Below are 121,896 nucleotides of genomic sequence, written 5' to 3'. Positions count from 1 at the left end.
GCTGAGTAAGAAAACCACTGCAAAAGAAAATCCGTGCAATTTAAAACCAAATACATTAAAAATAAAATAAATTAATGGAACAGAACTTAACAAGGGGAAAGACCATTCGTGTCTGTTTTGGCTACACATAGAGAAAGCGTGATTCTCACAGGCCAGTGTACGTGAAACTGGTTGTCCTTACTGACCTCCAGTGTGGAGCAGTGGGGGTAGAGATGCGGCCCCTGATGCCATGTGGAATGTTGAGGGGGAGTGTAGGGAGGTGGTATATTGCGGTTGTCCATGAACTACAAAGGGAGGTGAGCCCACGATTGCTGAACTTGTAGGTTCACAAAAGTCTGCAGCATCTGTGGTTGCTGCCAGAGAAGCCTCATTATGTCTTGGTGCATCTCCCTCTTCTTTTCCTGATGAGACTTCTGGCCTTTCCTTTGCCATGCAGCCTACAATATTCACCCTCCAGGCCCTCTGCTCACTGTCTGATGCTGCACTGGCTCACAGAATCTCATTGAACAGGTCATCCCAAGTCCTCTTCTTTCTCCTCCTTGTCTGGTTCAGGAGTTCCATAGGTGCGGAGGAGGGACCCGTAAAGGCCATAATGACAGCAGCTGCAGATAAAACACACAGAGCTACCATTGTCAGGATAATCACAACAGAAAGTGAGAGTTACTCCCTTGCCTTGCCCCCCTATAGTGTTAATCAAGACATGCTTATTGACACTTCTGCTTTGGATTGCTCATGCACGGCACCAGTCACCGCACCAGCCAGGATGAGTTTGGCCCCCCAGCGGTGATGGAAATGAGGAGGAGAAAGAAGAGGACTTGGGATGACATGTTCAGCAAGATCCTGCAAGCCAGTGCTGCATCAGTCTGTGAGCAGAGGGCCTGGAGGGTGAATATGGCAGGCTGTATGGAGAAGGAAAGAGCAGACAGGTGACAGGCCCAGTAGACCCAGCAGGAAAAGGAGAGCACCAGAACATAATGGGGCTTCTCTGGCAGCAAACAGATGCTGCGGACTCTTGTGGACCTACCGGCAAAAAGAGCACAGCTGGTGTCCTGAAGCTGCCGAGTCCTGTATGCTGCTAGCGTATTTATTGCAATGGTGCCTGCTAAAGTTACCACCGACTGGCGTGGGAAAGTGTCCTACTGTGAAGGAAGAAATAAGGCCACCATCCCTAGAAATCTTTGGCTCCCTCTTCTAGACAAAGTAAATTAATGAAAAGTCGATGGTTGTGCCTGGCTAAGCTGGGGTGCCATCAGTACCTCATTGTAACGGGAAATACATTTTACACACTTACCCCAGGTTCCTTCCCCTGCATCAGGCTCGCCCAGGCTCAACTGCTGGGACTGACTGGACTGCATCGGCTTATGTTGACCTAACTTTGTGGTGTTGATCCAGGCCTCAGGCAGACACCAAACTCTCCCACTGCTCTTACAGTGCTCTCTCCAAGGACCTCAAGCTCTACACAGACCCTTGCATAACAAAATCTAACAGCACAGCGTGTCTTCTCAATTCTGAATATTTGCTGGCACACTAAGAAAAAGGACTTGAAAGACTAAGGGCAGGTCTACATTTAAAATGATGTGTCAGCGCAATTTCACCAGTGCAGCTGTGCTGCTGTATTGCTTAAGTGAAGATGCTCCTTCACCAATGGGAGAAGTTCTTCCCTTGGGATAGTTAAGCCACCTCCCTGAGAGGCAGTAGCTGTGTTGATGGGAGAAGCTGGGGATTGCCTCAGTAAAACTACCTTGCTCAAGGGTGTGGATTTTTCACACCTCTGAGCAATGTAGTTATACCAATATAAGTCGGTAGTGTAGACCTGGCCTATGTGTATCAGTGTCACCTGGTGACACCTGCCATAATAATACTATGATGCTATGATAATCATTTCAGGGGATCACTAATATTAATTAATTGCATAATCTGTTCTTTTCACTGAATGAAAGAGTTACAGATGAAGGTGATTTCCATATAGATTTGTGGAAATAACATCTGTTTGTGGAAAATGTCTGGAGGTAGGGCCTTGTGCTCTACGAACTCCAGTAACACAGCAACCAACGCCACAAACTGGCAGACATGATATAAATCCAGAGGCGGATTACGGTTTTGTGAGGCCCTGGGCCAGAGCAAGTGGGGGCCCATCCCCATCCCTTCTGCCTGTAGTCTCCCTGACAGGGAAATGGGGTCGGGTCGTGCGAGTTGCCCTGCCATGCCACTCTGCCCAGCGCTCCTGCTGGGGAGCAGGATCGGGGAGGGGTGGCTTGTCCCGCTCCCCAGCAGGAGCCCTGGGTGAGTGGAGTGGGGCCGCTAATCCGCCACTGTCTAAATCATACACCAGTGCAGTAGAGAGTGAGAAAGGGAACCTGGAGACTAGAGAAAAGGTGAAGATTAGCTCAAAAGGGTTGCCAGGACAGTAAGTAGGGGAATCAATCCGGACCTGAAGAACAAAGGAGGACATGAGGGAGGGCAAATGGGAGCCAGCAAGATCAGACATATTATCTATATGGAAGTTGCAACTATGAGGAGAGTGTAGAGTAGGATTAGGAGGAGAGGAGGAAGGAGAACCAGACATTGAAGTCAACCAGGAAAGAGGATGCTAAGCATGGGGGGAATGTAAATAACAATATCCATTTCAAAGGAGTAGAAGGTGACTCCACCAAGGAAGAAGAGGATGGAAACAGCAGGAACAGGCTCAAGTGATGCTCTGTGTCCTCTAGAGTGGGAGGCATGAGAAACAAAGACCACCAAAGGTGAGTGCAGTTACTGAGGCAGAATGGAGGGGAGAGCCAGGATTCTGTAAGCTAGAATTTGAAAGTTGGACTCTCTACTTCTTTTGGCCCCATTTCAGGTAATGTACTTACCCACATGCCTAACTTTAATCATATGGTTGGTTTCACTGACTCTGATGGGACTGATCATGTGCTTAAAGTTAGGCATATACTTAATAAATACCTTGCTTACATTTAGGGGTAACTTCACTACTGTCTATGAGGCCAGATCTACACTACAGACTTATATCGGTACAACTACATGGCTCAGAGGTGTGAAAAATCTCCACCCCTGAGTGACATAGTTTACCGACCTAACCCCCAGTGTAGACAGTACTCTATCAATGGGAGAGCTTCTCCCACCGACACAGCTACCAGCTCTCGGGGAGGTGGATTAACTACGCTGATGAGAGAAGCTCTCCTGTCAGCACAGTAGCGTCTTCACTAAGGGCTTGGCTACACGTACATTTTATAGTGCTCTAACTTGCTGGCTCAGGGGGGTGAAAAATCACCCCCCTGAGTGCAGCAAGTCTGAGTGCTTTAAAGCGCTAGTGTAAAAATGCTGCGCTCCCAGCATTCGGAGCTAATCCCCTCGTGGAGGTGGATTACCAGGAGCGCTGGGAGAGCTGTCTCCCAGCGCTCATGCGCGATCACACTCGCACTTCAAAGTGCTGCCGTGGGAGTGCTCCTGCGTCAGTGCTTTGAAGTTTCCAGTGTAGCCATGCCCTAAAACACTACCGCAGCTCAGCTGCGCTGTATCTGACGACAAGCCCTACATACCTATGTGGGGAACATTAGAGAGACAAGGGGGGTGAGGTAATATCTTTTATTGGACCAACTTCTGCTGGTGAGAGAGACAAACTTTCAAGTTTACACAGATTCTTCTTCAGGTCTGGGAAATGTATTCAGAGTGTCACAGCTAAATAAAAGGTGGAACAGATTGTTTAGTATAAGTAGTTAACATATATTTCAAGGGACCATTCAAGGTGAAGTGGCCCATTAACACCCCTCCAGCCATGGGGGAGCAAGGCTGAGAAGGTGGTTTAGTGGGTTACAGACTGTTGTCATAAGCCATAAATCCAGTGTCTCTATTCAGTCCATGATTTTTAGGATCTAGCAAAGTTATGAATTTAAACTTTCAGGCTTGTCTATTGAAGGTGTTGTGCAGGTTTCTGCACTGTTACGACAATTAATACCCCCACAACACACCTTTCAAAATCCATGGGTCCTACACATGCATGTCAGAACGGAGTACCGCATCCAGAGCCCCAGCAATTATGTGGGTGAAACCAGGCAATCACTACATTCTCGAATGAACTCTCACAGAAAAATGATAAAAGACACCACATCACCTGTGGGTGAAAACTTTTCAGACAGCGATCACTCTATATCTGACCCCTCAGTCCTCATCCTGAAAGGAAACCTGCACAATATCTTCAGAAGATGAGCCTGGGAGTTTAAATTAATAACTTTGCTACATACCAAAAAGCATGGACTGAGTAGAGACACTGGGTTTATGGCTTATTACAACAATCTGTAATGCACTAAACTGCCCTCTCCCCCCCACATCCCACCCTGAATGACTGGAGAGGTGTTAATGGACCACTTAACCTTGAATGTCCCCTTGAAATATATATTAACTACTTACGCTAAACAGTCTGTTCCACCTTGTATTTAGCTGTGACTCTCCATTTCACAGATCAGAAGAAGAGCTTAAAAGTTTCTCTCTCTCATCAACAGAAGTTGGTCCAACAAAAACACTCATCTTCTGTCTCTAATACCCTGGGACCAACATGGCTACAACACCAAATATTTAATAATGGGCTCTTCAATCTAGCAGAGAAAGGTATAACATGATCCAATGGCTGGAAATAAGGTATAAATTTTTAACCACTAGAACAATTTACCAAGGGATGTGGTAGATTCTCCATCACTGACATTTTTAAAAAGTCACTGTTTTTCTAAAAGATCTGGTCTAGGAATTATTTTGGAGAAGTTCTATGGCCTGTTATACAGGACGTCAGACTAAGTGATCATAATGGTCCCTTCTGGCCTTGGAATCTGTGAAATCTATGAATTTGGGATTAAGCTACTTAGTTATTTTTTTCACAAACATTAGACACACCTCAGGCTCTGTGCTTCCTGCTATCACTATTAAAGTTTCTTCAGAAACAGGATGTGGATATCTTAAATCTGTAAGATATTATCAGTAATATCAATGGCTGAAAAAGTCTTAAGGTGATGAAATAAGTGATGAAGGGAACACTGAATATCTTGCAGCTTTTGACCTTTGAGGTTTGGGGTGCAGGGAAGGAGATGAGAATTGAAGAACTGGACAAATACAGTTTGTTTTTCCCTGGGGAGAAGGATAATTTACAGAGATCCTTCTTTTTATTTTATGAATTGTATTTATAGACTATCAGCAAAGAATATTTTGTTGCCGCGCTCAATCATTGCTCATTTAGTTCTTGGCCTGTCAGCTCAAACTGTCCAAAATGGATGTCAAGTGTGATGGTAGTTTTCATTACATGGACACGAGAAACTGGACTGAATCATTTTGCACAGCTCACCAAGCAGGCTTCAGATGGTGATACCTTTCAGTCATTATTGACATGGATTGGATTTGAAACAGCGTGCTAAAAGTGAAGGGTGCTGTATACTCTGGAATTACCAAATTCTGTGCCATCCTTTCTTCTTTTTTTTTTATTTCCATTTCTGTACTGCTGCAAAGAGAGAACACAACCCTGGATGATGCATAGACATCCAGCAGACAATTTCTGACTCTCTTTAACAGCAGCAAAAATGGGAGACATGATGACACTGTCTTTGCTGGGAGATTTGGGAAGAGGTAACTTTCTTGACTCTTGCAGTCATCCACCTTCTCTCCATGTCCACTGGTTGGGCCTTAGTTAAGCAGTTTTGCATTCCCAGTATAGTCTATAAATTGAGATGTTTCTCTGTTTGTGGCCAACTGGAGAACAGGACACCTGATGGGAAAAGGAGACAACGGTCTGGAAGATATTTGGAGGAACAGAGATCGTCCCTCTCATTTTTTAAAAAGGGAGTCTCACACATGGATAGAAGAGATGGTGGACTGATGTTCCCTAATTGACAACCCTACAAATAAGATATGGAAAGATGAATAAATATACTAAAACAGCTTGATTTCTGTTTTCACTGGATGGGCCAAATGATTTTTTTAAAATATCAATTGTCATTGACATTGTTGGCTCTTTGTAAAAATGTAGGATTTCCTTACAGGTATATTTTTAAATACAACAATATTATAATATTTTAAATGTCAGCAAATCGTGTGAAAAAGAAACAAAAATCTTTTAAAGATAGATCATTCTGTAAAATAACTGGAAATTATAAGAGTCACCAAATATTTCATAAGCTCACCCTTGTCACTGTTCTCCTTTTCCAGAATGAGTTGTTTGAACCAGTGTGCTGGGAATTTTCATGTCATGGATGAGCTGCAGTCATTCACATTTTGTCTTTCTTATTGTTATTTTAAAATCTAAAATACAGTGCTTTAAACAAAAAATGAATGTGATTTACAAATTCAAACCATACAGGGCAATCTTACTTGAGGCCCAATCATGCAAAGATGCATGCACATTGATGGGATTACTATCACGTGCAAAATTAAGTAAGAGTGTAAGGATTATTTGTCTTCCCTCTCGCCCTTTGGATTGGGGCCTATATTTTCAAGAAATAAATATCATCCTAACTACTACGTGTATCTTCAGTGCTATTTTACCGTCATGTTTGAAAATATATCTAAGGTATTTATTATTAGGGCTCTCATTTCTGTAGTATCTAAGCCAAAGCACATCACACTCTATAAAGTATTGAAACTCACAACAACCCTCGAAGGCAGGGAAGTACTATCATTCCCATTTTACAGATGGGGAGCTGAGGCACAGAGAGACTCGGGCCTTGTCGACACTGGCAAGTTTCTGTGCAGTAAAGCAGCTTTCTGTGGTATAACTCCTGAGGTGCACACACCACCAAGCCACTTAGTGCGCAGAAACTGCACAGTTGCAGTGCTGTAAAAAAAACCACCCCGACGAGAGGCGTGCAGCTCTCTGTGCCAGTTTAGAAACCCGGGTCGATTACAGCGCTGTGACTCTCTGGGAGGGGTCCCACAATGCCTGTTATTACCTCTCTGGTCATCGGTTTGAACTCTACTGCCCTGCCCTGAGGTGACCAACCATCATCCCCACCCCTTAAATTCCTTTGGAATTTTGAAAGTCCCCTTCCTGTTTGTTCGGTGACGCAAGCAGTGGTCTCAGCACATCTTTCCAGGTGGGCATGCCTGCTCCACTCACCAGGCGATCCCCCGCTTGGAGCAATGCCGAACTGCTGGACCTCATCAGCATTTTGGGAGTGGAGGCTGTGCAGTCCCAGCTGTGCTCCAGCCATAGGAATTATGATACCTATGGGCAGATTTCACGATGCATTATAGGGCCCACGACCAGGACACACTGCAGTGCAGGGTCAAAATGAAGGAGCTGCAGAACGCCTACCACAAGGCGTTGGAGGCAAACTGCTGCTCTGGTGCTGCGCCCATGAGCTGCTGGTTCTACAAAGACCCCACCACTGTTGGATCATATTAAAGAAGTTCTGTATTAAAATCACAAATGAGTTTGATTCCCCATAGTTTAAATTCCAGGGTATTACTAATTAAGAGGTCTCTTGGGTTTTGGTACTGTTTCTCTCCCTCTATGTGTGAAACTTGCAAGCTGCTAATTGTGTTAGTACATTCTAAGACAGAATCTGTTCTCAAAGCAATTCACAGAGACTCAAAGCAATACTCTAACAACAGAAACAGCACCCAGAGACTCCCCGCCCTTTTGTTGTATTAACAATTGTGATTAAAATAGAGATAGAGGATGTATGTGGACGGATGCTTGGTGTGGATAACAACTGAATGATCAGGGAGGTGCCAGCCTAAGAATCCAGTGTCCATCGGCTGAAGAAGGCGTCAAGTGGAAATAACCAGAGGACCCCCGGAGGGCAGACTGGAATCCACCCAACAGCCTCAAGAATGGGAGAACCAAAGAACAAGATAACTTCTTGGAGCCGTCAGGAATGTGCTATCTGCTGATTGATTCAGCAACAGCATGATGAAGCAATTCCCATAGACTGGCATAGGAAGAAATTCCTATAAAAATAGACTCTTAAAAAGTGAGAACTTTGGGGTCTGATTCTGAAAACCAACTTCCAGGAGCATCAGATGAGCATCTGACAAGGCCCTGCTCCCTCCTCATGTCCAGGCCACCTGGCCAGTGGCTTGGCATGAGCAACTCTAAGGCTGGTAACTATGATGACAACCTTGCAGAACCTCTGTGTGTGTGTGTGTGTGTGTGTGTGTTTGTGTGAATGTGTGAATAAATATGAGATTGAATGGAATGTTATAGCTATAACTAACTGCTTACTATGATAACAACCTTGCAGAACCTGTGTGTGTGAGTATGAATGAATGAGTGAATAAAGATGAGATTGAATGGAATGTTACAGCTGTAACTAACTGCTTTCTATGATTCTTTCTGTATTCACAATAAATGTGGTATTTTGCCTTTTTCCCTTTAATAAGATCCTGCTGGTTTTTAATTTATTGGTACAACATTTTGGTGGAGAATTGCGAAAGGGGGAATATTGGTAAAAAAACCTCAGTTATTGTAAATATTGGTGTGCACACCGCCAGCTCTAGTGAGCTAGGCATTTCTATTAGGTTAACCAGACCTGCTGGCCTCCGAGAAGGTAGCAGGGGACCTGCTGGCCTCCGAGAAGGTAGCAGGAAAAACAGATTAAACCAGACCTGCTGGCCTCCGAGAAGGTAGCAGGGGACCTGCTGGCCTCCGAGAAGGTAGCAGGGGACCTGCTGGCCTCCGAGAAGGTAGCAGGGGACCTGCTGGCCTCCGAGAAGGTAGCAGGAAAAACAGATTAAACCAGACCTGCTGGCCTCCGAGAAGGTAGCAGGGGACCTGCTGGCCTCCGAGAAGGTAGCAGGAAAAACAGATTAAACCAGACCTGCTGGCCTCCGAGAAGGTAGCAGGGGACCTGCTGGCCTCCGAGAAGGTAGCAGGGAAGAACAGATTAAACTAGACCTGCTGGCCTCCGAGAAGGTAGCAGGGAAAACAGATTAAACCAGACCTGCTGGCCTCCGAGAAGGTAGCAGGGGACCTGCTGGCCTCCGAGAAGGTAGCAGGGAAGATCAGGTTAACCGGACCTGCTGGCCTCCGAGAAGGTAGCGGGGAGAAATAGGTTAACCAGACCTGCTGGCCTCCGGGAAGGTAGCAGGGGACCTGCTGGCCTCCGGGAAGGTAGCAGGGGAAAAACGCATAGATTAAGCTATGATTTCAGAATCTTGGCTGTGTCACTTGCTAAGTAATACCAGCAGTGACAAAGAGATTGATATATCCATGTTAAGATGTTTAAAAGAAAACAGGTTAAGCCAGTACCAGAGGGAGGAATGGAGTCAGAAGGAACTCCAACCTCACCTTTTGTTAAAGAAATTACACCTTTTAAACAAAACCTTCAAAAATTTGGGCACAGTCCTTGGACTAAACAAGCCCTAGCTGATGTCTGCACTATTTCGGACCTGGAGGATAGATTGGCTCAGTATATCCTCATATACAAACCTTCTAGTGCTGCCAAAAGAGATGCAGCAGCAATTTGGTTGTTGTGTGAGGCATGTAAGGATTCTTCCCTCCGCTTGTCTTCATGTAAAGAGGAAAAGGCACAAACGGAAAAGGGAGCAGACAATTGGAAGGTGCTGGCTACAAATACCCAAAGCCAGCTGAAAATAGTGAAAGAGGCACTCCAGGAATACAAAAAGAGTGAAAAAGTTAACTCTGCAGAGGCTGGAGGGAATTAAGCAGCTAAACTTTGTGAAAATGTTAAAAAGGAAAAGTGTTAGAGAAAGAGCATTCTTGGTTTCTTTGCAGCCATTCTGAAAGAAAAATGGGCCCTTTTCCAAAGGAATGTCTGTAAATTAGCCAGGCAAAAATAAACTGATTAAAATCATTTGACTGGACAATTTAGTCAAATTTGCTAAAAGAACATAAGAGGGTTCTATTGGAACTTAGCTGCCTCAAATGTATAAAGGGAATGTAAGATGTAAAAAAACCAGAGCAGTGTGGAAGGGATGTTAAAGAAAATGTGTATGTATCTATCTCTGTGTGTGTAAATATGTAAAGTTCTAAGGACCAGTTGGTTTTGTTTTAAATAATGCCACTAAAAATCCATTTGACTCTTTAATTCAAAGTTGCAAAACTGACAGACCTTTTTGCTAGACACAGGTAATTAGTGTTGTTTGGCTTTGGGATTTGGCATTTAACCCTTAAAAGGTAACTCAATGCTTTACAAAATTTAAAATGTTTTTAAGTTGTGGCTGCAGCAGTGCAGTCAAAATCAGGAGAATATAAAAAAAAAAAATTCTGGATTCTTTTTGTTTGTTTGTTTTTGTAACAAAATAGCAGATGAGAGTTGTAGTACAAAAAAAAAATTAAAGACAGTGCCCCTCTGAAGCAACAGCAGGGGTGAGGTGCACAAAACAAAAAGAAGCAATGTTAGAAACACTGAGTCTTAAAATGGCTCTGAGTAATCAGACTGTCACTTTGATAAAGGTACATGAAACCTCTGTAAGCAAAAAAAAGAAATAGTGACACCTTATGTAAAAATGGATCTGGATAATGTTATAGAAGTTAAACTATGGAAGGAATGTGCATTTGCCCCAGAACATGTGCAGGGTATATTGTAGAAGGGGCAAAAGAAATGCAAACATACCATGCTACTTAATTAAAATGCTATTAGGGCTCCAAAGGGAGCCACAATAGGTTGGGTTTTCTTTTTCAGATTGCTGTGTGTTTTGGAAGCAGAAGTTAAAAGTAATCAAAACTCTGGTGAAAGTTGATGGTGTCCCTTTTAGTGAGCTGCTGATGGCTTTAAATCCAAAAGCAGGAAGCTTCTGTGAAAATGCAAATTACCTAAATGATAAAGGAAGGAAAGAATTAGCAGCACAAAGGAGCTGCAGATAAAGGACATACCTGGTCAGCAAACAAATTGTCTAAATAAAAGGCATGGGATAACAAGATAATTTTAATAAATTTAATGATAATAAGTATCCCTGTAACAATGTATAGTGTGTATGATTTTTGGAAAAACCCTTTAACGTCGTATGGTAATGATGCTTCTCAGTTATTACCTGTAAATAAAACTTAAAGCTTAACACAGCAGGAAAAACATTATTAACTTGGTCTGCAGTATAAGAAGGAAAACTCAGGGATTTAATGACTAAACAGTGGGATAATTTCCCCATAACCCTTAAAAGATAAAAGCCATTGAAACCTGGCCTGCCTATAGAACAAAAACAGGAAAATGTGGGGGCAATTCCTCTGTTTTGCCTGCAATCAGCAAGGGTATTTGTAAAAGAAATATTTTAAGCAATAATCTGCCACCCCAAAAGGGGTAGAAACATGTTCTTTTTGTCTTTCAGAAAATCAGGAAAAGCTAATGCCAGCTGAAAAGCAACCCAAAACCATGAATCTACTGTCACAATAGAAATTGTGTTTTGTGTTCTATGTTTTGTCTTGTTGCTAGCACTGTTGTGTGTTTAAAAAAAAAAAAAAATACTGAAGACCTGCAGGAACTTAAAAATAAATTAAGCTTTCTGTCCCAGCTACAGGACAGCCTGATACAAAAACAAGTACATGCCAATGTAGACTTGGTCCAAATTGGTCTGGGTAACCTAAAAGCCCGATGGAATCTTTGGCAATGGCTTAATACTACCACATGGCTTATGCATAAGAAAAAAAAAATTAGAAATAGGAAACTACACAGCCATAGCTATGGGATGCACTGAAATGCAGATACTTGCACTAGCTACTTTGGAACACAAATGTTCTGGGTCATATTGGGAAATATTAAGGGTTTGATGCATTTGTTAAAAAAGAAAGAGATCATTGTTTGACACTTATCAATATGAATGGATGCAATATGTTTCCAGTATTGTGAAACCAGACTTGTTAATGGGAGAAATTGTTGTCAAAATTGCACACCAACAGTCCCTGGAGGCAAAGGTATTGAAGGTTAGCCCACTCCCCATATTACACATGGGATCCTTCTGGCTACCCTGGACCTCGAGCCAGTGGGCTGGGGAGGGAGGGAAGCTATTGGACACTAGAGGTTGTACCGAATGGACTCCTCAAAAGTGGGTGTGCCTCACCTTGCCTGTTGCCCCAGAACCTTGTAGTAAAGATACATCACTAGGATCGTGTATGTGGCATGAATTGGAATCACAAACTCAAATTGCCTCACAGTACCTTCTCTTGAATAGGCTACATAGAAAGTGACACTGACGATTATAAATCTTAGTGTCAAAAGGGGGATTATGTTGGATCATATTAAAGAAGTTCTGTATTAAAATCACAAATGAGTTTGATTCCCCATAGTTTAAATTCCAGGGTATTACTAATTAAGAGGTCTCTTGGGTTTTGGTACTGTTTCTCTCCCTCTATGTGTGAAACTTGCAAGCTGCTAATTGTGTTAGTACATTCTAAGACAGAATCTGTTCTCAAAGCAATTCACAGAGACTCAAAGCAATACTCTAACAACAGAAACAGCACCCAGAGACTCCCCGCCCTTTTGTTGTATTAACAATTGTGATTAAAATAGAGATAGAGGATGTATGTGGACGGATGCTTGGTGTGGATAACAACTGAATGATCAGGGAGGTGCCAGCCTAAGAATCCAGTGTCCATCGGCTGAAGAAGGCGTCAAGTGGAAATAACCAGAGGACCCCCGGAGGGCAGACTGGAATCCACCCAACAGCCTCAAGAATGGGAGAACCAAAGAACAAGATAACTTCTTGGAGCCGTCAGGAATGTGCTATCTGCTGATTGATTCAGCAACAGCATGATGAAGCAATTCCCATAGACTGGCATAGGAAGAAATTCCTATAAAAATAGACTCTTAAAAAGTGAGAACTTTGGGGTCTGATTCTGAAAACCAACTTCCAGGAGCATCAGATGAGCATCTGACAAGGCCCTGCTCCCTCCTCATGTCCAGGCCACCTGGCCAGTGGCTTGGCATGAGCAACTCTAAGGCTGGTAACTATGATGACAACCTTGCAGAACCTCTGTGTGTGTGTGTGTGTGTGTGTGTGTGTGTGAATGTGTGAATAAATATGAGATTGAATGGAATGTTATAGCTATAACTAACTGCTTACTATGATAACAACCTTGCAGAACCTGTGTGTGTGAGTATGAATGAATGAGTGAATAAAGATGAGATTGAATGGAATGTTACAGCTGTAACTAACTGCTTACTATGATTCTTTCTGTATTCACAATAAATGTGGTATTTTGCCTTTTTCCCTTTAATAAGATCCTGCTGGTTTTTAATTTATTGGTACAACACCACCACTGTGAAGGCCACTGTGGATACTTTGGTGGCTCGCGTGCCCATTGAGAGTGGACCGAGCCAGGAGGAGGAAGTCTTGAACAAAGATGTGGAGGAGGAGGGAGGCCCAGAGGCAGAGCATGATTCGGAGGTCAGAGCTGCACGCAGCCCGGAGTTTTTCTCTATCCTGGAGGAGGCTAGCCAGTCACAGCTGTCGGATGTTGGCGAAGCGCAAACAGGAGAGGAGGCCCCTGGTAAGTGGCTTTGATTTGGGGAATTGCTGAAGCGAGTTGTTGGAGGCAGGAGGGTTGCAGAAAACAGGCTTGTGTCTGTATGATGCACGTACCACCAAATGCCTAGTCTGAGCGGTGCAACAGGGTGTTGATTGACTCCCTCGCTTCATGGGAATCTGCCTCAGAGAACTCCAGGAAACTCTCATGGAGATACTGGACAATCCGCTGCTTTGTTTCTTGCCCCATTAAGGTTAACTTTCCCATGCCTCTCTGCCGTTACTGGGGAGGGACCATTGCTGCACACAGGGGAGTTGCATAATGTCCAGGGCGGAAGGCGCAGTCTTGAAGAAAACCCTCCCTTGATTCCCTGCTGTCAACAGCGAGGTATCTTCCATAATGAACACAGCCTGTGGAAAATGTGGGGACAGTAATTATTATAAGCCCCCTCCCTCCCCCGCAGTGCTGGTTCTCCCCAAGAGCCACGTACCCAGTGCACAGTACGGTCCTGGAACACTTCCCCTTCCCCTGCCCCTGCAGTTACTCAACATTTTGAGGGTCTTGTGACTCATGAGTGCTTGCCTGGGGTCAGCCAGTTACTGATAGGTATGTGAATAGTGCCTGTGTTTTAAATCAGTGGTCTCTGTGTTGCAAACAATAGTGCTTCTGTAAATGTTGCATTTTGGCTTCACAGATAGGACCTTCGGAACCCAGCCTCCGCCTTTGTTATCGCAGGCTGAACGGCAGCGTAGAATTAGAAAGCAGCCAGGAAGAACTGAGGAGGACTTTCTGCATGAGGTCATGATGCACTCCGTGGCCGAAAAACAAGAATTGAAGGAGTGGCGGGACAGCGAGAAGAGGGACCAAAAGAAGAACGCGGCGCGCCAGAAAGAAGCCACGGAGCAGCTCTTAAACATTATGGAGCACCAAGCAGACACGCTCCAGGCGCTACTAGCACTGCAAACTGAGCAGCTCCGCGCCAGCCCTCCCCTGCAGCTGCTGTCGCGGAACTCTTTCCCATGCGTCCCCCAGACACCGCCAACACACTCTTATCAACCTCCTGGCACCAGTCTGTACCCGTGGCATTTCACTCCTTCCCTGTCACAGTCCAACCCTGTGGACTCCCAGTACCCTCAACACCTGTCCCTCTGCAGTTTAGTCCTGCTGAAGTACTGTACTCCAAAGGAGAAGGTTGGATATGATACCTGGACATACACAAATCTTTAACCATCCCAGGACCCCACCTCCTCCTAGGATCCTCCCTTCCCCCATCTCCCTCAGTGCTCATGTGTTTTTTTGTCTCTCTCCTCTGGTTGTTGTTTTTTAATAAAAGAATTGTTTTGGTTTGAAAGCCATCGTTATTCCATTAATTGAAAGCAAACGGAGCCCTGCAAAGCAACAGGCAATTTTCTTATACCTTCATAGTGCATTGTCTGCACCAACCACAATCACCTTTTAGCATTACAAGCACTGCACTCCTGAGAATAGCAACAAATATGAGTGGTTTTCAGCTTCAAATTGCTGCCTCAAGGCATCCCTGATCCTTATGGCCCCATGCTGTGCTCCTCTGATAGCCCTGGTCTCTGGCTGTTCAAATTCAGCCTCCAGGCGCTGAGCCTTTGTGGTCCAGCCCTGAGTGAGGCTTTCACCTTTCCCTTCACAAATATTATGGAGCATACAGCACATGGCTATAAACATAGGAATATTGTCAATGGCCAGGTCCAGCCTCCCATATAGGCCTTTGAACAGCCAAAAGCACACTCAACAGCCATGCTGCACTTCCTCAGCCTGTTGTTGAACTGCTCCTTGCTGCTGTCAAGGTGCCCCGTGTATGTCTTCCTAAGCCACGGCATTAAGGGGTAGGCGGGGTCTCCCAGGATAATAGCTCACCTTACCTGATCACTCTTGTTATAATTTGTATGGTAACACCCATTGTTTGATGTTATCTGTGTACATAAATCTCCCCACTGTATTTTCCACGGCATGCATCCGATGAAGTGAGCTGTAGCTCACAAAAGCTTATGCTCAAATAAATTTGTTAGTCTCTAAGGTGCCACAAGTCCTCCTTTTCTTTTAATGGGCATTTTGACTTCTACGGTGATCTTCTGGTCCAAGAAGAAAGTCCCTGCTTGCAGCTTCCTGAACAGGCCAGTGTTCCGAAAGGTGCACCGGACCAGCCTGTGTTAATGTCCATGACATTACCACTGTGATCCACAAGTGCCTGGAGAACCATTGAGAAATACCCTTCTGATTAATGTACTTGGTGGCTAGGTGGTCTGGTGCCAGAATTTGAATATTAGTGCCATCTAGTGCCCCTCCGCAGTTAGGGAAGCCCATTTGTGCAAAGCCAGCCACAATGTCATGCACATTGCCCAGAGTCATGGTCTTCTGGAGCAGGATGCGATTAATGGCCCTGCACACTTCCATCAACATGAGTCCGTCCGACGGTTGATTTTCCCACTCCGAACTGGTTAGCGACCGATCGGTAGCAGTCTGGAGTAGCCAGCTTCTACAGTGCAATTGCCATTCACTTCTCCAACGACAAGGCAGCTCTCATCCTCGTGTCCTTGCGCCACAGGGCTGGGCGAGCTCATCCCAGTCCCATGAATGTACCTTTCCTCATCCGAAAATTCTGCAGCCACTGCTCGTCATCCCAGATGTGCATGACAATGGGATCCCACCACTCAGTGCTTGTTTCCCGAGCCCAAAAACGGTGGTCCACAATGGTCAGCACCTCTGTGAATGCCACAAGCAATCTCCTGTCATAGCTACTACGCGTGGCGAGATCAATGTCGCACTCCTCTTGCCTTTGTAGTTTAAGGAATAACTCCACTGCCACTCGTGACGTGATAGGGTATGTCTTCACTAGCAATGTTAAAGCACTGCCGCTGCCATGTAGTAGTGGCACCAGTGCTGGGAGAGAGCTCTCCTAGCACTGTAAAGAAACCACCCCCACGAGTGGAGCGTACGTTGACAGAAGGAGACGTTTTACTGGTATGGGAACACCACCTCCCCAAATGCCATTAACCATTAGAAGAGGGCTTCTGTCAGCATGAAGTGCCTCTATCCTGGTGGTTTAGTCTGCATAGCTGTGTCACTAGAGTGTGTAATTTTTTCCCCCCATCCCTGATCAATGTAGCTATGGGCTAGTATAAATTTTAATAGACCAGGCCTCTGTGACTTGCCCAAGGTCGCACAGGAAGTCTGTGGTGAAGCTGGGAAATGGTCCTGAGTCCCAGGATAATGCTCTAGCTACTAGACCATGTTTTTTCTGACACAACATACTGCAAAGATCTGAATAATCCTAGGGCCTATTCCTGCAAACTTTTACTCATACTCCATTTGAGCAAAGACATGTGGGATTGGGACCCTAGAGGAGAAATATTTATTATTTCAGTGACAACTGGAGCTTTGAATAAAGACTAAAGAAAGGCTTGAAAATTAAATTTAAGATTTTCAGATGCAATGGTCAAAGTGCACATAAGATAGATCTTTCTGTGGAGAAACTGAGTATGTGTTGGCCATGAATACACTGGCCAACTGCTGAATTTGCACATACTCAATGTAGTGGTAGCACAGACCTGCATTGTGCTTGTTAAGCATACTGAATTTGTGGACCTATTTTCGCTTCAACCAACCATATTCACTTGGCTTTTAATTTTGGCCCATTTCTTATGTACTTAAGACACTAGGTTTGTTTTCCATACCATTTTATGTTCAGGCTTGTGCATGTCCAATTTCAGCACATAAGTTTCTTTCCCTTTAAATCTATATTTCCATAGAGATCTGGAGACTGGGACATTTCCCCCCAAAATCCCACTCCACCCTAGAAGAGAACAATCTCCCAGTCACTTATTTGTGGATTATTTGGAGGAGGGGAAAATGCGGTCTTGTGTCTTTAGTTTTCTGTGCCCTGGAACTGAAAGCTCTTTCTGTGTCTCTCTCTGCCTTTAACACACTAACATGCTGCTGCTCGCTGCCGCTGCTGGAGGGAAGTGAAAATGAAATCGACTTTTCCGAGAAATGATGAAAGCGGCTGTGCCTGCCAATGAAAGGCTGCGGTAAACTTCCGCACCTCTCCCATCTCAGCTTCCCCCCTCCCCCCGCACAAACAGGCCGGGGAGAGGTGGGGGGAATTTCCAAGCCTCAGCTCCTCGCAGTTTCCTCTCCTTGTTTTGCTTTCGATCTGGACTCTTCTCAGCCAAAGCAGAGGGAGTAACTTTTAGTTTTGCTCCTGCGATTATTCAGCTGAGTGTTTTCATTTCCATTTTGCATCCCCTGGCAACAGCGTTAACCTTGAGGAATTATATAAATACCGCGAATAAACAAGGTAATTTTTTAACTACTACTGTCTCTGTATGTGGATTTACACAGATGTTTGGCAAACAGGAAGTGCCTGTTCTCAAATAATTAATATTGATTTAAAAATAAAAGGTCAGCGATGTTATGGATCATATGATTTTAGGTGAAGCTGCTGCTAGGGAAAGGAAGGTTAATTTCACTTTTGCATTTGAGAAGGCGATCGACTGGAGGGAAGGAGATGTGTTTGTCTCGGACCGCGTCGAGACCGACAGTGTGTCCAGATCAGCAGGGTTTAGGCTTTGAATTTATTTTGAGTCTAATGCGGGGAGATGATCAACAACGGAAACAAAGGAGGGAAGCATTTAATTCTCCCGCTGTGACGGATGGGGAAGCGAGAGAGAGAGTTGGACTGGGAAAAGAAAAAGGCAAGAGGAGAAAAAGACGCCAAACGACACAGAGGGACATAAAAGCAGCAACTTCCACCCCCGCGGCGCCAGCCTGACCTCCCGTCACTGCGGCACACGGAGGGTGAATGGAGTGGCGGAGCTGAGCCGGGGTGGGGGCTGCAGGCATTTCCTGCAGGTGATCAGCACCCCGGCCGCGGGGGGTCCCGCTCGGTTCGGGGCCGACGCTGGTGGCAGGGGAGCCGGGCTGAGACATGGACCGAGCGGGAGCAAGAGCTGCTCAGCAGCCGCGGGGGAGGGAGCGGGAGTCACAGCGAGGGCGCAGGGCAGCGGCTGCCCCCCGGGCGGTGCGCGTCGGGCGGGGCAGGGGAGGCCGAGTAACCCCTTCCCCGCCCGGCCCAGGGAGCGAGCGAGCGGCAGGCCGGGCCCGGGTTGGGAGCGGGCGCGGGTCCCCGGATGTGCGGGGCTCGGCCGCGGCACTTGTTGCGGCCCCGGGGCCGTGGAGGGGGATGGGGGCGAAGTGGGTCCTGCGGGGCCGCTGCTCCGGGCGGAGGCTTGGCGGCTGCTGCAGGCCCGGGCTGGGGGCGCAAGGGCAGGGCGCAGGCGGGAGCTGCCTGGTGGGGGCCAGGGGCTCGGGTGGGGGTGGGGCCGGAGGGTGTCACTCACTCCCCCACCCCCCGGTGTTGTTATACAAGCCCCAGCACTTCCTCCTTTCCCGTCCTCCCCCCTCCCCTCCCCTCCCCTCCCCCTGGCGGGCGGTGACGGAGGCGCCTCTCGTGCCCAATGGCGGGGCCGAGCCCGGGGGCCTGCCGCGCGCCACTGGCTGCCGCCGGCGTTCGGGCTCTGGCAGGCGGCGCGCGGGCCGGCGGAGCTCCCGGGGCAGGGCTCGCGGCGGCTGCCTGGGTCTTTTCCCCCGTCCGCGCCGGGAGGCCAGGCCCGGGCTCTGCTGCGGAGATGCTGACCCTGGCTGTCCCCTTCCCGCCAGCCGGGGAGAGGGACAGAGCTTGGGCACTGCTAGTCGTGTAGATAGGGCCCAGCCCCCTTCCTGACTCGCTGCAGGCCGCGTGCTGCAGCCCTGGCCTGGGGGCTGCTGCTTGTATTCCAGCGGCGCGTGATGAGGATCAGGGCTTACTTCCTCCTGCTGGCGCTGCCCAAAAACAGAGGGGGAGAGTCCCCTCCCGTCCCTGTTAGAAACGCACCTATGTGCACTGGGCCTAGAGCACAGTTTGGCCCTGTTTGTGCTAGCCGCCAAACAACCTTTACCCTTGAAAAGCCCGGGCTGTACTAGGGAAAATGTTCCAGATATTTGCTGGCTCAGTTCCCCTGCTGTTAGCAGTGTTGGGAGACCTCTTGTGACTGTTGGTCTATAACTTGGGCCAATAACAGCCCTGCTTGGAGTATCTAAACTGCCATTTCCTACCTAAGCATGGTTGTCAGTAGACCTGCATTGAGCCAGTTAGGTGATATGGTGCTTAAAACACCTGTGGCAGATGGTGGGTGCCTATACTAGGGCTTCCAACATTGGTATGTCTAGTGGGAAAGCTGTGAAAAATGCCCTTCAAGGCATTACTGATAATAGCTAGAGTTGTAGGAAGTCCCATCAAGGAAGACCTTGGGGAACCTGCATTATGCATTGAGTACAAAAATATGCAGAACACAGGGAAATTCCTAGTTCGTTCCCCAACAAGTTTACATTCTAAAATGCTCATTGACAAATATGGGTAATTTTCCTAGTATAAACAGAAGCAAAATGTCCTTGAGACATGGGTCTGTAGATGTGGCCAATTGCCTTATAAGATTTTATATGACTGTAATACGTGCTTTGAATCTAAGATCTTTCTATAGCAGCTATTACTGTGGTATTAAATGCCTGTAAAAGCAGCTCTAGATAATAACACTGGGTTTGGTTTTTGTTTGCGTTTCTGTTGTGTGTGTTGGAATTGTGAAATAAATGGGACAGTAATGTCCTGTAAAACATGACTGAAAAAGTATTTCTGTCATGTGCCCTTCATGCACTAAGCTACCAAGTTGATCCACCCAGGCAGATCTCTAGTATCTGCAGGGAGCCTTATTGAAGTCAGTGGGGCTCTGCATAGGCACAGAGTACCACCCACATAGATCATCCGATGAAGTGAGCTGTAGCTCACGAAAGCTCATGCTCAAATAAATTGGTTAGTCTCTAAGGTGCCACAAGTACTCCTTTTCTTTTTGCGAATACAGACTAACACGGCTGTTACTCTGAAACTTGCAGGATTGGAGTCTTGCATTTTAAAAAAATATATTTCACACTTGCAGTACTTGAAGTTTCATCTTTCAGTTGGTATTGATGTTTGAAATGTGTTATTTATATTGGTTGTCACTAAGCACATTCTGGGTAATGTGCTTAGGATCTGATTATTAATCAAAGTGAACACCATCAGGCTCAGGGGCCATGTCCTGGACACTTTTCCCAAACAAAATTCCCTATGAAAACAATAGGGGTTTTATTTGTGTACAGCATGCAGGATCAAATTCTCACTCAGAAGAGTTTTACTGTTTTCAGTGTCATAGTCTTTGTGCTTAATTATTATATGATTGTAATTTATAACACAATTTGATGTGCAGAGACTTTTAGATTGCAGTCACTTAGATATGGTAGGAATTGTAAACTAGCACTCCAGTTTGTTGAGATGAAGTATCAACTTCCACATTTAAACATACATTTAAAATAAATATTTTAATAGTCTTGCATAGTTTACCTCTTCCAGTAAATGCTTTACCTAGTACTGTGACAAGAGAATTCACTACTGCACCAACATTTAAATTCACTGTAACTGATGTAAAAATGGTGACATAATTATGAAAGCAGCACAGTTAAGATTCAAAGTTTCTGTGAGATCGATCAACATTCTGAATGAGTCTGAATCTTTCCCCTGCTGTCAGATGTTGCTTAGGGCATGAACAAGGCCTGTCTATCCTGGGCTGCACTTTGCATGTCCTCTATGTGTTAAGTACCATAAGTTTGCCTTCTGAGTAATCTTCAGTGATAGTATTCTTTTGATTGGCCCTGTCTACATTATCATTCATTTATACTGGCATAAAACAGCAGAAGAGCTGAGTGTTCAGTCTGAGAGCAGTGGTTTTCTTGATACAGTGTTCACTTGCATTAGCAATGAATATGTTGTACTGTGCACTGCAATTTTGTAACCAGGAAACAAACTCACGACATAGGTAATAATACACTGTTTATTTTCCTTTTCCTTCTCTGCTAATCTGTATCCATATCCTTTAAACATGCATATACATGGCTTTAAGCAAACCAGTAGTCCTATCAATGGCAATGGAACTACTCGTGTATAAAAGTAACCGCATGTGTTAAGTGTTTCCCTGCTCTTGAGCTGTTCAGACCTTTAACGCAAAGTTTTAAATTAGAGCCATAAAAGCATAGTGGTGTCTGCTTTGATATAAATGCTACAAATTGCTGGCGGTAGGCACAAGGGTCCAGATTCACTAGTACATTCTAGCTGCCTTGCACCACTTCAGTTATGTAAAGCTGCTATTAACCCAGCTTAACTGATCATTGATCAGTTAAATCAGGTTTATGACTGCTTTGTGTTGCTTGAATGTCATAAGCAGTCAAGCCATATGAGTGAATCTGACCCATACTGTATTCTTTTTTTTATCAAATATTACAGAATATTTGATGAAAGCACATTTTGAATTTGCAGTTGTGTGTGTCCACAGTGGTGGCCTAATTCTGAGTTATGCTTATCTAGTCAGAGAGGAGAAACTTACTATGTGACTTATGTGTCCATTCAGAACAGTTCAGTTTAAAATTTTGAACACTGAATATTCACAGTGAACTGATTGTGAACAAGCCACTGACCAAGAATTTCTGATAACAAATAATTATAAGAAAATCTTGGTCTATTTGTAGAAATTTCTGTGCAGAAAAAGAAGCAAAAGATAATTATTCATTACCAGTTCCTTGTCCAACTTTAGTATTGTAAATGAACAGGCATATGGCTCTTATTTGGTTCCTCTGACTGTAACTGTGAAGTTGAAGTTAGGGATTTAAGTACAGATTAGCATAATAAAAACTCAGTTCTTCAAAGTCCTGTGATGACTGTAGATTTAAGGACATAAGAGTTATTTAAGGTAACCTGACCATGCAGTATTGAAGGTATACATACTGAGGCCCCACTCCTGCAACCACTCATGGACTTGACTTCAGTGGGACTACGTACACATACCTAATATTAAGCATGTGTGTAAATGCTTGCAGAATCTGGGTCTGAATCATGCTGACAAGACCAGCAGGTAACAAACTATACATTATATAGAATTTTCCTTTAAAAAAACCCCACACTTGCTAGCTGTTCAGTGCATTAGAAGTTTATATTGGAAGAAGCAATTATGGAAAGACTGTGGATAACTTAAAAACCCCTTCTAGTATGTTTTGGGAAATTTACAAGTGAAAATAAATAAAGTGGGAGTAATAAACCAGAATTGGTCTTTGTTACATTGTGTGTTAATTACACGTGGATAAAATCATAGGACAAACGAATCATCAGATTAGTGAATTTACCCCCCTGTTTCAAAAGTTTTATTGAATTATTAATTAGGATCCCTACTAAGTTGCTATGCAGAATCATTGATTAGGGTAAAAATATCTATTAGGAGAACAAAGTGGGTGAGGTCACCCAAGAAGAGCTCTCTAGAGCTCAAAAGCTTGCCTCTTTCACCAACGGAAGTTGGAGCAATAAGAGATATTACCTCACCCGCCTTGTCTCCTTCATATCCTGGGATCAAGACAGCTACAACAGAACTACAAAAAATATTAGAAAAACAGGAATTGACTTTAAACACCAGTTAATGATTTACACATAATAATTATACATTTAGCATTTACATAGCACTTTCCTTTCATAGAGCTCAAAACACTTTTAATTCCTGTAACCTTTAAAAACGGGATGGGACTTTTCAGATGTAGCCTCTTGTAAATGATTGAAGTATTCTAGTTCTCTTAATGGTCTAAAGAGAAAGTATTATAGAAATTTTGAACTTTAAAGAAATATGTTTTTTTTAAAACATAATGATAGTCAATGTTGTTTAAATTAGTGACCTACTGATGTTTTAGTTTGTTCTCTCGGGGGTAGCTTGCAGCAAACACAACACTCATTAGTTAGACATTTTAACTTGGAGTAGTTTGAATTCATGCATTTAAAAAAAATCTCTTGCATGTGACATGGTTTACTCAATGTAACATTATACAAAACTAAACTCTAATTGTACATAATGTTTAAATTCAATTGTTGCAGCATATTTCACCTGATTTTGTGGTGCAGTTAGAAGAGCTAATTCACTATAGACATAGGTTATTTCTTGCCACATGAGAAGAGCAGATTGGAGAGTTACAACTAGCACATCTGTTTTCAAGTAACCTTCATTGGTTAGTTTGTGGATATCAATGAATCCTGATGTCAGGGATGGTGTTAAATTTTAGAAGAGACGTGAAGTTTTAAATGTTACTTTTAACTGCAGTTAGACTGTAGACTACTGTAAACAACCACCTACCTTCCTTTTTCTAGTAAATTAGAATCATAGAAGTCTTTACATTTTCAGATGTATTAAAGTTCATGTACAACAAAAGAATCAATAATTTCTTAGGGGATGTCCAAAGAAAGTTGCAGTTCAAAGATATTGGCCAAACTCTGTCCTATGGATATGTACACTGGCTTTCCATGACCTTGAAGGGAGCTTGTGTGTGCATGCAAGGGCAGATTTTACCCCATTATATTCATATTGATATTGTACATTAATTGCAGACATTGTAGGCCCAGTTCTGATACCTGTATTCATGCTGTGTAACACTTTACTTCACAAGTAGTACCATGTGGTAGGGGAGAAATTAGTTGTCCCGCTAGTTTACAGAGCTTGGCTATGGCTACACTACAGCTTATGCGAGCATAATTTATGTCACTCATGGACGTGAATAAACCATTCCCTTGAGCAACGTAAGTTACCCTGACATAAGTGTTTGTGTGCACAGCGCTATGTCGGTGGGAGAGATTGTCCCATCGACATAGCTTCTGCCATTTGCAGAAGTGGTTTTATTATGCCGACAGGAGAGCTCTCTCTCGTCAGCATAGAGCATCTTCACCAGACATGCTGCATTGGTGCAGGTGCAGTGCTGTACATATAGACACGGCCTTTCAAATTTTCCCTTCCTGCAGCCAACTTTTGCCTGCATTGTGTAGGCTGGCAGGTCTTAGTTTCAAGATCACATGTTAAATTGTCAGAATGAACGTTTCTTTGAGCAGATGTGAATTATAGTACCTCTTAAAGGGACATTGTTGACTTAAATTTGACATGAACATTAAGTTTTTTTATAAAAACCTTGTCCAATAAAAATGTTTCCACTTTTTTTTTTAAAAAAAGAGCCCACGTGTGAGAGAAGAGAAAATGAAAACAGATTTTTAAAATAAGCTTTCCGTGCAGTGTCAGAAATCCAAACATTGCAACACTAAAAACCGGAAAACAAAACTGACTATAAACAAAATTGAAACTAACTATAAATAAAACTGAAACCAACTCCATTGGCTTTTATTTTCCAGCTGACAGACGTGAAAAAAGAAAACACAGAGCATAAGTAGCACAACGAAAATTGAGTTTAAAAATAGTCATTTAAAATCATTTAAGGTCATATTAGGTGAATAACTGAGTGTTTGCATGTGATTTTTACGTGACAATGTCCCTTTACCCGAATACATGTTAAAAGAATTAAAGGAGTTGTCATCTGAAAAGTTTGGCCAGGACAAGTTCTCTCTCACCTGAAGGTATATGCAGTGACTCTACAATACTAAAAGAGAAGTTGTTGAGGTGTATGTACCAATACCATATGTATTATTCACTTGTGGAGGTAATTGTTTGAAATACTATGACAAATGTTTACTGAGTAAAATGATAGTAGTCATGTCAGTCTGACAGTGAGCCATTCAGCTGTTTTATGTAGCTTAAAATGTATTCAAAATTATTGGCATGTTGAGAATGGAATAGTTAATAGGATTGGTAACAGGATATAGAATTTTTCACATGTGGTCACCAATTCAGATCCAGGCCAGGTCGGTAGTAACAAGTGACATTTTTACATCTGATGATGACTGCTTGGTTGATCATGTGAAATGAATTTCACTCAGTTCCCTGTGGACAGGTGTTCACAATAGAAGACTCACCACCACATGCTAGCTGGGATCTCAACAAAGGAGCAAAGTGCTGAACAGACATGAAGCCTGACTTAGTCTCCTCTCTAGAGATGGACCTTCCAGGTCTATGTTGAAGGACAGTGCAGGGAAGCTTACACAGTCTACGTTGGAGCTGTTCTATGGATAATCGGAAGACTTCTGTTTCCAGGGATTTCAGACTGATGTCTTTGAGATGCACTAAATTCAAACACACCAAAATTAAATTCTTAGCATGCAAAGAATGTTCTGGAGAGTTGAAATTTGGAAGAAAGGTGGATGAAAATCTTTTTAGTTAGATATATATATTTTTTTCCTTATTAGATCATAAGTGAAATAAGTTTGGTGGTCTCTATCTAAGTGTCTATTTGCCACTTATAGACCATCTCTACTTAGGAAAGTCTCAGGATAGAAATAGCTATCATGTTACAAGTTAGGCTCTCTCTATTGCTGTTAGTCTCTGAAGAACACCAAATTTGCTAAAAAAAGCCCTACATTAAAAAATAGAGAACATCCTCCTACATTCTGTATCAGTGGAAAAAGCCATTGTTGTTACAACAAGGAGGATTACATCATGTGGTCTGAATAAGAGACAATATTGAGTATTTCATATTTGGTGCTTCTTTTAATGCAAATCTTTAACTACAGTCATGAAAAGAAGCAGTTTTCTTATAAATATCTCAGCATTTTGATTTAACTGGTAGCTTTGTAATAAATGCACTGGTTCAATCAGTCTTTTGTGTACACATCTGCTTCTTTCATATGCTGTTTTTGCAATCATAAATAAGTTCATGCATCAGAAACATTTTCAGTATGCAGTCTGGGTGATTCAAAACATTCCAGGCCCCAATTATGGTATGATTCTGTGTTCATTTTTTTGCTTAGTTAGAATGCTAAGTTTAGAGGTGGAACTCAATGAGCAAGAATAAACATATTCTTATTGTTAATAATGAAACTTCCAGACAGGTGTCAGGAAAATAACACTGCTTTTCAGTTAAGTGAAGTGAACCCCAATCTCATGAGCGGATTGTGTTTGATGCCTCCCAGGTGGCTAGGCATTGGTGGCCTAAAGATAGGAATGCTTATCTTTGACAGTAGTATAGGTACAGGTTAGTTATTAACTAGAATTGTAGAAACAGCCCACACCCAGACAATAAAACAAAACCTTTAAGCAAACATTAGGTTGTACTTTAGTATAGGGTGCAAACAGTCTTTGCTGTGTATTGCAGAGAAAGGTATGTTATGAAAACAAGGCAAATCATGAGAAGCAAGTACTGTTTGAATGAGTTATATTATTACCTCAGGTTCAGTCCATGGCTAACTTACCTGAAAAGTCCTCCTTCAACACACTCCATATATTGCTTCCACTGAAACTGGCCTTTTCTCTCCTCTGGTATCTTCAGAAATGTAAACATAGCCTTACTAATTCCCTCTGAGCTGCTACAACACCACTAAGGGGAGACTGAGATCATGGGGTTTTTTTGTTTTTGATTTTTGGTTTAAACCCTATTTTTATCCTTGATAGTGTATTAAACATTGATTGTGTGGTTGGTGCTGGACAGGAGACCAAGACAGAAACAGTCCCTACTACATTAGGTTTGAATAAAGACTGTGTAATGACACATCCACTCCCAGTCTTTGACACATCCACTCCCAAAGTAAAACTATTTCCCCATGTTTATTTCCCCCCCCCACACACACACACAGTGTTCCTGACATGTTCTTGTCAACTGATGGAAATGGCCCACCTTTATCACTACAAAAGGTTTTTGTTTTTTTTTTTCTCTCCTGCTGGTAATAGCTCACCATACCTGATCACTCTTGTTACAGTGTGTATGGTAACACCCACTGTTCCATGTTCTCTGTGTATATAAAATCTCCCCACTGTATTTTCCACTGCATGCATCCGATGAAGTGAACTGTAGCTCACGAAAGCTTATGCTCAAATAAATTTGTTAGTCTCTGAGGTGCCACAAGTACTCCTTTTCTTTTTGCAGATACAGGCTAACACGGCTGCTACTCTGAAACCAGTCTAAAGCTGGGATCCTGCAGGTGCTTATGCATGTGATTAGTCCCAACGACTTCAGGGGGCCTATTCATGTGTATAAAGTTAAGCAGATGCATCGTTTCTGGAAAAGGGCCTGAAAAGCCAGTCACAGAGAAGACCGGATGTACTGGGATACCAGGACAAGGGAGTAATTAAAAAAATGTTATTAATTCAGTTCTTGTGGGCAACACAAAAGAAGTGATTCTTTAAAGGGATTTGAGCCATAACAAAATACTTCCTAATTTTCATCGGTCTGGGAAAATTCTTGCACAACAGCCATAAAATACTGTGTTCTCCGAATGTCTCGCCACTCTAAGAATATTTTTCCTTAGAGTGTAGCTACACAGTGAAATTGACTGACATAGCTTTAACATCTTGAGAGGTGCTGAGCACATACAACTCAAATTGCATTTAACTAAAAGGATCAGGCAATAACTTTGAAACACCATTTTCTAAAATGCCTAGAGATTGAGGCATAAGGTGGGTGAGGTGATATCTTTTATTGGGCCAGCTTCCATTGGTCAGAGAGACAAGTTTTGAGCTTACACAGAGTGAGGGATGTAACATAATGTAGGAAAGAAAGCTGCCTTAATAATATTTTTACGTAATTTTAGTAATATGGTTCTTTCTTTTTGGGACCTGCTTCTACTCCCAGTAACGTCAGTCATTAAACCCCTCTTTTGGGAAATTGAAAAGCTTGAGATTTTCCTCTTGATTTGAACAAATTTTTCCCCTTAGTTTCTCCATGTCAAGGATGAAAGAAATTGCTTTTGCATATACTTACTAGTGGAAAATAATCTATACTCTCTTAACCCAGGCAAGACTGAGGATCAAGGACTTTAAGAACTCTCTTCTTTGTGCCTTGCCTGGATATAAATTCCCAAGGACTTTCTTTGGGTTCCAGTCAAAAGGAAAGAATGGAGGTCTTGTTTTATTCTATGAATCTATTTTCCCAAAACTTATGATTCTTTGGGCAATAGTGGTGAAATTTACCTGTGGTGCTGAGGGCCAGGGCAAGAAACAGTGTGTACAGGCTGCACAAAGAGGGCCCAATCTGCCAAAATATTTAGGCATGTACTTTAACTTCAAGCATGTGCTTATGTGCTTTGCAGGATTATGGCCAGAGAGGGGTTGGGAATGCTGCTGCACTGGAATGCACCACAGGAAGGGTATTCTTGTCAGCCATGTATAGGCTGGCACAGAAGGCTGAAATGGGGATGGGCTTGGAGATCTGCAACTGCTGTGCAGGGGCTGTGAATGCTATCCCAATTCAGGGAGATGGAGTTCACCAAATCCTCGGCATCTCGCCTGCATAGAGTCCAATGACTAGGGCTTTATGCAAGTGGAGTCCTTGTTGTTCCAGGGTACTATTTTCTTTGTTAGTTTGTTAGGATATCTTTAAAACCTATATTTTGCCATGGTATTGATTTTATTCCCTCAAAAGGTTCATAAACTACATTTCTACAAGTTAAATCCCTTCATTTTTCTTTACAATTTATATCACAAATCAAGTTGAGACTGATATGATCTATAAATATAGTGTAAGTATTAAGGATGAAATCCTGATTCCACTGAAGTCAGCAGGAGTTTTGCCATTGACTTGGATGGGGCCAGGATTTCACCCTAAATAATTTAACATTTTAACAATGCATTTAAATGTGTTTTGAGCCAGGTCTTCAGCAGCTATAAATCGGTGTAGCTCTGTTGAAGTAATTTGAGTTGCTGTTTCTGTATTACATATGATTTAATGCAAGTGAGATATTTGTTTAGATAATTGGGAGAAGATGAGGTATGCTCTGTATTTTAAAATTGATAAATTTAGTTATGTGAATGAGGTTTAGGTGTACTGTATTCACATAGTGTGGGTTTTCTTTAAGACAAATCTAAGCTCTGTCAATCCAAGGAGGACTTGTGGCACCTGAGAGACTAACACATTTATTTGGGCATAAGCTTTCGTGGGCTAAAACACACTTCATCAGATGCATGCAGTGGAAAATACAGTAGGAAGATATATATACACAGAGAACATGAAAAAATGGGTGTTGCCATACCAACTGTAACAAGACCAATTAATTAAGGTGGGCTATTATCAGCAGGAGAAAAAAACCCTTTTGTAGTGATAATCAGGATGGCCCATTTCAAACCATTGACAAGAGGATGTGAGTAACAGTAGGGGGGGAAATTAGCATGGGAAAATAGTTTTTACTTTGCGTAATGACCCATCCGCTCCCAGTCTTTATTCAAGCCTAATTTAATGGTGTCCAGTTTGCCAATTAATTCCAATTCTGCAGTTTCTTGTTGGAGTCTGTTTTTGAAGTTTTTGTTGTTGTAGAATTGCAACTTTTAGGTGTGAAATTGACTGACCAGGGAGGTTGAAGTGTTCTCCGACTGGTTTTTGAATGTTATAATTCTTGATGTCTGATTTGTGTCCATTTATTCTTTTGCTTAGAGATTGTCTGGTTTGGATGTACATGTACATGGCAGAAGGGCATTGCTGGCACATGATGGCATATACAGTAACTCCTCACATAACTTCCTCCCACTTAACGTTGTTTCAAAGTTACGTCGCTGCTCAATTAGGGAACATGCTCTTTTAAAGTTGTGCAGTACTCCCTTATAACATCATTTGGCTGCCTGCTCTGTACACTGCATGTAAGATTTTGTGGAAGAGCAGCGACTTTACAAGGGAGCATTGCACAAGTTCCTCTTCTCTGCCTCCTCCCTCTTGGACTTTCTGGGAGGGAGGGGGAGGAGTTACTGTATCACATTGGTAGATGTGCAGGTGAACGAGCCTCTTATGGTGTGGCTGATGTGATTAGGTCCTATGATGGTGCCCCTTGAATAGACAGAATCGGGACACCATCATAGGACCATCAGCCACACCATAAGAGGCTCGTTCACCTACACATCTACCAATGCGATATATGCCATCATGTGCCAACAATGCCCCTCTGCCATGTACATTGGCCAAACAAGACAATCTCTAAGTGCACTTCAAAAACAGATATATGTTCCTACTGTATTTTCCACTGCATGCATCTGATGAAGTGGGTTTTAGCCCACAAAAGCTTATGCCCAAATAAATTTGTTAGTTTCTAAGGTGCCACAAGTAGAAAGTACTCCTTGTGGGGTTTTTGTTTTGTTTTTTTCCTGATACAGACTAACATGGCTACCACTCTGAAACCTGTCAATCCAAGGGTGCTCTCTAATAATGCATAATAATTCATAAACCAGTCGGAGAACACTTCAATCTCTCTGGTCACGCAATCACAGACATGAAGGTCGCTATCTTACAACAAAAAAACTTCAAATCCAGACTCCAGCGAGAAACTGCTGAATTGGAATTCATTTGCAAATTGGATACTATTAATTTAGGCTTAAATAGAGACTGGGAGTGGCTAAGTCATTATGCAAGGTAGCCTATTTCCCCTTGTTTTTTCCTACCCCCCCCCCCCCCACCCAGACGTTCTGGTTAAACTTGGATTTATGCTGGAAATGGCCCACCTTGATTATCATGCACATTGTAGGGAGAGTGGTCACTTTGGATGAGCTATTACCAGCAGGAGAGTGAGTTTGTGTGTGTATGGGGGTGGGGGGGTGAGAAAACCTGGATTTGTGCTGGAAATGGCCCACCTTGATTATCATGCACATTGTAGGGAGAGTGGTCACTTTGGATAAGCTATTACCAGCAGGAGAGTGAGTTTGTGTGTGTGTGTTTTTTGGGAAAAAAGGGGGGGGGGTGAGAAAACCTGTATTTGTGCTGGAAATGGCCCACCTTGATTTTCATGCACGTTGTAAGGAAAGTGGTCACTTTGGATAGGCTATTACCAGCAGGAGAGTGAGTTTGTGTGTGTGGTTTTTGGAGGGGGGTGAGGGGGTGAGAGAACCTGGATTTGTGCAGGAAATGGCCCACCTTGGTTATCATACACATTGTGAAGAGAGTGGTCACTTTGAATGGGCTATTACTAGCAGGAGAGTGAGTTTGTGTGTGTGTGGGGGGGGGGCGGAGGGTGAGAAAACCTGGATTTGTGCTGGAAATGGCCCAACTTGATGATCACTTTAGATAAGCTATTACCAGCAGGAGAGTGGGGTGGGAGGAGGTATTGTTTCATGCTCTCTGTGTGTATATAATGTCTTCTGCAGTTTCCACAGTATGCATCCGATGAAGTGAGCTGTAGCTCACGAAAGCTCATGCTCAAATAAATTGGTTAGTCTCTAAGGTGCCACAAGTCCTCCTTTTCTTTTTGCGAATACAGACTAACACGGCTGTTACTCTGAAACCTAATAATGCCTGAGATCACTGTAAAATAACAGCTCTGTCTTTTCTGCTGTGGGAAAATGAGGCTTTGCATGGAAACCAAATGATAGTTTGTTTTGATGTTTACTGTCTGTATCCCAGCTAGGGAGTGTTAACATTCTTTAGGTGGAGCAGGGATGCTATTGGACTGACGAAATAGCCTCTGAATGTAAGGGGAGTCTATTGGTTGAAATTGTACAGTTGCAAGGACCTGTCTATCATGCAATCTGTAATGTGTGTGTTTCAGTATATGCGTGGGATATGTCCTTCTTTGCCCCTTCAGTGTTTTTTGTTTTGTTTTGTTTTTTTGAGGGAATGGGAGGGTTTGGGGGTTAGTTTTTTTTTTTCTTCAAGAAGGGGAAAACATTTTCAAGCTACCTCTGTGTGTGTGTGTGTGTGTGTGTGAGAGAGAGAGACTGACTTAAAGTCTTGATGCCATCACTGTGCTGTTCTAAATCAGCCTGTACCTCTGCAGTGCTTTTTCCCTTGATCAATGACAATACTGTTGGTATTTAACTTTTTGTTAGTATTTAACTTAGGACCAAGGGAAGCAGAGAAGTGGCAGATAAATGAGGAAGTAAGATGTGCCGTTTTCTGGGCTGCAGTGAATAATTTTTGTTGGTGATGCACACAAGGAAATATAATCCAGCTTCGTGTTGCTGCGTCTGCAGTACTAACAAGAGGAAGAAGCAGGAAAATATATATTTGTATCACTGCAGTGAGGAGCTAGAACACTGACTACACACTGGGAGTGGCTCTGTAGAATGAGAAGATGCCACTTGTCTGTTAAATTGGACTTCAAACTAAAAAGAACCCAAGTGAGGGTTCCTTCCACCAGGAGTTATAAGGAAATCACCAAGGAATTAATGAAGTTTCCTCAGTGCCTTTTTGATAACATATCAATAATATTCCTCAATAAGACAAGAGAGGCACCAGCAATTGTTGAGATTAACAGGCCAGATAGCATAGTTCCTGCCTTCATCTTGACCTCTGTTGTCCAACAATCCAAGGTCTTTTGCGTAGATTGTTTACTCTCCTTAATCTTATCTCCAGTTTGACAGTCTCAGGAACTTCAGACAACTTCATTAGAAATCTTAACCTCTGCAACACTGAGAATGAGTACACCCATGTGCATACCAGATTTTGCTGCCACTTATTTGTCCCATGCTGCTGGTTCCATGGTAGAGTTTCTTTCAGTCTGTTTGCAGTGTTGTAGCCGTGTTGTAGCCCAGGATATAAGCAAGACAAGGTGGGTGAGGTAATATCTTTTATTAGACCAACTTCTTTTGGTGGAACGTACAACCTTTCAAGCTACACAGAGCTGTTTTTTGGGTCTGGGGAAGGAAGCAGAGTGTCGTCAGTTTGACCTTCTAGGATGATTTTCTTTCCCACCGAAGGACAGGTCAAGAATTGGTAGTAGAGGGGAGGCCGGTCAGAATGGGAGCACAGGCTTATACCTAAAGTTGATCTATGTATATTTTCATCTCTTTTGTTTATTCAAGAAAAAGTATGTAATTTTACTATTTCTCAAGATGCAACTTCTGTGTTCTTTGCTGGAGCACTAGTTATACAGGGGAGGTGGGGGGCTCTCTTTATTAGAGGCTTTTAGGGTCAGGAAGATTCAGATGTCTTAATTCAGTGTAATTGAAAGGTGAAGTTAAATGACAATGTATGTTACAATTAAAATACTGATTTATATCTTTAAAATACTTCTAATCCAGGTCATATTAGTGGGTCATATTACCTGTGAAAAATCAAAATTTCATGGGCTAGAGCTTGTTTTGAAAGTATTTGCAAATACCACATACAATCATATGCATTTGAGGAGGTAGAAAGTATGTTGTTGATGCCATGATCTTAGGCCCTGATCCTTAAAGGATTTATGCCTGTACTTAATGTTATGCACTATGAGTGCCCCATTGACTTCAGTGGGACTACGTGCTGTATATAAAATTAAGCATGTGTATAAATCTTTGCAGGATACATGCCTGGTGATACATGTTTCCCTGTCTAAGCAGGATCAAATCTGTGATGTGATGTTTTAGGGACCTCCCCCCCGCCCTCCTCCTGACTGGTAAGGGGTCCTGTCACTGCCTGCCCTGTAACCTTGGGGGCTTTTGTGCTGTGTGGCAGTGGTTCAATTTCCTGACATCAGTAGCCAGCCCACAAGATGTCTTTCACCAGTCTAATTACTTCACTACAGGGTGATGCCAACAGCCTTCCAGTTCCAGGTCCCCCCCCAAATACATCCTCCCCAAGTTCTTAATTACCAGAATGTTCCCCCTCTGGTTGGTCACAGCCCCCAAGGTGTGAAAGCACCTCCCAGATACCAGCTTACTTTGGCACACTCCACACAGTTTGCACATCTGAGACCTGCTTGGGGTAAAAATAAATGAAGTTTATTTAATAGAAAAACCACAGATTCAAAGATAAAATAGTGAGGGAAAGCACACAAGTTACACAGAAAAATGTAAAAATGCAATCTCAGCTTTTATACTTTAATAAAATCCCTTTTCTAATTTAAGTTACCTATTGCTTCGAGGTAGTTTCTCAGCATACCCTCTGGCTACAGGAGGGATCCAGCATTCATGAACAGTCATTTGCCATAAGACTGTCCCTCAGGGTGTAGATAAAATAACTTCAGGGCAAGTCTACATTACAAAATTAAGGCGACTTAAGTTATGTGGACGTATGGCCACCACAGTAATTAAATCTCTTTTGTACATCCCCACTAGCTCCTTCTGTAGGCCGTGCACATCCTCACCAGGAGTGCTCGCACCAGCTGTCAGTGTGGGGTATTGTGGGACACTGAAAGCTGGAGTCCCCGGTGATGGGGCTTCACTGACACTAGGTTGACTGAACTACATTGGTCTAAGTGCTACGCCTCTCAACCTAATTCTAGAGTAGACCAAGCCTAAGTCCCGAACCTGTTTTTGAAAGACTGTCCTTTTTTCTTTTTTTTTCCCCCCCTTTTCTTTCAGTCTGTGGTGACTTATGTTTATGTGGAGTGGGGAAATTCCCTCTTGACTTGATAGCCTGGATTTCTCTGTGTCTTCCTATGAACTCTAATGGTCCATCATTGTCTTCCTGGGCTGGACAATGGATCATTACTTAAAGCAAGTTTTGTGTAAATCCCTGTCTTGGGAGGTGCCTCTTCCCCATGCTATGAGGTGTAGTGCATTTTGGAGTATAAATTCTGAGTACAATTTTATTTTCTATATACACCTATACATGGATTCATAACCTCAGTCTGTATACATATCTCATAACGACTAATCAAGTTCAGAACATTACAGACTTTCATAGAAGACCTTACTTGGTATAACAATAATATAGTACGCTATGCAATCAGTTGATTTAACTGCTCATTTTGGGGGTTTAAACATGTTTTCCCTTTGGTGTGTCTGGAGTCGATTGTTGCACCCCTCCTTGTGAGTCTGATGCTGAAGTTTTGGTCACTGACCATGATGTAAGCTTCACTTCTACTACACCCTCTTTTCTGGATAGGGTATCGCGCCTCGTTTTCCAACCCCTCAATATATTTAATCTCCATATCATATGCCTGCAAAACTATACTCCATCATAGCAATCTGGAGTTTTTGTTCTGTGGAGCCATACTTATAGTGAATGATTTGTTAACACTATGATCTGCCTATTGAAGAGGTAGGGTCTGGGTTGTTTTACAGCAGATACAGTAGCATAACACTACTTTTCTATTTGAGTAATTCTACTCAGTGGGAGAGTTTTTTTGCTTAGAAATGCAATGGGTGTTTCTTGTTGTCTTCCCATTTCTATTAACACAGCTCTGAGACCTGTGTTGGACACCTCAGTACACAATTAAACTGTTTTTTTTTTAAAAAAAAAACCTGGACTGGCCAAAATGGGCGTCTTTGACACAATTTCTTTTGCTCTTATCAGAACCCTTTTGACAGGCATCTGACCAAGTCACTTTTTCTGATTTTGTTTTCTGGAATAGTCCTTGTGATAGGAGCAGCAATGTCACTGAAACCGCCCACAAATTTTCGGTAATAGTTAACCAGACCTATAAATGATTGAACCTGTTTCTTAGTTTTGGGGACAGGCCAATTCACAGTAGTTTCCTGTTTCAGGGGATCTTGGTGGATTTGGCCTCCACCTATCCAATGACCCAGGTAAGAGAGATTTGCTGCCCAACTGTACACTTTGACACCTTGATTGTGAGACCTGCATCCCTGAGGCTTTTCAACACCCTTGCCACATGTGTTTTGTGTTCCTCCCAGGTGGTGGTAAATATAGCAATATCATCTACAGTGGACTGCAGACTCCTAGAACCCATGTAGCACCTGCTTGGTCAGCTTCTGGAATGTGGCTCCTGCATTTAATTAATCTGAAGGATAGTACCTTAAACTCAGAAAGTCCAAAATTGGTAAACAAATGCAGTATCCTAGGGTCCTAGAGCCTAGATTCCGACCCAAGCCTGGAAGTCTACACAGCAATGAAACAGCCCCACAGTTCCAGTCCGAGTTGACTGGCATGGGCCAGCCATGAGTTTTTATTTGCTGTATAGACATACTCTTAGGGGTCTTCCCCTGACTCTCAGACATTACATGTAGGAGAGGCAATACTCTGTGCTCCTCATCTGCATAGCATATTACATTTGCTATAAGCGTCTCTGTTATAGTAAATGTTCAATCAGTTAATATGTACAGTTAGGGGTACACTCTGACTATAGGGATTCTGTACATTGCAAGTGATTTCACTTAGTCTCCTTGTCACCTCAGAGGGCCCTCCTGGGAGTTCTGCATTTTATGCTTTATACAGGGACTAATACCAGAACCAATTCACCTGTATCAAAGGCTCTTTTACTTGCTTTTTTGTCATGCCACCCTTTATGTATAGCTTGGCTTTTTTCAACATTATGCAGTACCAGCTCCATACTGGTTTTTAGCTCTGCCCTGAATTTAGATACCAGTTCATTCACTCATTCCCCTTCTGAGTCAGTGTTACCTTCCCACAAATTTCTGACCAGGTGTAGGGGGCCTGTGACCTTCCTTCCATATAGGAGGTTGAATGGAGAAAACCCTGTCAATTCTTGGGATACCTTTCTGTAAGCAAACAATAGGAAAGGCAGTAGCGTACCCCAGTCCCTTGCCTTCCTGTCTACATACATTGTTAGCATGGATTTAAATGTCCCATGAAATCTTTCCCCTAACCCATTTGTTTCTGGATGATATGGGACAGACTTTAATTTTCCACAGTTCAGAGAATATGTGGGCCATGAAATTTGACCCCCAATCTGGTCGTATTTCTATTTCAGGGGTGGGCAAACTACAGCCCAATGCGGGCTGTATCCGGTCCGGGGGATTGCCACCCCCGTGACACCGTGGGCTCCACGCTGCTCCTGGAATCGGCTGGCACCACATCCCTGTGGCCCCTGGAGGAGAAGGGGCAGAGGGCTCTGTGCGCTGCCCTCGCCTGCAGGCACCACTCCCCGCAGCTTCTGTTGGCTGGGAATGGGGAACCGCGGTCAATGGGAGCTTCAGGGGAGGTACTCACAGGCAAGGGCAGCACGCGGTGCCCTCTGCCCTCCTATCCCCAAGGGGCCGCAGGGACGTGGCGTCGGCCGCTTCAGGGAGCGGCAAGGCGCGGGGCCAGGGCAGGCAAGCAGGCAGGGAGCCTGCCTTGGCCCTGGTATGCACCACTGCCACCCCAGAGCCGCTCCAGGTAAGCAGCGCCGGGTCAGAGCCTGCACCCCAAACCCCTCCTGCACCCCTCTGGCGCTGGGCCAGAGCCCCCTGCCACACCCTGCACCCCTCCTGCACTGCAAACCCCTGCCCTGAGCCCCCTCCTGCACTCTGCACGTTTCCCTGCACCACAACCCCCTTCCCTGAACCCCCTTGTATACCCCGCACTCCTCCTCCGCTCCAACCCTTTGCCCTGAGCCCCTTCCTGCACACCGCACCCCAACCCCCTGCCCCAGTCCTACATTTATGGCCCTGCATGCAATTACCCCACCCAGATGTGGCCCTTGGGCCAAAAGTTTTGCCCACCCCTGTTCTATTTGAAAATGTACCCTACTAATTATGGAAACGAGTGCACTTGCCAGTTTCTGCTTCTATATTAGCTAGGGCCACTGCCTCTGGGTATCTGCCAGTGAAGTCGTCTACCACCAATATATATTTATTCCCATTTTTGGATGGTTCAGGGCAGTGTTTCTCAACCAGGGGTACGTGAACCCCTGGGGGTACACAGAGGTTTTCCAGGGGGTACATCAACTCATCTATATATTTCACCTACTTTTAGAACACTCTGCATAAAAAGCACTAGTGAAGTCAGTACAAACTAAAATGTCATACAAACAACAACTTGTTTATACTGCTCTATATACTATACACTGAAATGTAAGTACAATATTTATATTCCAATTGATTTATAATTCTGTGGTAAAAATGAGAATCTGAGCCATATTTCAGTAATAGTGTGGCTGTGACACTTTTGTATCTTTATGTCTGATTTTGTAAGCAAGTTGTTTTTAAGTGAGGTGAAACTTGGGGGTACGTGAAACAAATCAGACTCCTGAAAGGGATATAATAGTCTGGAAAGGCTGAGAGCCACTGGCTTAGGGAGTGGACCAGTAATGTCCATGCCAACCCGATAGAATGCTTCTCCTATTACAGGTAATGGTTGCAGTGAGGCTTTGTGGATACCTAGAGTCTTTTTCCACTTTTGTTACAAGTCATAAGACTGACAGTATTCCTTCTAGGTTTATACCAGGCCAATGAAAATTTTCCTGAAGCCTTTCAAAATCCTCTCTAATCCTAGATGTCCAGTTGCCAAAATGGATGAACATCCTGTGTACCTTCATAGGTTCAAACCGTACACCCCCCTCAGTGTGCTCTGTATGTCCTGAGCTCACCAGAGCTCTGTTCACCTGAGCAGGATGGGTTTGGGTTTGGAACAATACCTCTCAATGTAAAGCTCAGTAGAGTTACACATACAACATTTTCTTGGGCCCTTGTCCTGGGTCAGGGGTTTGTAACTGGGATTACTAGGTGGGTGCCTGTTGGGATATATTTGGCTTCACTTCCCCACTCCTTGCTTTCATGAACAATTTGGGGACCCACTTTTACATGGGGCCTTTGCCCTTCCCATTGAGACTTTTGTTCAATACCCATTCTGACCCTGTACATGCAAATCAAAAGCCCAAGCAGCCACCTGCACTGTATTAGGAGACTTTTCCCATATGGCAGCTCTGATTTCATCTGAGCAAGCATTAAACAAATGTTCTTTGGGTAAACAAATCAAACAATTTCCCATAATCCTCTTCTGCCCCTTTACATTGTACCCATTTTTTTCATATAATCACACATTTTATGCATAAACTTCTTATGACTGATATTATCATGCGACTTTAGGTTGGTAAACATGGTATGATCCTGGAGTAAGTTGAAACCTTGACAGTATACAGGTTTCAGAGTAACAGCTGTGTTAGTCTGTATTCGCAAAAAGAAAAGGAGTACTTGTGGTCACTTTAGATAAGCTATTACCAGCAGGAGAGTGGGTTTGTGTGTGTGTGGGCGGGGGGGAGGGGTGAGAAAACCTGGATTTGTGCTGGAAATGGCCCACCTTGATTATCATACACATTGTAAGGAGAGTGATCACTTTAGATAAGCTATTGCCAGCAGGAGAGTGGGGTAGGGTGAGGTATTTTTTCATGCTTTGTGTGTATAAAAAGATCTTCTGCACTTTCCACAGTATGCATCCGATGAAGTGAGCTGTAGCTCACGAAAGCTTATGCTCAAATAAATTGGTTAGTCTCTAAGGTGCCACAAGTACTCCTTTTCTTTTCTTGACAGTATAGTTTCCTTATATTTATCATAGTTCATGGCCCATGCCAGTTAAGACTTGGAAAGCTATACCTGAAAGTTTGGAAACCAGTACAGATATTTGTTTCCCAATAGGGATGCCATTGGCCTGGCATATATTTCAAAAGCAGTAAAATATTCTATGCCGTTTGAGTCCTTAAAACATGGACACAGTCTGTCCCAGCTGAGTGAGTTCCGGCAGGGATTACCTGTGGGTTGTGGAATACCTTTTTGCTGCTCCAGTACTCTGAGCTGCATTTCTTGTGCCTCCATTTGCTGCTTGTCTGTGCTCTCTTCTGCTTTGGTCACTGCCGTTTGTCGCTGCTCCTCTGCCGCCTCGTTAGCCTTGGTTGTGTGGATCGAGTCCATCTGTTGCTCCTCTGCCTCCTTGCTGACTGCCTTCTCTTGGAGTCTGAGCCATCTGCACCTGGTACTCATATGCCTCCTTGTCCCTGTGGAGCTGCAGTTTAATCAGCTGTACTTGAGCACCAATTCCTGCAGAGAATTAAGGTCTGGTTGGTGTCCCAACTCTGGTTCATCTCCACCTGTACCTCCTACTTCTGCTTAAAATGCTCAGTGAGCATGGTTCTCAGATCCTCTATTGATTTCCCCTTGTGGGGTAAACTATATTGCAAACATGAACTTCAAAGTTTTTTTTTATCCATTGTGTCCAAGGACTCTCTGGCTCTTTTCCCCCTTTCCTGGTTGTACTTCTCTTAACCCGAAATAAACAAAAGAAAATAATAAACGTTAAGCTTGTCCTTTGCTCCCCACACATTTGAATCCATTAGGGACTGTTTAGCAAGTGTTTGGAATGTGAACCTCAGTTTGCTGATACTGGAGTGAAACTTTGGTAATGACTGTGCCACTCTGTTTTGGGGACTGGTAAGGGGTTCTGTCACTACCTGCTCTGTCACCTTGGGGACCTTTGTGCTGTGCAGCTATAGTTCAATTCCCTGATACCAGTAGCCAGCCTGCAAGCATAAGATCTCACCCTGTCTCTCACCAGCCCAGTTACTCTTTGCAGGGTGACACCAACAACCCTTTCAGTCACGAGGCTCCCCACATCCATCCTTCCTGAATTCTTAATTTCCAAACATTTGGACAGTTCCTTTCTGGGTTGAGTGCCCCATTGATGGGACTACTTGCAGTACATAAAGTTTAATATGTATATGAATCTTTGCAGGACTGGGGCATTCTCAGTAGACTGGTTTAAAAGATGCTTGGTGACACGTTTCTATATCTAAGCAGGATCAAGTCTGCGATCAAGGGCAAGAATTTTCATCCAAGTGCTGTTCCTTAAAATAGGATTGGTGCTCCTTTGCACCTTGGAACAGTCCCAGAACGTGGACAAACAGAGACCCAAGTTCCCTGAATCCTATAATTAACAATTATCTCAGCATATCTGTCTGGTCACACAGAGTGGTTTATATGCTTATGAAGTGAATCTACAACTTAAAATGAGGAAAGCACTAAAAAGAATATCAGCTAATAACCTTATAAAATACATCTCACTCTTTTAATATATTTAGTTCTTTTTGTAAGCGTGGAATCTGTGATAGAAAAATATTTCTCCCACAAAGCTCTATACATCTTCCCTGAAGAGTAGGGTTTTTTCAAAGCTGTGGGACTCCTGAGGGTGTCCCTCCTTAACTACCTCTCCAGAAGCATTTACAATTTTTTCAGATATCAACAAGCTTCTTAAGGCTTGTCTACACTTACAGCGCTGCAGTAGCGCAGCTGCAGTGCTTAGTGAAGATGCTACCTGTGCTAACGGGGTAGCTTCTCTTGCTGGCGTAGGTACTCCACCGTCCCAAGAGATGGTAGCTCTGTCTTGTCGATATAGCGCTGTCCACACTGTGAGTTCGCTCAGTATAACTGCGTCACTTGGAGTGTGGATTTTCCACATCCCTGAGTGACGTAGTTATATCAACATAAGTTGGTTGTATAGACAAGGCCTAAATCAACTAAATTTTGCACTGAGAGGAGTAGGTAGGAAACTTGCAAAATTTTTATCTTTAGAGAAACGCAGCAACTTAATCATAGACTCAGAGGACTAGAAGGGGCTGGAAGAGGTCATCTCGTCCAGCCCCTGCACTTATGGCAGGACTAAATATTATGTAGACCATCCCTGACGGGTGTTGTCTAACCTGTTCTTTAAAATCTCCAGTGATGGAGATTCCGCAACCTCTCTAGGCAATTTATTCCAGTGCTTAAACACTCTGACAGTTAGCAAGTTTTTCCTAATGTCCAACCTAACCCTCCATTGCTGCAGTTTAAGCCCATTGCTTCTTGTCCTATCCTCAGAGGTTAACAAGAACAATTCTTCTACCTCCTCTTTGTACCAACCTTTTATGTACTTGAAAACTGTAGTCATGAATAAGTTAACCTGGGACGACAAAAGCAAAGAGGTGTATCAATTGTGCCTTTCAATTATTGTTACAGTGTTTCCAGTTAAATGCATCGTATCCAGTTGCTAACGAACAAAAAATGAAACTGATGGGATTGGAATATTTTATATTGTTCTGACCTAATGTATGCTGTACGTTAGTTTCACTTTCTTTCTACATCTGCTCTAGTTCAGGTGTGGAGATCTTCAACCATAGAGGTCATACTTTCTGTATGGTGCTAATATTATTGAGTATGTGCTGGTCAATCGGTTGGTCTCTTGATTTTCCACCAAGGTTTTAATCAAGAATGAAGGGAAGCCAACAAGCTCTCATTGGGCCTGAGAGGAGATGTGAAAACATATATTGAAGAGAACCCAGCTATCTTACCTTTTTATTGTTTGGTTTGTCTTTAAAGAGGGAGGTTTTTCTCAGAAGAGAGAGTCCCATCACAGTTTTATTTTCTATCATCTGTTAAGGCCTTGCAGAAAGACCTGCCTTGCACAGAAATATACCAGGCAAAATGAGTACAATGCTGTTGTCAACAGAGCTGCACTTTTTCAATGAAATCATACGTATGACTGTCCCCAGAACTGTCTAGAGATAACCATGTTCTTAATGATCTTAACATGACCATGCAGGAAAATACAGCACTCATTTACACCTGCTGTCATTTACACCTTTGAAGCCACTTTGTGATCACCAGAGAAAACTGTTTTCTTAAGCCCCGTCTATGTTAAAAAATTGACCCGGCTGTCATGTTTAACCAACCACCAGTTGTTGCTGTTACGATATCAGTATGGACGGGGATTTCATTTTTAAAAATAATCTGTGCTAGCAGAAACTGTGCTATAGACTGGCCTCCTATCAACAAACAACCTGATCCCACAGGCCTGACTCAAGCAACATTACAGACTTCTTTGGCAGTTTTGTCCTAGTCAGGCATGCAGGATTGGCTGTGTCAAGTGTGGACACGTGTGTGTTACAGTTGTGTCTAGCTGAAACTTTATTTGACAGTTGTTTGAAAGACCAAATAGATTAAAGATCTATCAGTATAGTCAAGCTATATGAGCCTTTAAGCAACAGTCAAAATAATCAGTTTGTAAAGTAGGAGGTCTCACACTCTGTTGCTCATTGCATGTCATGGGCTGCTGCTATGGCTAATTATTTTAAATGAGGTTAAATGTCTGTATTTTATTAATACCCATAAATATATTCAATTCTGGAATCTCACCACTGAGAAGACAAAAGACTAGCCTATAACTGAGTCCCTTTAGGGTAGAGTTGGGTGAGAGAGAGGGAGGAGAGAAAAGAGAGAATTTTATTTTCAGAACCAGCAGCTTTAATATACTTAGAAGAAGTGAGATATGGGTCAGAATTCTGATTCTTTAAAACAAAAATTCTTGGATGGATTGGTTAGCAAGGGGAAGCACTTTTATAAAATTTAAGACCCCAGAGGATGGGCCAAATTCTGCTTTCACCTATACATGGGCTATCCCACTGGAGTCTGGGTAAAAAAACTGCATTGTTGGGCCCCATGCACACTAGGAAGCTGACCTGTTGCTGACCGTGCAATGGCCTCCCCATTATAGGTGTAAACCAGAAAACAAACAAACAATGTTTTCAACACCATTTCAAAAAGTTTGGTTGAAACATGGGGCCATGTGAATGTATACAGCATTTCCCTATCCCAGAAGTGGCCAACCTGAGCCTGAGAAGGAGACAGAATTTACCAATGTACATTGCCAAAAAGCCACAGTAATACATCAGCAGCCCCCCATCAATTCCCTCCCCCCGCTCCCAATGCCTCCCGCCCACTGGCAGCCCCAGCAATCAGCACCTCCTCCTCCCTCCCTGCACCTTCCGATCAGCTGTTTCATGGCATGCAGGAGGCGGGGCAGGGGGGAGGTGGAGGAGCGAGGGCACGGCAGGCTCAGGGGATGGGGTAGGAAGGGTGGAGTGGGGGCAGGGCCTATGGCAGAGCTAGGAGTTGAGCAGTGAGCACCCCCCGGCACATTGGAAAGTTGGCACCTGTAGCTCCAGCCTGTACAAGGAGCTGCATGTGGCTCTGGAGCCATAGGTTGGCCACCCCTGCCCTATCCTGTTGCAATGGGATGCTAAAGGTCAATATAGGCCGAGTTCGAGAGTATCATGCGTCTAACGTTCCTGCTTCCAGTTGTCAACCTGAGCACGTTAAGAACAAGATTGTACTCCAACTTGTCTCCCCCATAGCAATGCCAGGTGGTACCAACTGAACCAAGAAATTGGCTGGAAGTTTTTTCTTGCAGGTGGCTTGAGCTCTGAGGGGCCAGATGTACAAAGGTATTTAGGTGCCTAAGGATGCAGATAGGCACTTAGAGGGATTTTCAAAAGCACACAAGTAAGTTAGATGCCTAAGTCCCCCCTGACTTGAAGTGGAACCAATGGGTCTTGAAATCATTGGGAATTAGGCATGTAGGTGCTTTGTAACCCCTCTTCATCTTTAGGTGCCTAAATACCTTTGTAAATTTGGCCCTGAGTTCTTAAATTTAGTGTAAAGTGGGAAACAGATCCCTTGTAACCCTATGGCTATATGACTCATAGCTATGAATGCTAAGGAGGAATGGAGAGGGATGTGTAGGTGTGCAGAAGAGGCACAGCTGCTCTATTTACAGTGCAAATACTAAACAAAGGCTGGGTGTGGGAGATGGTATGGGAAAGGCTAGAGTGAAAGAACTTGCCAGGCTTAGTATTACATAGACCTCATGTTAGTTCCTGGTTTTCATTTGTTTGTTTTGAAATTGATATATTCCAATGAGAGGTGAGTCCAGGCTGGAGTTATATGACAGGCAATTGTACTTCCCACTTCTATGCTACTTTCATTGGAGGATTTCAAAGTTCTTTGCATGCTTTAATTACCTAAATGGCACAAAGTGGCTTTCCCATTCTTTTTTTAAAGCACTCCCGTCGGAAGCTCTAGGCACATGTACACAAAAAAAGAAAAAAGTAATAAAACAAACATACAGAGAGAACCTTGGAGAAAAGATGAAGCTTTGCAGCGTGAACTGAAGGCCCCCAAATACAGGCTCCGGCACTTATGAGGGAAGCAAATTGCAGAGTTATGGACCCTTCTCCTAAAACACCCTGTCTCCCTCCATGAGATGCCATGAAGTTACTTTGTCATCACAAAGAGAGTTATCTGTTGGAAGAGGAGGATATGTCTAGTGTTCTATAATTTCTGGGATACAGAATTTATATTCAGGATTTTCCACAAATTCCTACTATAGATTAATTACTTACTGGTTAAGATCAAGTTTTTTACTGCATTGTTAATTTAGCTGAGTTGCACATCCTGTATATTTTATGGTATGCACATAACAACATAAACAGAATTATTTCAAACCTATACATTTAACAAGAAAAATAGGAACACAAAATGACATTTTATGGCCAAGTTAACATTTCAGTAGAAACTTAACTTTTACATTTCCTGATTTTGTTTTCCACTCTAACTATGCACCAGTACCAATGCCTTAGTGTACTTTTTCTATTTTTAAATTATTTGTTACCTGAGCTAAATTAATCCTGTGTTAATACTGTACTTTTGTGTAAAGGAATGGTGGACATGCAGCTGTTTTAGAAACCACAAATATTCTGTCATATCAGGTGTGGTCAGTGTTCTCATTCTGAGAAAGAACTGCCTGGAGATGTTTCTGAAAATGTTACAGCTTTGTTTTCTATAGCAGAACTCTGAACATTGCCTCTGAGGAGCATTGTCTGGGCTCGTATATACTTTGTTTAACAGAACTTTAATAGTGGCTTTGCTTGCTCCTCTGTGGAAGCGTATCCCAGACAGTGCCCACAATCTCCTCCAACTGGACATTATTTAGAGGGTTTTGGTATTTTGGTTTTTGTTTTGAAATAAATAGGCCTTAAACCCTCTCTCCTAAAGACCTTTGATCAGACTGAATGGGTGTGGCCTAATATACTTGATATATGCTACCAACAGCAGATAGAGTTCTGCCTTGGAAGATCCCTAGTCTGGAGAAGAGAAGAGAGCACTGCACCTGCAGAGGAAAAGCAGGGAGACCCCTCTGGGGGCATCCGTCTCCATGGGAGAAAAGAGAGAGCCACACAACTCTGCACTTCCATCCCACACAAGACCAGCTTCTCTTGAGCAGTGGTGTTGGCAGCTGCATCTCTTCTCCTGGCTGGACCCAAGGTGGAGCTCACTGTATTACCAGGCTGAGGGCTGGGCACTTCAAGTTAAATTAGCTGCTGCTCCTTTGAACATGCTGATGGGCTCCCTCCTCTTTGCCTCTTAACTAATTAGTTCCCCAAAAGTAGGCCTGCAATTTTTGTCCTGGATATTTTGGCTTCTACACAAATAAATACAATATGTCCTCTTGCTGAGCTTCAGTGCCTGCGCTTGGAACAGTGAGGGCTGCATTGCACCTTGCCAGGATATATTTACATAGTTTACATGAAGAAATGCACCCAACCACAATATTTGCTTGTGCTTGTATGTTCCTTGACAGATTAATAGAAAATGCGGTTGGTTGAGTTCACCAGCAACAGAAATTTTCAGTTGCTCAACTTTTGTTCTGCTGCAGTTTTGAGGAGATGGTGTCTGTAAGGGGGCGACTTTTAAGGCTCTCCTGGGCTGCATCTTGTCCCTGATGTATAAATAAAACATGCAGTTGACTTGCGGGAAAGCTAGATATTGCATTTAGGGTTCAGTCCAAACAGTTCTGTCATTTCTGTCACAGAGGATTCAGTGAATCAGCCCTGAGCACAGCTTAAGATACGTACATACTGTTTCGTGGATCTGAATTCTACATGAACTCATAGATACGGTTCCTGTTCTGCAGACATTTCTCAAAGCACCTTACCATGTAAGCAAGCAAGCCTGCTTTGCTGACTCACATGACAGCTTTGTTTCCTGTGTCTGAATTCTACATGAACTCATAGATACGGTTCCTGTTCTGCAGACATTTCTCAAAGCACCTTACCATGTAAGCAAGCAAGCCTGCTTTGCTGTGACTCACGTGACAGCTTTGTTGGCAGGCCTCTGACACAGAGACTGAAACTTTGTACATGGATTCAGCTATGGTCAGTTTCTGGAGATTTGGTTGTTTTTTTCATATCTGAAGGTGATGGGGCTAAGCTGTTAATAATTTTCTATGTTATTTTGAAGTTCTTAGTCATTTTAGTTAGTGACTGTAAAGAAGGCTGAAGTTGAAACATTTTGTGGCTTGCTCTACACAGCCTTTCCAAGATAATAGCACGAGGCAGTATGTTTGCTAAGAGCTTATGGTGATCATGCTTGTTAAAATTTTGCCTTTCTGTTTGCTAAGCATTTTAAAGAGCCATATTTTGCCCTCAGATTTTAAACATATCTCCTTTGGGCAGTGAGAGGAAACCTTAATTGTGAGTCAGCCTGATATTTGTAATCCCATCGGAAAAAGAACAAACCCATTTACACTAATCTCATTGCTATCCACTTTCAAATATATGGCTCTGGCCCCTTTAAAAGTGTGGTGAAGTACAGAACAATTGCAGAGTGGGGAAGCTGGAAGTAATGCAAAGTTCTTTCCCTTTTGACATAAAGAACAAACAGAGAAACAAGAGGAATTTGGGGTGAAAAACCCAAAGTAAAAGTCTTTGAACATGGAAGTGATTGATTGCAGGCTCCTCAACAGTTTTACTGTGACTCTTAAATCTATATCTAGTATCTAGATCTCATGGTCATTGGCACCTTAGAAATGCCTGGGATAAGTTAAAGTTTTCTTTAGCAGCTTCAAGACTTTGTACTCCGGTGTGAATAATTTACAGGTACAAACAATGAAACAACATCAAGTTTGTGTGGTGTGTGAGAGAAGCAAGTTTGGGTCTAAACTAGCTACACTGAGATACAGGCAAGAGGCTTGAAGAGCACTGATTCCTATGTATTTTAAATTGTAAAATAGTTGCTAAAGAAATCAGGGACTAGATGGCTCAAGGCGTTGGTAATGGGACAGGGAGACCCAGCTTGCCCTCAGGTAGAGTGACAATTGCTACCAGATGGTTGCCCAGTGAATTACAGTATACTCCCATTTATCCAAAACCCTATTATTCAAATCTCTTCCTTGTCCTCCGTCATGAGATACTTGAGACGCATGCTCTCTGCAGCATGTATCTCATGCAGGGGGACAAGGGAAGGATTTGGATAATGCAGAGGTTTGGATAATAGAGCAGAGACTAGCAGTGGAGGACTCCACCCTGCTGCTTAATGGCACCTGTGTGGCTGCAAGGCTGGTGACATCTGATCCTTGCAAGCACAAAGTACAGGGAAGGCTGTGGTCCTGGCAGGACAGAACAGAGTCCTGGCCAGATGTCTCTGCTCTGTCCTGTCGAGATCGCAGCCTTCCCCTGCACCTTGCGCCTGCGGGGATCGGGTGTCACTGGCCCTGCGGCAGCGCTGGAAGCCCTCCGCAATCCCGCTGTCACAGGAGTGAGTGAGCAGGGTATACCAGACATCCCCAGCCAGGACTGTGGGGGAAGAGTCCCCTCTCCTGGGGGAGGCCACCCCGCAGCTGAATGGCTCCTTCCCTCTTGATTATCTGAACTTCCAGTTATCCAAATGAAATCCATATCCCCCATGCTAGTTGGATAATCGGGAGTATGCTGTACTACACTGTAAAATACATTGGGAGGCTCAAGCAAGTTCCAGATGGACAGGTATCCATACCACAGAAAGAGCCCTCCCAGAGGGACAGAGGACTGACTGGGTAAGGGTTTGAATTGTTCGTTCAGTTTAGAGGTGATACCGCCACAAGGTCAAAGGTGAGGCCTAGGAAAGCTTCACTTTTGCTGTCTGTGCTGGACCTGATGGGTGGACAAGCAGAACATCAGTCTCAAGGACTGTCAGTCAGAGGCTGTTTACCAGCCCTGTGTTCACACGCTTCTAAAATAAACAATTCAAATTTGCCTGTTATCGCTAAGAAAGAAAAATCTATTTTTCTGCCTAGGACACAGTTCTGTAACTGTAACACTGTCCCTTGTTTTCTTCATCTTCTTCTGCTAAAGGTAACGATGCCTGTGGAAAGAATGCGGATGCGTCCATGGTTGGAAGACCAAATAAATTCAAACACAATACCAGGGTTAAAATGGCTAAATAAGGTAAGATTTGTACTTATTTGATAAACAGATCAATTGTCACAGGGTCTGAAGCGTGGTTGCTTAGATCTAATTCTCATGGCTTCCTGTGAGGCAAAGCAAGGAGGATAGGCAGAGTTGAGCTGTTCTTGCTGAACCTGTTCTTCTAGCTCTGCGTTCAGGATTTGAGGAGCTATTTTTGCTTATCAGATCAGTGACTCTTTTAAAAACCATTTTTCTTCCTCTGCCTTCTTTTGTGGGAGCAGGTGCTATGGAAACTCCACTGCTTTACCCTGGGAACAAAGTGCAGAGCCAAACAGCTGCAGTGGGTTTTGAACAGCATGCTCTTCTGAACTGTAACAGTCTACTCTGCATTAACCCTTGAGCTGATATGCTGATCCCCGCTTGGAGCATGGGTACTTAGCTGATTTCATTGCTGCAGGCTGTATGGTAGAACTTAGAAGGGTAATGGGTGTCTTTTCCCATATAAGTCCCAATCAGCATTCTGTACTTACCCAGAACTCTCAGGGGGAGATTAAGATGTTCAGAGAATATAGGATCAAGCCCCAGAACACCAAACAAATGGTTTTCTTGAGCTAATTTTTAAAAAGTTCAAAATAAATCTAAGGCCTAAAAAAACCCAAGTAAAATCACATGTATTCTTACTAAGGAAAATATTAATTTATCACATATAAAAGCATGAGTCAGTTATTTTCAGCCATAGTGTGCTAATTTATCATTTAAAGGCATGGGAAATGTTATTAAGCCATGTTCTGATGTATAGAAATGTAGGATTTACCATTCAAGGTCAGACAGTGATCCAATTAGTTTGGTACCCTGTTTCCAGTAGTAACTTGTTGCTTATGTGATCTGCTTTTGAACTGATGCATGATATTTAGCTTCTATTATTTTTATCTTAGCGTGCATAACTGTAAATGCTAGTGGTCACAAAATTATCAGGTACTTTTTAAAATTCATCCATAATATTTTGTCTCAGTAACCTCTTGCAGCATTGAATTTCACATGCTGTGACTTTATGCTGGGTAAATAAATATTTTCTTTTATCTGTCCCCAAATTAGCTGCCTCCTAATCTTGAGTGTGCTAGTTCTTGTATTACGGACCACAGTAAAAAGGAGGGACTGATCAGTTTTGAAAGTTCCCTTTGTAATTTGAATACTACATTCAGGTCCCTACTGAATCTTCTCCTTTGCTGTCTGTAGTCAGTCATATATCATTTCTTCCATACCTTGGATCATCTTCATTGCCCATTTCTGGAAATGTTCATTTTCCACTGAATCTTTCTTCAAGCAAGGCTGTCCATACAGGGCACAGTACTCCAGATGCAGGCATACCACTGTTCAACAGAGTGCTATCGTAGCATTTTCTACATTTTGTTTCACACCCTTGTTTAATACACCAAAAAAACCCCCTATTTGCTTTGTTTGCTCTGCACTGAGAAGACCTCTCCAGTGAGCAGTGGACTCCTTAGTGTGTTTGTTCAGACAATCCTGTGAATTCAGAGCCCATAAACACATCAAGGTAGACTGTAAGACACACTGTTGGATTGTTTAATATTTGCAACTATTCTGTCTAGATCAAGATGTTACAATGGTTATCCGCCCTTGCGCTTCTGGGTGTAAGCTGTTTGCGCAGAGGAGCCATAATGTATTCTTTGTTCCATTATATCATATTACCCAACTGGCCAGGCCGTGTTGTGCTAATAAAATATTTTGAATTTGGATTTTTTTTTTTTAAAGCAGAAGACATTGGCTGCTACCAGGAGCAGAATACCAGATTAAAAGACCAGCCATATGACCAATGTTCAGTGCAAAGTGACGCACACTAGAAAAAATAATCCCAATTATACACACACAATGTTGGATTTAAATTAGCTGTTACTACTCACTCAAGAAAGTAGTAGTTGGAGTCATAGCAGATAGTTCTCTGAAGACATCTGCTCAATGTGCAGCAGCAGTCAAAAAAGCTAACAATGTTAGGAACCATTAGGAAAGGGATCGATAATACAAAATACCATAATGCTACTACATAAATTCAGGGTACGCTCAGACCTTAAATACTACATTCAGTTCTGGTCACCACATCTCAAAAAAGATATATTGGAATTTGAAAAGGTACAGACAAGGGCAACAAAAATTATTAGGGGTATGGAACAGCTTCCATATAGGGAGAGATTAAAAAGACGGGACTTTTCAGCTTGGAAAAGAGACGACTATAGAGGTCTATAAAATCATACATGGTATGGAGAAAGTGACTTGGAAAATATTATTTACTCCTTCACATAACACAAGAACTAGGGATCACCTGTTGAAATTAATTGGCAGCAGGTTTAAAACAAATAAAAGGAAGTACTTCTTCACACATTGCACAGTCAACCTGTGGAACTCATTGCCAGGGAATGTTGTGAAGGCCAAAAGAATAACTGGGTTCAAAAAAGAATTACTTAAGTTCGTGCAGGATAGGTCCATCAATTGCTATTAGCCAAGATGATCAGGGATGTGACCCCATGCTTCGGGTGTCCCTAAACACTCGAAATTTCCCTGTTGTGTTCATTCCATCTGAAGCACCTGGCACTGGCCACTGTCAGAAGGCAGGATACTGGGCTAGATGGACCATTGGTCTGATCCAATATGGCTGTTCTTACAGTCTTATACTTGTATATGGCATCTGATCTTTCCCCGAAAATTCACATACCTTCATAGTTGCTTCTTACAATGTGAAATGGCTTCCTGAATCCACTTCAAAGTGTTTCTAATTGCAACTGATCACTCCAGCAATGAGTCATTTAAACCAAAAATAATTCCTATATTTAAGTGTAAATCCTGACCATAAACAAGGCAGCACATGTAATCTATGATTCGTAAGGCAAAGATTTTGGCATGGGTATTTTTATTAGAAATAATGGACAGAACACAGGCAATAAACAGTAAATCACAGAAGTCCCAGCTCCATGATAGAGGGGCTAGAGTCCCAGCCCCGCTGCCTGGGGCTGAATTATTGGAATTTTCAGGAAGTTGAAGAGGTCTTGTAAAATCACGGAATCTGTGACAGACTTGTAGCCTTAATGATAAGGTATCATTTGCACCCACAGCTTTGTTTATACACTAAAGCTATGGTTTGCCAATTGTAGAAGTTGTGGGGTTTAGGTGCTGTTTTTGTTCACCATAGTTCTGCAATCGTTCATGATAAAGAAAAGAATCTGGGTAGAATAAACAGTATACCTGCTATTACAATACACAGCTTTTAAGTTGTATTAAATGTAAAGCCTTAAAAGTTCAGTATTGGGACTTTCATAGTTCACTTTCATGGGGAATATTGTCAGTTTTCATAAACAATATTATGTTGGCTAAATGGCATCTCAAGTAGTTACATTTTACTTACCTAACTTCTCCATTTAAAAGTTCATGGAGCATTGATTTCTTCACTTCCTGTCCTGTCCTGGATTTTGCTTTAGAACAGATGGATGCAGCCACCTGTTCACAAGGGCATTCAATGAAACTGAAAAGAAACATGTTTCGTATTGAAAAAGGGTTATTTCCGGTATCCAACCCATATTTAACATGTGGAACTTGTGGCCACTGATATCACTGTAGTCAGGAGAATAGTAGGCTTCAAGAAAAGATTAGATGATTCTATGACTAATGAGACCATCTATGGTTATATTGGATTGGATTGATTTTTATTTTACATGATATTAATCCTTATGCTTCAGGCCACAAACCGACTGGAGTTAGGAAGAACTTTCCCCTGCAGGCAGACTGTTACATAACTGACAACTAAAAGTTTTCTTGCACCTTCCTTTGAAGTTTGAAGCATTAGGTACTGACTGCTGTTAGCAACAAGATCCTGGACAAATGGATCAGTGATCTTAGTCAGCATGACAATCCCTATAGGGCTTTTATGAACCATCCTATAGAATGGAAGTAAATGTAAAATCACCGCTCATAAACTTTGCTGATGATGCAAAGATTGATGACATGGAAAATAATGAGGATAGAGTAGTCAAACAGAGCAATCTGGATCGTTTGGTAAGGTAGCTGGGTCTGTTCAAACAAAATGTTTATTGATTGATACGAGCCAAATGGAAAGTTAGACACCTGGGAACAAGGAATGCGGGCCGTATCCTGGGGGCTGTGTCCTGCAAAGCGGTGACTGTGGAAAGGATTCAGGGATTAGAGTTAGAGCCCTGTGAAATTCTACTTGCTCTTTATATTTTTTGGGGGAGGGGGGGTAGATGGGGGAGGATTTTGTTTTATTTAATTTCTTCTGTGGGAGTGGGTCTTGCCCCGAGGGTTGGAGGTCTTTGCAGTATTGGGTGCTGCTCTGGGAGGGGGTGATGGTGTGGAAGTGGGAGGCGCTTTGGATGGGGTCAGGTCCTAATTGTGAGGAGTGGGGGTGGTGAGACTTGGAGGGGGGTTGCAGAGCGAGCCTGTCCTGCTCTCACCCTGCAGTGACGGCTCCTACAGACATGAGGCTGGGCCTGGCTCCTCACTCTCTGTGTCATGACCTGATGAGAGGTGGCAGAGCGAGCCCATCCTGCACTCATCCTGCAGCAGAAGCTCCTGTCCTGTGGAGCTGGGCCCAGACCTTTCCACACCAGGCATTGCAACCGGCTGTATGGGGTGGCAGAGCCACTCAGGTTTGGCCAGCTGGGCCTCCATTATGACAGCGAGGTGGCTGGGCCAATCCTGAGTCATGCTGCAATCCCATGTGCCAAGTCGCAACACCACTCACCAAAACTGAGTGATGCTGCGACCCCACGTGCCAGGTTACAATGCCCAGAGCAGGGAGCTGGGCCCAGTCCTGAGGACAGGAGCCGCTGCTGCAGGGGAGTATTTTGGTTTTTCTTATACATTGATTTTCATTTCATGTCATGTCATTTTGAATTATTCAAAACCAGGGGCTCTAGTCCTAGTAGACAAGCAACTCAACATGACCTCCCTGTGAGATGATGTGGCACAAAGGGCTAATGCAATCCACGGATGTATAAACAGGGGAGTAGTGAGCAGGAATAGGGAGGTAGTTTTGCCACTCTACACGGTCAGAGGAATTCCAATTGGAAATAAGACAAACCTTTTCAACAATGACGGTGATTAACCATCATCTCTTGATGTCTCTAGATCAAGACTGAATGCCTTTCTAGAAGATATACTTTAATCAAACACAATTATTGGGTGCAGTGCAGGAGTAACTGCATGAAATGTAAGGACCTGTGTTATGCAGGAAGTCAGACTAGCGTAGGTGCTGGAACTAGGGGTGCTGGGGGTGCGGCAGCACCCACAGGCTTGAAGTGGTTTCTATCATATGCAGAGTTTATAGTTTGGTTCAATGGCTCTCAGCACCCCCACTATGCAAATTGTTCCAGCAGCCTTGCAGACTTGATGATCTAATGGTCCCTTTTGGCCTTAAAAGTCTATGAATCTATGAATATGAGCTCTCTTAAATTCTATAGAAGTTAATCAAGTTCTCTAGGTTTTTATATTAAGTTTCTGTAGTACACCATTTGTTTCATCCCTGTTAGATTGTATAAGACATTTCCATAAAGTGTACTTACTGCCATCTTCAACATGCTCAAACATCTCTCAGGCTCAAACCCATCTTTTATTAATGTACAAGGTGCACAGTAAATATTACGCAAAGAAAAGAAGAGGATAATTATATATTTAAACCAGCCTTGCAAAAATCCACTCACTCATCTGGGACAAGTATTTTGTTAACGAGCAAGAAATATATTATTAGTATCTTCATTGTTGTTAAGTTAAACGTAGGCGAGTGGAATTTTGTGCTAGGGCTGATAAATTTTCACAACAATTTTGAAATGATGTTTGGAAAACACATCTGGCCCCAAACTTTTATAGTGTTTTTGCCTTGTTTTGTTCTCCATCTGTTCTTTTGGTTTCAGTATTGCTTTGTTGATTGTTATATTCCCCCTTGCTGCATGACCATCTCTCACTTTGATACTCCTCTTAGTTCATGACACACAAATTGTGTATTATCCCAGGGAATATGCTTGGAGAAAAGGTTCAGGGCAGCACTGAGCTGGAGCTAGGGATTGCTAAATCATTAACTTGAACCGTTACTGCTGTGTCTTATGTTGCAGTGCTGTTTGTGCTTCCTACCAGGATGGTGCTGGTTGGGAGCACTGATATTACTGACATCCATTAAGGCTTTGGGCCTGTCCTTGCTGGGTTTGGATGCAGTGATGCTTTAGACCCAAGCACAGCGGGGGTGGGCAAAGAGCTTTCACCCAAGATATGATCAGTTATAGCTGGGGAAGGAGGAGAGCTTCTTTTCAGACTGATCACTGTTTTGCAGGGGAGAAAATAAGAAGGCAAAGGGAATAAATGAAAGGACATTGCCTATGTATGGAGAATGAGTGGGAAGAATGATGAGAGAGAGAGAAATGGACATCACATGTCAAACGTATTTTACCAAATTAAAGGGAAGAGAGAAAAAAATGAGACTAGAAGAATAAAAATGAACATAACTATATGATCCTAACAAACGAGAGAGAAAAGTTTTTGAATGGAATCAGAAGCTGAAATAAAAGGCAGAATCAGAAAAAATCAGTGAGAGATGAGAAAAGGAAAAAAAGTAAAACTTTACTTTTATAGAAATATTAGTCTGAGAGAGAATACATATGGGACGTAGACTAGGAGGAGAGCCAGATAGAGAAGGGAAAAAAGTGGTGTTGAAAGAAGAAGAGAAGAGCACACACAAGAGCTACAGTTTATTTTTTAGATTATTTCATAGAAGTACATATAATGCACTAAAAAGAAAAAAAGAAAAGGAGTACTTGTGGCACCTTAGAGACTAACCAGTTTATTTGAGCATGAGCTTTCGTGAGCTACAGCTCACTTCATCCTCCCCCACTCTGAACTCTAGGGTACAGATGTGGGGACCTGCATGAAAAACCTCCTAAGCTTATCTTTACCAGCTTAGGTCAAAACTTCCCCAAGGTACAAAATATTCCACCCTTTTGTCCTTGTATTGGCCGCTACCACCACCAAACAAATACTGGTTACTGGGGAAGAGCTGTTTGGACACGTCTTTCCCCCCAAAATACTTCCCAAAAACCTTGCACCCTACTTCCTGGACAAGGTTTGGTAAAAAGCCTCACCAATTTGCCTAGGTGACTACAGACCCAGACCCTTGGATCTTAAGAACAATGAACAATCCTCCCAACACTTGCACCCTCCCTTTCCTGGGAAATGTTGGATAAAAAGCCTCACCAATTTGCATAGGTGACCACAGACCCAAACCCCTGGATCTGAGAACAATGAAAAAGCATTCAGTTTTCTTACAAGAAGACTTTTAATAAAAATAGAATTAGAAATAAGAAATCCCCCCTGTAAAATCAGGATGGTAAATACCTTACAGGGTAATTAGATTCAAAACATAGAGAACCCCTCTAGGCAAAAACCTTAAGTTACAAAAAAGATACACAGACAGAAATAGTTATTCTATTCAGCACAATTCTTTTCTCAGCCATTTAAAGAAATCATAATCTACGACATACCTAGCTAGATTACTTACTAAAAGTTCTAAGGCTTCATTCCTGGTCTATCCCCGGCAAAGACAAAATGTAGACAGACACACAAACCCTTTGTTTCTCTCCCTCCTCCCAGCTTTTGAAAGTATCTTGTCTCCTCATTGGTCATTTTGGTCAGGTGCCAGCGAGGTTACCTTTAGCTTCTTAACCCTTTACAGGTGAGAGGAGATTTCCTCTGGCCAGGAGGGATTTTAAAGGGGTTTACCCTTCCCTTTCTATTTATGACACGCCCCCCAAATCTCAGCTAGGGTGAAACACTGGCTGGGATTTCTTCCTGGAGCTCTAGGAAAACAGAGTTAATAAGACACATGCATCTCTAAATATGCTACCAAGTACATAAAGACTAACAATATTTTCCACATCTCAAGGACGATTTTAACCAGTTGAGTCTGGGAAACTTTCACGTGAGAGTGCATCAGCCACTTTGTTAGAAGCTCCTGAGATGTGTTGGATGTCGAAATCAAAATCTTGGAGAGCTAAACTCCACCGAAGAAGTTTTTTGTTAGTTTCTTTGACGGTGTGAAGCCACTTCAGTGCAGCATGGTCGGTTTGCAGGTGGAAACGCCGTCCCCAAACATATGGGCGTAGCTTTTCCAGAGCGTAGACAATGGCGTAACATTCTTTTTCAGTGATTGACCAGTATGCATCCGATGAAGTGAGCTGTAGCTCACGAAAGCTCATGCTCAAATAAACTGGTTAGTCTCTAAGGTGCCACAAGTACTCCTTTTCTTTTTTCTTTTTACGAATACAGACTAACATGGCTGTTACTCTGAAACCTGATATAATGCACTGGTCACAATGTTCTTAGATGTAACCTTCAGAGCAGTAAACAAAGAATATATTCTTCTGTTCTATATTGAGATACTAAAATGATCCTTAGTTCCTCACCTTTTGCATCCTGCTTCCTTAATGACCTTTGATTCCTGCTGTGATGGAGTCTTGTACGTTTCACTGTGTTATTGTGTCTGATTTGCTTGCCTCACCCAATTTTAGATGTCGTCATCTCCCACTATACTGGTGCCTCATAGGATAAATGTTAAGCCCCTCATCCCCCTACCCTCAACAACAACATCATTAGCTTTGCTCCTATGTATGTTTATCTTCATACCAATTTCTAATCATAAAAAGAAAAAATTCTGCACTGCCAAAAGTGCCTTGATTTGAATATTTATAAATGTGTGGTGCAGCATGTGTTATATGTGTGTCATCTTGGAAACCTGCCCAGTTTTTAGTCCATAAAGTGGCATCTGAAGGTTTCACAGATTTAGGGCTCTATCCTGCTCCCTCTGAGGCCAGTGGATGTTTTGCCATTGACTTTAGCAATAGCAGGATTGGACCGTAAGGGAGAAAATGAAACACTTGCAGATGCTGGAACTGTAGATGTGTTTTTAAATGAGTGGATTAAAGTCCTCAGAAAATCTGTGAGTCAATCAGTGTCGACATATCCTATTTGTTTTTCTTTCCAGGAGAAGAAGATTTTTCAGATTCCCTGGATGCACGCTGCACGACATGGGTGGGATGTTGAAAAAGATGCTCCTTTATTTAGAAACTGGGCAATTCACACAGGTACTGGAACTCTCATTTCTGCGGACCAGATTTTGTTTGCCTTTGTGTGTCTCCTGGAGATTTTCCCTTTAATTTTGTTTGCTTTTGCAAATACGGTGAATGAATTTAAGGACCTGTATCTGTGAGATGCTGAGTACCTCTTGCAACATTCTTGGTACTCTCCTAACTTTATCGAGGGGCCGTAACTTGCTTCCATTGAAGACAACAGTGAAACTTCATTGACCGAAATGGAAACAAAATTGGTTCAAAATCAGTGGGAGTAGAGACGGCTCAGCAGCCCTTATGCTCTTAAATTTTAATACAGGTTTGAACCAGGCATAATAAAGGTAAGTGCTGTAAAAGCTTACTCGCACTACTGTAGCATTGATCTGATCTGCAACACCCATACTATTCCAGCCTTTCTTGAGAAGAAGCTGCCAATCATAAAGTCTAGAGATATGCATGAAAATGAGATCACCAAATGAGCCTTGTCTTGCAACCTAAACTGTGGTTTGAACTTGTCTCCAGAATCAAAAGGAGTGCACTGACACTAATTCATGGTGCTACTAGCTCTCCCTGGGCTTTGAAAACATGTTTAATATGTACCTAATTTTCTTTATTTTCTTGCTTGTTAGGAAAATTTCAACCAGGAGTAGATAAACCTGATCCAAAGACATGGAAGGCAAACTTCCGATGTGCTATGAACTCCTTGCCTGATATAGAAGAAGTCAAAGACAAAAGTATAAAGAAAGGAAACAATGCCTTCAGGGTTTACAGGATGCTACCCTTATCCGAAAGGCCTTCCAAAAAAGGTAGACAAAGGGACCCATGAACATGAAATCAGTGTTAGGTACCTAGCTGGATATTAATTTGATGATGGAGACTTCTACTTCAGAATCTGAGACCTGCAAAATAATGCCGTTATACCTTGGCTTCTGTGAAGTCACATGTATTTATCCAAAATATCCTCTGAATCTAGGAACTTTCCATGAACAATAGACAGACTGCATTCATTTAAAGGGATAATATACTTTTTTTTGAAAGAGAGAGGATACACAGGATGTGCTGTCTGAAGATCAAGTGTCTGATATAAATTGGTTTAGCTTCTTTGAAGACAATGGGGCCATATCAATTAGCAGCTGCGGCTCTGACCCCAGATATCTAGTCTGTTTCATATTTTGAGCAACAAGGAAACATGTTATGGTCAAGGTGGGACATGGAAGTTCTGATTTTTGCTACATTTTAAAGGGAAAAACCTGTCTACTTCTACAATGTTACAATCATTTCATTTCTACTCCCCAAGAGAAACAAATTGACATTTTCCCCATCCTATCAAGTGTCTGATTAAGGCCTAGGCTACACTGGGGGGCGGGGGGCGGTTTTCGAACTAAGATACACAACTTCAGTGAGCTGTAGCTCACGAAAGCTTATGCTCAAATAAATTGGTTAGTCTCTAAGGTGCCACAAGTCCTCCTTTTCTTTTTGCGAATACAGACTAACACGGCTGTTACTCTGAAACTTCAGCTATGCTATTCATGTAGTTGAAGTCGAAGTATCTTAGTTCAACTTACTTGGCCGTCCTCACGGCAGCGAGTCGACTGTGGCGGCTCCCCTGTCGACTCCGCTTAATCCTCCTGCTGAGGTGGAGTACAGGCGTTGATTCAGTGATCAATTTATCGAGTCTAGATGAGACGAGATAAATCGATTCCCGACAGATCGATCACTACCCGCCGATCCGGTGGGTAGTGAAGACATAGCCTTAGTGTCCTATTGGGTGGCACTTAGCACTGGAACAGGTATACATGCATACGTTGGAGATCTGTGCTTTGTAGCAGATCCTTCCCTCCCCCCGCTTCCCCCTTCTGCCTGTACAAAAAACTCTTTCTGAAAGAGGCGCAGATGTGGATTAGTCAAGAAGCATCAACTTAGGCACAGGTATCTACCACCTTATAGGAGGTGGGAAAGCCATGGAGAATGGCACCTTCCTTTACTCACTCATGGTTCCACCTTCTAAAGGCACCCATAGCCCAATCGCCATAATGTGTCCATAGGGGAGAAGATCGCATAGAGGCATCTCCGCTCTCTCTTTAGGCCTCCTGGGAGATTTCTGTCTGAGCAGGGTATCCTCCTTTCATGGAAGGAGATCAGGGAAATAGTGGAGATGATTATAGTTAACAGAACTCATTCAGAATTAGGAGGCAGACATCTTGCTGCCTGCTGGATATTAGGTTGGGAAAAAAACCCACTCTTGGTTGGATTCGGTTGCAGAAATAGGGTACATCCAGAGTGTAAATTAGCTAGGGTCTGTGTGGACTTACCTCTTTCTGTGTTGTTTTTTTAAGTTATGTTTTCTTCATAAATAGATAGTGGTTAGGAATCTCAAAGAAAACAGAAACTACAACTGCTAGACCTAGTGCTCCTCTGCAGTCTGCTTCACATCCTACACGTTCAGCCCCGTTCCTGCCCCAGATGGCAGGTTCCGTGCCTGAGTCCTCTACTCCTATATGCCACTAGGCACGTACAGCTCCTATTGGCCACTCTTCCCCCTCTCTTCTTTTCCACCCAATCAGAGATTCCCACACCAAACACTCCTTCCACTACTATCAAGCACAAGCCCTCCCCCTTTTTCCATTTCTCATGCTACCTGCAGCCAAACACTCCCAGTGGTGGTTGAAAGGCAAGGAGTGGCTGAGGTGATGCTGTACTTGGTAAGGTGAGTGTGACTGGAGGAGAAAGACAGGGAACCTGGCACTTACAGGGGAAGGACTAGACTGAGCTGTGTATGGCAGATTGGGCATAGCAGATAATTGGTTTTAAAGTTCCTGGGTGTCACCTGCCTTTGATGTATTTTATGGACTCTGGCATACCTTGCTGCAGTGAGTTACACTCCATTCAAATTTGTAAGGTTCTCTTCATAGCCATAAAGGCTAGAAACATAACTTGTCTTCAAAATGACAGCTGAGTTTCTGGAGTGCAGGGCTGCAGTAAGGGCTGATTCTGGAATACACAGGGCCTTCTCTGTAATTGCATAATGTGTTGCCAGCTTCCTGCTCTGTCTCTTAAATAAACTGAGGCACAAGTAGGGGCAAAATAAATTGGCTGCAAGGATTTTTAATTCACAGTGATGCTCAGTGTCCCAGTACAAGAGATTGGTGAATCTCATGGAGTTCCAGGTTTTGTGAATATAGTAAACTATTTGGATTCTCAAAACAAGTGTGATTTCACAATCCATTCTCATTCTAATTGAAATGTGCTTTTTTTTTCAAGTGTGATTGCATTCAAATAAACATGTTTTTCTAACTAAAGGGAACCTTGTACTGCATATTAAGAAAAGAAAAGCCGTTCACGGGTGCTGGGACTAGGGATGCTGGGGGTGCTGCTGCATCCCCTGGCTTGAAGTGGTTTCCATCACATACAAGGTTTACAATTTGGTTCAATGGCTGTCAGCAGCCCCACTATACAAATTGTTCCTGCACCCCAGGGCCATTTAATGTCTTCCACCTCCAAGCTAGGCTGAATGAGTGGGTGATCTATGTATGGTGTACTGCATAGACTGTTTTCAGAGTAGCAGCCGTGTTAGTCTGTATTCGCAAAAAGAAAAGGAGGACTTGTGGCACCTTAGAGACTAACCAATTTATTTGAGCATAAGCTTTCGTGAGCTACAGCTCACTTTATCGTCCGATGAAGTGAGCTGTAGCTCACGAAAGCTTATGCTCAAATAAATTTGTTAGTCTCTAAGGTGTCACTAGTACTCCTTTTCTTTTTCCATAGACTGTATTTATTTTTAATTAGGAGTGTGCTTTCTCCCCTCTGCTCCTCCTTTTTTCAGTCCCTGTTTTTCAATCTGTCCTCTCTGTGTTCCATTTTTTCTGTTTTTCCACTGGATTTTTTTCTTCTCTGCCCCATCAATGCTCCTTTTATACAGTCCTTCCAAAGCAGAGCACGTACCCAAAATATTCAAACTGAACTTTTTGGCCCTTCAGTGCTGAAGCATGTTCAAAATTAAGCATAATGTGTCCTCCCATCCCTACCAGGTCCTGATGTTTTGAGGCACCTCACGATATTTCATAGTTAGTAATTTTTTTTCCGCCGGGGGTAGCTGGGTGTTGATTGATTGTTCATCTCACAACTGGTTGTAACAAACCTTCCTCCTTCCATTGCTCCAGGAAAGAAACCAAAGACTGAGAAGGATGACAAATCCAAACAAATAAAGGTAAGAGTTGGCTGTTTCACAGTGAGTGACACTCTAGCTTGTGTCAATAATTCTGTTATAACTTTTCTTATACCCACTTATACCCACGCCGGATCGGCGGGTAGTGACTGATCTTTTGGGGATCAATTTATCGAGTCTCATGTAGACACAGTAAATCTATCCCCAAATGCGCTCCCATCAATGCCGGAACTCCAGCTCACGAGAGGCAGAAGCGGAGTCGATGGGGGAGCGGCAGCGGTCAACTCGCTGCCATCCTCACGGCCAGGTAAGTTGACCTAAGATACGCTGACTTCAGCTACGCTATTTGCATAACTGAAGTTGTGTATCCTAGGTGTCCCGTCCCCTCCCCTCCCCCCCGCCAGTGTAGACCAGGGCTAAAATAATATCCGAGCCACTTGTAGTCCATTCCACCATCTTTCTTTGCCTGTGGTTTCTCGCCTTATGTCTTTAGAATGGCACATATTGCATTTCTTTAACATGAAGCTTGTTGCAACTGTGGCTGATGTGATCAGAGTAGAACTAGCTTTTGTGTTGCAGCTGGATATTGGAAAACAGGCAGCTTGTGGATATATTTAGCAAATGTACGTTTGTGTTGATAGAAATAAAATAACTATATAGGGAATGGTCATAGGCAACAACAATACCCTGTGTAATTAATTTGTGATGCTGTTGTGATGGAAATTAGTGTGTATTTAGGTAAGAACAGTAGCTCTAATAGGGTTGCAGTCTGTGTTCATGACTCCTTTGCACATCCCAGAACTGACCGCAGAGCTCCTGTAAAAACGTATGTGGGCCTGAACTTGCTAATCCTCACTAGCAAGTGTTGTGCTTCCTAGCTGGAGTAGTTCCACTGAAGTCATTAGAGAGACTCTGACGCATGTTCCAGAGTAAATGTTAGCAGTACTGGGCCATACGCCAGAAATAAATCAGAAATCTTGTTCAGAAGAAACAACTGAAAACAAAGTTTACCATCTCAAAGCATTAGCAGAACGCAGGACAAATCCTGCAACCTGTTCTCAGACAAAGCTCTCATTGAAATCAGTGGCCACAGTAGCAGCTCCTTTGTGGTGTATGAGTTGTAGCAGTGTGCAGTAATGAGCAACCCCTGACTTTCCTGCCACTCCCTATTAAAGAGAGACCAAATTCAAGCCTGACATTCGCAGGTTCAGCTATCCCTGGGGTCAGTGGGAATTTTGTTTGCTTACACCAGAGGAGAATTTGGCCCCAGCTGTTGTGAAGTCAGTGGGAATTCTGCCTGAGTACGTATGGCAGGGTCTGGCCTTATATTTCCCCTAATTAAATTGAAATTTTTGAGGAGAAGAAACTGTAGTTCTTCTATATGTGTGAGCTATTCCACTTGGCAGGCTCTGCATGCCATGGCCCTCCTTAAGGGCATGGAAAGGATTTTATGGATGGTGAACTCTAAGACCCTTTTTGAAATGCACCCTTCTTAAAATTAAATTCAGGGAAAAATTCTCCTCACAGAATCAAATTACAGTTGGACAGTGGTTTTCAATGGAGGGGTGTGGCAAACAAAACCTGTGCTGGCATTTGTCTCATTTAATACATAAGTATACTTCATATTTCAAGATATTACTTTATTGTATTTTTATTGATTTTTAAGATTGTTTTAAGATTACATAGTCACCAGTATTCATTTTAATGTAAGTACCAATCATAATTAGCAGCCAGAGGGATGTAAATTGCCAGCAAAGAAACAATTCTCTACTCATATCTTTCTCTGTCTGATTGGAGCAGCAGCTGGTGTCCTTCAAGGCCAACTGCTTGCTAATTGGCTGCAGTTATACACTATCTTAACCGCTCCCCCACACACTTCCTCTACAGTCAAAACATTAAATAAATAAAAGCGGTAGCACTGGGTCTATTAATGAGAAACACTGCCCCTCTCCTACTCACATGGGTCCAGTCCTCTGAGCACTCATTACCAGAGTAGTTCAAGTGAAGTCAGTGGGATTATTACTCATGGCATTATGCCTGGTAATAAGTGTTCTTAGGAGTAGGCCCCCAGTGTTGGAAGCAGCATCTTCCGGATATTGTATTCTGCAACACTGGAACGTGTAAGCCGTTTGTCCGTGCTTCCAGCCCACTCTCCCATACACCAATGAGCTTAGAACTCACCAGCCCCTATGAGCTGGAACCAGGATGCTATCCCAGAGTATTCTGGTTTATTTCAACAACTGTGCATGTGCCAATTCTAGATCATTTGTTTTAAAATGATTGCAGTCTCTGTACTCAACAACTATTAGAATGCTATTGATTATTGCAGGAGTAATAGTGATCCTTAACTCAGATCCTGCCAGATAGGTAAAGGATGAACTAATTTACAAAAATGTTGTTTGAAAATTGAAACACACTTATAATTTTCAAGTCTACAAAGGTGTTTTGTTGATTTGGATTCTTTTTTTTTTTTTTTTTTTTCAATGAAAGCTTTGCACTTCACCTTTAAAACAGTGTTTCATTCTCATGAAGATTACTGGGAAACTTTTCCATGACCTGATGCCTGTTAAAGTGCCTGAAATAATCCCGTGGTCCGTACTATACAGGCGGAGAAGACTAAGGACTGGAAGCTGAGTGCTCAAAAGGAGTTAGGTGTTGTGACACACTGCATAACTTTTAGATGCTCGGAAAATCACAAGGACAATGCTGCAATTTGAAAAGCCTGAGTTAGACACCTAGGCTCCCTATACAATGAGTAGGAAGAGAGAGGCATCTTAGAATGGTATTCTCAAAAGCCAGTATGTGAGGCAGGGAGACACCTAAGCTAGCCAATGGGAGAGGCTGGCAAGAGAACTGAATACTAAGCATGGCCCCTCTTACAGAGGTAGGTGCACAGGGATGCAAGGAGGTGCTGATCTCTGTTGCAGATGCTCACCTTATAACTTTTGGCCCTGTGGTAAAGCGCTCACCTGGAATGTGGAAAACCCAGGGTCATTTTGTCCCTCAGGCAGAGGGGGAGAGAGGAATTGAACAGGGGTCTCCTACCTCTCAGAAGAATATTCTGATGGGGGGGTTCCCTCGGTCTCTCCTGCTGAATCTGTCCAACTGTGGAAAACAATGAAAGAGAAATTGGAGTAGGGGGATTGGACCCAGGGTCTCCCATGTCCCAGGTGAGTGCCCTAACCGCTGGACTGTAGAGCCATTCTCTCGCTCTCTCTCTCTGGCCCAATGACTGTGAATAAATACTTAAATAGCCACTGGGCAATGAGATTGGGCCTCCTGCTCCAATCACCGTTTCATTATTTATCCACATTCTAACAGCTTCAGCAGGAGAGCCTGAGTGAGCCCCCCCTCCCATCAGAATATCCCATAATGCAGTGACTAGAGTACCCTCATGAGAGGTAGGAGACCCTGGTTCAAATCCTCCCTCTTCCCCCTGCATAAGGGGGAAATTGAAGCTGGGTCTTCTGCATCCCAGGTAACTGCTCTAACCACGGGGCTCCTCCTCCAAGTGGGTTTTGGTTGGGACTTGGTCTGGTAGGCAGCCTCTGAATATGCATACCAGTCAGCTCCCATGTGCAATTTAAGCATCCCAATACCTCTGTATCCCCTGGTTTGACAGTTGCTCTGGGGCTCAGGTGGGAGGTAGGCATCCGGACAGCTAGGGTGAGCCAACAGTGTGAATGCCCAAAGGCAGAGACATTGTTGCTGAGGGAGTTTTTATCCTGAAAATGTAGGCTTTGAGTGTGTTTAGGTATCTACAGGGGTTAGTCAGGAGTTAGGCATCACAGTGGAGCCAAAACTGGGACATAGATGCCTAATTCCTTTTGAGCATCCAGCCCTAGATCCCCAGCTCTGACACCTTTCTGTCTCCATAGTTCTACAGTGCCAAAGGCTGAAACAGCCCCTCGTGTAACTTAGAGCAACCTAATTCAGTCTGCTTCAAGTTACACTGTCTGCCGCATTCCCATAGGGATTGCTCCACTGACTAAATACCAGCTGGGACACAGTGTGCTCCCTTCCTGCCCCCAGCATGCCCCTCCTATTCCTGCCCCTGACAAACCCCTGCTGAAAATCTCTAGCTGCTTCCTTGAAATGGCTTTAAGATCCTTTTTGTACCAATGAGGTGCTGGTGCAGTGCAAAGTGAACTTAGGGCCAAGAATCTGGCTCTAACTTCAGTGTTCTCTATTGCTGATTATTAGTATTAATATTGATAGTACACTGGTGCCCCGTCAGTATTGGTAGCCCCTTTATGCTAGGCATTGTACAAACATGGAAATGTTTGTTTTGTGGCTGCAATGTTAAGGTCCCTTTGGAAAACTACTACCTGACTTTTACAAACACGTGATAGGCAGAAAAGCGTCTGCTATTGTAGAAAAGTACCACTTTTATAGTAACCACTTGCACAGTTTGTTCTGAAGATTTTGGCTTGGATCAGTTTTTGCTGAGTCGAGGCAGAATTTGAGACCCAGAGAGAGGGAGCAGAATTGTCACAGTTCAGGGCAACTGCACCTGTATTTCCCCTCCATGGTCCACCAAGGGCACCCATTCTAGGCTTCCAGCTGCCAGCTATCCCCTATCTTGGGTGGAGACCTGTATGTTTCTCCCTCCTGTCTGAGGGTTTTCTAGGCTGCACAGTTCCCTGCCTACACTGTGATATCCCAAGAAAGCCAGACTGCCTAAACAGGCCAGTGTCTGTTTTACTCTGTCTCCAAAGGCTATGACCAGGTAATTGCCCACAGTTTTAAGTTACCATGCAGTCCTTTCTAAGCAAGGTTATTTATTCTTAAGGTGGAAGCATTACAGAAAAAAACATATTAAAACAATAAAAGAGCCTGTACACTTGCTAATAAGTTTACCAGAAATAACCCCTTTCTCTTCAGCAGGGCTTTGGTAGGAGTCAGTCCTTCAGATCCCACCAAGGATTTTTTTCTGTAGTTACAAGTTCATAACTGCTTTAGCTCAGAACAAGCACACGGACACTGGGAAAATTAGCCTTTTTTTTTTATATATAGCGTGGCCTTTGATAGTCAGATTCTGAAAACAGTAGACCATGATCCCTTCCTGAGTGCGTAGCTTCAGAAGGCTGGGTTTTTGTAGAAGTAGGGGGAAGGAATTTGCATTCACCTCCCTCTAGCTATTTCCCAGGAATTCAACTTCACATGTATTGTCCCGAAAGATCATTCTTGTCTGCCATATTGTTCAATATAGTAGATTGATCATCCAGGCCCACAATAATACATAACCTTTTCCTTTAATACAGTGAACTCCAAAGATAATTAATTCAATAAGGGTTTTCAAGGATATTTCAGGAAATTGCCATGTCTGTCGCATCCATTTTAAAAAGCTCTTTAATATATTTGAACAAACAATGGGCCAAATTAACCCCCATCATAGCACCATTTACTTCCTGATTGACAGTAGGGATGAATTTGTCTCAATCTTTTAGACTTTTCCTGTTTAGCATTTTTCAACTTATGGTACTTTATTCAGCATTCACTGCTAACAAGAGAAAATTTGTTTTTCACTTTGATTTCCACAATCAATTCTGATTTTTAAAAAAATCACAAAAAATTGGTGCATGTCCCCAGATAATTTGGGACCATTTTGATCTTTAGCTCTGGATGTAAATTCATCCTGACTCGGTTTTTAGACAGTAGGCCCTATCCTGCCCTCAGTGAAATCAATGAGAATTTTGCCATTGATTTCTGTAGGAGCAGCTGCAGCCCTGCTGTAGTAAGAATAAATGGTGGTTTTATAACTTGTTTCATAGCTTGTCAGGTATAGCGTATGGGAACTGTAGCAGAGAAACAGCCCACTGGAAACATTCCCAAGACCAATAGATTATAACCCACCGGTGCATGTTCTCACATGCACACATAGTAAGTTATCCATTTAGAGAGATTTATAACAGCTTACAACAAGGTAGCCAAGCTTTGAGATGGTCTGAGTACAAGTAATACATGTTATATACAGGATATAAGTAAAAATATTTGTCTCATAATGACACATCCACAGAATCCACTGATCCCCAGGTAACAGCCCCGTACGCTTCATCTTCTCCAGAGTTCCTAAGTTTGTGTGTGTGTGCGTGCGCATAGACCAAAGGTCTGATTCTCTTACACTCATTTAAATCAGGAGTAACTTCACTGAATTCAGTGGAATTGTTCTGGTATTAAACCAGCGCATGTCAGAAGAGAGTCATGGCCCAAGTAACCTAGAATTTTTTGTAGTCTTTCTTTGCTGTCCATGGATCCTTTATGATGGACTAGTCAAAGTTATCAGAATTCATCCTTTCCAGTTGTGGACTGAAGACACTGATGCTTTGATTTATGGGCCTGACACAACTGACATCACATATAAAGGGCCTGTTTCTCATTTACGCTAAGGGCATTTTACATAGCTCTGGCAGAGTAAAGGGTCCTTCAGATGGGACTAAATTATATTTTCACTCACTTTAAGGCCCCGTTGTAAAGAGAGGTGTAAACAAGAATCAGGACCAAAAATGGTAACTACTTGGTTGGTAGCACTGCAGCTATGCCTGCCAAAAACTATCCAGTTAGAGCAAGCTCATGAGAAAAGGGACATCACACTGTCCCTACAGTCTCTCTGCCACCATGATCATAAAATTTATTGGATTTCCAGAGTGAATGGCTGGGAACAGAAAACTTGAAGCCCAATTCGCCTTTGTCCTGCACCTTGTGTGTTCTTTTATACCCATGCAAAGTGAGTATAAAATGCTACCAAATTGGAATGGTATATTTTTACACCTACTTTGCACTCAGTTTGCTCAGATGTAAATGATCACACAAGTTTCAGGGCAAAATTGAATCAGGCCCTTCCTATTAATCCTGGCATTGTCAGTCCAAAATCAGATTATATCCTGTATGATTTGTAGGCCTTGTCAGGTATCCAGCAGGGAGGAGGGCTGATCTTGCAGTTAATCCCTTGTTTTAAAAAAATGATGGCCTGTTAAAGAACTCCCAAGTTTTTGTAATAACTTCTACAGTATATTCAAAGGAGAGTTGTATAGATTCCCCAGCTGACATACAGCTAATGCATAGAGGTATATTGTGTATAGAACAGGGGTGGTTGTTTTCCCAACAGAATTGCCCTATGGCAACAGCTGTGACAAGATCTAGAAGGTTTGATTTAGTATAAATGTTTTGTTTTGTTTTGAACTCTTGTGATCAAGAAAAATTAAGGATAGAATTTAGTAATTACTGAACAGACACTTCAGGCGTTATTTCAGAAAGAATTCAGTGCTGCAGTATGTTTGGAAAGCAGTGAGGATAAATGTTTAATAAAACGCTGTTTTAAGGCAGTGTGTCAACTTCATTACCCCCAATGTTAATCTTTTATAACAAATAGTATATTAATTGATTGTTCTTTGGAGGCTCGCTGTCAATGTGAAGAGTGACTTAACTTCAGTTTAAATGGAGAAGGCATGGAAATGTAGTTATCTCTGGCCTCCTTTTGGAGAACTTAAGTATTGATCTTCATCCTGCTTCTACCTGGGGGCAGTGGGTATGTGACAGGCAGAAACTGATTTGATATGTTGTGATCTTGGCACAAAGAGATGAATAGAAAATAAAGTCAAGATTCCTAAAATAAACCAAAAATAAATCTGACACAACTCCATTGTTTTCATTCTAGCAAGAACCAGTTGAGTCATCTTTCGCAGTGACTAATGGAATAACTGAGGTCTCTTCTGACTGCTTCCTACCCTCCACTATAAAAAGTGAAGTTGACAGTACTGTGAACATTGTAGGTAAGTGCTTCCAGTGTGTACTTCTCACATGTGGTAAACCAGTACGCATGTGTCTTTAGACTTTAAACTCCAGTTCATGACATAGATGGTGTCAGAATAGCACATATGACTGCATGAAGCTGATCCTAGCAACAGTATTTTACATTTTGGAGTATGCCAAAGTTTTATAAAACATAGTTCACAAGATCAGGTTTGTGGTCTAAAGGTTTGCCACAAACCCAGGATGTGAGTTCAGGTCTCTAGCTCAATCCCTTGCTCCAAGGCTAGCAGGGGTTGGGAGCAACAAGCTCATCTTCTGAGGGGGGAAAAAAAGTACTTCTCATCACTTTGGTGGCCCTTCCTGACATTAATCAGCTCCAGAGAGAACCACAGACAGGTTGATATTTTAGCCAGTGCACGCTGGGTAGTAAAATTGGGGTGTAGAAGTTGAAAGAGTTCTCATGATTCCAAGATGGCTTGAAGGGCTTTTGACAGGTTGCCATTTTGGTGGTAATTTAAAAATATATAATAAAGGGTTAAATGTGATGTGACCCAGATAATTTTAACCTTGCACCTCAGTAACAGAATGTTCTGTTAACATCACAGTGTTAACAGCGAAGATGAGTGAAAACTGGTGCGTTAGGAGTTAGCTGACAAAGTAAAATGTGAATAACTAGTTCTTAGCGATGTAAGTTAGGTTATGTTTTGACAGTTCTTTGGCTGTAGTTATTGTTTCAGTGAAATGAAATTCAATCACCACTTGGCCTGGAATGTCTTTTTTTCTGTACAAGGTGAAGTGTTTGCAAATATGTTAACTTTCTCTTTGCAAAGATGATAGGTTTTAGTTGCAGTGACTTGTTTTATGTCACGTTTATTTTGCAGGCTAAGTTGTAAGCTTTTTCACTGAGAGACTTTTCTGGATGGAAAATTTATGGGTGCTTTTGCTCTCCAGGGAGCAGTATATTTAATTGCACTGTGTTTTTGTGAGCATGTTTAGGTTTCTGCTCCTTCTATTACAGAGGGTCTTAAAATTAGCCTTAGAGGAATTCCAGCACTGTAGTGAAACATATTTCCCAAGTAGGTCAGACCCAGGTGCAAATTGAAATCTAAAATACCCAAAGGTTGATGTGGAGCCAGTGGGAAGAAACTTTATACATTTTTGCTTTATTTAGCAAACTATAAGTCAAACAATGGACAATTTAAACCCTTTTGGGGGCATATTGAGCCTGATCCCAATTAAGTCAAAAGAAAGACTGACTTCAATGGACTATGGATTTGGACTAGGCTTATAGAGCTCAATTCTGTGAGGTACTGAGTGCTTTCAACTTCCATTTAACTTCACTGGAAGTTAAATGCACTCTGCATTGATAAGAGGTTCTCAGTAGACCAGTAGATGACACTAATATTTATCAGTCTGGTCTATGTGCCATAATAAAAATAAGGAAAGTTACTCAGGCAAACAGAAGCGAATCCAAATGTTGTAGGGCTTTATTTTTGCCATTGTTCCTAGGTATACATCATTCATAGCAGGAATACCTAGGGCCAAATCCTGCTCCCTTCACTCATGTGAGTAATCTTTTATTTCACAAATAAAGCATTTGGGATTTGGTCTGTAATTGAGAGCATCCTTTTGTGTGAGCGTGCTTTCTAGTTTAATTATCTAGGCTGTGTGCTGTCTATTCGAACTAAACAGGGAAAAATCCTTATTTACTATTCCAAGTATCTTTTCAACACAAACAGCAAAAAAAAAAAAAATGCAGAATAGATTCATCGTGTGTGTGCTGGGGATTAGAAGGGAAAGAGGGAGCTGGTGCAGCTGAGGCCAAGCCCATGGCATTTTTTCCAAGCTACCAGTATTTTTGCTGATGTGCACTGAAGTTATCTCTCGGGGTTGGGTAAGAATTCTCCAGATAATGAAGAGAAAGATAAGGCCATGAAGGCAGTGTTCTTAATAAGACAGCATTGCACAACACCGCGGTTTCACACTGATAATAAACATGGGATGTTTTTTCCATCCTCTCTGCTCTTATTGAGAGCTTGCTGCAGTACCAGGAGGAATGTTGTTTACAGTGGAAGTAAGTATCGGGAGCAAAGTGGTAGGAATTCTAAATCAGGCTCCTTTTAAAGAGCCTAGTCAATGTCTGTTTAAAGTTATGTTTGCTGGGATTGCTTCATAAAATACTGGTTTGGGGAGGTTTCCAGATTAGCTACTTGTCATTTTACAGAACAAAACTATATGCAATTAATTTAAATGGGAAAAAATGCTTGTTTAACACTTTTGTTAATAAGAATAGCATCTGCAGTTATGTCATCTCTGAGAAGAATTAGTAAATCTGTCATACATCAGTGTACAATCTTGGCACCAGTTTGGGGCTAGAAGAAATGTCTCCCCTGCAACCCTCCTGTTACAATATAGTGTAATTTTCTAAATGTGTTTTGGTTACTTTTTAGCTTGTTTTGAAGCATGCAGTATTGGCCACTGTCAGAGACAAAAGACCAGACTACATGAACTGTTGATCAGATCCAGTATGGCAATTCCTATTCCTTAAAATAGGCAAAGCAATCCATCATTTTATAATCCTTCAGTCTAACAGTATATCACTACTCACAAATCACTCTGAACCAAATCCCGCAGCACATATTCCCACAAAACTCCCATTGAAATCATGAGACTTTTGCCCGAGTAAGGAGTTTTGACCCGCTATGTTCAAATGAAAGTAGAACATAATTTTCTCTTTTGTCTTTGATTGTGAATTCTGAGGAACACTCACGAGACTAGGTCTAACCCTGAGCTTTTTATCACCTGCTGGTTATTTTAGATTTATATTTGTGCACAACTTCTGCTTAGCAAATGTATTTCACATCAGTGCTGGAATCCCTGTTCATTTAAAAAACCTTGCCTAGTGGAGTGGGGGACAGACCACATACCATGGATATGCTCTCTGTAATACAATGCCCCCACCATTTACTAGACAGAGGGTGCATTTTATTAGTGTAATTGTTTTATGTTGATATTGTTGAGATAAAGAAGTTGTACAAGGAGGAAGTATTTGTCTGTGGGTTGAACACATGTCTGGAAGTTCAGGGTTTTCTTCCTGGCTTTTACCTTTGTTTCACTGTCCGTTAACCTCTGGGTGCCTTAGTTTACTCATCTGTAAAACAGGTGTAAAAATATTTAGTTGTCTCACAGCTGTGTTGTGTGGCTTACCTAATGTCTGTAAAGTGTTTTGGGATCCTTGAATGGAGAACTTGCAGAATATTACAGGCTGCCTCAACTTTGTAGAGGAAAAAAAATGGAGCTTTTTCTAACCAAGGTGTGGAGCAGCATTTACCTGCCGAAGTAGGAAACTCCTTTGTCAATATTTAACCAAATTGCAGCGCAAAGATCATGAAATACATTTCAGTCACAGACCCTGGTGCTTAGAGGCTAACAAGCTCAACATTGCTTTTTACATACAGTAGCTGATATTGCAGGGGATGGCAAGGAGTCCCTGCCTCATTCCTGTCTCCAGGAGAAACTCAGCCAGATTCATTCCCTGTTTAAAACCACTGAAGTCAGTAGAGTTACCCAGGGATTAATTTGGGCCATTGTCTGTAAATGAGTTTTGAATCACTGTGCCTTACAGTACGTGATGTGTATCAAGGCATCCAAAGTCCGCAAAGCACTGGCAACTTGCCAGGCGCTGCGTCTGACATTAAGAGGGATGTATTGCAGCTACCCATCACCATTAATATAGAAGTGCAGCCTACAGTAATCACTGATTCTAGCAAGTAATGTTCTGATAAAGATGGAGCCCTGTATACTCTGGCAAGCCCTGAATTCTCTATTAAAGATTAGCATAGCTACAGGTTGCATTGTGGAACTGTGGGCTACCTCTGGCTGTGGGCCACACTTACTCATCTGCTTAAGCATTTCCAGTGGTGACAACTGGAAAGGAAGGTGGCAGCTTTGAAGGTGTTAGAGACTGAAAACATCAACCAAAATTTCCTTAGAAGCCTTGTTAGAAACAGTCAGGCATGGAGGCAAGCACAGAAACTGTAGTGAGAAGACCACAATTTAACTACTAATGCAGGGGTGGGTAAACTGTTTGGCCCAAGGGCCACATCTGGGAATAGAAATTGTATGGTGGGCCATGGATGCTCACAAAATTGGGGTTGGGGTGCAGAAGGGGGTGAGGGCTCTGGTTGGTGGTGCGGGCTCTGGGGTGGGGCCAGAAATGAGGAGTTCAGGGTGCAGGAGGAGGCTCCAGGCTGGGGTGGGGGAGGAATGTGCAGGAAGGGGTGCAGACTCTGGCTAGGGGTGGGGCTGGGGATGAGGGGCTTGGGGTGTAGGAGGTTGCTCTGGGCTGGGATCGAGGGGTTTGGAGGGCAGGAGAGGGATCAGGGCTGGGGCAGGGGGTTGGGGTGTGGGCAGGGGTGCAGGCTCCGGCTGGGGGTGCGGGCTCTGGGGTGGGGCTGGAGATGAGGGGTTTGTGGTGCAGAAGGGTGCTCCAGGCTGGGATTGAGGGGTTTGGAGGACAGGAGGGGGATCAGGGCTGGGTCGGAGGTCAGGGCGTGAGGAGAGGCTCAGGGGTGCAGGCTCCGAGCAGCGCTTACCTCAAGCGGCTCTCGGAAGCAGCGACATGTCCCTTCTTTGGCTCCTATGTGGAGGCGTGGCCTGGTGGCTCTGCACACTGCCCCTCTGCAGCCACCGCCCCTGCAGCTCCCATTGAAGCCCTGGAGAGGACCATTGGAGTGGGGCCATTGGCGTGCATAGGAGCTGGGGTGGGGTGGGAGGCATGCTGCGGCTTCCGGGAGCCATGTGGAGTGGCCCCCAACCCTGCTCCCCGGTTGCTATGCCAGAGCGGAGCCATGCTGCAGCTTCCAGGAGCTGTGTGGAGCGGCCCCCGACCCTGCTCCCCGGCTGGAGCACTGGAGCGGGGCAAACCCCCAGACCCTGCTTCCCAGCAGGAGCTCGTGGGCCGGCTTAAAATGGCTCACAGGCCGGATCCAGCCTGTGGGCCATAGTTTGCCCACCTCTGTACTAATGCAACAGTTCAATGTGTCTGACAAATCAGGGAGTCTTGCAATAACCTATCTCTTCCTTCTGATATGGAGTTGTAGGACAGCCCCACCTTGATGGCAGTACTGAGGAACAGGTGATAGTTGCCAATCCTCCTGATGTTTGCCAAGTAGTAGAGGTGACAACAGAGTGTGATGAGCAGCCCCTCAGCATGAGTCAGCTGTACCCTCTGCAGATCTCCCCAGTCTCCTCCTATGCAGGTAAGTCAAAAGAACTTTCACAAGATTCAGAAGAGCTCACCGGGTAGTACTGGAATGTTACATAGGCCTGAGAAATTAGGCAGATACCACCATTGGGGAAGTGGTGGATGGTTTCTTTTCTTTGTACCTTAGAGTAGCTGACAGAGATTCTGAAACACTTATACTTCACTGGTCATTTTTTTGGACCTGAGTTCTAATACTTCCAGGGGTGAAAGTAAGTTAGAGGACTTACCGGTACACCGGAGTCCTGAACAGGGGGCGTGGCCTCAACCAGAAGAGGCGTGGCCTTAACCGAAAGAGGCAGGGCCTTAAATCCCCGGGCCCTTTAAATCTTGATTTAAAGGGCCAGGGCTCCAGCTGCGGTAGTGGCGGCTGGGAGCTCAGGGCCCTTTAAATCACCCCCGAGCTACCAGGTGCAGAGGCAGCTGGGAACCCCAGGGCTCGGGGGCAATTTAAAGGGCCCAGGGCTCCAGCTGCCGCTACCGCAGCAGAACCCCAGGCCCTTTAAATCACTGAGGATCCCTGGGGGCTCCCAGCTGCCACCGCTACCCTGGGGCTCTGGCAGAGCTTTAAAGGGCCTGGGGCTCCGCTGTGGTAGCGGCTGCCGGAGCCCCGAGCCCTTTAAATCCCCGTCTGAGCCCTGCTGCCCGAGCCCTGGGGTACCAGTGGCCGGGCTCCATCGGGGATTTAAAGGGCCCCAGGGCTCCAGCCGCCGCTGCTGCCCCGGCCCTTTAAATCCACTCCGGAGCCCTGCCACCGCTACCCCAGGGCTCAGGTGGGGATTTAAAGGCCCGGGGCGGTAGCGGCGGCTGGAGTTCTGGGGCCCTTTAAATCCCCGCCAGAGCCCCACCGCCACTACCCCAGGGCTTTAAATTGCCCTCTGGGAAAGCCGGTCCCGGTACGGCGCACTGGCTCTTACAGGTACGCCGTACCGGGGCGTACTGGCTTACTTTCACCTCTGAATACTTCCAAGTATCTTCCTTAGTTTCACACTGGGAGGCCAGAAAGCAACATCTATCTTAGGAGGGAAACATAAGTAACTAATGGAATTTAACTAATGGCAATTAAGTAACTAATGGAAAGTAAACCTTTGTAGGTGCAAAATCAGTTAAGGATGCACATCTTTTATTAGAGAGACAGTGTCAACTTAAAATGATGTAGATTGAAAGCTTGTCTCTCTCACCAACAGAAGTTGGTCCAATAAAAGAGGTTACCTCACTCACCTTGTCTCCTTATGCTGCAATCAAGTTTCTTTCTCTAAAACACCTTTGATTATAAAAGGTGAAAGACAGTTAAAAATCCAGTGTTTCTGCCACCATTTATACTGGGTTTTTTTCTTTTTGTATTTCTCTCAGCTTGAACTGAAAATCAATGAAGTTAGTTTCACTTTTTTGACATTTTAGTATCACTTTCAGATTCTTAGTGCTGCAGTTTTGGGGCTTTAAATGCTGATGGAGAATGTTTGTTTAAAAACAGCTGTTTTCATTGGATATTTTCCATATGGAAACATTTCTACATTTTATAAAAGCTTGTTTTTACAACATGTAAACATTGGCCCAAATTTAAGTTGACAGTGTTTACTATTCCTGCCTTATAGAACTGATATTGTTTTTAGAGTTATCACATTTGCTCTTCATCCCACGATTTCTCTTGATTAGTCACTATCATTGGATTACAGATGAATCCTATTTTAAGAGGCCCGGGAAGCATAGTGGCCTGTTTTCTCTTCCCCTTCTCTCCCTGCACAGCCTTATTTTTACATATTGTATCTCCCACTATTCACTCCAGTTTTCTTTAACGTTTATCATACTGTAAAGCAAGGAAAGTCGTATGTACAGTATATTTTGTCCATTTACTGTTTACACGTAATTCACATTTACTAATTGTCCCATGGATTGTCCCATGTAATAATTACAGGGAACAAGGAGCCAGATACTGCTAGCCTTACTCATGTGAATAGAAGCTTGTTCCGCAAGAGGCTTGAATGGAACAATCCCTGGAGAAAGGGGCTTTTTAACATGAGAAGGGCTAGCAGAATCTATCCCGGAATAGTCTAAACTACGTTTCATTATTACTTATTTTTAATCAACCAAAATATTGAAATGTAGTGATCGTAATCATAACAAAATGTAGTTTGTTAAAACTGAAGGCACATTTGAAAGCTTTAGTTCCTAAGGTGCCTAAAGCAAATACTAGACTAAGGAAATCTAGACTGAGTATTTCATAGTCTCGTTGGGTGTGGATGGAAATACATTGCCAACATTCCACTAGTGCTCTTGCTCAGTGGTTCTAAAGTTATAGTTTGTGGAGCCTCAGAACAGATAGACACGGTGGAGAATTGGGAGATGGGCCACAGAACTGAGCACTATAGACACTTTGACATGGAGGCCCACATCCTCAAAGGTATTTGGGTACTTAACTCCCATTGAAATCAATGGGATTTAGGCACTGATATAACTTTAAAGATCTGGGCCTAAACTCTTTGGGGTGGGGACTGTCCCTATGTGTTTGCACAGTGTCTAGCACAAAGGGGCTGGGGCCTCTAGGCACTTCAGCTGATGATAATGTCACTGTGCAAGTGTGGAATTGGGAGTTTCAGAGGGGAGGCTGTCTCTGTTGCAGAGGTCTGCAGAATGGCAAAGCTGGACAGTTACTGATCTAAACATACTTGAAAGGCGGCAACAGTCTGAGACACAACATGTCCTTCATTTTTGCACAGTTGTCAACTAGCTTACAAGCCTTCGGCGGGCACGGGTAGAAACAGAAATGTTTATCATTTTAAACGGTCATTAATATTACATTGGTCTGGGTGTGACTTATTACTCTCTCTAAAAAAGAAAAGGAGTACTTGCAGCACCTTAGAGACTAACCAATTTATTTGAGCATAAGCTTTCGTGAGCTACAGCTCACTTCATCGGATCGTGAGCTGTAGCTCACGAAAGCTTATGCTCAAATAAATTGGTTAGTCTCTAAGGTGCCACAAGTACTCCTTTTCTTTTTGCGAATACAGACTAAGACGGCTGTTACTCTGAAACCTGTCATTACTCTCTCTGTGGCTTTATCTTTCAACCATTAGGCAAATTAGTTCCAGGCACATTTTTATAGAAAATATTTTTATCTTAATGTTAGGGTAAATAGCATCATGTTCTCTTGGAATCACCTCCAGCATTGCTCTGTCACATGCTGATATATGATCATCATGGCCACTGTGGTTAGTCTGTAATGGCCCGAGCTTCAGCGGGGCTTTGGGAGGGGGAATGTTATAAAATGTATTACTAATGGAAGATCGGGCCTTAGAAACATTTGTCTGTCTGTCAAATGCTTCTTGCACAACTTTCCCAGTATAACTGAACATGACAAAAATGCTTCTCTTAACCTCTGCCAAAGAATCTGAATAAATAATATGAGTACATAGAAAATATGTGGAACTAGATCTTGGGATGTGCAGCATCTGCTTTGCACCACTCCATTGTCATGAACCAGCCCTATGGTCAGCTATGCTGGCTATGGGAGGATCACCCAAGAGTAGGCACATCCTCCAGTGTTCATGTAATGGCTTTTATGCTACCCTCACTTCCTGGCCCAGCATACGGGGCATGCATGGGGAAAATGAGGCACAGTTGTGGTGTCCCTATGCATTGCTGATTCTCAGCTGTTGTACTGGAATCGTGGGAGTCTTCAGGATGTTCTAACTCCATGACTGGAGATCAGCCTGGTGCACAGCTAGTTCAGGCTTGGGTAAACACGAAGGTGACTTAATGCCACCTTTCTACTTCATGAGTGCATTTCATGGCAGCAGACAAGGATCTGGCCCAGGATTTTTTTTAAGCATACAAATGATTCACAGGATAGGAATTCCTGTGCGTTTTATGTTAGGGCTGCCACCAATCCTGAAATTCATAGGATAATCTCACTTCTCCTGGCTCTACTTTGCACTGTGCAAATCCAAATGGTACAACCATTCAAGAGTCCCAGGTTTGTTTTGGACCTTGCAATAGCATGGTGTGGCAGAGTAATGCACAAGGGATGTGCCTGATACATCCTATGTGCATATTGTATGCGTGAGAAGGCCACCTCATTATGCAGTGACTTACCATGATAACAATTATTTTATCTCTGGTACCAAACAGTGGTCTGAGGTACACAAAAATGTTTTCTTGCAAAAACCCATCTACCTCCTTTTTGAAGCTGTTCAAGCAAACACCCACCTATTGCCCTCATTTGCTAGCCTCATTCTTTGCTTACCTCATCTTGCTGACAATAATTCAAATAGTCTTGCAGGCTCTCTTTCCTTTTGAATTTTGTGCATCCCAGTGATCTTCTCCCCTTGCCAGTGCCGGAACCTTTTCTTGCTCAGACTTTTGATAATATATTAACATTGAGGACAGATTCCTTCTTGTTTGCATGACAAAATTCTTTATTACCACACATTTCTGTACATCGAAGTATCTGTTTCATGTCTGCATATGAATTCTTTCTATCCATGTCATTCCCAAATTGTGCTCCTCATCTTCTATACAGATTATCCTCCTGCCTTCCCTTTCCCATCCTAGCTTGTAGTTTTGTTTAATTGGCAAAAACCATCTTGCGGCAACTCTGTTTATCCAGGTCAGCACATGTGAAGTTGTACAAAGTCCTAATCCTTATCAGAATAACTATTCCGCTACAGCTGTTTTTATATAACTCCCTCATGTGGATAGGTTATGCTGCAATAAAGTGACTTTTCCAGAATGCAGTGATCCCATCTATTTGCTTAGCCCTGTATGTGTCTATGGCCCACTCACCCCCGCTCGGTTACAGTGCGTGCATTTGGGTTAGGAGACAGGAACACGGATGTGATGAGAAGTGTGGAGGTGGAGGCATTGTGTGTGTATGGGCGGGGGGGATGATAAGAGGCATGTGTGAGTACAGTGCTCAGGGGAAGTATGGGAGGGGTATATGTGTGTGAAGGTGCAGTGGTTGGTGGGATTCTGGCAGGTGTGTGTGGGGAGGGGGAGGTGCAGTGGGGGGATGAGGAGAGGGGTGTGTGTGTAGAGGTGCAGTGGTTAGGGGGTGAGGAGGGGGGTGTGTGCATGCGTGTGAATAGAGGTACAGTGCTTGGGGAGCTGATGGCAGGAGTGTGTGTATGTGGAGGTGCAGTGATCGAGAGGATGATTATAGGTGGGGGGCAAGGAAGGTACAGCAGTTGTGGGGATCATAAAAGGGATGTGTGTGGAGATTCAGTGATGGAGGGGCTTGGGTTGGGATATTAAGGGCAAGAGAAGGATGAAATAAAAGTAAATGAGAACAAATTCTATAGTAGCAGTAACAAAATATGTTACAGAAGACTAGACCTTGAGGCTGAAAGTTTAGATAGAAATTATCAAGTGAAAGCATCTTTATCTCTCTTTGGGTGCAGTCGTGAACAGTGATAAAGCAAAGGAAAGGATTTTGCAACATTTTAGCTACACCATAAAAAGATAGCAAACACAGTGGTGAAGGAAAATAAAGTCTCTCCTTTTGCCCATAGGGTTAAGCAGTGATAAGCCCCTTGTGCATCTGCTTCTCTTTAACATTTCCTACATCTAATGTAGTCTATTTTCCTGTTTTAAGTGCACAGGCTTGTTTATCGTGTTAACCTTTTTATTTTACCCTGTTCAGGTGCTCACAGGTTCAGCAAGCTGTTTTATATAGGCCTCATGTTACAAGTCTGGAGTCAATCCACGCATGTTTGATTGATTTATTTATTTATTTGTGTGTTTCTTTTAATCTTTGCTAGCTCTAGAAGAGGTTATAGTGACCTGTTTCTTAGCAGTGGATATTGTCTGTTTAGATGGATTTTGATACTTCAGGTAGAATGATGCCAACTTTCATTTTTACTTCCATTTTGTCCAACAGAAAGTGAAACGACGGACAGTATTCCCAGTGATGAAGAAAATGCAGAGGTAAGCACTTGGTTTTATAGTGCTCAGGAGAAATTCTTCAGGTACTAAAGTGACACATATTGTGGAGGTTCTTTCCCATTGTCCCCACCAAAATACATTTCTACACAGTCAGTATTAATTTTAATAGTGGAGGGAGGGCTGTATGGAGACGAATGTTCAGATGCTTGTAGAATGAAGTTGATGTCTGTTTTACACACACACACACACACACTTCATGATCTCTCAAAATTAGAAGTAAACTAATTTGTACAGGAAAATCAAAAATGTGCTTTGGAGAGATGTCAACTGTGGAAACAAATTTCTTTATACAGGAGGGGCTTTGTGCATGCGTGTGTGTTATGGCTCAGTGCTTTCTGGGTAGCTTAGTATTTTATCATGGTTGCGAGCAGCCTTGTTTGGATTTTCTTGTATGTTGTCTGGGCTCACACAATAGCAGGAAATGGTGATCTTGATGATGGAGACTTTTGCAAATGTGGTGCATGTTGAGCTTTCCTGACGAGTTTGTCCTCATGCTTTGAATGAAAAGAAATCAAAGGAAATAATATATAACCACCAAATGTTCTGTGGAGCTATTGCTTGTGACCTAACAGAATCCATGGAACAATTTTTCATTTGCAGCTCTAATTTTGCACGTGCTGATGCATGCACATCTATTTGTGCATGTAAATCTCAGCTTTATATGTGTAGATCATGTAATTGGACATAAAAATACATATGTATACTAGAGACATGGCTGAAATTTGGCTTCAGGATTCCAGCTTCATATTCATGAAAGACTTCCCTGCAAGACCCTTTTCTTGCTCAGTTTAAAAAAAAAAAAAAAAAAAAAAGTTGGAATCCTTTCAGTGGGAGAATTCTGTTATGAAGTCAAAAATGAGCAGCAACATTAACTCTGCTCTCAGTGTACATACTTTAACGTTAAATAAGCTCTTCATCTCTCATCCTCCTGAAGGGGGAGGGGAGCTTGGGGGAGCACTTACCCAGCTAATGACATTTAATACCATAAAAAGAAGTGAAAATTCTCTAAGGATGTAAAAATAGCACCTTGCAGGGTAGTGTGCTGGAGTACGGCTGAGCTGCTACTTGCTGCCAGAAGGAGGGTTGGCTTTAGTAGGGCATGAATAAGGAAAGTGATCCTAAAACATTGCTGGTCCTGTGGGCCATATTTTCCATCCTGCTACTGCAGGAAGAGGAGAACAAAACTCAGCAGACACCCCTAGGACAGTCTGAACAAGCTGGGGATGAGAAATGTCTCTACTTGCTTCTCAGTGCAGGGCTTAGCACTAGTTCTGTAGTAAGATTACCCTGCTCCCCAGTCTCATAGAATTCCCCTCCTGGGTGTGCACTGATGTTCCGCATTCATTAGGGGATGGAGCAGATCTCTGTGGCATGATCGCCTACAGGCCGCGTAGATATCCGAGTGGATAGCCCATGAAAGAATAATGCTAGCAGAGTTAACAGCCACTGGATTCTGTTCTGTGCTGGCTAAGGAAAGACATCATCTATGTTTAGGCAGTTGACTTCTGTGGGTGACCAAACTTCCCCTGAATTCAGGGACTGAAACCCTTGCCCATTCCAAGGAGGAGGGAATCCCCTGATAGACCAATGGGGGAAATTTTGAACTTTGAAGCTCAGAGTTCCTTGCCCCACTGCCCATTTTTCCAGAATAACTGAGAGTATGGCCTTTGTTTTCCATCAGCAGGGTAAATTATGCAGAGGAACACCTAGACTTTAGAGAGTGGGATTGGAGGGAGAAGAAATCACAAAGTCACACATAAAAGGCTAGAAGCACAGGTTTTAGTAGCCATTCCTTACTACATGGTCCTTTATTTGGCTACAACACCATAATGAAATTTAGGGCATGACTGAAAGAGAGAAGAGAGCAGCCTCTGTATCAGTTATATTAGCAGGAGTCGTTTACAAAATCACATTCACTGACAGTTTTTTTTTCTTTTCAGGGTCGGCTTCATTGGCAAAAGAAAAACATTGAAGGCAAACAGTATCTGAGCAACCTGGGTATGAGGAACACTTCTCATATTCTTCCCAGTATGGCTACTTTTGTGACTTCCAACAAGCCTGACCTCCAGGTCACCATCAAAGAAGAAAGCTCCCCACTGCCTTACAACAGCTCCTGGCCCCCCTTCCCAGCTATCCCTCTCCCACAAGTAGTGTCTTCAGCTTCTGCCAGCAGCAGCAGGCCAGACCATGAGACACGGGCTAGTGTCATCAAGAAAACATCAGACATCACCCAGTCGAGAGTCAAGAGCTGCTAAGCCTTTGACTGCATCTCTTTAGTTTTGGTTTGTTTTTGTATTTTATGTCTCTCTAGAAGAGGTGCAACTCTGACGCACATTAGACAAATCTAAGGGAAAGCCTTGACAATATAGAACATTGCTGTGTCCGACTCCAGTACTGGAGCTTTTTAACTCAGGACTCCAGCCATCAGTATGTATACCTGAAACCAGATGGATTTCCAAGGTTACTGCATAGGAAAAACAGAACTTTGGCCCACTTATATAAGTTCCAGTACTTCATAAGAGGACCAACAACCACAAGGGAAATGGTGTTGCTGCACTTCTTGCAGTCAAGGCTGTGATGGAACTGAAAGCCTCAGAATGGAAGAGAAAATGTGAACTAGCTGGAATTTTTTTTAAATACAAAAAAATCTATTGTGAATATGTACATAGTGCAGTACTAGCAACGTTGCAGTCTGCTTCTGCACCTTATTAAAAAGCACTTACGAAAAGGCCTTTTATTACCTTGCTCTAATGAATGGCACATTCAAAGCCCCCTCCCATCTTTATTCTTTTCCAAGGCTATTCTTTCTAACAAGCCTTGAGCAGTAGGGGAAAGAAAAGGAAGGTAAACCTTCCTATATGGATTTCACACATTAAGACTGCTTTTCTCGTGTTTGTTTCTAATCTGCTATGCTTGAATGCCGCGTGGTACAATAGGAAGAAAAATATTACAGAGATATTATGCAAATTCCCAGATTTCAAGAAGAAAAAAATACTCTAATTCTAACCAGAGCAAGCTTTTTTATTTTTTATACAGGGGAATATTTTATTCAAAGTAAAATTCTAAAGTGAATATAATTCTTTTTTTTTAAATCTTTTCTACAGCAAATTTATAATTTTAAGATTCAGTTCTTGGTGGGTTATCAGCAGTTATTACATCCTTGTGGCACATTTTTTTAATTTTGTAAACGTGAAATAGCTTTTATGAGCTCATGTAGCAATCAAATTATCCTGTGGATTGATAATAAATATGATATAGTTAAATTTTTAATAATCCTCTTATTTGTCATTTTTTAATCTTATCCACACTGCTTGGGCTTTTGGGATGAAAGATGAGGGTGAAGGGTGTCACATCTCATAATGGAAAACTGGGATTAGCCTTTGCTTTAGAATCAAGAACTATCCTGTACATTGTGAATGAAATGGGAAGTACTGTGGAAGAACTGCAGCACAGCACAGATAGAAAGAGCAACTGGGACTTAAAGGCAATATGGTCTAATGGTCAGGGCACCAGACTGGTAATCAGGAGACCAGGGCTCTGTTCCCAACTCTGCTACTGACCTGTTGTGTCTCTCTGTCTCTGTTTCCCTGTCTATAAAATGGGGATAGTGATATTTTTTTAAGTCCTCTGAGTAATAATAATAAATATTATTAGTGGACTGAACACAGGATTGGCAGCCATGTAAACACCATGCTGAGTTCTGATCCAGGTCATTACGAAAAGGAGGTTTGGATAGTGGGGGTTCTGATCTGTAGGATTCTGCTATATCAGTAACTCAATGCCACGTCACACCCTCAGTCCTTAGCACCACTGTCCGTGTGAAGTGCTGCTTACAAATCCATGGCACAACACAGCTGATGTTCTAATGAGTGATCTTGGGCAAGAACTTATTTTGCCTCAGTAAACTCAGATGAGGAGGGTTATAGAAAAGATAATGCAGCTCAAGGCTTTTCTGAGATAGCTTTGTGGGACCTCCCCTTGCATGATCTCAGCAGCACAGAAAAAGAGCTCTTTGGAGTCCCAGGAAGAGAGGGCAATGGTGCTGTAAATAGTGGGGGAGATCCAAATTCCGAAGGCTACTCCATGCATGGATCTAGGAAAATGGACGTGGGTCTCCATTTTTACTAAGGCCCAGAGCCACAAAGCTGCTTAGGCACTTACATCTGGGGTTTAGTCCCCTACATCCCAGGTTTAGGCATCACTGTGCTCCAGAAAAACCTCTGTTCAGCTGCTACCTCACCCTGTAGGTGCCTAAATTTTCACTGTAAAAGTTCCTTAGGTACCTACGGTTCTGCCTGTGGACATGAGCGCTGCTGCCTTATGCTAGGCATCCAGATGCCTGTTTCCTCCCTAAGCTGCAGCACAATCCTGAAATTGGGGTGCCAGGCAGGGCAATGCCCACACCACCTGCAGAAACCTGATTCAGTAGGCATGCCCAGAGCATGGCAATGCCCAACTGTCTTTGTGGTTCTGGGCCTTAGTCAGTCACTTCTCAGGGGAAATTCCCATTGAAGTGAAGCAGCTGAGATTGTGTTTCTTTGATTTTTGCAAAAGATTAAGAATAACCAAAAAAAAAGCCCCCACCCTGAATCAGAGGCAAGTTCCCCCTCTCACCAAACCCCTGTTTCTTTAGCAAGTGGGAAAAGGGACAATTAACCAGATTTTGTTTTTAAAAGGTAGGTATGTGATAGAATCATAGACTTTAAGGTCAGAAGGGACCATTATGATCTTGCTTGTTAGAGTAATGCTACTCCCCTGCTGCTCTGGTTGCAAACACTCTGGTTGCAAGCACTAGGGGAGGAAAAAAACGATGGCAACATCTTGACTTTAGTCAGCAAAACCATTTCTCAAATTAAATAACATTTCCTAATAAGCAGAATGTGTATGGAAACCTAATGCACAGAGTAACCAGCTGAGGGAGAGGAGGCTAACTGTCCACAGATGGCATAATAAACTGGGTTTTGTATGGCACCTTCAGGCCTTCACCCAGGGCAGCTAAGCTCAGTGCCACCTGGTTGTCACTTAGTTTTACAGCTAGGTTAAACAAGGCAAAAGGGTTTGTTTTGAGCTGTTAAAGTGACTTACCTGTGATCATAAGGGGTGCTAGATTCAGCCTTGGCATAACATGACTGATGGAACAATTTGCACAGAGCTGAATATGTCCAGGTGTGTCTATGGGTCACTCAGGTCAGACTCCAGATGCTGCTGAGTCCCAGGCCTTTGCACTAATCACTAGCCCAGAGGGTCCCAAACCTTTTTCCCTCAGGCCCACCTCTGCAGCTGCAATAGGCTCTGAGGCCCACTATCAACACACCTCTGTCAGGGAGAGGGGTCCCATGGGGCACGCACAGCCCATCACCTCAGCAGGGATCAGGGCCAGCGAGCAAGTGAAGGGGCCAGGTAGGTGTCACAGCCAACCCCTGCGTACATCTTCCACCTCAGCACCACACTGAGTGCCTTGCACCTGGTAGCCCTGCCCTAGTCAACCACCCACCACCCTGGCACGCCTCACAGGCACCCACCTGCCCGAGAATGAGGGAAGGGCTCGAGGGCCACCACTGCTGGGCAGAGCTAGGCACTCTGGCTGGGCCTGACTCTTACCTTGATGGTCCCAATCACAGGGTTGTAGGCTCCAGGCCATGAGCAGTGGGTATTGCAGGCCAGGGGAAGCTAAGCCTCCCCGAAAAGCCACGTGTTGCCCCCCACCCATGTGCTGCCCCGAGGCCCCTTCCTGCTTCCCACTCTTTCCCCTGTGGCCCCAGCCCAGGCTGCTCCTCTTCCCAGAAGCAGGCGGGGGCTAGGGTGGGCCAGCCTATGGCCTGGGACTCGGGGCGGCTGGGGCCAGTGCTTGGGCTGCCCGGTGCTGGGGCCGCCTGGTGCTGCGGGGCTGGGGATGCTCAGCCAGAGGGGCCTGGGGCTGGGGTGAGGGGGCCAGCAGCTGTGGCTTAGGGCTCTGGCAATGGCAGGAGGGGCGGTGCCTTGGGCAGAAGGGATGGGGGCTAGCCTCCCCTTCACACGCTGCCCATACTACAGGCAAAAACAGCAAAACCACTGAGGCCTGGTCCCTAGGCCAGGGGTGGGCAAACTTTTTGGCCCAAGGGCCACATCTGGGAATAGAAATTGTATGGCGGGCCATGAATGCTCACAAAATTGGGGTTGGGGTGAGGCCTCTGGGGTGGGGCCAGAAATGAGTTCAGGGAGTGGGAGGGGGCTCTGGGTTGGGGCGGAAGAGTGGAGTGCGGGGCGGGAGGGAGTGAGGGCTCTGGGGATGAGGGGTTTGGGGTGTAGGAGGGTTCTCTGGGCTGGGACAGAGGGATTCGGAGGGCGGAGCAGGACTGGGGCAGGGGTTTGGGGGCGTGAGGAGAGGCTCAGGGGTGCAGGCTCTGGGCAGTGCTTAAACTGCTCCCGGAAGCAGCAGCATGTCCCTTCTCCAGCTCCTATGCACAGGCATGGCCAGGCAGCTCTGCACGCTGCCTCGTCCACAGGCACTGCCCCTGCAGCTCCCATTGGAGTGCTGGAGGGGCCATTGCAGTGTGTAGGAGCTGGAGCAGGGCCATTTTGCGGCTTCCGGGAGCTGCATGGAGTGTCCCCCCCACCCGAACCCTGCTCCCCAGCTGCAGAGCTGGAGCACCAGAGAGGGGCAAGCCCCAAACCCCAGCAGTGTGGCAGCTCAGTGCAGGACCAGCTGGAGAGTTACCATACTTCAAGTTCCCAAATAGAGGACACTACTGGAGGGAAAGGGGGCAGCTAGACAAGGGGTTACAGTTAGGGGGCATGCTGGCGGGTGTGTGTGTGTCTATTGGGCGGCGGTATTTGGGGGGTGCTGGAGGAAGACTTTGGGCCTCACTCTCAAGGTGGTGGGCAATGTCGCCCCCTGTCCTGGTAGCAGGATAGCTAGCACAGGCCCAGGATGCAGCACCAGCCCATTAGTCAGTGCCTCCATGCAGGGTGGGGAACGTGGGGCCTGGCCTTGTCATCCCTCCCAGCCAAGTTCTGGGGCCCCACAGCGAGGCAGGAGGCCTGGTTTCGAGGGGCTTGGTGGCTCCGGTTATGGCCACGAACCCTCCAGCTGCTGTGTGTTGGGGCTAGCCATGTCTCCTCACTTGCCGCGCACCACTCAGCAGCGCCGCTTTGTCCTCTACCACCTACCGTGGGCACTGGGCTCCCCCAGCCCTGGCCACCACTACACTTTAGGGGATTGGGGGGGAGAGGGGGGCAACACCGCGCCTACCCCCAACTCCACCCATGACAGACCACCCAGGACTGCCTCACAGCCCACTGGTTAGGAACCTCTGCACTAGCCCACACTTCCTCCTTTAGCACTTAATCCTGGGAGATGCTGAATACACTCAGGGCCCATTAAAAGCAATGGCAATCCCACGAGGTGCCCCGGGCAATATCAGGCTCTTACTGTTTTGCAGCATGTGCAATGTCCTTGCTCATGTAAAGTCCATAATTCACTACCTCTTACTACAGTAACTGGGCTACATTTTGGGGGCTCTTCAGAAATGTGCAAGGTTCAGGTATTGCATTCCTAAAAGTCTCGGTAAATCTTCAAATCACGTAAATTGTTGCATCCGATGAAGTGAGCTGTAGCCCACGAAAGCTTATGCTCAAATAAATTTGTTAGTCTCTAAGGTGCCACAAGGCCTCCTTTTCTTTTTGTAAATTATTTAGGCACCTACGTCCCTTTTTCACTCCACTTAGGAGTTCAAGGTAATGGCTGCAATAGGAGTGTTTCACCCGTGTAGGAGTCCCAGCAAGTGAGCAAGGCATGCCTCATGTGGATGCTGTTTATACTGGCAAAGTTGTGCTTTGTAGCAGTTTAGTAAAACTACCCCTACCCCTAACCCGCAAGTGAAACAAACTGTACTGGTAAATGTGCAGTGGCGGGTGTACTGTATAGCTGCCTCTAAACAAGGAGCATGTGTTAGCACAGCTAGAGTCATCAGAGATCACACCCCAGCTGTTTGGCAGAAGGCTTTTTACAGTGTGGCTGTGGCCTCGGCCTCACTGATGGGCAGTGGGACGTTGCAATCCACTTTCGAAAATGAGCCTTAAGCCCAGCTCCTCAAAGGTATGTAGGCGATTGACTTCAGCGAGCGTTACATACCAAAATACAATTGAGGCTCTGTGCCAAAGTCACTGAGGTGCTTTTTTAAAAAAAATGTTTCATTCATCAATAAAGTGCCTGATAAGAATTTTCATAGTCTAGTCCATAACTCAGGTAATAAATAATTATTGCTTTCCAGCTGCTACATCTTAATTATTGTCGCTGTGTCTTTTGGATTATTAGGCTGCATGATAAAATGCTGCCCCCCTGAAGCAGTTCCGTGTTCCCACTGGAGTTTCCCTGGAGCACTACTATGTGGGGGCTTGTAGTCTGAGTATTTTTTGTATTGCTTGCTGTGCTTGCAGGAGAAAAAACAACAATGGCCATTTCAGCAAATGTGTAAAGGGGCTTGCCTTCGCTGTAATAATACTAACGTGCAAGATTTTTTTCAGTCAACAATGCTTAAAATAGCTATTGGGAGGAAGGAAACGGCAGGGGCCAGCAGCTAGTTCGAGCACGGAAAGCATTTTGTCCAAGAACTTGCTTGTTGTATATAGATTAAGCTGCTCACAGTAGTGCAACATTTGAGTTTCACCCAGCCTGACAAGATGTAACTGAGCATCACCCCAGTCATTCTGATATGCTGCAGCTTTAAATAAATCAGTCACTTCTGAGGCACTTTCTTTCAGGTTGAATCTGTTGTTTTTTGATGAGTAGTTTATGATACTTAGACCCTTTGGGCCAATTCTGTTCTCAGTTAAACTAAATAATTCAGCTGCAGTTTAAGTGCTATAGAGTTTAGTGCAGTATTTAGCTCACTAACTACATTTGATTGTGGGCCAAATTCTCTCCTGGTGGGAAGTGGTGGAACTCCAGTGACATCAGTGGCGGTTGGCCCTTTATCTTCCTTTTTTAAATGTCCTTTGTGCGTCTATACCATCGGTGGGCAAACTATGGCCAACGGGACTGTCCTGCCCAGCCCTTGAGCTCCCAGCTGGGGAGGCTAGCCCCCGGCCCCTCCCCTGCTGTCCCCCCCAGCCTCAGCTCGTTGTGCCACCCGCGCTCTGGGTGGCGGGGTTGCGAGCTCCTGACGAACAGCGTGGCGGTGTGGCTGACTCCGGCTGGGTGGCACGACTGCCAGACGTGCTGCTCTGAGCGGCATGGTAAGGGGGTGGGGAGTGGGGCGGGGGGGGGGGGTTGGCTAAGGGGCAGGGGATCCCGAGGGGCAGTCAGGGAACAGGGAGCGGTTGGATGGGGTGGAGGTTCTGGGTGGGGCGGAGGGGGGTGTGGTCAGGGGATGGGGTGTTGGATAGGTGTGGGAGTCCGGGGGGGGGGGTGTCGGGGGCGGGGGTGTGGATAGGGTTTGGGGCAATTAGGGAGCAGGGGGGGTTGGATAGAGGGAGGTTAGGGGAGGGGCTGGTCAGGGGACAAGGAGCGGCGGGGGTTGGATGGTTTGGGTGTTCTGGGGGGGACAGTCAGGGGGCGGGAAGTGGGAGGGGGCAGATTGGCTGTTTGGGGACGCACAGCCTTTCCTACCCGCCCTCCATACAGTTTTGGAACCCCTCTTCTATACAGAATAGTCTTGGTTTAGGGACATTGCTTTTTGCTTTCTTTTTTTTTTAATATTACAGTTATTCCCACCCCATTGATGGTTTTAGACATTCTAAGGACTTCTCATTGTGTTACATTAATTTCCACTGTTTATCTGATGTATGCTTTATATTTGTCATTGTCTATGTTATACAATGAGTTAGATCATTTACACACACACACACACACACACAGTTTTAAAAATATGTTTGTGTACATTTCTCCGGAGAAACTGTTCTTTGGGGTACGGTTAATTTTACAGTAGCTATCTTATGCCATGTTCAAACAAAGATTGCTGGGTAGAATTTGCCAGGATTATCCAACAGTAACTTTATTAACTCCATATAAGTATTTGCAGGTGAAACTTAACACAGCAGCAGGAAACTGTCTGCTAAGAACAGTTAGCACTTGCTGCTTTTGCATGTGCTTCATTTAAAGATGTTATCTCCTTCAGTCAGTTTTTCTAGTTTCAGTTTTCAGTAGTAGTTTTGCTCACATGCCCCACTGTTTTTTTTAAAACTTGAAAAAAAAAATCCCACAGTCACTTTTAAAATAAACTATTTTGTTCTTGCCATGTATCTGCAACAGAAACAACATGAATGGCTGTGACACAGCTACAGCAATTTGAATACTTTCCCAACCAGGAAATATGACTCTCTACCAGGCCAGGAAAAGGTTAGATCCTTTTTGGACTGATAAATATTGGGCCAAATTCTTTCTTGGTGTAAACCACACAATTGAATGGCATTAAAACATATTTACTTCCGTGTCTGTGCTGGAGCCAGCCTATTTGCATAGGATGTACTGGACCAAGTTCATCCATGGTGTAACTCCACTGACTTTTGTGTAACGTTACAACTAATACACTATTTTTTTCAGTTACAGGAAGTAGCACTGCTGGTAAATTACCTCCCCAACATCCTCAGATGTCTTAATTACAAGCCTCTGAAGTATGCATATAAAAAATTGCCACCCAGAAGACATTTGTACCTTGGGTTTTTTTCTTTGCACCAGAAAGCAGTTAATGTATGGAATGATTTGAGAACGGAGGGATCCATATGTTGCTATATCATTAGCACATATAGGAATCTTTTCCACATTCATTTTTTGGTTTCCATCACGTTTTGCTTCCTCCTGTGACTAACCATCTTTAACAAGTGGGGTTTTTTTTAAACCAGTTCTACCTTTCACACTGTCACACTAATGCTGCCTTAAGACCACTGCATAAATCAATGGCCTGATCCTGTGTTCAGCCACAAGGATGCATTTCCTGCTGAAGCTACAGAGATTTGTACCCTTTCATCCACATGAAGAACTGGGCCCATAGGCACTTCCAGAATGCCAATGTATAATTTGTATTACGGTGATACCCAGAGGCCTCAGTCAGCATCAAGGCCTCATTTGCTGGATGATGTACAAGATTCAGTCTTTACCTTTTAGATTAACATCCTGTAGTTTAACATCTTGATGTGGGAAAATCCTGTAGTAATGCAGTGGCCTAACCAGGAAGACAGGAACAACTTAGTGAGCTGAGTAAATCATGAAAGCTGAGATGGCCCAACATTTTGCAATGAGTGAGTGTTTTTGCCTCAGTTTGGTGTGTACAGGAGGAGTATGTGAGGGGGAGAGTTTATGAGGGGAGTTGAGGCCTAAAAGGATCTACGAGGGTACAAGGAAAATAAATTAATCCGACAATGTTGTATGTGAGGAGTAGGGAGCCTAAATCAGTGGTACAAAATAGGGTAGCCCCTTTGCCCCCCAAGACACAGTCCAGTGTCCACACAGGACACAGAATATAATCCACAAATCAGATATATAATTCTAATGCCATTTGTTCTATACTGCAGATCTTCAAGATGAAGAAGAATGGGCCTTACTTGGGCCATTGCCTATGCAAATTGCAACTGTCCTTTCTGTATCTGAAATTTATACTTTTCATTTACCAAAACATTCTCTGCCCCATTGGTTTCAGTTTTCAGGTGGGTGACTGTATACAAATTGCTGGCATTTAGAACATGTAGTATTCAAGGAATGTACTACTCAAGCCAAACCTTTTGCACATGAAGATTACCTGTCATACGGAAAAGTAGGAGTTGATAATTTACCACACTGGCTGTTGCCAAAGCACAACTAGAAAGCCACCAGCTGTGTGTGAACGGAAGTTTTACAGTCATGCTGTTCCCTGATAGGAAGTTTCTGAAAAAGCTTTGTATTTTCTTCAGTTGTTAACTGTCAGAATTTTGTGGTCCAGCATTCTAGTATTTCTATATATATTTCTAGATTCTAGTATAGTATCTCATCAATAACCAGGAATAACATGCAAAGCATTGGTATTCTTTGGAGAGACACGGAGAGGGGGAACAGGGAACTAATGTAGCATAGTAATACTTACATTACTTAGCTACTGGTTTGTGCTACTTCAGCTGCACAAAATAGCCCTAAAGCCAGTTTAACCAGCAGCCTGAGGATTCCCCCTGCACTAAAGAATCTGGTAGTGCTGTAGAGCAGAGGTTCTCAAACTGTGGTCCGCGGACCACCAGTGGTCCGCGAGCTCCATTCAGGTGGGCCATGGATAGTTCCCTCTAAGGTGCATGCCTGGGCAGCCACACACAAAAGAATACAGGGCCATGCACTTAATTAGTGGAGCCGCGCAGGCGTGGCTCCACTAATTAAGTGCCTGGACCCTGGAGAAGACACACATGTAAGGTGAGGTGGTGGCCTTGAGGGGAATAGGGGGTAGGTGGGAGGGGGCAGTGGGGTGAAAAGAGGGGGTGGGGAGAATTTGGGATGTGCAGGGCTGCGGCGGCCAGAGAAAGAGGCTACTTTCCCCAGCTCCAGGGCTGTGGCTGCCAGGGAGAGACCCCCCCTGCCCCTTCCCAGCCCCAGCTTGGGGGCTAATGTGGCCTGGGAGAGAGGGCACATCCATCACATTAGAAAGGTAAGACTACTGACATTGAAATAGGAGTTGTGTGCTTTTATTTATAAAACAAAAAAACTTTAATTATTATAAAGTTTTTTTTATATATAGCGCTTTTATCCAAAGCGCTTTACAATAGTAAGCTAACGGTACAAACAACATTTGGAAAGATCATTTAGTGGTCCGCTGAGACCCTCTGCAATTTTCAAGCGGTCTGTGGAAAAAAAAAGTTTGAGAGCCACTACTGTAGAGCCTTCTACACTAGACCCTGGCTGGCCCTCAACATAAGGGGCATGCCCAGCTGTCAGAATGGCCCCTTGGGGGCAATGAGCATTCAACGTAAGTTAGCATACCTGAGACTCCGCTACTCTGTGCCAAGGGAGAGGGCCTGCACAATCTGACTCCAGTTCAGCCAGATTGAAGGAGCTGGCCTCAACGCTCTGAACTAGATTTGGGGCCCAATCCTGAGCAGCCTCCATGCTCAAAGAAGTCAGTGGAAGTCGAGGATGCTCAGATCTCCTAGGAGACCATGCAGAACAGGCTCCTTAAATCTCTGTTTATAACTTACATATATACATTACTAGATATGCACAACATAGTGTATTCTATTCCTAATGTAAATTCTTGCAAGGGGGAAGATAAACCAATTTTTAAGACGTCTCACCCTTTAGCTCTGTTTTCCTGCAAGGTCCCCACTGCTACAGCTCCTGCAGTTTGAGACATCTTGAATTTTATAGAGGCATACAGTTTTCACAGCTTCCTTTCTCATCTGTTAAGCTTAACTTCCAGAAAAATTAAAATATTCCTGCATTGTTTGAGTACAGATTGAAAAATCTATTATAAAACAGTTTAGAAAACCCAGTAAATTATGAACTGGCCAATCCTTTAGGGATCAGTGTTCTGCACTGCTGCACTAGAGACCCAGGTTTGAGTCCCAGCCTCACTCTTCCTCATTTATGCTGGCAGGGACTGGGAGTATTTAATAGGAAATATGCTCTGCCCCAAGGGAAGGTGGATGTCACATTCCTGAAGAGCACCTCCTCTGGCGAGTTAAGGCATGGCACTGGAAGAACTCAAAACAGAGTGCCCAGACATCCTCATCCTGAAGGCCGGTGATGTAAAGCACAGCAGGGGTGGTGCAAGACACTCCATACTTGCACCACTAGTTTGGAAATTTAAGATAAGGAAGTTACCAAATTCACAGGGTTTTTGTGATGATTAATTCACCAAAAGTATAGCTCTCTGAGATCCTTGGATAACACACTGTACACATACGAGATATGATTGTAATATGTCACCAACACTCCTCATGTGGTCAATGAGTCAGTCCTGAATGGATGTAATTGCTATAACCCCAGTGGGCCATCATTTATACAGATTTACATAATTTCAGACCCCAGACTGACTGGGACAGAAAAAGGATGTTACAGATAGCATAGGGCTACACTTAAACCCAGCCTGGGGCACATACATGAATCACACTGATTTAACTAAATGGATATCTAAATCAATTTTGCTGAATCAATGCAGTCCCTTGTGTGGACACTCATTAAATTGATTTAAGCATTGTTAATATCAAGTGAAGATAATTCAATGTAAGGCACTCTGAGGGTATGTCTACACTGCACACTCTCTCACGGTGGTGTGTAGAATACATGCACTGCACGCCCCCCCCCCTTCCCCCACAGGGGTATAAATAGCAGTGTAGATGCATTGCTTAGCCACATACAGACATGCCAGAACCTCAGGGTATGTGTCCTACATGTCTTTTGCCATGCCCAAGCAGTGCATCCCCTATCTACACTGCTATTTTTAGCATTGTAATGTCCCGCTTCCTCCATGTGACATAGCCTTTCCCTGCTCCCTCCCCCTTTCAGAGCCTTTCACTGCTGCTTGTAGCTACAGATCACAGTGTAGATGAAGCCTGCTTTTCACTGAAGCGTGTAGCTACACATACCCTACACGCACCCACCAATGTACACAAGGCCTTAAACCGATTTAAGAAGTACCCACACAAGGGAATTGCACTGATGATTTTAGAAACCAAGTTAGTTAATTTCTGTGTGTACACAAGCCCTTATTATTTGTAGATTTTCATTTTAATCCTCCTCCATCCCCCATCAAAGGGCTGCTTTATACTTAGTAGTACTCTTGAGACTCCTATTCTTTTCTCTGTCAATATACGTAAAATCATGAGCTGGAAGTCAGCTCAGTTTAAAAAATATATATATATTCAGGCTGGGGTCACTTCAGGTAAAAACTACGGCATTGATTTCCCTTCCCTCAGCAACAACAAACCCAACTTTAGCCATTCACTAGGAAACTGCAGCCACTGCCAGACGCACATTGTGTGTTAGCCATGGCAAGCTGTAAACAGAACAGTTTTTATGCTCCAGCACAGCACAAGGGGACATGTAACATGACTGAATGCAAGTGTCTGACCTTTGGATTGGCTTCTTTCACTCTTAGAAGGACTTGCAAAGGAAACCATAGGCTTTCTTGACTACAACTTGCTATTTGTTTTTTCCCTTGTTTACATTAACTCTAAGAGATGTTACTAGGAAATACCATGATATTCATAAGCCTGAGCCAAAAAATAAAAATCTACCCCTCATTCCAAAATGAACTCATCCTCCTCTATTCCTCTGTATTAGGAAACCAATTTTAAATGAGGATTTAAAACACAGTTTCCATAAACACAGGCCCCAATTAAAGAAAGAACTTAAAGCATAAAATGGGACTATTCATGTACTTAAAGTTACACACGTATTTAAAGCACTTGCCTGAACTGGGACTTCACTTGTGCAGACCAGATTGAATGGCGCACAACACTGCTCACACAGAAACCGACTGAAGAGTGACCTGAGCCTGAGCCACCTAATTCTGGTGCTTATTTTAACCAAAAGTGTTACCAAAGTTTAATAAGTCACAGGTGGGTCTCTCCTGCTGGCCTCCTCCTCCCTGGCCTCCCCATTCCCACCACTGACTGCCTTCACAGCTTCTTCTCACCTTCTGCAGGATCCTGGGTATATTTCAACACCTTGCCCAGAAGGTCAAGAAGGTTTAAATAAATACAAAATTAATACGATACATTGTTGCGGTTCAATGACAAGACAGGACAAGGCTTTTAGCGAGCAAGCAAGCTGGTCTGCTAACGGGCTGCTGCCTGTCAGCTTTCCACCTTCCCTTTTTATTCTCTCCCCCCTGCGCATTACATACTTCAACAGCAAAAGGACACAACAAAGGAAATAATATGACTTTGATTAATATTCTTATTTACTAGCCTCTATCTACTACTGTCCTTGCTCTCAGGCCTTGAGCCCAGTCCAAGGAAGCTTCCCACGGTTCATGTCCTCTGGGCGACTTCCCATGGTCCATGTCCTTGGATGGAGCAGTGTGTGCACTGCTCCTACAAAACACTCAGGGTGTGCCCTGAATGTTTCCAGGTGCATGAACTAAACATGAACCCTTCATCAGTTTCCAGGTGCATGAACTAAACATGAACCCTTCAATACATAATACAAACTAAAGAGCTCTGGGAAAATTAACAGAATTAAATAGAGTGTTTTCAAAGATCATTTTAATGCCTTTTTTGGGTACAGTCATAACAGAATATTGACTCAGAGTTCAAGCCTACTTAGCGCTGAATGCTTTCACCTCCCACTGGCATCAAAGGGAGTTGTGTAGGCTCAGCATCTGCCAGGGCTGCACCCAGAATGAAGCAATGATCTGATGATGCGGATACAAGTGTCATGACTAGAGATGGGCTGGAGTTGCAAAGATTGGTCTGTGGCGGAACTTTGCCAGCGTTCAGGGATGTTGGAGTCTTTTGGGTTCAACAACAATAATGCTTAGCATTTACGTGGTGCTTCGCAGGTCAAAGGCACTGACTGATTGACTCTCAAACCATCCCTGGGAGCAGTGGTGCAAGTAAGCCAGTACGGTCAGGTTCGCCGTACCATTAAGACATTTATTGCTGGAACGCTATACCAGAAAGACACATTTTCAAGAATTAATTGTTGAGTCCTGCGCAGATAAAAATTGATATCTGAGGATGTGTATCTCCACAGATAGCAATCAGTATCTGCTAAACCACAGGGCTCTCCGGAAACTGAAGCAGCGAAAGGAGCAGAACATGGGGCTGCCACTCCCAGGAGCCAGCGCCCTGTGCTGGCAGCTCCTCCGGCGTGGCTGTACCTCCCCCAACACATCCACGCAGCTGCATCTCCTGTCTGGAGTCTGTACAGCCCTGCCGGAGGACGGGGGGGGGGGGGGGGGCGGGGCTCGGGGCAGGGAGCCTGGGAATAGCAGCCCCACGTTCTGCTCCTTTCACCATTGCGGTTCCTGGGAGAGCCCTGTGGTTCCACAGATACCGATTTATTTCCACGGAAATCTGCATCCACAGGGTATAAATGTGTATTTGAGCAGAGCTCTAGCCATGGCACATTTTTTGTGAGGAGGGGTGGGGGGTCGGGGGGTCAGTACCATACTGCTAAGAGTTAAAATCTACTTGCACCACTGCCTGGGAGGTACGTAAAGTAATTGTGTCCTCATTTTATCTTTAACAAAATCCCTACACATGTAGAAACTGAGGCAGAGAGGTGAAGTGACTTGCCCAAGGGTACATAGCAAGCCAGTGGCATTTCTGGGAAGAGGCTGCAGGAGCTCCATGAGACCTTTAGATCAGAAGAGCACAAAACCAAATAGGTAGTAGCCATAATCATCATCCATTGACTTCAGTGGGAGAAGGAATGAGTCCTTAAACAGCATTAATGAACTAAGAACCAGAAGTAGCAATATAGCAAAAGGGCTACTGCACTGTAGTAGCACTCTAGTCACTATCCCTGCCTGCAGAGGCTGAGTATGCTGCCTCCACAGTGCTTCCACTCATTTATAAAAAGTGGGCCAGTCGAAGTGCCCAGATCTTGACTGTACATTTGTGGACCTTCAGTAGGCCATGCACAGTGGTGACTGGCGTGTTTCCATCTGGTGTAGAAAACAAATCAAAATGCTCAGGCTTAAAATTCTTCTGTACCTGTCCTGTACATTAATTTCACTTACCCACACAAGCTATTTTACATGTATCACCCATTAAATCGATGTTTTACTGGTCACTAAGGATAAGAGAGGGCTGTGTACAGCAAAACATTCAGCAGACTTTGAACTTAAATTACCACTGTGTACCACTTAACCATGGAATCCACAAAAGCTCATCTGAAATATTGTATTGGATTAAACACAATTATCCCACTGTACTTTTCCGTTAACTTTAGAATCATTAGTGAGGACCACAGCCATCTAGAAGAAAACTTCTCTAGGTTTAATTCCAGTGTATTTTTTAAAGAATCTCTGAAGAAGAAGAGTTGGATGTGCATAATGTGCCTTTTCCTTGCTCACACTCAGAAATTTTAGAATTGCTTAGAGTGGAAGGTGCTGACCTTGTGGCTAAATGCTTCTTCGAGGTAAATTCAGAGAGCTTGAATCGGTTACTAAGATTGCATAAGAGCAAGTTATTGTCTAGTACATTAAATGAGTTGGACATTCTACTCCCTGGGTGATGTTACAAGATTTTCTGAATTTGCTGGACCAAATTCATCTGTAGTGTAACTCACTGATGTCAGTGAAGTTAGACCAGTGGTAAACTAATCCACCAGTCACTCAAAGTCTGTATATATCAGATTTTCCATATTGTATGAGATGCTTAATTGCTTGATCAAAAAGTTGTTTTCTCCACATGCCATAGGAAGAACCAGGGATATATTCTTTATGCTACAGTATTTCCTTTGACAGGTCTAGTTACTAGAAAGAGGAAGCATAGCCCAATGGTTAGGCCAGTAGCCCAGGACTTGGGAGACAGTGGCTTAATTTCCTGTTCTGCCAGACTTCCTGTGTGACCTTGCATAAATTAATCATTTAGCCTCTCCATGTCTCAGTTCCATATCTGTAAAATGGGGATAATAGCACTTCCTTCCCTCACAGGAGTGCTGGGAGAATAACTGCATTAAAGACTGTGAGGCAATCAGATACTATGGTAATGGTGGGGGCACAGAACTACTGAAGATGACAGACTCTGCTAGGGAGGCAGCATGGTCTAATGCAGTGGTCCCCAAACTTTTTATATCATGCCCCCCCTTATCTGTAATGGAATCTGTCCTCCCTCCCTGGGAGCTGCAGTTGGGAGCTGGGGCCAGAGCCACAGCAGGGGGCTGGCATGGGAACCGAGCCACAGCTGGGGACCAGGTATGGGAGGAGGAGTGGAGTTGCAGCCAGGGCTACGGGTGGGTCTGGAACAGGCCTGGGTGGTAGGGGTGCCGGAATGGGGGAGGGGCGGTGGGCCCAAGGGCCCATTGCCTCATCACTTTGGGAAGGCTATGCCTCCCACTTTTTACTGGCTGTAAGGGTCAGTAACAGGGGAGTGGGGGCGGAGAGGAGTGAGAAGGCGGGCGATGCCTGGTGGGGGGGAGCGGTGATGTGGGGGGCGGGGACTATGGCCCTCCCACTTTTAGAAGGGGCACCTCTCTGCCCCCATGGGGGCTGGCCTGGGCCTCACTGTGTGCCCCACAGTTTCGGGACCACTGTTCTGAGAATAACAGTACAGGATTGTGAGTCAGGAACCTTGGCTCTGTACCTGTCACTTCATCTTTCTGTGCTGCAGTTTCCCCATCTATAAAAATGCATGCTTTGAGATCCCCGGCTGTAAAAGCACTATGTAAGTGCAAATTATTGGCATTAGAAATATATGCTCATATTTTCAGAAATGTGCTTATATAATTTGCATGCACAACAATTGCATGCAAAATCTTAAGAACTGCATTAGCCTTGCATGTGAATAATTACACACACACAAAAAAAATCACTCACAATTTTAGAGGCCAGTTTGAGGCCCTTTGAAAATTTGGGCTAACAGGTCCCTGGGTTACTAAATGGAGACATGTTTGTACCATATTTGCACTACCAGTACTGTGTGGTAATGGTATTGAGTGATTAAAAATAGAAGCCAGCTAAAACATGATGCATTAGATGCACACAGGCTTGTACAAAACACGATAAAAGAAAAATTTCAAGTGCAAAGGTGCCTGCCTACAAAATTGAATCTTAGATGTTAATAAGTGATTGACATTTGTGTGCTTTACACAACTTGCTCTGCTAGTCACACTGTTCCCAAGTTACTATAGTAACTACTTACTTGGCTGCCTTGCCACAGTAACTCATTATAGTAACAGTAGGGAGAAATTAGTATTGAGGAAATTACTGTTACTCACACCTTCTTGTCAACTGTCTGTAATGGGCCACTCTTTTACCACTTCAAAAGTTATTTTTCCTCCCTTGGTATCCTGCTGTTAATTGATTTATCTTGTTAGACTGACCTCACACTTGATAAAGCAACCCCCATCCTTTCATGTATTTATACCTGCTCCTGTATTTTCACTCCATGCATCTGATGAAGTGGGTTCTAACCCATGAAACCTTATGCCCAAATAAATTTGTTAGTCTCTAAGGTGCCACAAGGACTCCTCGTTATTCCCTAGGAGGTGATTAGAAGATCACACAGACATAAAAGCTACCCAGTGAAGTGACTATATATATGCTGTGTATTCTCAGAACTTATTGTTGACATTTAACTCAGGAGTGGTACACTGAAGAGTAACACCCTCTTCTATTTTTTCTATTCAATGAACAGTAAAGATAAAAAGCAGGAAGTGACAACCCAGCTGATCTGAAAACAAGTAACACTCAGGGCCCATATATAGCACTTTCCTCCTCCAATGTTCTTGCAAACATTAGCTATGGTACTCAGACACAATGTTTGAAAAGTGGTCATGAATTCTGGCTGCCTCATTTTTTGGATATTGAAGATGTCTCAAATTGTGCGCTCAGAAATGAAGGTATCCAAGATCAGTGATCCTTTTTGAAAATTTGGGCTTTAATGTCCAGGCTCCATGTCAGTCTAGTAGAAGAAAGAGCTGGGAGGATCTGAATAGCCATGCTGAGTGGTATTGAAAAGTTTTCCCAATTTCAAGTAGCCTCTGGCACAGATATGCATAAGGATTCACCACATGTTTGAAAAATACTGAAATTTGTCCTGATCATTTTCTTAATTGTTCCTAGCCTTTTCAATATGGGTGTGCAGGTGATAGGATTTTTCTGGAGATTTACATTATCTCATTGTTTTGCCAGTTTCTTTACCACATCCTGATGTTCTTGGTTGATATTCTGTTTCATTAGATGGAATTATGAAGTTGGGCAGATTGAGAGTGTGGCCTCTAGTACTTTGCTTGTTTGTGAGAATATTTTCCAAGAAATCTATAGGCCGGATTCCCCTTGAAGAGGAAATTCTTCACTGACATAAAGCTGGTGGAGGCAGCTCATGCATCAGCCAGCTCTTGCCAGGAGGAGGAATGGGGGAAGGAGAAGAAGCGTGCTGAAGATCCACTCTTTTATGCCAGTCCTCCACTGCCATAAGTTCCCTTAGGAATCTTTGGTCCAAGCAGATGGCTCCCTCACCTGCTCTGGTGCAATGAGCAGAGCAAGGATCCAAGGGAGAACTGAGCTCAATAGTCATGGAGTGGAAGTAGGCCTCAGAAAATACCTTGGGTTACTACTGTATTTTTAAATTCTGGCATGATATGAATCCAGAGCTCATCAATTTGAGGATAGGCTGAGGTCTAAATTGATGTTACAACTCTTGTAGCAGCTTGACTGCAGTGAAATAACTTTCAAATATGTCAGAGCATGACATGTAATCAATATGGTAGCTGCAGGTCTCCTGGTGACACTGCTTGGTGGAGCTGGATAGTGCAGCATTTAGTAAACTAGAATATTGCCTAATGATCTGCAACCACCTCTGTGGAAATAGAGGTCTGGCACACATATCTGTGATGAAATAAGCAGCAGTGCCAGCTCTGTTAGTTTTTGCTGCTTGAAAACCAGGTAATAATTTCCACCTCACAGAGCTTGCAGCCTCCATAGGCAACATGCATTGAGGTGATTGAGCAGTCACTAAACATTCTGAAGCCCTGGCTGACCACTTGTTTACATCCCAAGTCCATTGCACCGTGCTTGTACTGTAGAACAAGATATCTTTAGCTTGCTTAAGATCATACATTATTCTTCTCTGCAAGGCTGTATAGAAGTATCTATACATTTCATGGGAAGAGATCAGCCCGCACAGGAATTCTACACTACTTTTAGAGGCATAATTCATGGAGTCCTTGCTCTTTGATGCTGCCATTATTTGTTTGGAGCAGGCATGTGCATTCCTTCTGCAGAAGTTTCTGGTAGTTCTCATTGCAGTGGCTCTTTGGACATGATAAAGAAAAAAAACGGTCTTCGGATACCTCACTCAAGAGATTGGGGCCCCACCAGAGAGGGGAAAATAGGAAAAGAAACAGGGACTTCTTTGTGAAAGAGAATCACCACAGAACTGAGAGATGAAGTGAAATTAAGGTAAAAATGGCTGTTTTTTAGGAAAGTTTGTAAATATGCTTCTCTTATAGCTCAGCAGTTCCCAAACTGTGATCAGTGGACAGCTGGCTGGATTGATTGTGCTGGTTTCAACTCCTTGTTTCCAGCTGCAAAAGTGCATTGAACATCAACTAAAAATCACATTAACTATTTCCCTGTTACTTTTCCATACAGAGGGTTGGAGTCAATGCGGGAATGTCTTGATTTAAATGTAGTCCACACTATGAAAAGGTTTGCGAATGCTAGAGCCTGAGTGTTCTGGCTCTCGCTACTAGTAAAACGTTGCGTGAATGCAGCTGCAACCTTAGAATGCCTGCTATTATAAACATAATAAGTCAGACGCTGGTCTCAGCATGGAATAAAATAACACATGGACTATTATTCTGTGTACCTGAGAGTTCAGAAGCAGAAACAAGCATATCTGTAAAGGCAGCAGGAGAGAAATACCGAGATAAAAATCAATAATGGCAAAGTTCACTATTCTGTATTAAAACGGTGCATTAAAATTTCTCTAAAACACATGTGCTGTCATAGTAACAGTGGGCCAGAGTTACAAAAGGTAAATAAGAACATAATATAAGAATGTAAGTGTGCTGGAAGATCATGCCAAGGCCCCTAGGCCTCAGCTGAACACTGACAAATACATAGCTGGACCCTGTGTGTTAGCATTGTTCAGATAGGTATTAGAGTTTTATATCTAGACTTTATGAAATGCTTATAAATTGCTGCATGCAGTAAATATCACTCATACTGCCTGTGTCCCATGTTATGGGGTAGTATTTCAGTGTTTGCTCTGTAACTGTAAATCACCAGACCGGGGGGAAGCATTAACAAGTGTGAAATATTAATTTCCAATAGGAAGTGTTATCTTTTGCCTTACAAAAGAAGGTCCATCTACAGAAGACAAACCATTGTGGAACATCAGAAGAGAAAAGGCTTTGTGGATTGCTCCCTCTCCCCCACTCCGTGAAGAAGAGATGTGCACCTGAATTCCGCCCAACAGCTGAATTTACAACTAGAAGCAGAATGGGAAAAGGAATCAAAAGCCCTAACAACAAGGAACTGTATCTTTTATGTTGCTTGGAGTCTGAGGGGAAAGGATTATTGACAAAAGCAAAAGATAAGCAAAAAAATCGCCCGTGCTTAACCTGGGTTAGCCCTAAAGGACATCTAGAGCTTGCTTGTTATAGAAGCTTCTATTGCCTTTTGAAACTTACGACTGTAACTTGTTTGCATATATACCGGCTTTAACCTTGTAAAGAAGAGTTATTTCCTTTTCCTAGTTAATAAATCTTTAGATAGTTTATTACAGGATTGGCTACAAGTGTTGTCTTTGGTGTGAGATGCAAGGTGCAATTAACTTGGGGTAAGTGGCTGGTCCTTTGGGACTGGGAATAACCTGAATATTGTTGTGATTTGTGGTATAAAGGACCATTTATCACAAAGGCAGGCTTAGCTGGTGACAAGATAAATTGGAGTACCCCAGGCGATTGTCTGTGACTCCATGGTTAGGCTGTTATACTGTTTGAGGAGAATTCACTTGATACTTGGTGGGGGAAAGCTAAGTATAGAACTCACACCCAGTTTGGGGTTTGTGCCCTGCTTTTTAACAGTTGGTACTGTTTAAACCTGAGGTTGATACTCATGCTCTTGAGCCAATGTAGGACAGCTTGATAATCAGAACAGCCATACTGGGTCAGACCAATGGTCCACATAGCCCAGTGTCCTGTCTTCCAACAGTGGCCGGTGCCAGATGCATCACAGGGAATGAACAGAACAATTACTGAGTGATCTATCCCATCCTCCACTACCAGCTTCTGGCAGTCAGAGGTTTAGGGACACCAAGAGCATGCAATTGCATCCCTGACCATCATGGTTAATGGACTTATGCTCCATGAATTTATCTACTTTTTTTAACCCATTTATATTTTTGGCCTTCACAACATCCCCTGGCAATGAGTTCCACAGGTTGACTGTGCATTGTGTGAAGTAGTACTTCCCTTTGTTTCTTTTAAACCTGCTGCCTATTAATTTCAGTGGGTGATCCCTGATCCTTGTGTTATGTGAACAGGTAGACAAACACTTCCCTATTCACTTTCTCCACACCATTCATGCTTTTAGAGATCTCTACCATGTCCCCCCTTAGTTGTGTCTTTTCAAAGCTGAACAATTCCAGTCTTTTTCATCTCTCCTCCTATGGAAGATGTTCCATACTCCTAATCAGTTTTGTTGCCCTTCTCTGTACCTTTTCCAACTCTAATATATCTTTTTGGAGATGGGGTGACCAGAACTACATGCGGTATTCAAGGTGTGGTCATACCATGCATTTATATAGTGGTGTTATGATATTTTTTGTCTTATTCTCTTTCCTACTGGCTCCTAACATGCTGTTAGCTTTTTTGACTGCCGCTGCACATTGAGCAGATGTTTTCAGAGAACTATCCACAATGACTCCAAGATCTCTTGAGTGAATCTACTATGAAAACTTGAACTATATATTTAAGTTACTTAGGAAATTATATGAAAGCCATAATATACCCCACAACTTCCATAAGAGAGAATCTTAATCTGTCCCCATAATATCAGAGAGTAATATGTCTCCTCACAGAAATGAAATGAATATACATCATCTCTTGATAGACTGGCGGATGTAATGCTGATCCTTATATCACAGACTTGGTAACCTTCCCATCCTTTGGGTAATATTTTGCATCTATTGCCCTCAGAACTAGGCAGTATTATATTCCTTGACCAAAGCTATGTTAAGATGGAGTTAAGGTTAAAAATACATGTAAGTAACCCCGGAGTAAAAGACATTACAGGGATGTTGTAATTATCTAAAAAAACCCAAGCACTATACAACACAGGAATATTAGAATTCTTTTAAATTTAACCTTAAATCTGAATATTTCATGGTAGGGTGCAATGGGTTGCTCTACTCACCTCTGGATAGCACCTCCTTGTGGCTCATCTGGAGAATTAGGCTGATACCCCTTCCGTCAGTTTCTCCTCTGTAGCCCCCCTCTTTTCCTCAGGAGATGCAGTGTCCACTTTGTGACTCAGCCCCCTGGTTAGGTAACTATTGTGGTTCTCCCTTCAGGGGGGAGTGTATCACAACAAGGTTCCTACTCTCCAGCAGTCTCAAGCAGTCTTCTGCTTCATTGCCTCTTCGGGCTTGTCTACACTACAAAATTAAGTTGACTTTATCTAATTCAACCTTGAGCCTCGGAATTAATTAAGTCAATTGTGCATAGCCACACCATGCTCATTGTCTTGATGGAATGCGTCCTCACTAGCAGTGCCTGCATCAATGCACAAAGCAGTGCATCGTGGGTAGCTATCCCAAAGTGAAACTTGCCGCCGTGTGTTTTGGGAAGTTTGTGCAATGCCTCATGGGACCAAAACATTGTCACAGGGGAGAACGGGAACATTGCATCGGCATCCCATGATGCACTGTGCTCCCTCCCTCATATCAATGGCAAACAACCCAGTGGTTTTCTTGCCTTAAAACTGCTGCACGTACGCCATAACCCCAGAAGCATGGAACCTGCTCAGCTGTGCACTCTTGCTGCGAGCATCTCAAACGCCTCGCGTCTTCTCCTGCAGTATTTCCAGAGCCGAAGTAGGGTCCACCGTGCGGAACATAGCAACGTCCTGCAAGCAGCCCTGTTGCAAGCCATTGAAAAAAACAATTCACAGTTGCTGCTGGCAGTCACAGAGCAGCTGCACTCTGTTGAGAGCCGTTTCTAGTCCCGTGAAACAAGCACTGACTGGTGGGACTGCATCGTTTTGCAGATATGGGATGACGAGCAGTGGCTGCAGAACTTGAGAATGCAGAAGACCACCTTCCAGGAACTTTGTGCAGAGCTTTCCCCTGCCCTGCAGTTCAGCAAGACAAAAATGAGAGCTGGTCTGACAGTGGAGAAGTGAGTGGCGATTGCTATTTGGAAGGTTGCAATGCCAGACAGTTACCAGTCAGTGGGGAATCAATTTGGAATAGGTAAATCAACTGTGGGAGCTGCTGTGCTCCACGTGTGCAGGGCCATTAATTGACTTCCGCTACGAAGGGTAGTGAGTCTGGGAAATGTGCAGGACATAGTGGATGGTTTTGCCATGATGGGGTTCCCTATTTGAGGTGGGGCGACAGATGGCATGCATATCCCCCTCTTGGCACCAGACCACCTTGCCAAAGAGTACATAAACCAAAAGGGATACTTTTCAATGGTGTTGCAAGCGCTGGTGGATCATACGGTTAGGATAGGATGGTTCATGGGAAAAGTTGACCACATGCACATCTTTAGGAACTCAGGTCAGTTCAAAAAGCTGCAATTCAGGACTTTCTTTCCAGACCACAAAATGAACATTGACGATGTTGAGATGCCTATTTTCTTTTGACTTTTCAGGGAGCCAAATTTTTCAAAAAAAAATTTTTTTTAAAAATTGGTTTTGGGTCAACCCAAAACCAAATTTTTTCTAATTTTTTTGGAATTGCCAGCAAATCAGAAACTCCATTATTGTCTCAGCTCTACACTGATCTACTGTCATCTCCGTTCATTGACCAGCAAGGCTAAAAAATGGTCCAGTAATTCTCTTAATCAAGGAAGCGATTACATAGGCACAACACTATTTCTGCGCAAATCCTCTAATTATCACTGGTTCTGTATTAAGTGAGGTCAGCTGGAACAACTTGCTAAAGAAACAAAGACAGGTTTAAAAGACACACATCTTCTGTCCACTTAAGTGACACAATGTCAAGAACTCTTTTAAATTAGATCCCCAACAAATGCAAGATGCACCAAAATATAACACACAATTGACAACCTGCCTGTGAAAGAAATGGAACTGTTCAATTAATGCACGGTGCCACACACCAAACTATGGCCCCAGCCCACAAATTACTCCAGTATGTACTTTACTTATTACGACTACTCAAGTTAAGCATGAGCTTAAAGTCCTTTGCTTATAGGAACAGATCTATTAACGAAAATAGATCAGATGCTGATCTCAGTTATACTGGTGCTAATCTGGCGTGACGCCACTGAAATGAAGAGTAACTCTGGATTTATATGCTTGTAACTGAGATCAGAATCTGGCTCAGTATTGCTTTGTGTAAGATGGTTATAAGTTCAATTGCTAGTGGAAATTTTTCATCATATATTTAAGAATGTCATGCACATGGTCACCAGTTAACAATAACCATATACTTGAAACAGAAATACATACTGTACTACGTACTAATTACGTACTGAAATACATCTGAAACATTAAACTAATAAATCAGATATACATGAAACATATCGCACAAACAGTATGTAGTAAATCAAACTAAATATTAAACATTGCAGTATAATACAAAGCAGGAAAATTCAGATTTAGGAGGCCTAATTCACCCAGTTGAATCGTAGAGTATTGTAGATCGAACCCCTTTGAGAGTCCCTCTCTGGCTTTCATATGAATATATATCTGTCAGACCAGACCATCTGTCTCTTGGCAGCATTTTGAGCAGTCATATGGGGGAATTACAGTAGATGTCTCAAGTGTACTTTCTTGGGCCTCAGTCATAACTCTAGCTAAAAAATATTAGCTTGCTCCATAGCCAACACGTCTGTATATGTATTAGTGCACTAGTGTATTAAATCCCTGTCCTTCAAATATTTATGCATGGGAGTAACTTTGCAAATGTGAGTAGTCCAGTTTGGTTCAATGGGACTTGCGCAAGTAAAGTAACTCCTGCTCATTAAGGCTTAGAGGGGCAGAGCCTTGTGGAGGAATGGCTGAAAACACAATATCTCACAATACAAATACTATAGTATAGTGTAGAATACTGCTGTATTTTTTTTTTAATAAGTGTAAACAACACTGGGGGGAGGGGCCTGAGATCCATGCTCCCCATGATCATTATTTCTTTAAGTTGTACATGGGAAAATACCACACTGGGCTGCATTTCAAAACACAACACTGTGCTTTTCAATTAAGAGAAAGGGTCAGATTCTCAGTCCTTCCTATTGTCTCAGCTTAATAAAAATGAAAAAGAGTCCATTTGCTGAAGGTAAAGAAATATCTTCAGATGCTAATATGCCTGGTACATTTAGCTTTCTGAATATAAAAAGACCAATAGCATCTTACGACGTTTTATAATGTTCTGATATATTTTGGTGTTTTCCTTTAGAGGCCAAGAATTCTTAAGCCCAATTCCTTTTGATAAATGTTAGTTAAAAATATATCTTTTTCTTTTTTGACCCATCTCTGTGGTGTTTTCTTTTGTGGACCTGCTATATATGTCCTGGTCTAACTGAGCTGTACTGTAAGCCAACTTTTATGCATTCCAGGGGTTGCTGAGGGACCAGAACGGCTCTAGACATAAATCAGAGTAGCTTCAGAATTTACAAGCCGGGGATCACTGCTACAAAAAGAAACCCTTTTTCTGTAGCCAACCCCGCTGTGCTAGGAGCTGAAATGGTGATGTGCTGAATCAGTGCATTTGCGGCTGTCCTGGCCCACCCCTCCCTGGCCTCCAGTAACTTTTGGGGCTGTGCTGGTTGGGTGCAGACCTCCCTGGCAGGAGGCTATGGTGTGGACATTATGGTGTTCAGTGATCACTCAGTGCAAGAACGCTGCTTTATGCCAAGTCCAGTTCCAACTGGCTGTGCATAAGAACAAGCGCTTCTGCCAGGACACTCTGTTGGGGAAGTTCAGCCCTTAAAGGCACAATTCCCTGTACCACAGCTAGACCTTGTGCTGCTCCAGGCTCCAAGCAGACTTTCTCCCCTGGGACTGTGCCAAGGTCTGTGCTGGCAGAATGAGTCCAAGCCCCTTCGACATGTTTAAACCCAGCTTTGCACAGCTGTCGAGAATTTATCAGTCCAGGCACAAACACCTACTCACTGGCCCTTTGCTACAATAATTGCTGGTGAGGGAAAGCTAACGATATTTTACTTGCCCCTCAAGAAAATTACTTGCCTTGATAATAGTTGGTTTAAACTATACATATGTTGGGCTGTGTGTGTGGTCTGGTGAGACAGCAATTAATATGGTTGTTTGTTAGGCTGAAAGAAACAGACCTGGATGTCAGAGGCGTATGACTGGAGAACTCCTCCTGTAACTAACATTCCCTTGTCTTTGGAACGGGTTCCTCTGGGCAGTTGTCAGAGCCCTGTGTTCTTTAGGGGGTGGCTCTGGGTGCAGTGAGTTGTTTAGAGGTCAACTGGCTTTTTATTTGGTTTGGAGCTCAGAAGTTTCTGAAGTGCGTATTTGTTTGTGTTTTAATCTCTGCCACTGCAGTACTGGGCTGCCACAGTGACAGACACTAGAGAGATTAACAAATAAATAATGCATCTTGTCAGAGCCATAAAAGTAACAAGCTGAGACAGACGAATAAGAATTTGCTTAGGCTGCTAGACTAGAACTATTTTTAATGACGTATTTACCAAACAGGGATAGTTTCCCATTTCTTCTAGATTCCCTCCTTATCTCACCCAATCTCCTTAGAGAGCTAGAACAGAGATTATTTTTAAAATACAAGAAGGTATCTGTGTAACACAGGTTACCAAGGGAGGCTTTGGAATCCCCATCACGGGAGGTTTTTAAGAACAGGTTAGACTGTCAGGAATTGTCTAGGTATACCTAATCCTGCTTCAGCACAGCGGGCGGACTAGATGACCTGTTAGGGTCCCTTCCAGCCCTCCATTTCTATGATTCGATAAACAGCTTTCTCAATTAAATTGCCCAATAATCTCAGCGAAGTGTTGCATGAACCACAGCAGGATAGGGCCCTGAACATTTCAGGAAAAAAAGACGATTGGTACAGGATAAACACTAGGCTGCTCTGCTCTGAATTACACTGGTTCTCCTACTAGGTCAATTGACCTTCTTGACTGAATTACAGCTTTGAATTTTGTGGGGGTCATTCATCGAATGGTATACAGACTTTATTGTTGATAACTAGGTGAAGACTTACGACCCCTTAAAACTGATGAACTGGGAATAGACTATTAGTAAGGCTTGAACAGCCAGTCCTGGAAGTAAGGTCCCGATCCTGTAATGGGTTGAGCACTCTCAATTCCTACAAAAGTTAATGGTTTATGAGGGCACCCATCGCCTTTATGGAGGCAATGGGCTTGGACCTAACTGTACCAAACTGAGCATCTATCCAGATCATATACAGTGTCAAAAACCTGCTCTGTCTGTGATATAGCCTGGCACTTTATTTGGCATCATGCTGCACACAGGTGCAGAGACTTTTCCATCTGTCTGGAAAGGTTACTGTGAATGGTTCCTGGAAACTCTGACTCTTATCTTCTTGCAGCAAGCACTGCTGTGTGTTGAGTATTGACATGAGGTATTATATGAGCCTATCTCCTAAAGCGGTTTACGAAGAAAATAATTAAAGGAATTAAACACTGTAATGCAGGAGTTAACAAACAACTTGTCCTGCAGTTTGAGAACCTTTGTGGGGTTTTATTTTTAGTTGGGCCTGGGGGGAGCAGAGATTAGTTTATATCTAGCGGCACATCTGGGACTTGTATGCAACAATGCGTGTGTATGTCCGTGACAGTGGCAGCAGCAGAGGGTGAAATGTCAAAGCGGAACTTTCCAGCTGAACCCTTCAGTCAGTCACACAGCTGTAGTGTATGAAAGGGGAATGAGCTTCAGTATTAACCAGAGCTGTTGGCAGCTGGGCTAGAACACTGGCTTGCATTTCTTTTTATTCCATTCTACAGTGTATTTAAATCAAGACAAGTGCTTTTTCTCCTTTAACCCTGGCCTTTCTCCTTTAACCTCTTGTTTAAGAAAGCATCTAAATCAGATACAACAGGAATAAGTCACCCTCCTTCTCCCGACAGAACACTTCAGACTTTTTTCAGTAACTTTACAGCTGAAATAAAATGTTGCAACCATGTTTCAAGTGTAAGGAGGATGTGGGGGTCCAGGTAGGGAGCAGGGAGCCCGCAAACCTAACTGCACCACCTCAGAAATAAACTCAGTAAGGGTGTGTGTCCAAATATATATCTTTGCAAATTTGCCAATTTCTAGCCACAGATTTTTCACTGACAACCTGTCCCTTTAGCCCAGCCAAAACCTATGCAAGAATCAGGGCTGAGGTACATCCATAGAAACCACTTGCTCACATCCTATTTTGCCCTCCCTATCCCATGTGGTCTACTAGGATGTGCTGTGGAATCCTACATCCAGGAGTCCATTCAAATGTTCCAACAGCCCCTTCAGTTTAGTGAAGAAAGTTAGCCTCCATAACCTACGTGGTATTCCTTCTCTCTCCAGAAATTTTCTTCAGATCCAGGCCTGTAAACAAACCTTTCTAGACTAGGGTCTCATGCCATTTTCAGACCAGGCAGAAAAGTAATTCTAGCAGCAAAAATCCCTTTCCAATCCATCTAAAAGTGATTCCATCAAACAGTTCTTGGAAAAAATGTGTTTTCTTCTCCCCATTGGTATGATGGGATTCTCACATCTCTCTTTGCAGTCTATAGAGATCAGTCCTTCTGTGTATATAACTAACAACATGTATCCCCAGGGCAGGTAATGATGTCACTCACTGATTAAACAGAGCGCTTGGTTTCAGCTCACTTCTTAGAAAGTATAAATCAGTGCCGTAAAACATTCTGCAAAGTCACTGCACGTATTAGACAGTGAAGAGCTGATTCTAGACAGTGGCCCGGAAAACTTCAGTTTGGTTGTTTGACATCCAGGACTGAACTACACATAATAATATAGACTCAGGTGCAGTCCTAAATCCAGAAAGGCCAGCCCTGTGCTAAACATAGAGACTGTAGCATTCTCCTCTCAATGCTGGGGCTGGTATCAGTCTGACCTTTCTTCCATTACTGTTGTTGGCTGGTCCCCATTAGACTGCATGAACTTTCAGTGCACGCAAACAGTAACCATGATGCAACTTAGTCACATATTACATTAGGAAGCACTGCAAGTTTAAAAATAGCTTTCCTCATTGGAGTACAAACTACTCATGCTCCCGGGAGGGGGCGAGGGAAACAGTAGGCAGAGGCTCCACCAAGCTGTTTGTATGATCCTAAATACAATGCTCAGGTTCAGACAACACCCAGGTATTGTCGGAAACTGATTCAGAGACCAACTCTGATCTCATCTTCACTGACTTGGTGCCAGGATAATACCATTATTAACTTAAAAGGATTAACTCTTGATTTACACTTGTGTCAGCTAACTCAGAATCTGACCCTGAATAGCACATATTAAATTATTTAAAACCTGTATTCAGAAACAGCAGAGCCCTGCTAATTGGCGCTAATGACTGGAAGACTCACTGCGAGTGACTGGGTTTTGTGAATCAGCAAAGCAAACAAAGACTAAAAAACAAGGTTATTGCCTGACAAGATGTGAATTGGATATTGGTTTTAATTAGTGATGACAGACAGTTCACAAGATACCAGTAACTAACTGTACTCCTGTATATTGAGTAAAAATAATAGTCTTAGTAATATGACTCTGTACAGCAGCTGCTATTAAACCTTTGCTGAGGTATAGCTGAGAGGAGATTGAATTCTCTAGAAATGCAAGATTTTGCTTCCTCGCTGAAGTGACATGAACTGCGCCACCTAGCTTGGATTTTGAGAAGAATGCTGGAGCAATTTGTATGGTGGGGGTGCTGAGAGCCATTCAACCAAACTATAAACCCTGTATATCAGCGGTGGGCAAACTTTTTGGCCCAAAGGCCACATCTGGGTAGGGAAATTGCATGCAGGGCCATGAATGTAGGACTGGGGCAGGGGATTGGGGTGTGGGAGGGGGTGCGGTGTGCAGGAAGGGGCTCAGGGCAAGGGCTTGGGGCAGAGGAGGGATGCTGGGTGTAAGAGGGGGCTCCGGGAAGGGGGTTGGTGTGCAGGAGGCGGTGCACAGTGCGGGAGGGGGCTCAGGGCAGGGGGTTGGGGTACAGGAGGGGTGCGGGGTGCAGCAGGGAGCTCAGGGCAAGGGGTTGGGGTGCAGGAGGGGTGCAGGGTGTGGCGGGGGCTGGGGGGCAGGCAGGGGGCTCAAGGCAGGGAGTTGGGGGTACGGGGTGCGGGAGGGGTTTGGGCTCCGGCCCAGCATCGCTTACCTGGAGTGGCTCCGGGGTGGCAGCAACGCGCACCAGGGCCAGGGCAGACTCCCTGCCCGCCTGCCCTGGCTCCGGCCCTGGCCCTGACCCCGCGCCACTCCAGGAAGCGGCCAGCACCATGTCCCTGCGGCCCCTGGGGGAGGGGGAGCAGAGAGCTCTGTGCCCTGCTCTTGCTTGTGGGTACCTCCCCTGAAGCTCCCCGTTCCCGGCTAATGGGAGCTTCGGGGGAGGTACCCACAGGCATCACCCTCTTCCTTTACGACTTCAACCAAGTTTCACAGTCATCATTGCTGTGTACAGTATTAAATTGTTTGTTTAAAACTTATACTGCGTATAGTCTTTTGTCTGGTGAAAAAAATTTCCCTGGAACCTAACCCCCCCCCCATTTAAAGTAATTCTTATGGGGAAATTGGATTCGCTTAACATCATTTCGCTTACAGTCACATTTTTCAGGAACATAACTACAACGTTAAGCGAGGAGTTACTACTGTATCAGCAAATTGGTCTAATGATACAAACAAGAACTGAGTTTTAAAGGTTAAAGGCTGCACCGTATAACTGATTTTAAAAACTGTTGACCAGGACAGCACTGCCAAAGTTGAGGAACTTTTGGAATCCGTCAGATGACGTCTGTCCACAGTGAGGTGTGAGAAGGACTGCAAAAAGGGAAACAGATGCAGCCATGTTGTCGGGCTTTCTGTTTTCTCCACACCCAAACCTTCCTAATTCTTCAGGAAAAACCCAAATCTTCCAGATAACTAACAATGGGCTGGGTTATGCAAGTGTAATAAATTGAGTCACACAATTGGTCACCAACCCTAATCCATAGCAAGAAAAAAAATTTTCCTGTGATGCTTCTAACCAGTCATTACTTGGTCCAGTGTCTGTGCTGTTTGCTCTGCTTAGAATGTATTTCCTGAGTAGAGGGCCCACCTCTCCTCTAGTCTGTATAGTATCAATCACACTGTTAGTGCTTAACAGTGCCAAGGAGTTAATTCTAGTACATTGGAGTACACTAGGGAGACTGGAGGAGCAGTTTACACATGTGAAATGGAGTTAGCGTGGGTGTGATTAGCCACTTTTACAGAAAAACCAAATGATTCAGGAGGATCTCATATGTTTGGCATCTTCTAGAGCAGCGGTTCTCAAACTGTGGGTCAGGACCTCAAAGTGGGTCATGACCCCATTGTAATGGGGTCACCAGGGCTGGCGTTAAACTTGCTGGGGCCCTGAGTCCGACTGAGTGGAGCTGTAGCCAAAGCCTAAGGGCTTCAGCCCTCGGTGGCGAGGCTCAGGCTTTGGCCCTCCTGCCCAGGTGCTGGGGTTTTGGCTTTGGCCTTCCTCCTACCAGGGGTGCCAGGGCTCAGGCTTCGCTCCCCACCCCCGCAGTGCAATGAAGTTTGTGAACCCCTGTCCTAGAGTGACCAGGCTTCCTTAGCCTTTATTTTACCAAAGGATTTCTCTGCAAAACAGATAACATTTCTTTATCTAAATTAAAGTCACTATTTCAATGTATATTATTAAGAAAAATGAATACATTTCAAACACTAATTGTCATGAGATCATTAAGTTTGATCTTGACCTACCCAATAGCTTATTAATGCATTTCAAAAGTAATTGTCAGCTGAGAGATTGCTATTTGAATTGGACATCAGCTCCCAGAATGTTCAATGAGCACATCCCCAGCACAGGGCTATCCCATTTGTCGCTGTGATTCACCACAAGGGGCTTTGCAAAGGGCTTACAGAACATTATGGTCCAGTGCAAGGTTGTTTATAGAAACCAAAGAAGAACCATAGTCCCTTCCTCCCCCCATACATGTGCTAAATTATATCTGACACAAAAGAGAAAGTTGATGTTTACACTTAACCTCAACTTCACTTTCATTTGCAGAGCTGAAAACAGGAGGTAACAAAAATAGATTACAAGGCTTGGGCACAGGTTCAAGTTATTAATGATGCAAGTGCAAAAGTTCACTTGACGTTACAGTATAATTCTTGGCTGCTCTAACATACATTTTGCCTTTCTTATATTCTTTTTATAAATACTTCTGTTCTTTTTAATGAGATTTTAGTACTGATGAAGGGAGCAGCATGACAGCCTGATGTCCTCGTTTAGTTGTAGATCCCCCAACATCAGACATGTCAAAGTTTGAAATTCAGGTTAAAGTAAATCTTATATATATGTTGAAGGAAGGGACCATTTCAAGATCTCCTCTACTAGTTTTGTCTTGTGTCTCCATAAGGTGGGACAAAGGCCAGTGTCATGATTTGAGATTCTGAAGGGTCAAAGGGAGGAGATTACAAACAAGAAGGAACTGGGCACAATATCTAGCAAATTCCAATCTGAATTGCAGCCAGGTGTGAAGGCTTGTGTGTTGCCAAGCCAGGAAAGTGTGCAGTGTGGGTGGGAGCAGAGGAATGGTCACATGGGAAAGTGGCAAATCTTTGTCTCCCAGGCTTGGGATAGTGCCCTGGGATACAGAGATAATTTAGGACACCTGCTTCTTCCTCATGTGATTGGGCCTCTACTACCACCCATACCGCAGAAGGAATTGGAGTCATAGGCTGGTGATGTGATACAAACATGATTCCTTCACAACATAAGAGTCTGTTGAAGAGGGTGGGTGGGGCTTGGCTCAGCACATGTGAACAGGATAATTTTGAATGACCTGAATTTGTACCTGAACCATTCACCTAGTCTTAGTGTCGGATCCAACAGGCATAAAAGTCCATGACTATTGATTTCACTGGGAGTTGAGATAATGTTTGCATTAGGGAATTGCAAAACACCACAACAATGTGCAGAATAAATGGTCATGCCACAAAGCTCAGGAATAGCATGAAAGGTGATTATCATAGGTCAGCTAAAGTGAATTCACAAGTTTCAGGTTTGGTTTAACGGCACCTAGCTCAGGTAGGCTAGGACACCTAGCTCAGGTAGACTAGGATTTCTATCAGAGCTACTCTCTGGAGCCTAGTAAAAAATGGAAAACCATCTAAGACCTCACTGGTATACCAGGAACAAAGTGTAGAATTATGTACAAAAGTAACTGCATTCAAAAATAAAACAATGTAAAATTTTAGAGCCTGCAAGACCACTCATTCCTACTTCTTGTTCAGCCAATCGCTCACACAAACAAGTTTGTTTACATTTGCAGGAGATAATGCTGCCTGCTTCTTGTTTCCAATGTCACCTGAAAGTGAGAACAGGCGTTTGCATGGCACCGGTGTTGGCAGTGTCACAAGATATTTACATGCCAGATGTGACAAAGATTCATAGGTTCCTTCATGCTTCAACCACCATTCCAGAGGACATGTGTCCATGAATCTTAGAATCATAGAATCTCAGGGTTGGAAGAGACCTCAGGATATCATCTAGTCCAAACCCCTGCTCAAAGCAGGACCAATCCCCAACTAAATCATCCCAGCCAGGGCTTTGCCAAGCCTGACCTTAAAAACCTCTAAGGAAGGAGATTCCACCACTTCCCTAGGTAACCCATTCCAGTGCTTTACCATCCTCCTAGTGAAAAAGTTTTTCCTAATATCGAACCTAAACCTCCCCCATTGCAACTTGAGACCATTACTCCTTGTTCTGTCATCTGCTACCACTGAGAACAGTCTAGATCCATCCTCTTTGGAACCCCCTTTCAGGTAGTTGAAAGCAGCTATCAAATCCCCATTCATTCTTCTCTTCTGCAGACTAAATAATCCCAGTTCCCTCAGCCTCTCCTCATAAGTCATGTGCTCCAGCCCCCTAATCATTTTTGTTGCCCTCCGCTGGACTCTTTCCAATTTTTCCACATCCTTCTTGTAGTGTGGGGCCCAAAACTAGACACAGTACTCTAGATGAGGCCTCACCAATGTCGAATAGAGGGGAATGATCATGTCTCTCAATCTACTGGCAATGGTCCTACTTATATAGCCCAAAATGCCATTGGCCTTCTTGGCAACAAGGGCACACTGTTGACTCATATCCAGCTTCTCGTCCACTGTAATCCCTAGGTCCTTTTCTGCAGAACTACTGCCTAGCCACTTGGTCCCTAGTCTGTAGCCATGCATGGGATTCTTCCATCCTAAGTGCAGGACTCTGCACTTGTCCTTGTTGAACCTCATCAGATTTCTTTTGGCCCAATCCTCTAATTTCTCTAGGTCCCTCTGTATCCTATCCCTACACTCCAGCGTATCTACCACGCCTCCCAGTTTAGTGTCATCTTCAAACTTGCTGAGGGTGCAGTCCATGCCATCCTCCAGATCATTAATGAAGATATTGAACAAAACTGGCCCCAGGACTGACCCTTGGGGCATTCTGCTTGATACCAGCTGCCAACTAGATATGGAGCCATTGATCGCTACCCGTTGAGCCCGATGATCTAGCCAGCTTTCTATCCACCTTATAGTCCATTCATCCAGCTCATACTTCTTTAACTTGCTGGCAAGAATACTGTGGGAGACCGTATCAAAAGCTTTTCTAAAGTCAAGGAATAACACATCTACTGCTTTCCCCTCATCCACAGAGCCAGTTATCTCATCATAGAAGGCAATTAGGTTCATCAGGCATGACTTGCCCTTGGTGAATCCATGCTGACTGTTCCTGATCACTTTCCTCTCCTCTAAGTGCTTCAGAATTGATTCCTTGAGGACCTGCTCCATGATTTTTCCAGGGACTGAGGTGAGGCTGACTGGCCTGTAGTTCCCCAGATCCTCCTCCTTCCCTTTTTTAAGGATGGGCACTACATTAGCCTTTTTCCAGTCATCCAGGACCTCCCCCAATCGCCATGAGTTTTCAAAGATAATGGCCAATTGCTCTGCAATCACACCCGCCAACTCCTTTAGCACCCTCGGATGCAGTGCATCCGGCCCATGGACTTGTGTTCATCCAGCTTTTCTAAATAGTCCTGAAACACTTCTTTCTCCACAGAAGGCTGGTCACCTCCTCCCCATATTGTGCTGCCCAGTGCAGTAGTCTGGGAGCTGACCTTGCTCGTGAAGACAGAGGCAAAAAAAAGCATTGAGTACATTAGCTTTTTCCACATCCTCTGTCACTAGGTTGCCTCCCATATTCAGTAAGGGGCCCACACTTTCCTTGACCTTCTTCTTGTTGCTAACATACCTGAAGAAACCCTTCTTGTTACTCTTAACATCTCTTGCTAACTGCAACTCCAGTCGTGATTTGGCCTTCCTGATTTCACTCCTGCATGCCTGAGCAATATTTTTATACTCCTCCCTGGTCATTTGTCCAGCCTTCCATTTCTTGTAAGCTTCTTTTTTGTGTTTAAGATCAGCAAGGATTTCACTGTTAAGCCAAGCTGGTCACCTGCCATATTTACAATTCTTTCTATACATAGGGATGGTTTGTTCCTGTAACCTCAATAAGGATTCTTTAAAAAACAGCCAGTTCTCCTGGACTCCTTTCCCCGTCATGTTATTCTCCCAGGGGATCCTGCCCATCAGTTCCCTGAGGGAGTCAAAGTCTGCTTTTCTGAAGTCCAGGATCCGTATTCTGCTGCTCTCCTTTCTTGATCCTGAACTTTGACCATCTGCTTCCATGCTGATGGCGGGTTTCAATAACAATCCAAAGCAGTGCGGACCAACACATGTTCATTTTCTTCATCTGAGTCAGATGCCACCAACGGAAGGTTGATTTTCTTTTTTGGTGGTTCGGGTTCTGTAGTTTCCGCATTGGAATGTTGCTCTTTTAAGACTTCTGAAAACATGCTTCACACCTCGTCCCTCTCAGATTTTGGACGGCACTTCAGATTTTTAAACCTTGGGTCGAGTGCTGTAGCTATCTTTAGAAATCTCACTTTGGTACCTTCTTTGAGTTTTGTCAAATCTGCGGTGAAGGTGTTCTTAAAATGAACAACATGTGCTGGGTCATCATCTGAGACTGCTATAACATGAAATATATGGCAGAATGCGGGTAAAACAGAACAGGAGACATAAAATTCTCCCCCAAGAAGTTCAGTCACAAATTTAATTAACGTTTTTTTTTTTTTAACGAGCATCATCAGCATGGAAGCATGTCCTCTGGAATGGTGGCTGAAGCATGAAGGGGCATACGAATGTTTAGCATATCTGGCACATAAATACCTTGTAATGCCGGCTACAAAATTGCCATGCGAATGCCTGTTCTCACTTTCAGGTGATACTGTAAATAAGAAACAGGCATTATCTGCCGTAAATGTAAACAAATTTGTTTGTCTGAGTGATTGGCTGAACAGGAAGTAGGACTGAGTGGACTTGTAGGCTCTAAAGTTTTCCATTGTTTTGTTTTGGAGAGCAGTTATTCTTTAACAAAAATAAATAAATCTATATTTGTAAATTACACTTTCACAATAAAGAGATTGCACGACAGTACTTGTATGAGGTGAATTGAAAAATACTATTTCTTTTGTTTATCATTTTTGCAATGCAAATATTTGTAATAAAAAATAATAAAATAAAGTGAGCACTCTACACTTTGTATTCTGTGTTGTAAGTGAAATCAATATATTTGAAAATATAGGAAAAACATCCAAAAATATTTAATAAATTTCAATTGGTATTCTATTGTTTAACAGTGCGATTAAAACTGTGATTAATTGCAATTAATTTTTTAATCACGATTAATTTGAGTAATTGCGTGACTTAAATTAATCGACAGCCCTAATATGAATACATGTTTCTGACACTTTCCTTTTCAGCCAACAAATTTTACTCACAAATGCTTGCAAAAAGCGAGCTCACAAATATCAAAGAAATTGGATGGTTTTGTTCAGATCAGTGTTAGCAAATAAATTTTTGCACTGTTAACCTAGCTCTTCTCCTAACTGCAAGATTTATTCCACTGTAGAATACTCCCTCCCTCACCCCCAGGTAAGCAGTGGGCACCCTCTGTTCTGAATCAGTTAAAACTGGACAATGCACTAAAGAACAGCCTGTATTTTGTAATCCTGCCAGCTTCCTCAATGAGGGGACTAGATTATCTAATAGGCCTTTTGCATTGGTAATTTCTCAGTTTCTAACATTAGTCTCTGTGTCTAAGGCTAATTAGCCTTGTTGAAAAGGGCATAATGTTGAAGGTTTAAATACATCCAAGCAATTTCAAATATTTACAACTTTTTTAACAGAGACTCTTGTGTGGCTGGGAGTCTGCATTGGCTCCCTACTAGATGCTGCATTTCCTGTGACATTCCTGTCCTGGATCTAAAAGCAGAAGAGCTGCTTGCCGGCAAGATGGGCTTCCTGCAAGGTCAAGAGTGAACCTTCACTACAGTGCTTTCCTCACTAAACACTGCCTTGAGGTTTGTTTGCTGCCCACCCTTTGTAGCCATGACAACAGTTGTTGGGTAATGAACTGTTGGTAGGATCCCAGCCAGGAGCAAGACTCTCCCCGCAAAAGCTATGATGTCATATCATCAAAATCCAAGTGTTCCCCCTCCCCCCCGCCCTTTTTAAATATTTTAAATACTGACCTACTTCATGTTAGTTCCTGGAAAAGAAATCTTCTGTTGCATCCTGTCTCTGATAACCAGACCCCAAT

General features: G+C 43.6%; 1 protein-coding gene and 2 long non-coding RNA genes across 8 annotated transcripts; 2 read left to right on the top strand and 1 right to left on the bottom strand.

Moving 5' to 3' along the window:
• Positions 1–8,788: 8,788 nt before the first annotated feature.
• LOC141986587 (uncharacterized) lies at positions 8,789–14,418 on the top strand. The gene is made up of 3 exons (XR_012639330.1): positions 8,789–12,880; positions 13,158–13,426; positions 14,097–14,418. It is a non-coding gene; the product is annotated as an uncharacterized LOC141986587 (long non-coding RNA).
• Positions 14,419–17,528: 3,110 nt separating this feature from the next.
• Positions 17,529–84,127, top strand: IRF2 (interferon regulatory factor 2). Of its 6 annotated transcripts, none has more exons than XM_074951246.1 (9): positions 17,529–17,732; positions 48,951–49,043; positions 58,057–58,156; positions 58,771–58,947; positions 62,302–62,348; positions 69,964–70,078; positions 75,155–75,319; positions 81,197–81,243; positions 83,202–84,127. In XM_074951246.1, the coding sequence occupies exons 2-9, from the start codon at positions 48,957–48,959 to the stop codon at positions 83,514–83,516; spliced, it is 1,053 nt and encodes a 350-aa protein (XP_074807347.1). In that variant the 5' UTR covers positions 17,529–17,732; positions 48,951–48,956; the 3' UTR covers positions 83,517–84,127. The 6 variants fall into 6 exon arrangements, with proteins under 6 accessions (XP_074807347.1, XP_074807346.1, XP_074807345.1 ...); XM_074951245.1 differs by lacking the exon at positions 17,529–17,732 and adding an exon at positions 17,854–18,129 and having other exon boundaries at positions 75,161–75,319; XM_074951244.1 differs by lacking the exon at positions 17,529–17,732 and adding an exon at positions 17,864–18,129.
• LOC141986597 (uncharacterized) lies at positions 39,286–57,120 on the bottom strand. Its single transcript, XR_012639332.1, has 3 exons — positions 56,575–57,120; positions 52,420–52,536; positions 39,286–40,011 (listed from the first exon to the last, which is right to left on the bottom strand). It is a non-coding gene; the product is annotated as an uncharacterized LOC141986597 (long non-coding RNA).
• Positions 84,128–121,896: the final 37,769 nt, after the last annotated feature.

This window comes from Natator depressus, chromosome 4 (genome assembly GCF_965152275.1).
Source record: "Natator depressus isolate rNatDep1 chromosome 4, rNatDep2.hap1, whole genome shotgun sequence".
In the NCBI taxonomy this organism is placed as follows: Eukaryota; Metazoa; Chordata; order Testudines; family Cheloniidae; genus Natator; species Natator depressus.
The sequence above is the reverse complement of the archived record's forward strand: the minus strand, read 5'-3'. Positions and strand labels throughout refer to the sequence as shown.

Bases quoted from the DNA above. Each gene is read 5' to 3' on its own strand.
- IRF2 (XM_074951244.1), top strand. From the start codon at position 18,088: ATGGGGAAGCGAGAGAGAGAGTTGGACTGGGAAAAGAAAAAG. The intron at 18,130-48,950 runs GCAAGAGGAGAA...CTTCTGCTAAAG, and splicing joins TGGACTGGGAAAAGAAAAAG to GTAACGATGCCTGTGGAAAG. The intron at 81,244-83,201 runs GTAAGCACTTGG...TTTTCTTTTCAG, and splicing joins GTGATGAAGAAAATGCAGAG to GGTCGGCTTCATTGGCAAAA.